Source organism: Ailuropoda melanoleuca, chromosome 8 (assembly GCF_002007445.2).
Source record: "Ailuropoda melanoleuca isolate Jingjing chromosome 8, ASM200744v2, whole genome shotgun sequence".
Classification (NCBI taxonomy): domain Eukaryota; kingdom Metazoa; phylum Chordata; class Mammalia; order Carnivora; family Ursidae; genus Ailuropoda; species Ailuropoda melanoleuca.
The window spans coordinates 124,369,389-124,512,147 of NC_048225.1; the positions used below are offsets into that span (position 1 = coordinate 124,369,389).

The window sequence follows — 142,759 nt, forward strand, 5'->3', positions numbered from 1 at the left end:
ATTTGTGGGCTGACTATTCATGTATCTGGTACATAGCGCAGGTCTTTTTCTTGAGCCCCAGATCCACATATTCAGGTTCTGTTTTAGACATCTTAATCTTAACATATCCCAAACTGAGATTATCCTTCATGTCCTCCCCTCCCCCCACCCCCGGTTTGGTCACCCAAGGCAGCCAGCAGGCTTTTTCTTTTCCCATTTCCACCTCTCCCACACAAAACCAAGTATCAGGGTCTGCTGGTTTTGATTCATTCCATCATTCCCCGCTGCTGTTGCTGAACCCTCATTATTGCGTAGCTGGGTTCTTGTAACATCTTGCTTCTAGTCTCCTCCTCATGAGCTTTCTCTCTGGCCTGGGGAATGAAGCGGATCAGCCATCTGCTCCAAATCCTTTACGTGTCTCCCCTTGAAAGGGGTCAGGCTGAAATCCAAACTCCTAACCGCACACACCGAAGCCTCATGGCTGGACCCGTTTTCCTTTCCTTTCCTTTTATTCCTGACACACAAAGTACCCTCAGTTTCCTGAACTAGCCAAGTTCTCTGGCTTCTCAGATGTGATCCCGTTCATCTTCCCTATGTAACACACTTCCCTTACTCCTCAAAGGAGTCACACCTCTTCACTGTCTCCCAGCAGCCTCCCATGACCACAACAGTTTGTGTTGGGTGGTCCTTCCATGCGGCCCCGTAATTCCCCATTTCACAACCACGTTTTAACACAAGATTGTGAGCTGCGTAAGAGCAGGCAAGAGTGTAGCTTTCATTTCTACATCTTCAGAAATGACGGAGAGCTCGAGAAATATCTAATAGCTATAGGGAAGGAGAAGAAAGGAAAAGAGGAAAGGAGACTCTGACCTCTGCTTCCACTAAAATGGCTCTTACCAAGATTAAGGTCACTAGTGACCACACAATTACTAAATGCAACAGATAGCTTTTCCCCTAAGCGTCTTGAGGTGACCTCTGAGAATGTTTGTAATTCACTTGACCCAGAAAACCCTACAAAATCATGCAAATCAAGAGGTTCAAATCTTCGTGTTCACTTTAAGAACGCAGATGAAACTGCCCAGGCCATCAGGGGTACGCATCTCCGAAAAGCCACCAAGTATCTAAAGGATGTTGCTTTACAGAAGCAATGTGTGCCATTCCGTTGCTACAATAGTGGCACTGGGAGGTGTGCCCGGGCCAAACAGTGGGGCTGGACACAGGGTCGGTGGCCCAGGAAGAGCGCTGAATTTTTACTGCACAGGCTGAAAAACGCAGAAAATAATGCTGAACTTCAAGGGTTTAGATGTCCATTCTCTGGTTATTGAGCACATCCAGGCGAACAAAGCCCCCAAGGCACAGAACTTGCAGGGCTCATGGTCGGACTCACCCACACATGAGCGCTCCCTGCCACATCGAGATGATCCTTAACTGAAAAAGAGCAGATTACTCCTTAACCGGAAAAGGCGGTTGCACAGAACGAAAGGCTATCCCAGAAGAAACTGAAGAAGAAGAAAAAAAAAAACAAAAAAACTTATGGCCCGGGAATAAATTCTGCATAAGGTAAATGCAAATAGATATAAAAACAGAAAAAAAGAAGAAAATGCGATGGATACATACACTTTCTGCGAATCTGGGTACAGTTTTTTGAAACATCACTTCCTCCTAGACTACCTGATGGATCCTTCTCATTTTCCTCTTTAGGGTCCTTTTGCTCTGCTCACTTCTTAAACGTTAGGGCTGCCCGCAGGGTATTGTCCCCGGAGCCCGGCGCTTTCTGTCGGCCTGGGGCGTGTCCAGGCTGGAGCCTTCCCCCACACCCGCAGTGTTGTGCTGCCCCCTACTGGAGCCAGCGAGAGGCCAGCCTGCAAGAGTAGCGCCCCACTCTGGCTGGAAATAGGTTGTTACTCAAATGCTTCCCTGGGCGGCAACCCTTTTGAAGCCCTTTCGAAAACTCCCTGGAGGAGTCAGGGCCTGAGTAAAGCCCACCCACAGTTCACTTCCTTCCTTTTCTCTTTCTCTGCCCTTGTGACTCTGCCTCTTCCTCCTCCTCCTCCTGCTTCCGGTTTATAATTTTCTTTAAAATCTTCCCTAGCTAACTCCATTGCAACTTAGCTCCTTCTACTCCTGTCTTCTAGTCCAAAGATTTTCGGTAGCCCTCGTTGGGGGCAGCGCTGAAGACTGGGGTGGATTGAGCTGAACCTTGGTCTGACTCTGAGATTCAGTCCTAAAGTGCAGGCAATAATGCCTGCCCTTCTCTCCTCACCGGGCTCCGACGTGTTCCAGTGAATGCGAGGTCCTGTGCAGTTTACGGCACTGAGCTGGCTCAGTTTCCCCATGCCCATCTTTGGGGAAGAGTAACTACTTCTATCACAGGAGTTCACAAATTGAGGAGAGCAATGTTTTTACTGGGCTTCTCTATGTTGAATCAGAAATGTCTCCAATTCAAAAACAGCTACAAATATGCTGTATTAGGGACCGTGGCTTGCCTTATGGGTTCCCAAAGTGCCTTAGGTGGGCAAATAATTCATTTAGATTCAAGAGGGATGGGCCTGAAATTTCTTAGACCACAAGCCTGGGAAATCCATTCTTTTGGGCCAAGTAATTTTGCTTTTTCTACTAATGTTCAGTGGAGAGGCCAACCTAACTGTTTAGGTTGGCCTATCCTTTATCATAAAGGAGGAGGAGCCCGAGGGTGGGGCTAGGGCATGGGAGATGTGATTGCCTAGATTTTCTGCTAAATGACACATATATGACCCTCTCATGACTTCGGGTTGGCTCAGGCCAGAATTCCCCTGCAGGTTTTATGGGTACCTACTAATTTAACTTCTGGATTAATCAGGGTGACTCCCGCCTGGGAAACCAAAACCAGATATTCTCTCACAGGGGACTTGAATCTTTTCTTTTCTCTTCTTTTGGGCCCTCTGAGAATCCGCTAGAAGCTATGTATCCTTTCTCCAGAAAACAGAACCAACTTCACATTCAAACAAAATAGCTAATTTCATTTTGCTTCCGTGGTGCCCTCAGATATGGGGGCTTCCTGTTTCTGGTCTCCGAGCTCCACCCATGAACTGCTGAGTGTCGAAAAGGTCAACAACTCTTTCTCTAACCTTGGGCCATGATTTCAAGGGCTCTGGAGCCCTCGCTCTCTCTCTAGCCTGGTTCTGGCCTGTCTCCAGCGTTCCTGGGAAGTAACATGTGCTTCCAAAGGTGGTGTCTGGCTCTGGAACTTCTATTGCTGCTTCATTTGCTCCTGGCAACCGGCATTCAAGGTACTTTACACAAGTTGTGTGCATGTGACTGTGTACTGAAGGCACGGGTGAGACGGGAAAGGGGGTATAGGGTGAGGCTGAGTCCTGAACGTGGAGTGTGGTCTCCAGACAGCAGATACTTCTATGCTGCTAGGAGGGCTGTGGCACGTTGGGGAAACTTCCTGAGCCTTGGAGAACCAACCTCTCTCTTTTCCCAAGGGCTCATGACAAAAACAGGACCTGAGGGAGACGGGGAAGTAGGCCCCTCAGATTGTGTTCCATGCTTTGTGGTCTGGAAGATGTTTTGTTTTGTTTTGTTTTGCATTTTAAATGAGAGGAAGCTCCCCTTGACAGCTGCCCCATTTTCTGCTTGGTACACTGTGCTCCCAGAGGCCTTCTGGAGACCTCTGTCTATGCAAGGGGTTGTGTCCTGAACAAAGGTAAATGATGTTGTCATTGTCCCAAAGAGAGATTTAAATTGTGGGAAAGAATGCTGGGAGAGGATTGCTTTCTCTAGGGTCTCTGAATGAGGGTCTGAGCAGAGACCCGAGGCGCCTCAATATCAAAGGAGCCCCCAGCATCTAGTTGTTAAGCGTTACGGGTCATTCCCCTGCCCTGGGCTGTTCTGGTCCCCCTCATGTACCCAGGGACTGAGTTAACTTTCCTTTCTGTTACCGCTGTTCACCTTCCAGCACCTTTCTTTCCAGGTCAGCAGAGAAGGGGGAGTTCAGCTACTGCCTTTCTCACTATTTCCCCTAAGAGATACTCTGGTCTTTTTCATGTCAAAGGCTTTAGTGCTCACCACTATGGGGGAAAAAAAGAGTAACAATGAACAAGGACCAGCAACCAACACATGCTTAGTCACACCCTGTTGTCACTCCTGCCAGACTTCTCAGGGTGGCAGGACTTGGGATCTGGCTGATGACTGTGTACGTCTAGAGACACCGTGTCTTCAGGGCTTTCGTAGCTGTATGGGCTCCATGGGGCTGACTCAACTCAGAACACTGATACGGCCCTGGGAGTGGGGGCTGATGGGACCTATTAATCCAGCTTTTGGGAAAGATAGTGCTGCTAAGAGAACTGGAATATTTCAGGACACTCTCTAGCCACAAGGGCAATGTGTTTGAATCTCTTTGGCATAGATTATGCCCACAAATGATCATCTTATCCCCAGTTTGTAACTTCCCCCTATTAATCATATCATTTACATTTAACTTTGCTGTTTGCCTTGAAGGAGGTGCTTTCTCTGTTACGGCTAGGTTTCTCCTTCTGCCCAAGATTCACTGCACCGTCCTCTCCCTCTGCCTCTTCCGTAGGCTTCCATTTTTATGTGACTTCCTTCTGTCAGCCTCCAGCTCGTGATTGGTGAATTGCTTGTTTGATTATTTGTCTCCTCGAGAGGACATGAGGATGGAGACCATGTACAGTGCTAAACTTAGCAGAGTGCCTGGAACATAGCCTGGGCGCAATAAATAATTGTTAAATACATGAATGAATGACTTCAAAGAACTTTCTTTTGGGCTGTATGTCTGGGTCTTCCTGGGAACATAGTAGTTCTCTCCTCCCTGGTAAGGGATACTTTTGTGGAAAAATTTGAGAAACATTTTTAAATCTCCTCTTTCATCCCTCATCAGGCTCAAGGAGGAAATCAGCTCTCTGATTGCAAGTACCCTCCAGTGCTGGGCATCTTCCCCGTCTGCCATAGCACTTAGCAGAGTGCAATGGAAGCAGCATGCACTGGAATCAGAAGACCTTTGTTTTATCTGAGTTCCAAGCTATGGGATTTTCTATAAATCATAAAAGCTTTTTGGGCTTCTGCTGTCTCAACTCTATAATGGGTATAATAATATGCTTCCCATTTTTTCAAGGGATTATTATGAGGATCAAATCAAATAAAGAATGTGGAATTGCTTTGCAAATGTGACACACACAGTCTGAGACCTATAAAAGCCCAAAGTAAACTTCAGAGCCCAGAGCTCTCTCTTTACCCCCAGATCTGAATTTTTAACTGCCTTTTAAACATCTCCAGATTATCCAGACATACGACCAAAATCTAATTCATCATCTTTGTTCTGGCTATCTATTGCTGTGTAATAAGCCACCACGACTCTGCAGCTTAAAATAATAATCACTTATTTTGTGCACAAATGAGGGGGTGGGCTGTGCTCAGCACCTTGGGATATCTCATGTAGTATCATGGGATACATCATGGTGGGGCTTAGGGTCGTCTCTGAGGCTTCTTCCCTCATGTGACTGGTGCCTAGGCTGAGTAATACTACAATGGCTGTGTGTCTGATCTTCTAACATGGCGGCCAAACCTCCCGGGGTGAGTAACTTGAGAGAAGTAGGCAAACGCAACATGGTCTTTTCTAACCTCACTTTATGAGTCATACTTCTGCTGTCTCCTCCTCACTGAGGCCATGACCAAGGGGAGGGTGTTCCTCTGCTGCTTGGTTTCTCAATAAATGACATCTCTGTGTCCAATTTCCTTCTCAGTAAGCGACATCTGTATGTCCAATTTCCTTCTCAGTAAACGACATCTCTATGTCCAATTACTGAAGCCAGAATTCTGGAAGCCATTCTCACCTCCTTTCTTTTCCTCGCCTGTCACGTCCAATGAGTAAGTCCTATTACTTATACCTTCGAAAAGTCTCTCAAATATATCTAATTCCATTCACCTCTGCTGGCAGATCAAACTACCTGTTCTAAATCAGGACGTCATTTTCTCTCATCCAAAGACTACGATAGTTTCCTATCCTGCTTAAAAGCTCTTTTTTTTTTAAACTCAGTTCTTCTCTCTGTCTAGTATTTACCATACTACCATTGGCCTGGGTTTTCTATAATGGTTACCCGTGTATTCTACTCTTCTTTTACATACTCAGCAGTGGTCACCATAGTGGACGAGAGTGACAGCAGACACTGAGCATAAGTTTGCGCTAGGTCACGTGGCCACTTCCTCCCTTCCCCCAGTTGATATTCTAACCAACTGCACTACTTCCACTTCCTTGAATGGATCTGCTTTTGTGGTCTCTGAGCACTTGGTACTTTTCTTCTCCTCTCTAGTTGGAACATCGATTACTCCCAGTCCTCATCTTTTCCTGGCTAATTTCTACTTACACTAATTCCTATTCACACTTCCTATGGAAGCCACTCCTGACCCCTAAATTCAAGTGATGTGTTCCCTTAGTATTCCATATTTTCCTTATCCTAACACTTATCACCAATAGTGGAATAATCTGAGTAATTGTCTCTATCCGCTAGAACGGAAGCCCCCTAAGGTAAGGAGCTATGCCTCTTTCATGCTGTGCGGGGTGCCTACCACAGAATCTAGTCCATAGTAAGTGCTTATTCTACGTTTATTGGAAGAGTGAATAAATGAATAAATTGCTGTACATATGTATGTGTGTATGGATGGATGGATAGATGGAGGGAAGGAAAAAGAGAGGGAGGGAGGAAATTGTGAATCATTGTTTCAGTCAAGCTGGGATCTCAGCAAAGAATTTGCCTCCTATTTCACTGAAAAAATGGGGACTGGAGATCATTAGGCAGAAAGCCTCTCAACTTGTTGCCTACCACCTCTAAACTACAAACTTCTCTACCTCCCTAACTGTCTTTTCCTCCTTCTCTTTTCCCTCAAAGCATGAAGTGTCTTCCCTTCCAGGCAAGACCTGGGCCATTAACTCTGCTCTAAACTTCCTCTAGCCCAGTGCCATTGGTCACCTTCTTTCTCTTCCATGTCTCCTTCTCCTCTGGCTCCTTCCCTTGACCTATCATAGCTTGTCTTTTTCTTTCTTAAAAACAACCAAAGAATAAAACCAAAAACCTCTTTTTACCTTCCATGTCCCTGTACACAATGCCCTACCAGTTTCCCTCCCATTCACACTGAAATGTCTAAGAAGAGTACTTTTGTTGTCTCCTCTCCCTCGCGTTCCATTGAGTTCTTGACCTATTGCAATCTGGCCTAGTAAACTCATTAGTCTTCTCATCTCAGGAAATAGTACTCTTGCCACCCATGAAAAGATCTGGGGTCCTGATATCTATTGCCAAATTACTTCCTTAAGATAGAAGGCAGTTCAAGATGGTAGCATAGTAAGATCTTGAACTCATCTCCTTCCATGGACACAAATCTACGACTACCTACAGTACAATTCTCTCTGAAAAGAACCTGAGAACTAGCTGAACAGCTACTGTACAACAAAGGATAAAAGAGTCACATCAAGATGTTTAGGAGAGGCAGAGAAGCAGTATCACCAAAATCCCACCCTTGGCATGGCAACCCACCATTGGGAAGTGTTCCCACAAATATAGAACTCTTCTCTGAGGAATAAGGGTTTTTTGCCCTATATGGTACCCTAACACTTGGGACCTGCACTGGAGAGACAAGGCCTCCCCCAAATATCTAGCTTTGAAAACCAGTGGAGCTTATACCCAGGAGAACCATAGGACTGTAGGGAATGGAGATTCCACTCTTAAAGGGTTCACNCACTCTTAAAGGGCTCACATGCAGATTCACTCCTTCTATGAGTCAGCCCAAAAACACAGTTTGTAAAGAGCCTAGATCATATGTGAAGGAGATTAATTTGCTGATCTCATAGGGTCTTCCACAAGGACAAAAGCCTGTTGGGACTCTATCCAGGAATGGAGGTGCTGGTGGTGTCATTTTTATGTTCCGTCTCTAGCTTGCTAGTGCTGTTGGGTGCCATTCTTGCACTCTCACTCTAACCTGCTAGCACCTGCTCTGTTGTGCTGCTCATGCAGCCTTAACCTTCCATGCTACTTCCTAAGTGGGTTAGTGTCCTGCTCTCTTCCCACCTCCCATAATCCCTCCAAACCAGCAGGCACACACAGCTCACACAAAGGATGCCCCCTGATCATCCTCTTTGGTGGTGTGGGGGGATTGTGTTTCTGGGCTCCATGGGTCTGAAGTAATCAGAGACAGTGCAAGAGACAACCAGGAACTGGGGCAGGGTTAAATAATAAGATTCATCACCTACAGAGGCCACCACTTCAATACTGGGAGAGGTAGTTGTTCTGCCTGACACATAGAAACAAAACAGACAGTAAAGCAAAATGAGGAAACAGAGGAATATATTCCAAATGAAAGAACAAGACAAAATCCCAGAAAAAAACAAACTGAGGGCTTCAGAGGGGAGTGGGGTGGGGGAATGGGATAGGCTGATGATGGGTAGTAAGGAGGGCACATATTGCATGGTGCACTGGATGTTATACGCAACTAATGAATCATTGAACTTTACATCAGAAACCAGGGATGTACTGTATGGTGACTAACATAATATAATTTAAAAAATATTATTATAAGAAAAAAAACTGACATATAATAGAATTACATATTCGAATAAAAGAATTAATTTCAGACTCAAAAAAAAATGGAGAAAAGTAACCTGATAAAGAGTTCAAAGAACAGTCATAAAGATGCTCACTGAACTCAGGGAAAGAATGGATGAACACAGTGAGAACTTCAACAAAGAGAAAATTTGAGGAAGTACCCAACACAGAAGTCACAGAGCTGAAGAATGTGACAATGGAACTGAAAAAATGCGCCAGAGGGGTTCAATAGCAGACTAGGTGATGCAGAAGAAATAATCAGTGAACTGGAAAACAGGGCAGTGGAACTCACATAAGCAGAGCAACAAAAAGAAAAAAGAATTTTTAGAAAGTGAAGATAGCTTAAGGGACCCATGGAAAAGTGTCAAGTGGAATAACATTTGCATTGTGGGGCTCCCAGTAGGAGAAGAGAGAGAGAAAGGGGCAAAACACTTCTTTGAAGAAATAATGACTGAAAACTTTTCTAACCTGGGAAAGGAAACGCACATCAGATCCAGGAATTCCAGAGATTTCCAAATAAGATAAACATAGAAAGACTCACAACAAGACATTAAAATGTCAAAAGTTAAAGAGAGAATCCTAAACACAGCAAGAAAAAAAAAAAAAACTAGTTACATACAAGGGAACACCCATAAAGCTATCAGCAGATTTCTCAGTGGAAACTTGCATGCCAGGAGGGAGTGGCATAATCAAAGCGCTGAAAGTAAGAAACTTCCAAACAAGAATACTCTACCCAACGAGATTACCATTCAGAATTGAAGGAGAGGTAGAGTTTTCCAACAAGCAAAAACTAAAGGAGTACGCCTCCACTAAACCAGTCCTAAAAGAAATGTTAAAGGGACTTCTTTAAGCTGAAGAAAACATGTGAAAGTAAAAGTCTCACTGGTAAAGGTAAATATATAGTAAAAGTAGCGGAATAATCAATTACAAAGTTAGTATGAAGGTTAAAAGAGAAAAGTAGTAAAAAAAATAACTGTAACTGCAATAATTAGTTAAGAGATGCACAAAATAAAAAGATGTAAAATGTGATATCAACAACATAAAATGTGGTAGAGGGAAATAAAACTTCAAGGTCTTAGAATGCATTCAAACTTAACTTGCTAGCCACTTAGAGTAGACTGATATATATATGTGTGTATATATATATATATATANATAACTGTAACTGCAATAATTAGTTAAGAGATGCACAAAATAAAAAGACGTAAAATGTGATATCAACAACATAAAATGTGGTAGAAGGAAATAAAACTGCAAGGTCTTAGAATGCATTCAAACTTAACTTGCTAGCCACTTAGAGTAGACTGATATATATATGTGTGTGTATATATATATATATATATATATATATATAGCCTGTCATATGTGAGCCTCATGGTTAACCACAATGCAAAAATCTATAATAGATCCACAAAAGATGGTGAGAAGGGAATCTAAGCATAACACTACAGAAAGTCATCAAACTAGACTTATCGTAGTGACCGTTTTACAATGCATACAGATGTCGAGTTATTATGGTGTACACCTGAAACTGATATAATGTATGTCCATTATACTTCAGTTTTAAATATTACTTCCTTAAAAGGTTGTACGAGTTGGTTAAATGGTTGCTCTCATCAGAGAGCTCTTGGTAACTCCATATTAGTATCTTTAAAACTCACGTCTTTTCTTCCTTAATGGTTTTAGAAGCCATGTGACTTCATTTTAGAGTGATGAGAACTTCCTCTTCTGTACCTCTTTCACTTTCCTGGGTAGACTCTTTGGTATGAAATGATCTCTTTCTTTGATCTGTTTCCCTCCTTCCCCATTTCAGTTTTGCTTTTTTACAGACAGGAAACATGGCTAGGCACAGGAAAAAGCTGCTTTTTTTTTTTTTATTGTAAATTGCACGTAAACACAGAAACTTTATCCCATGCATGCAGACACATAACTGAATACTTCTTCCTGTTAGAATTAACTTTCTTTACAGTTACTTCTCCTGCCTTCGAACATAAGCAATTGTTAGGAAGGCAAATCAAGATGTCAATTTACTTCAAAAATGAAAAAAAACCCCATAAATATACTATAGGTAAGAAAGATACCAATTTATCTGAATTTAGTAGACAATTAGCAGACTAAACCACCATCTTGATACCCCAAATTGTATTACTTCATTTCTGCATTAATTTTGCAATCTATATTTGTAAAATTAATACATGTTTTTTCTTTAACTTGTGAATGAATTATAGCATTCTTTCAGAAGACCAGAATATCTTTTATCCCTTTTTAAATGGTCAGTCAAGCATTCTTTCTACTGCTTCTATCTTCAGGTTTATGTTGCTTTTCCAGGCTACCCTTTCATTAGATATTCAAACCAAAATTCTTTCTTCCATTTTCTGTTTTCAAGCTTGACCTCAGCCCTTCTNCCTGTTTTCAAGCTCGACCTCAGCCCTTCTGAGGCTGCTGTATTGGTATTGCAAGGTTTAATTGCTTTGCATTGACTTTCGATATCTGAAAACTTGAATGCCATATTCAACATATTTTTATGTTGTTGGGTTTTTTTTGAGACTTCCTGGGCACCTTTTCCACTGCTCCTCTGCTTTCTTTGTCTAGTCATATTTTATTCATTTATTATTGATTTTATTCATTTATTAACTATTATCAGGATCCAGCCATTAGACAGGGTTCCACTGGTCAGTTTGGGCACATTTTCATATTTAAGAAACACAGTTCATTGGTCATAAGTAACTAAATAGTAACTCAAATTTCTACTTACAGTCTCTCAAAAGATGTTAAAGGAAATCCAATATATAAACTACAGCAACACTTCCTACACCCACCTTTCCTGTCCTCTTCAGTCTTCTCAAACCATCCCATCCATCTTCTACCCAGACAGTCTTACTCTTTTGAACCCCAATTTGCTAACACCCCTATTTCCTAAACCAGCTTGAGTGGCCTTGGTATTTGCTTATTTCTTCCTTTCCTTCCTGTCTCATCAGTCCAAACTGGTCTTAAGAAGTAAACAAGAGGGAGAAGCTGAGTGGAAAGTAAAAATATGAAAAACATTTTTGGCTAGTAGGAGGTCATGAAAAGAAGAAGACTGGGAGCACTTACATATACATTTTGTCACTGTCATCCATTCATTCATCATCTACTAAATCCTAGATGTCAATCGAGTATTGAGGGGACTCAAAATTGAGCAAGATATTGTCTTTGCCTTTGAGAAAGCTTACAAAATTAGTGACTAGGTGTCTGCTATAGTTTCTCCCTGTTCCTCACGCTGAATTTTGAAGTTCTTTTGATCATCTTGGGAATACCCTTGCCAAACATGCTCTCTTTGTCCTTATAAAGCAGATTCCATTCTCACAAGGAGAAAGGATGCAAGGTATAACTGGTCCTGGATCATAAGTCTATGTGCTGTGTATTCTTCATTCTTTCTCACTGGATGCATCCTTCTTCCTCCAAGCCCCAAGGAAGCTTTAGGGAAGTTGTCTGTTCTGATAGAGATGCTGGGACCTCTTTCTCATCACCACATGTCCTAGGCCAGTGACCTGGTTTTGTGTTATCGCTTGTGCATACTGACATCCTTTATTTTTAGACCATTAGACTACAAGTGAAAGCTGATTCAGGAACTGCTACAATTTTTTGGATTTTAGGCCCCTTGTTTCACATTCTTCGGTCTTTCAGATTCATATATGAACATCCATTTCTAAAAAATATATCATTAGTGTAGTCCTTATTTTACCACTGTTTTGGTATAATAAAATAAGTTCAATGGCAGTTGTTAAACATCTTAATAACTTAGGCATAGTGCTAGGTGTTATGGATACAAAAAATAATGTAGGCAATAATAAAACAATACATGACATTTATTGAATGCTTACTAATCTTCCAAGTATTATTCTAAGCTAAACTTTACTTGTATTGACTATTTGTATTAAGTTATATTCTAAATGCTTTATTAATGTAACTCTGTATTAGAGTTCTTCAGAGAAACAGAGTAAATAGTCTATATATAAATATATAGAAAGAGGTTTATTATGAGGGTTTGTCTCATGCAATTATGGAAGCATAACCCATATTGTGTACTTCTGTGTATGGAGAAGTCCCAAACCTGCCATCTACAAGCTGGTGGCACAGGGAAGCCAATGGTGGAGTTCCAGTCCAAATCCGCAGGCCTGAGAACCAGGAGCCCCAAGGGTGTAAGTCCCTTCCAAGTCCAAGGCCCAAGAACGAAGAACACTAATGTCCAAGAGTAGGTGAAGATGGATGTCCCAGCTCAAGCAAAGAGTAAATTTGCCCTTCCTCTGCTTTTTTGTTCTTTTTGGGCCCTCAATGAATTCTGGTGCCCACCGCATTGGTAAGGGTGATCCTCTTTACTCAGTTTACCAATTCAAATGCTAATTTCTTCCAGAAACATCCTCACAGACACATCCAGAAATAATGTTTTACCAGCTGTCTGGGCAACCCTTAGCCCAGTCGAGTTGACACATAGACTTAACCATTACAAACTCTATGAGACAATAACTAAAAAAAAGAGAGGTTAGGTAACATGCTCAAGGTTATATGGCTAGCAAGTGGTAGAGCCAGGATTTGAACCAAAGCAGTCTGATTTCAGGACCCATGCTCTTAACTGTCACACTATAATGGAAAATGAATTAGACTCATAGGACTCATTTCCTGTCTTTAGGAAGCTTATAGTCTGGTGATAGAAGCAGGTAGGAGACATAAACAGATCATTTCAATATAACATGATTGCTAAGATGTAGACATGCACAGGATGTTGTATCTTTCCTTCCTCTCTCCCTCACTACCTACGTGTACTGATTCCCAAAAGGTCAATCTGGTGGTTGGCTATCACTTCTTACTGAGAAATCAAGAGGGGGTCAATTGTGAGTTGTGCTATCTCCCTGAGCATATGTCTGACACTTCCTGGAGAGTCTGCCAAAGATCACTTAGGCCAGCAGTTCTCAGCCAGAATTGGGGGCGGGATATTTGGCGATATCTGGAGACATTTTGATTGTCACATCTGGAGAAGTGCTACTGGTCTCTAGTGGGCAGAGGCCAGGAATACTGCTGAAAATCCTACAATGTACAAGGGCAGCTCCCACAGCAGAGAGCTACCTGGCCTCAAACGTCAGCAGTGCCAACCTTGGAAAACACTGACCTAGGCTGTCAATTGTCACTACTTCTATTAATTCACATGGAAAACAAGTCTAGAATATATGTCTGGTGGTTTTAAAATCCTGAAGAGAATGTCCTGCTGGGCTGCATGCTCCAAGAGGCTAGAGCCCCCGTCTGCCCTGCAGATGCCAGAGCCTCGCCTCACGCAGTGCCAGGCACATAGTGGTTCTTCAAAGACCATTACTGGCACTGAATTGGTTACGTCACAGAGATGACAACGTGTGGAGTGGGCCAATCAGAAGCACTGTGACAATGAAAGCGTGAGTATGTCTGAGTGTGCACTAGGCAGAGACGGATAGTGGGAAGGATTAATAAATAGAAACTTGAAAGCCCTGGGGACACAGGCATTTTCAATCTTTTTTTTTTTCTTATTCCTTTCAATCTTTTATCGGTTGAAGAGGATTCTTTTGGAAATGCTGGATTTGTGGAATGTGAACAGCCGGATGTTTATATGATGTTGAACAATATGACTGAGGTTTTGCGTGACAGTAGATTAGGCCAGCGTAATATAGGTCATATTTCTTTTTTCCTCTACTGGTAGCTTCTTTCTATGGTTCTTTCTCAGCCTATATGTAGATACCTAACTCTATCCGCCTCCCTTGTTCTTCTCCCTCCACAAAGCGTCAACACACCTCCCTTCACCTTGCATCTTCCTTGCCTTAACCAAACAAGGTTTGGGCACCCTCATGAAAAAAGACAGAACAGCAACACAAATAGAAACAAAAGTGAATTGTTAGAATGAGAAAAGAAACCCCAACGTAGCACAAATTTTAAAAAGCTGAGAAATACTACAAAAATTACAAATGGCAGGAAAATAGCATACTATTTTTATTCCTGCAATGCCTTCATGCTTCTATAATACTTTGCCACTGAATAGCTCTGGTGCCCATTCACTTCAAACTTTGTTTCTTCTCGGCTTCCTGCCTACGGCTAGAGAAGTAAACTGAAGCGACAGGGAATGCAAGCCCGGAGAGAGGACGTGACTTGTCATCATTTTATTTGAAAAGCTACTGGTACCAGCGCAAGGGAGAGAGTCGGGGCCAGCATCAGTGTCCTTTTTCTTTATCCGCTGGGGCAGAACTAGAAGGATTNTGCCATCTTTTCTTTTCCTTGCCTTAACCAAACAAGGTTTGGGCACCCTCATGAAAAAAGACAGAACAGCAACACAAATAGAAACAAAAGTGAATTTAGTTAGAATGAGAAAAGAAACCCCAACGTAGCACAAATTTTAAAAAGCTGAGAAATACTACAAAAATTACAAATGGCAGGAAAATAGCATACTATTTTTATTCCTGCAATGCCTTCATGCTTCTATAATACTTTGCCACTGAATAGCTCTGGTGCCCATTCACTTCAAACTTTGTTTCTTCTCGGCTTCCTGCCTACGGCTAGAGAAGTAAACTGAAGCGACAGGGAATGCAAGCCCGGAGAGAGGACGTGACTTGTCATCATTTTATTTGAAAAGCTACTGGTACCAGCGCAAGGGAGAGAGTCGGGGCCAGCATTAGTGTCCTTTTTCTTTATCCGCTGGGGCAGAACTAGAAGGATTATCAGCAACATGCCCTATCCCCATACCCACCCTCAAGCTCCAACTTCTACTGAATTCCTGATCAGAGGCCAGGCCGTCTAGTGAAGACCATACTTACTGGCTCCAAGCAGAAACCTCTTCTCTCTTCCCTGTCCCATCGGCTCAGGCAGACGCTCTGGTTGCTGGGCCCCTCTGCCCTCTCTAAGACGGCTCTCACTCTCATTGACAGGTCGTTCGGAATATCAGGTGACCGCCATCTCTGGCAGCAACGTGAGTCTGCAAATCTCCAATTTGTCTACCAACTACGAACAACTCACCTGGCTTTACAGTGCCCATCAGAAGATTCTAGAATGGGAGTTCAACAAGACTAACTTATTCAAGTCTAAGTTTAAGAACAGGGTCAGTCTCAATGGAAACCAAGCACTGTCCATCTTTAATGTCCAGAAAGAGGACAGCAGCACCTACATCCTCAGGGTGTTGAAGGAGTCTGGGAAAGAGGAGGAGTGGCATATCTCACTGGAGGTGTTTGGTGAGTTTGGGGAATCCCCCTCCAGGGCCCCAGATGGACCGCTGGGAGGTTTCCTAGGGTTCATGGGGGCTCTCTCTGGGAGGAGGACAGAAAAACCTTAGGACAGGCTTCATTCATTTCTCCTGGAGCCATTTCCTCTGGGGAGTGAGCCTGGGTCAGCTGAACTCAAATTGATAGCCTTGGGACATTTAAAAGTTCTTCTGACGTTAGTGAGTCTGAGATGTGAAGAGGAGGAAAACCATAGAAATTATTTCCTCTCTATTCTTTTCATGCTCTCCTGTGATCAATGCAAAGCAGTTCTGAGCTGATTTTAATAATATACCTGAACACAGACTTCATCAGACTTAAGGAAAAAGTTACAAGAGACACAGGATGGGGCAGGAGCTGTTAGAGGTGGTCTTTTATTTTTCAAAATGGATGGGACAAAAACTTCCACTCATAGCTCTAGCCTAATCGGTATGTGTGGAATAAGGACTAGGATATTATACTTGGAATCAGACAGACCTGGGTTAAAAACCTTGGTTGCTAGCTCACTTCCTAGCTGTGTGACCTTGGAGAAAGATCTTAACATCTCTGTGCCCATATTAGGTAAGTTTCATTTGGTGGCAAGTAACAGAAGCCAGTTCGATGTAAATTTAGCAAAAAAAAAAAAAAAGAAAGAAAGAAATAGAGAAAGGAAAGAAAGAAAGAAAGAAAGAAAGAAAGAAAAAGAAAGAAAGAAAGAAAGAAAGAAAGGAAAAAGAGAAAAAAGAGTCTATTAAAGGAACTAGAACTCTTGAAAGCAATTCAAGGAACTGAGAAGAGTTAGGAAGGGCTGAACAGGAGGAACAAGGAGAACCAGGGCCACCCCAGAGTCCCCAGCCTCAGGAGTCCGTGGACTGTGCCTCTTTTGATCCCTGCCATGTACATGACTTAACCTCTCAAAGCCTAGACTTTTGTAACTCCTGGTTTAAACTCCCAGAATTTAAAGAGAAATTTAAAGAGAGAAACTGATTAAGCCAACTTGGTTCTGGTACGTGTATTGATTGAAATATTTATGGCCCAAAGGGTCAGATTTTAAGGCAGAAACATGGTTCCTGGGGAGGCCTCGATGGTGCCGAAGTAGGCAAAAATTAAAGAAGCGGGGTGGGGCAGACATCCAAGACAGTTGTCTATCTGAGAGCCTCAGGGCCCTCATATTACGAAGATAATTATATCTTCCTTTTAGGGTGTTAATGAGGATCAAAGTAGATAATAGGAGTGAAACATCAAAAATGAAAACAAGGGTTTTTTCCCTGAACCTTTTATCATGCAGTTTCCTTCTACCAGATAATTACCAAAAATACAAATACGAAATCTCTAGGAAATACTCAGAATATATCTGTCATCTTTCTTCCCCAAAACAGTGTAAATGAAGAACATCTTATACAAGCCCCCAACTCAGGGGTCCCTGTTCTAAGAGGCTGGAGCCTCTTCTCATGAACTTCCTCCAAGTCACATGGGCTGAAAATTCGGGAGGTGCTGGGAACAGGAAAAGATTCAAAGTCTCTTACGGGGTGTTAAGAAAAGCCCAAATTTGTATCATTTACCAATCTGTGTGGTAAATACTCCCACCACAGCCATCTCCAATTTACGAATCGTTTCACAATCGGCTTGCAACATTTCTGAATATTTTAAATTCCACAAGCTGGTGTGACCACGTAAGTACACCTGCCTGGACGTAAGACCCTCAGGATGGGATTAGCAGAAAGCTGGTTCTTCAGCACCGCCCCTGAATTTCTGATGGCTCCAAGACCACCCCGGCTGGCTCAATGACCCCCACCCACAAAGCACCCAGCGCGTGCTGCTCCCCGTGTGAAATGTGGAAGATGTAAGACAAGAGGCTAGACCACAGGAAATGGCGAAAAATAGTATGAAAATTGCTCAGTTCAAGCATGCAGGGGGAAGTCCGGCAGTCTCAGGGGGTTTCACATAGGAGATGGGTGTAGAGTTCAGGAGGCCAGACAGACAGAGCTCCCATTGCCCCCTATACACTTGCAGCCAGAGGCAAGCTCTGATCTGGTCAATTCTTGGCACCTTTAATCCTTTGACAACCAGAGCAGCACTGATTGTGCGTGCAGGTGTTTTACCCATGGCCAGAGTGAAAAGGCCCAGAGGGTTTCAGAAAACATGACCCTGGCAGAGGATGGAGCTGATGTTGGGATTACCTTTCATCCCATCTGGTGGCAGGATGACCGTGGTGATGATAAGGTGACCTCCGACATGCAGAGGAAACTTGCGACCTGCAAGGAATACTTCCCCATGGACAATGCCATGTTATCTCACTACTGTTGTGCTATGAGGCAGAGTCAGTTTACCCATGGGCAGGAAGTTCAAGGGGTTAATTATCTTGATAATGTCACTCCGTGAGAACCAAGGCCAAGACCCAGGCTGGTTTCACTCCAAAGCGACTGTTCTGTCCTTTGTATCTCATAACTGTTCCATCCATCCTTTCATCAGATACTTACAAATTCCTATCTGGTAAGCGCTGTTCTAAACCCCGAGGTAGCAAAGTTAATGAACACAGTGCTGTTCATCGTGGCTCCAGTGTGCTGGGGGTTCCAGGAGGCCCTTCTCCATAGCTCTTCCAGAATCCAGGAGAGGGCTCTGCCGTGTGCAGGGTTGTACCTCTTCCCCCAGGACTCTTGCCGAATCCCAACCCAGAGCTCTTGATGGACAGGCTGACCATGGTGCCGACTGGGCCGGTGCTGGAGAAGGAGCCTCATGTGGCTCAGACAGTTGGGATACCAAGTCCGACCCTGGGAGATCTTTGCTGCGCTTTCTGGCCCGCAGCTAGTCATAACCCCACTTTGTTTCTGGGTGCATGGCTCCCCCTCCTGGATCCATTTTAGCTTCACCCGCTAGGAGTAGCCCTTCCAGTCTGAACCTCCAGAGGTCAAAGCTGCTCACTGGCTCCCCCGTGTAGGGAGCCTTCTCCATGACACCACTTTCTGCCGCACTCAGTGTCCCTCCCTACCTCCGTTTGTATTTTGTTGGCTCAACGTTCAAAGCATAACTGCCTCATAAATGCACAAACCCATTGTCTCATCTTACGACATCCTCCTCATCTTCAGATCCTGTACCTCAACCTAACATAGAAATCCAGAAGAAACAGGAAGTGAACAATATCTGTCATCTGCAGCTGTCATGTAAGATCCCGGACCAGTCCATAACCTACACCTGGTACGGGAACTCAAGAGCCTTAGCAGCAGGGCCCCAGAGTTTTATACTTGAAATCACCGTTAATTCAGAAAACCACTCCACGTCTTACACCTGCGAAGTCAGCAATCCCGTGAGCAGCAAGAATGACACTGTCTATTTCACCTTACCTTGTCAACTAGGTAAGAAATACTCCTGGGGGTGGGAGGGTGGGCATAGGGTAGCTAGCTTTCTTTTGGATGAAGTGAAGAAGGATGTGGGGATCCTATTCGGCCTCCTGCTCAGCTGGAGGATCCCAAAGGCATCTGAGAGACCCGAGAGACTCGGGTTCTACCACGGGACCCGCCACCCTCTCTCAGCAAGCTCACCTGGCGTTTGTGGAGCTCACTGTGTTCGCCTGCAAAGGGTGGCTGGCGCTCCCACCCCGCTCGGCCAGTGCACGGTCCTGGAGTCCGAGGCCCGGGTAATTGTAGGCCCATTGGAGCTGTCAGGGTGGAGCAGGGGAAAAGCCCAAGTGGGAGAGCGGAGCAGACGCAGTTGAACAGGTGCACGAAGGGGTTTCTGGCAGACGGCCTAAACCAGCAAAGGAAAGAAGGGCCAAGTAGATGAGCACAAGAACGAACAGGTAGTGAACAGGAGTGAGCGCCCCACCCTAAAGCAGAGACTCTCTGCTCTTTAGAAAGACAGAATCTGGGTTTCGTGTTTCAGATTTCTCTGTCTCTTGGGAGGACCCACTCACCTGAGCATCACTGCCCGCCCTCTGTCAGGCCTATACAGGACCTATAGTGGGATAGCCAGGATCAGGCACTAAGCTCACAGGTTTTAGAGTCAGGTACTTGGGCTTAGTCCTGGGATTGTCACTTGATAGCTAAGCAAGCGGCTTAGCTTCTCCAAGTCATGTCCTTCTCCAGGTTGTATCCTTCTTAAATAACAGACAGAACAGTAATCCTTATCTCATGCTGTTATGAGGACTAAATGAGACAGTACAGATACCCTACCTAGAACAGTGCCTGACAGGGCTTCAGTGAGTGGTACTTAAATTAGAACCAGTTTCTTCAACTCTGGAGACGTTAGGGGTTTGGGGGACCCCTCAATAAATTTAGATTACTATCCCCAACACTGTGGGTCTTGTACTTTCCACACCCCGGAATACACCTATCTATGCCCTTCCAGAATAACTCATGCCTGTCGTGGCCACATTCACCTTAGTTCCCTGTCATGCCAGTCATCAGGGACCATGGCCTCCAGAGACACTGCTCTTTCACAGTCTCCCTGGACCCAGTCTACTCTCCCACCTTTGCTGATTTCTTCACCCCTGTTCCCACACACGGATTATGGAAACTGTACGCTCTTCTTTATTCTTCCCACCTGACTCGTCACACTTCTTCTAGTCTCTCCTGCCACCACACACCCTATGCGACAGTTCAGTGTCTGACCGTGAGACCACCTTCATATGAACACCACATCCTGAGATCCAGAACAAAGAAGAGTCACAGTCCCCATCCTTTATCAAACAGGGTGACTGCTCACCTACAAAGGGGATGAAAACAATAATAAAGCCCCTTTTTGGGAAGGTTTAAACCAATACTGTCACCTTTTAGCCACCCAAATTATCCTAGAAAAGCACCCCTAATTTCCCTTCCCTACTGTATCACTCATTCCCTTTTTCTTTTTCTTTTCTGCTTTCTCTCCTGTCTTCTCCTCCCTCTCTTCTGTTCTTACTCCTTCTCTCCCCTTCCCTTCCTATCAGTCTTCCCCTTCCTTCTCTTTTTCCCTCTTCGTACAGATGGGATGTGGGGTGGAGAAATGGAGAGGGGAAGCAGTCCTTCCTTCCCTAAAGTCAAGACACCTAAGCATTTGGTTTTCTTGCTCTTTCAGCCAGATCCTCTGGAGTAGCTTGGATTGCAACATGGCTAATGGTCATGGTGCCCATTGTTCTTGGCCTCCTATGGACCTGAGACAAGCTCTTCTAACTCAAGAGTGAAACTTCAAGACAGCTGGGACTTGCCTTCATCAGCAACCATGCTGCTAATCAAGACAGGATCACTGTCTACACGGGATGGTAGAAAGCGTGCTGTTGAAGGGCCTACGAGGATTTTCAAATTAACTTTTTTTAAAACTACAGTTAATATTTTATTTTAAATCTCCTTGTTCTTTTCCAACACACATACATAGACACACATAGGCCCTTGTTCTTATTCGCCACCTGCACTGGTCTCCCCCTGTGCTCGAGCTGAGCCAGCTCTGGCCCAATCTCTTTCTCTGTTCTGTCCCCTCCCTGACCCCAGCCTCCAGTCTCCCTCCTCTCCTCCACCATCTTCTCCCTTTCCAAATTCTGTCACCACATTTTCTATTCGCATCATCTTCCCATCTCATTTTTCCATTCTTCTGGTCCCATCTCACCCTGTGGATCATTTCTTCCATTACTTCTGCTCTTCACCCAGCCATTTCTGCCTCTGATGTCTCACCTGCCCACGAGGGTCTGCACAGGCCTTGATAGGCAATGCCTTGGTTGGTTTCTTCCCACCAAAAGATGTGTTCACACTATGCAATGTTTTCTTGTTTAAATAAATGATGTGACCATCAATGTCAAACTGTCAGACAATGCCTGCTCCATTGGCCCGGACAAACTGGATACAAAGGGGAAGAGCCTGGGACCATAGGTTACTACGTGTTGGTGTGTCTGACGATTTAATTTGTGTTATCTTTGACTTTTGCTGCCACATCCATGCCAAATCTCCAGGGGTTCCAGCTCCCCTTCCCCAAGTCCTGGCCTCCTCCCTGAGGAGCGTGCTCTTTAGGTTTCCTGGGAATATGGGGTCAGGCTTACCCCTCAGGAGTGAGCATGCAGCTTTGCCACATAAAAAGAGTCCCTCCCAAGGCTTTCCTGGGGAGCCAAGCACCCCTACTGCCTTTATGGGCAACTCTTCAAGTCCTACCTGTGTCACAGGATCTAATAAACCATCAAATGGACAAAATGTTCTGGCTAAGGTCTTCCATTATAGGAAGGTAGGAGCCCCCAGGCCCAGCCCTGACAGAACACCTGGGGTCTCTGCTGTGTGTTCCTCTCCTCCAAGGCTTTCATGGGCCTGGAGTTGAGAGGGCCACTCAAGGATGTGTTCCCCCTTCAGGGAACTGTCCCACCACAGATCACTATTCCTCTACATGACCAGCCTTCCCTGCCATCCAGCCCTTCTCTGTGCCAGAACATGCTGTGTGCTCACCAAACTCTCTCATTTTCCTCCTGGGCCGTCCTGGTCAATTTTATGCATCAACTTGACTGGGCGCAGAGGTGACCAGATGTTTGGTCCAACATTATTATGTGTGCGTCTGGGACAGTTTTCTGGACAAGATTAACATTTGAATCAGTAGCCTGAGTAAAGCAGATTATCCTCCCTAATGTGTGTGGGTCTCATTCAATCAGGTGAGGGTGTGAATAAGCTCACCCTCCCGCAAGTATGGAGGAATTCCTTCTGCCTGACTGCTTTTGACCTGGGACATTTGGATTTTTTCCAGCCTTCAGATGCCATCAGCAGTCCTGGGTCTCCAGTCTGATGACTCAGACCTTGGGACTTGTCAGCCTCCATAATTGCATGAGCCAATGCCTTATAATAAATCTGTGTGTGTGTGTGTGTGTGTGTGTGTGTGTGTGTGTGTCTCTTATTCATCTGTTTCTCTGGAGGACCCTGACTAATACATGGGCCAATAGAAAAGCTACCTTTCTCAGCTCCTTTTCTATGTAGTTGGGGCCATGTGACTGGTTTTAGCCAATAGAAAATGGATGGAATTGATGTGACAGGAAGTGAGGGACTCTGAGAAGTGGAGCCACGTCATGCAAGGGGCTTGGGTCCAAGTCATCGCATGGAAGGTGGCTGGCTGGTCTACACTGAACAAGCATAAGAAAGCTTGGTTTTTGTTTGTTACCACGAGATAGCCTGGACTCCCTAAGGCTCGCACCATCCCCTTCAGTCCTGCCTGTGGTTCTATCCCAGCCTCACCTCTGATGGGCTCGCACCTTCCAATGGGACTGTCTAGGTCTCTTTTCTATATGCAGTGTCCTTCCCTTTTCCCTCACTTTTTTCATGGCAGAAGAGGTTTTCTTGAAGGGACATCCTCACACACACACACACATACATGCAAATGGAATCAAAGAACATTTCTGGGGGAAAGGAATAAGAGGAAAGAAATGTCACTTTATATCAAAAATTAAAGTAGTCCTTGGCAGCTAAGGAACAGGCACACCTCTCCAGGCATCATGTTTCGATTGGATCTAGTTACTTGGAGACGAGAGGCAAATACCGCCTTTGACAGCCCAGGTCACTGGCACCAACTGTTCCCTGCCTCTTTCCCTCATGGCAGTGCCAGATACCTAATTTGTTGGACTTAGTGCAGAATGAAAATGTGGGGCCCCTTTTGCAAAAAGCAGGAAAAAAGTGCCATTCAATGTACTAAAATATAAAGTTTTTTCCTTCATTCTGTAGCCTTTCTGTACTTGGGATGATTTTTTAAATTGTTATGTAATGTTCTAAGTAAAGTAATTTAAAATTTAAATTATTTTTACGAACGTTATTTTTATATTGTACAATGTTAGTTTTGAATGAAATATGAGAATATTTAATTTGTATGTGAAATCATCAAAATGACTCGATTCATATTTTGTAGCTTGTCCATACATATGCATTTTGTTTTTTCTGGAACAGTAGAAATCATGTAATAAACTAACTTCACTTTTTATTTTACTTCTTGATGCACACACGTTTTCCCAACACTCTGTGGAAACCGGTGGCTTTCATGACACAATTCCTTTGAAGTCATGTTGAGTCTCTGTGAACTCCTGCAGACTGTGGATCCCCTGGATTCTGGATTCGGGGGCACCACGAGTGCTGCATTTGGACAAGGTGGCTGGAAGAGGATGGAATTCCATATACTGCATGCATTGCCTCCACTCAGTGCTCGCACCGTTGTCCCAAAGGACTTCACTTAAAACACAGGTTGAAAGATGAAGTGACTGAGAATTTCAAGATGGTGACAGCAAAGCACCAATCCAAGGGCTCTCTGAATGCAGGGTCCTGTTTGACTGGTTGGGCCTGTATGCTCATGCAGCTGGGTTTGCCTCAAGGATACCTGGTATCTTACACCAAGACCATACCTTCTCTGGGAGTTCTAGTACAAGGACCAAGGCTTATTCTCATGGATCCCCCAGTCCCTCATAGGCTTGTATACTTCAAACTTAGTGGGGTGATTATCAGTGAACTCAAGTGTTAAAAAAAAAAAAAGGCAAGGCCCCTGGGTGGCTCGGTGGGTTAGGTATCTGCTTTCACCTCAGGTCATGATCCTGGGGTCCTGGGATCAAGCCTGGTATCAGGCTCCCTGCTCAGCCTCTCCCCCCTGGCTTGTGCTCTCTATCAAATAAATAAAATCTCAAAAAAAAAAAAAAAAAGGAGAACAGGCTCCCAAATGGAGTCACTTGTGCTAAGCCCATGTTGCCAAACCAATACTTGATACTTAATTACAGTTTCAATCTCTTCTAGGTTGAACTAGTCAATCTGGAATTACCAGATTACCTCATTACTAGTGCTGTAATCTGCCTGACAGACCTCTGCTGTGACCTGGCCTGAAACGATCCACTCTTTGCTACTAACTTTTGTCCTGCTCTCTTCTGCCGATGAAAGTCTTTCATTTCCTATGGCTCTTCAGAGCTCCTTTCTATCTGCAAATGGGATGCTGCCTGACTCATGAATAAGGCCAATAAGATCTTTAAAATGTACTCAGTTGAATTTTTTTTTAAAGATTTTAAAATTTATTTGACAGAGATAGAGACAGCCAGCGAGAGAGGGAACACAAGCAGGGGGAGTGGGGGAGGAAGAAGCAGTCATAGCGGAGGAGCCTGATGTGGGGCTCAATCCCATAACGCCGGGATCACGCCCTGAGCCGAAGGCAGATGCTTAACCACTGTGCCACCCAGGCGCCCCTCAGTTGAACTTTTTAAAAAAAGATTTTATTTAGAGCCTGCATGAGCAGGGGGAGGGGCACAGGGAGATGGAAAGAAAGAATCTCCGGCAGACTCATCACTGAGCACAGGGTCCAATGAGGGACTCACACAACTCCCACAACCCCGAGGTCATGACCCTCCAAAATCAAGAGTTGGACGCCCAACCGACTGAGCCACTCAGGTGTATTAACGTGCCATTTGTCTTTGTGCAAAGAAGATATTCCAGCATTTGCCCAAAGTTCTTACTGTGAACAGCTTCCTGTGAACGGAGTCTTGGGATGAAATCTTTGTGGTCCTTCAGGCCACTCTGGTGAGCTCTGCAGCACTGCCCTCTGCTGGTACCACTGCAGCCAGTTTAAGTAAAACGTAAAGCTGGGGATGAGATCAATGCTATGAAAATTTTCACTTTAACTGCAGCAAGTCTGGGCATCTTGTTAAAATACAGACCCAGTCAGTAGGTCTGAAGTAAGGACTGAGATTCTGCATTTTAAACAAGATTCTAGGACATACTGATGCCCTTGCCCACAGACCATTTTTTGAGCAGTAAGGCACAAGATGTCCCTGAGCTCCCTGGTTCTAGGCCTGTCCCAGAAACTTGGTTTTCTCCCACTTCCTGCCCTGCTGTGCTCCTGGACACCACACTCCATCCCTTCTCAAGTTAAAATGTCCAGTGGTTCCTCCCTGGTTCCCACGATCCCCAGGTGCACCACTACGCCACCAGGGAACAACTTGTCCCAGAAAGCAGCACGAGGTGACACATAGAAGGTTTGCAAGGCCAGGAGCTCCTGAGAAGTGAGAGAATGCAGCCTTCATATCTGGCCCTGGTAGTGGGACCTGGACCACTAAATTAGACCTGGACCCTTTGACCAATGAACTCATTCATTCCCCACCCACATTTCCCAAGCGCTGAGCCATGCTGGGTACTGGGAGCTGCTCAATGAGAGCTAACATTGACATCATCCATGTGCCTGGCTCTGTGCTGAGCAATTTACCTGAATGCTCTCTTTTAAGGAATGGGGATGGGTATTGGAAGAAGAAATCTTTCCCAACTTTTCGTTAGGGATTTGGATTTAAGATTTTATTTATTTGAAAGAGAGACAGACTGTGCACAAACAGTGGGGAGGGCAGGCTCCCTGCTGAGCAGGGAATGCAAAGCAGGGCTTGATCCCAAGACCCTGAGATCATGACGGGAGCCAAAGGTCTACACTTAATGACTAAGCCCCAGGGATTTGGATTTAAATGACTTCCTTGACCCTGTTAATTCTTCTTCTTTTTTTTAAAAAATTTTTATCATGTTATGTTGGTCACCATACAGTGCATCATTAGTTTTCGATGTAGTGTTCCATGATTCATTGTTGCGTATAACACCCAGTGCACCATGCAATACGTGCCCTTCTTAATACCCATCACCGGCTCAGCCCAATCCCCTACCCCCTCCCCTCTGAAACCCTCAGTTTGTTTCCCAGAGTCTAGCCTCTTGTGGTTCATTTCCCCCTTCTGTTTACCCCCCTTCATTCTTCCCTTCCTTCTCCCACCGATCTCCCTGCTATTTCTTATGATCCACAAATGAGTGAAACCATATGATAATTGTCTTTCTCTGCTTGACTTATTTCACTTAGCATAATCTCCTCCAGTCCTGTTGCTGCAAATGTTGGGTAATTGTTCTTTCTGATGGCTGAGTAATATTCGATTGTATATATGGACCACATCTTCTTTATCCATTCGTCTGTTGAAGGGCATCTCGTCTCCTTCCACGATGTAGCTATTGTGGACAATGCTGCTATGAACATTGGGGTGCATATGGCCCTTCTCTTCACTATGTCTGTATCTTTGGTGACCCTGTTAATTCTACACAATTCTTGCTGAGACCAAAGCAATCTTAGAAAGGTCCCATCTCTCATCTTTACTTCTTACGGAGGAGTCACAGGATCAACCCCCTCCAGTGCCTTTGGGTGATATTCAAGTGCACTTGTTAAAGGGGCAGCCCCTCCACCCAGACAGGTGTGCTCTCCCCTCCCCCTACCTGCTGCTATCGTCCTCCCCAATCCTCAGAAGACTGCATGGTGGGGGAGGGGCAGTTTTAGCCCAGAGCCACCTGCACCAGCTACAAAGTGGTAACGATAGGCCCTTATTCTCATTCGCCACCTGCACTGCGTCTCCCCCTGTGCTCGAGCTGAGCCAGCTCTGGCCCAATCTCTTTCTCTGTTCCGTCCCCTCCCTGACCCCAGCCTCCAGTCTCCCTCCTCTCCTCCACCATCTTCTCCCTTTCCAAATTCTGTCACCGCATTTTCTATTCGCATCATCTTCCCATCTCATTTTTCCATTCTTCTGGTCCATTCTCACCCTGTGGATCATTTCTTCCATTACTTCTGCTCTTCACCCAGCCATTTCTGCCTCTGATGTCTCACCTGCCCACGAGGGTCTGCACAGGCCCTGATAGGCAATGCCTTGGTTGGTTTCTTTCTTCCCTTTGTGAAATGGGAAGCGTGGTCCCCTCAGTAAGTGCCTTCTAGCTCTGTGACTTCTGCGCCTGGGGGCCCAGGTCAGGTAGGGCTCCCTTTGGAGCTTTAATGGGATTCCAATGGGACTTTTCCTAATGTCTCAAATTTAGAGCTAGGACAAAGAGACTTCACTTTCTAAAGAGAGCTGCAAATAAGTTGGGGATAGTACCACCTCCAGGGGTGACTGAACTGATTTTGCTACCCAGGCAATCACCCAGCACCTCTCATCTCCCCTCCATCTAAACAGAAGACTGGGGAAAGAATAGAGAAAGGGAACCATCAGGATCAAAATTGTTGCAGTTGTGGCTTTTCCCTCTCTTCCTCTCGAATAAGGTGCCCTTCTCATAATGCCCATTGAAAGGGGCCTCTGCAAACACCACTTGAGAGATTCAAGATTTGCGAAAGTGAGTACTGATGTCTCACTTCCCGGTCAGGCGGTGGATCTGTTCGTCTAACCTAAGGTAGAAACCTGGCGTTGGGTGGGAGCAGCCTGCAGACCCACCGCTTGGAATGGCAAGGACGTAGTCCCCCCAGAGGACCCTGCGGACAGTAAGCGGGCTTCGCAAGGTAGGAGGGTCCCAGCAGCAAGAGGTTGCTGTGTCATCAGTGGGAGGAGAGAGGGCAGAAGAGGCCAAGTCAGAGAACTGCTCCCACACAGCACAGTCTTCAGTGAAGAGCTCCCCACCCCCACAGCCCTTGCTGAGGTCCCTAAAGCACTTGCATGGCGCTTCACAAAAAAGCATCTTCGGATGTCTGTTATAGAGGCATCTGCCTTGGGTCAGTGTCCCCTGGAGAAACAGAGATGATAACAGCAGCCAGATAACTAAGACACAGTTTGGCTCTCTCCTCCCTGCCCTGAGCCACTCGAGAAGCTGGAACTGGATGAGGTAAAATGGGAGGGTGGGGAGTTTAGATCATACCTCCCTCCCCATTACAGAGTTTCTGGACCATGAGATAAGCCTGTGCTGGTGTGACAGGAAGAGGTTAAAAGGGAGTTTTACATCGAACTGTACTATTAAATTACTAGAAGTGATAAAAATGAAACCGAGGGATTTTCCCAAAACATCCTTAAGTGACAGAAGGCAGATTTGACATAAACTTTGTGTGAAGGAGGGAAAGATCATTCTTTTTTTTTTTTTTTAAGATTTTATTTATTTATTTGACAGAGAGAGACAGCGAGAGAGGGAACACAAGCAGGGGAGTGGGAAAGGGAGAAGCAGGCTTCCGGCTGAGCAGGGAGCCCGGTGTGGGGCTCGATCCCAGGACTCTGAGATCATAACCTGAGCTGAAGGCAGACGCTTAATGACTGAGCCACCCAGGTGCCCCAAAAGATCATTCTTTGATGTTAGCTCCCAACCAACCGAGTTCAGAATATTTTTTAAAATGTGGTTATATGTATTTATAAAACAGGTGCTATGAATCAGACACAATCCTAGATTTAGTGCCCAGAAAGGCAGACACAGTTCTTACCTTCATGCAGATGATAGTCTAGTCTGGAAGACAGCCCTAAGGAAATTAGCGATTGAATTTCAGTTATGACAGCGCTACGGGTATTAGACATGACAACTTCTAGACAGAGGAGCTAGTGAGGACTGAGCTAAATCAGCAAGATGGGATCTAGTTTTGAGGGTCAGACAGAAATTCCCTTTGGAAGCAGAGACTGAGAAAATGAGCAGGCGTTAGACTGGTCAGGGGAGGTGGGTTGGGAGTGGAGGAGGAGGCCTCGAGATGGAAGAAAGGAGCATGAGACAGGGATGCTCTGGAAGAAAAAAACAACCTGGTTGCTGGAGAGATTTGAATAAAAGAGTGTCTGAGGAAAGCTAAGGTCATAATTCTAGATGGCAAGTAGGGAGCCATCTTGAGTGGTGGCCCTTGAAAAATAAACCAGTTCTCAAAGTGTTGGATGTTCCTTCGCATAATAATTCTGGGGCTTTAATTTCGCAAAAGTCAGGGACATAGCAAAGATAATCTTATCATTTTCCTGATAAGACTGAGCCTGTTTATTTCCTAAGAAAACTAGTGGGAAAATTAGCCGCAAAAGTTCACTGGCGTGGAGGCTTGATTAGAATGGGGAGGACACATTTTCTTTCTCTTCTTCATGCTACAATTTACCTTTCCCCACTGAGCACCAATCGCGTCAAGCCAAAGCCAGAGCATTGGTACTTGCAAAAGGCAAGGAAGGGCTGCAAAGGCAGGAACTGTGCTTTCTGTATCCCCTAGTTGTACGCAAGATACCCAAACAACAGAGGTGGGGAAGGATTTTATTGAAGGGTTTGGGAGTAACTAGGAGAATCAAGGGGATAGCTAAATCCTGGTGTCTAGGTAGCAAGATTTAATGGGCAAATTTTTAGGGTTCCCCATCAAGATGAATCAGTTCTAATTATTTCCTAGACTTGTGACACAGCTTTGTGTGCAAATTCCTGTAACTAACCACTGTTTTTTCTAAAGTCCCCTGGGCTTTTGAGATCCATTGGGCAATTCAGTAAAGAACTTTATTTGCATCCATGGTACAGTGGGTGTTATTTTTCTGAGAAAAACTGGAAAAATAGGAGTTATCTGGAAAGGGCCAGTAATCCCTTTACAATCTCTTGTGAGGAGACCGGGAAAGGTAAATTTGGAGGAGAATCGGCTCCACCCTCTTGTAAATCTCCAAGTAGTCAACAAAGATAGTTATTGGTAGCATTGGGCAGATCCATAAGCCAGGACCTACAGAGACACTACCCTAATTCCCACCTCCTACCTCTCCTGCTTTGCACCAGCAGATACAAAACTGAATTCAGGAAAGCCTAACTCAGGAAAAAGAAGGAAGCTTTGCCACTCCTAAGATACAGGCTGTGATCAGTGGGTCTGGAAGGACTGGAGAAAGCATGGCGGAGATGAGACTCCTGGGGCAGCAGGGGCCATTTCATACAGTCTTGGGAATTTAATCCTAAGAACGTTTGCAGGAGAATGCTGGGCTTTCAGCAGGGAAGGTGCATGCCCGGATTTGTGTTTTGAAGATCACTTTCATTGATGTATAGAAACTTTCAAGAATGTTACAGATGCTATTGATTCTGTAACTAATTCTACGTGATTCTATATGAATTTCCTGCCGGATGAGGGGGCAAATTAGCAAATTTGAAATATCTCATTGAAAAATTCCAGATATCAATTTGGTTTTATGTATTTATTTATTTATTGGCAGGGAGGGGCAGAGGGAGAGCGAGAGAGAATCTTAAGCAGGCTCCACGCTGAGTGTGGAGCCTGACAAGGGGCTCGATCTCAAGACCCTGAGATCGTGATCTGAACCAAAACCAAGAGTCAGATGCTCAACCAATTGAGCCACTCAGATGGCCCTCAATTTGGTTTTATTTTATGAAAATTTTTTTCTACTGGATATGGGATGATTAATATAATACAATACTGAAGCTTTAGAGGTAGACCCATGGGCCTCATCAATGACTGTGGTAAATGTATATACTTCTATAAATTTTATCATATATTTAAATATGATCATAAATAAACATAAATATATTTACATATTAAATAATTGTACATTCCTACATAAAGGAGAGACAAAATGGTTTCAAAATGTGCGGCTACATGGAGAAAACTGGGGAAGGACTTGAAATAAAACCTTGAAAACAAGTATTTTCTCACAGCCACCTTTTATCACTACCTTTCTTTACTGGAATATTACATATGTACTGAAAAATGCATAGTAAATTCCTACAAAGTAAATGTACCTCTGTCATCAGCACCCAGAACAAGAAACTGACGATTAACTTCTAATAAATGTGAGGGATAAATTCTATCGTGACACTGTCCTCAGAGAAAGGCAAATGAGTGCATACCTTGGTGGACAGTCCTCTCATTCTCCTTGACCGCCAAGCATGTGTGCATGCGAGGGCACATTCACCTTCTTCTCATACATCTGATTACAAAGATGTCCCCTTCTTACATGCTGAAACCATTTTCTGGGTGGCAGAGACTCCCAATTGCTTATTAAATAAATATTTAGGGGCGCCTGGGTGGCTCAGTCAGTGAAGCGTCTGCCTTCAGCTCAGATCATGATCCTGGAGTCCTAATTGAGCCCCGCATCCGGCTCCCTGCTTGGTGGGGAGGCTGCTTCTCTCTCTCTCTGCAGCTACCCCTGCTTGTGCTCTCTCTCATGCGCACTCTCTCTCTCCCTCAAATAAATAAATCAAATCTTAAAAAAATACATTTATCTTCTCTTTTTTCTCAAATCAGCAACCTGATATTTAGTTGGTCATGTTGCCATTCATCTGAAGGTTGCATTTCTCAATTCCTTTACATTAGATAAATTTTAGCCATTGCTATATAAGCAGAAATTGTGTGAGATTTCTGGGAATGGATAGGAAAGTATTTTCCATTTCTTCTTTCATCCTGCTCTCTGGAACAAAAATGCATGGATGGAGTTTCACTAGCCATTTTGAACCATGAGGATAAAGGTTATGATAGAACCACCATACCCTAGAGATATCCCAGATATCCTAGAAATATTAAAAAAAAATCATTATATCAAACTAAACTGCCTACCTCTCTCTCTCTCTTTTTTTTTTATTTGAGAGAACAATAAACATGTATCTTGTTTAAGGCACCCTTTTTCAGTTCTTTTTAACTCATCTAATCTAATTCTAACTGATTTCCATGTGTAGCCTCAAATAGATTTACCTACTCCCCAAAATGAAACAACTAAAAGTTATAGCTAACTCTTGCACTTAGAAGTCATGCCATGGGGGCACCTGGGTGGCTCAGTCGTTAAGCGTCTGCCTTCGGCTCAGGGCGTGATCCTAGAGCTGGATCGAGCCCCGCATCGGGCTCCTCTGCTGGGAGCCTGCTTCTTCCTCTCCCACTTCCCCTGCTTGTGTTCCCTCTCTCGCTGGCTGTCTTTCTCTCTGTCAAATAAATAATTAAAATCTTAAAAAAAAAAAAAAAAAGAAGTCGTGCCATGGATACAGTTTTCTCTGAGTTCAGTCAACTAAATGATGGCTATTTTCCCTTTAGTTCTCTTTATTACAGGCCAATCTTACTTGTGAATAGAAATTCTAAATAAAATATTACTAAATTGAACTCATCAACATAATAAGATATACTATGGGACTTATCCCAGGAAAGCTAACATGGTTTAACTTTGAAAAAAATCTATGTAATTAACTACATTGGCTAATTAAAGGGGGAAAGCATAAATCACTTCAATAAATGAAGAAAAAAGATAAAATATTTATGACAATTAAAGAAATCGACCTTGTAGCTGAGAATTCTCTTAACCTGATAGAATTTCACACACACACACACATACACACACATGCACACACACAGTACATGTGAGCAAAAATGGCAGAGGCAGGGCCCCCAAAAACTCTCATCAATAAAAGCAATGAGAAAATGAGGAAAATGATCAGAATCAACTTTTTCAGAATTCTAGAAATGAACCAAAGGCTAACAGCAATTCAGAGAGCATTTATTCAAGAAGAATGGCTAATTCCCAGTAAGGATAGTGCATTTTGTGGTATTTTAACTTGCCTTACACCCATCCTACTCTGTCTAACCTCTCTCTTGCCTTTAAAACCAACACCCCACAATCATGGTGGAAGCCAACAGTGTGGCAGCCACTGGCAGGGCAGAAAGGGGTTGGAACTCCTTTGAGACTGCACTCTCAGAGAGCTGTCGTTATTTGATCTGGCAGTTCCTTGAAAGACCCTACTTGCAAGGTTGTCTTCATAGGACCTGACTGGGAAATCACAGTGTGAAAGCCTTTATCCTGGGTGTGTTTGTCAAACACAATTAGAGGCAACTGATTAACTTTGCAGCTTTCTGGGGTGTTGGATAACGGTTCTCTTATTCTTATTTTTCTGTTGAATCCAAAAGAAGAGAAGAAAGCTTCCATGAATAACAGTTAGGTAGGGGTTATCGGTTGGCTGTAGTTCAGCAGGGCTCTACCCCACAAATGTGTTTCCATTTCCGTTCTCATGCAACATGAGCAGCTTCTTTCTCTGTGGGGCTATTCTCTGGGAGAGGATATGAATACAGAGTAGAAGCGTCTTTTAAAAACTCAAGTTTGACTGTGACATCTCCATGCTGAAAATATTCAAGGACAGGTGCTTTAGAGGGCCTGAAGGTGACTACCAATCCCTACATGACTTGGCTTCTGTGAATTTCTTCTGTCTAATTTCTAGCCTGGCCCCTCCCTTGCACCAATGCTGCGAGCTTCCTGAACTACTTGTAGTTCCCCAAATTCACCCAGCCTTTGCTCAAGCTTTTGTATTTCCTGGAATCTCCCCTCCCTCCTCCTTACTTGCCCAAAAACTCCTACTCATTTTTCAAGATTCAAACCAAATGTTGCTTCTCCAAAGCCCCAAAACCACTTCTTAGGGATGAGACTCTCTCCTCCCCCATACATTACTTCTTTATATCCCTTGTGAGATGGAGATGATAATTACAGAGTAGACTCGGAAATCATCAGTAGGGAAGCCCACAAAATTTGTATTTCCCCATATTTTCTTCAATCTTGGAAGACCAAGAGAGGGAAGTGGCATGCTCAAGCCCACGTAACAAGTTACCAGCAGAGCTGAAGCTGGAAGTCAAAGATGTTTTCTCCTTTCTTTGCGATTTGCTGATGCCCACTTGGGCACTCTTTGGGACTTGGCTTTTTTTCTCTCTTACGTTCATATAGGTCTCCTGGATTCTCTCAAACCCCAGACCACTGAATTTTGCAAGGCTTGCTAAGATGGTAACATTGGAAGGTTTGTTGGTACCACAAGAAAGCCATGGAATGAGTTCCACTTCTAGGCTTATATCTAACATCTAGAACCACAATAGAAGCCTCTGGAAGGCTGCATGATGTAAGGGAAAGAACATAAACTCTGGAGCCAGACATCTTAGGTTTGAATTCCGACACCCACAAACCACCAGTTTTAGAACCCCAGGAAAAGTAAATTTTCTAGTCTCAGTTTCCTTATGTGAAAAATTGGATGTTCTTTTCATCAGGATGAAATGAATTAACCTTTTAGTGGATCATTTAGCATGAGGTCAGGCATACAGCAAGTACTCAATAAGTCTTAGTTGCCCTCTTCTGTCTCATACTCCCTCCTCTTTCCCAGGTGGAGGACTTTATTTATTTATTTATTTATTTTTTAAAGATTTTATTTATTTATTTGACAGAGATAGAGACAGCCAGCGAGAGAGGGAACACAAGCAGGGGGAGTAGGAGAGGAAGAAGCAGGCTCATAGTGGAGGAGCCTGATGTGGGGCTCGATCCCATAACTCCGGGATCACGCCCTGAGCCGAAGGCAGACGCTTAACCGCTGTGCCACCCAGGCGCCCCCCAGGTGGAGGACTTTAATTTGACTGAATCGAGACAAGATATCTTGGCCTAACTTTTTCCTGGTGTAAAATAAGAAGGAATTGATTATGTGATCTCTGTACCCAGAGTAATACCTTCTTTCTATTTTTCTTGCTTTTAGCAATCTTCCCTTCAGATCTGCCCAGCAGAAAGCCGGCCCATGGGTGTGACCTGCACAAGAGAGGTTTTGCTCTCAGAGGAAGTAGAGGGGAGTTGGGAGGTACCTGGGGAAATGCAAATTTGTGGCTAACTAGGACTTCCCTGGGTCTGATGATTTCCAAGATGCTGCTGAGATATAATTCCAGTGATGACGTGGAGAGGAGAGGCCAGTCCTACCTCAAAGAATGGTTGTAATTAGCATGTCTGTTCCACAAACATTTTTAACAACTACTGTATGTCAGGTATCATTAGAATGGGGAAATATGAATATAAATAGAGCAAAATGAAACTCAGTGAGGGGGTGGGTACATCGACCTAGACTGAAGAGACCTGGTTTCTGGTCATTGCTTTATAAAAACTGGCCATGTTGCGTCTGGCAAGTCCCTCAGTAGTAAGTGTTAACCTCTAAATCTCAGCTTTCTGAGAGTGAGATAAGGGACATGGAAAAATAGCTTCTAAGGTTGTGTGTGTGTGTTTCCCCAGATTTATGTCTTCTCTGAAACTGAGCTCTGTATATTCAAGTACTCTCTGGAAATTTCTATCTGGATGAACCATAAACACTTCAACTGAACTAATCCCAAGCCACCAAACTAATCTTATACCCTTGCTCCCAATTTTGACCCAAAGTTATCTTCTCCTCCTATACTTCCTGTCTCAGAGACTGGTATGGCTGTATGCCTGAAGACTGCACCATTAATCTAAAGGCCGTCGTGTATGGGTTCTTCTCTATCACACCCCACTTTCAATCGGTTGCCAAACCATACCAAATCCACCTATGAAATGAGTCTCCTGTGGACCTCCTTCTCTCCTACCTCACTGCCATTTCTTTTTTTTTTTTTTTGAAATACTGCTTTATTTTTACACAGCCACACCTTTCATTTACTGTGGTTCCTTTACTACTACAACAATAAGATGAATGGTTGCTCTAGAGATCATATGCCCCACAATCCAAAAATATTTGCTATCTGAATCTTTACAGAAAAAGGCTGCTGATCCGATTTGTAGGATCTAAGTAATGTCCCCTCTTTCATCACTGACATTGGTAATTTGTGCCTGCTCTCTTGGGAACTTTTATCAGCCTACCTAGAGGTTTATTTTATTGAACTTTACAGGGAAACAGTTTGTGGTTTTGTTGGTTTTCTCCTTTTCTATTTCATAGATTTCTATTCTTTACAATTTCTTTCTACTTAATGTGTTGTTTTTATTGCTAACTACCTTTTAAATAAAATTTTTAAATAAGATAAAATATCTATTCTATTTACCCATTTATTTTGTTTGTTTCTTTTTAAGTTTTTTTTTATTTTATTATATTATGTTAATCACCATATAGTACATCCCCAGATTCCGATGTAAAGTTTGATGCTTCATTAGTTGTGTATAACACCCAGTGCACCATGCAATACGTGCCCTCCTTACTACCCATCACCAGTCTATCCCATTCCCCCACCCCCTCCCCTCTGAAGTCTTCAGTTTGTTTCTCATAGTCCATAGTCTCTCATGTTTCATTCCCCCTTCTGATTACCCCCCTTTTCTTTATCCCTTTCTTCCCCTACCGATCCTCCTAGTTCTTATGTTCCATAGATGAGAGAAATCATATGATAATTGTCTTTCTCTGCTTGACTTATTTCACTTAGCATTATCTCCTCCAGTGCCGTCCATGTTGCAGCAAATGTTGAGAATTCGTTCTTTCTGATAGCTGAGTAATATTCCATTGTATATATGGACCACAGCTTCTTAATCCAGTCATCTGTTGAAGGGCATCTCGGCTCCTTCCATGATTTGGCTATTGTGGACAATGCAGCTATGAACATTGGGGTGCATATGGCCCTTCTCTTTACTACGTCTGTATCTTTGGGGTAAACACCCAGTAGTGCAATGGCTGGGTCATAGGGTAGTTCAATTTTTAACTTTTTAAGGGACCTCCACACTGTTTTCCAGAGTGGCTGTACCAACTTGCATTCCCACCAACAATGTAGGAGGGATCCCCTTTCTCCACATCCTCTCCAACAATTGTTGTTTCTTGCCTTGTCTATCTTTGCCATTCTAACTGGCGTAAGGTGGTATCTCAGTGTGGTTTTGATTTGAATTTCCCTGATGGCTAATGATTTTGAACATTTTTTCATGTGTCTGTTAGCCATTTGTATGTCTTCATTGGAAAAGTGTCTGTTCATATCTTCTGCCCATTTTATGATTTGTTTATTTGTTTCTCGTGTATTGAGTTTGAGAAGTTCTTTGTAGATCTTGGATACCAGTCCTTTATCTGTGGTGTCCTTTGCAAATATATTCTCCCATTCCGTGGGCTGTCTCTTAGTTTTTTTGACTGTTTCCTTGGCTGTGCAGAAGCTCTTTATCCTGATAAAGTCCCATAAGTTCATTTTATCTTTTATTTCTCTTGCCTTTGGAGATGTGTCGTGAAAAAGGTTGCTCTGGCCGATGTCATAGAAGTTGTTGCCTATGTTCTCCTCTAGAATTTTGATGGATTCCTGTCTCACATTGAGGTCTTTCATCCATTTGGAGTTTATTTTTGTGTATGGTGTGAGAGAGTGGTCAAGTTTCATTCTTTTGCATGTAGCTGTCCAATTTTCCCAGCACCATTTATTGAAGAGACTGTCTTTTTTCCACCGGATGTTTTTTCCTGCTTTATCAAAGATTAGTTGCCCAAAGAGCCGAGGGTCCATTTCTGGGTTCTCTATTCTGTTCCATTGGTCGATGTGTCTGTTTTTGTGCCAGTACCATGCTGTCTTTGTGATCACAGCTTTGTAGTACAGCTCGAAATCCGGCATTGTGATGCCCCCAGCTTTGTTTTTCCTTTTCAACAGTTCCTTGGAGATTCGGGGCCTTTTCTGGTTCCATACAAATTTAAGGACTATTTGTTCCAGTTCTTTGAAAAATGTCCTCGGTATTTTGATCGGGATAGCATTGAAAGTGTAGATTGCTCTGGGTAGTATGGACATTTTAACTATGTTAATTCTTCCAATCCATGAGCATGGAATATTTTTCCATCTTTTTATGTCTTCCTCAATATCTTTCAAAAGTGATCTATAGTTTCTAGGATATAGGTCCTTTACGTCTCTGGTTAATTCTTTGGTGGAGACTATTTTCTCTTCTGATCGTCTCCCTGTCTGTAGTTTTACCTAAATCTCTCCTATACTGTGCCTGAAGTAATCTTTCTGAAACAGAAATATGGTTACTCATCTGCTTAAAACTTTTGGTGGCTCCCATCAAGAGGTTGAACAACTTTCCGAGAATGTGTTTAACTATTTATGTGTGAAAAAGGGTTTTGATCAGGTGGGAGGAGGGACATTATCTCTTGTTGGAAGGCCTCAGTTCCCTAGGTAGAGTGTCCTTAGGAATGAATGAAAGACAAAACAATGAGAAGAGAAGGGGACTAGCAAATATTGAGTGCCCATGCTGTATCAAACACTGTGCTTTGTACACACTATGTTGTTTTACCCCTTGGAAAATATATGAGACATTTAAGGTCAGGTTTCCCCCCAAAGTAGACCCTGAGATGGAGATGTGTGAGCAGAAAGTGTTCTGAGGAATAGTTGTGAAATCCACACCTGTGGGAAGTGAAGGACCAAAAAGGAGAAGTTGAACTTTGGAAGCAGTTGGAACAAAGCCCTCGGCCAACGATCAGCAGCTCGGGAGCTGAGATGCCCCCTAAGGGCTGCTCCAAATTGAGGCAAGGGGACTAGACTTTTATACCCTTTCAGCCATCAGCTGCCCAGGTGTTAGAGGTAGGTGGTGCTCATGGAAGAACCGCCAGAGGGCGGCTCCGAAGGAGAGACTTGACTGCAAGCCGTCAGGCCCTGGTGTTGCCGGCCGCTGGGGAATGGTTGCTTTGATTCTCAGACCCGAGCAGCGCATCCCAGCACCCATTACGCGAGTTAACTTGTAGCACGCTGTTTTGTAGATGAGAAAACGGAGCGTCACCAACCATGTGATTTATCCCAGGTCATACAAGTAGTGAATGAAATGCCTGTAGTTACAATTCGTATTCTTCGGACACCATGCTCCTTTGACTACAAATACTTCCGCAATAGAAAAACTTTCATTGGCGTCAGGTCAAACCTGAACCCTTGGGGACTTTGGGTGGCAGCATAAGCTCTCACGCGCATTAATCCTTAGAGGAAGAGTTAGAGCCAATGCATACTGGGGCCAAGTATTTAAGGTCTTAGAGATTTCTGAGAACAGACAGTGTAAGTTTCAATATCTGTGGGGCCTGCAGGTGAAAGCCAGGACAAGCAGAGCAGGGCCAGCATGGGACTTCGTAGAGGACTGGTAGCTGGAAAAGCCAGCAAGGCAGCAATTAAGGATCTGGGGGCCAGTGGCCAGAAGTGGCCGGAGAGCTAGAGAGCTCAGAGGGCTGATGGTAGTGGGACTGAGGGGAGGGGGAAAGAGAGGGCCTTAAAGGCAGACGGAAGCAGTTCCTAAGAAGAGGACAGGAAATACCAAAGAAGTCATTGATATTTAATGATAAATACAGTAGGAAATGGTGTGCAGAACTCAGAAGGAATGATGAAGGCTTTGCTAAGCAGCATGTCTCCCAGGCCATTGTGACAGGAGGTGGTGAAGCTTCCATTCAAGTGCCGTCCCCGTTCCTTATTCACTATGACTTCAGACAAGTTATTAGCTCTCTAAGACTGCGTTTCCTCATCTGTGAATTGGGGGTAAAATAGTAAGGTCTAGATCCGGTGCAGAGCCCGTGGGAAAGAGAAGCTGTTTCTGTTGTGGGATTCTCGCATTCTTCCGTGCCCAGGACCCAGCATACCTGTGTGAACCAGCTGAATTTAGAGCCCAGGCTCTTAAAGAAAATTTTTAGATTTTGAAAAGTTCAGCCAGCAACACAGGAAGCACCATGACTGCCCCTCTTTCTCCCAGCTTTCTATCTCCGTGTGGAATGGTGGACATTCTGGGATGTGGGTACACGTCTGCAGAAGCACCTGTGGAAGGTGTTCGCTGGAAGGAAGGCTGAGAAGGACAGCTAGGTCTCGGGGTGCCATCTGAGCACGCAGGGTTTAAGATCCCAGCCACTTGGGGCCCAGACAAGACCAGGGTTTAGCATTTTAATGGCCTTTACCCTGGTTCTATCATCAGAACGGGGAGCTGGGAGCCATCCTTCTTCAAGGCTGTACAACAGAAATAGAAGCCTGCTTTTAACGGACTGATTCACTCCTAGAAAAATGTCTCAGGATGGAACCTTCTTCCTGTTGTTTTAACTCTGTTATCTTGCTTAACAAAGCCAACAGTTAAACTGAGGAAGGAAGCCTCTGTGTTCAGGAATGGTCTCTAATTTCACCCCATGGAATGCCTTCTTCAGTTGAACATTTAAAACAATTTCATGATCTTTTGCTCTCTTTTCAAGGCAAGATAATTAATACAATATTCTTTAAGAAATCCCTGTTCATAAAACTAGGCAGCAGCACATAATCATACATTTTTATGTCTTGTGTTAAATAAAAAAAGAACACAAAAGTGTGTGCAGAGCTGTCCTTTTAGTTACAAACGTGCTCATGGAAGGAGCAGCCCACTGAGGGAAGAGGAAACTTTGCTCAAGCCACTGCCCAGGAAGGAGCACGGCTTCTGTGCTGAGCTCCAGTGTCTTGACTGCAAACTGTTGTTTAGAACTAGCCCAATTATCCGGTGTTTCCTTAGGATGACACCCAGAGGCATTTTTTACTTGAAACTTCATAATACAGCCAAAGAATAAATTGAGGTGACCAGACCCGCCTTACAGAGGACTCCGCCAGTATTTTTACGGTCGCGGTTAAATTAAGCAATAACTAATTACTATGCTGTGTGATTTTGATCTCGACTTCAGATCCCTCCACATGTGGATTTTGCGAAACTGAATCAGGTGTGGCTAACGGCTCAGTTCACGTTTTCATTCTGTTTCACATTTTCTGTTCTGATTTATCTGTAATTGTATGGGTTCCTGTTATGTTTTATACGCTGATATTTTTCTTTATGAAATGTGATTTTTCTATACTGAGATGCTCAATTCCTTTATAACAGAGCTTTTAAATACTTGTGGCGGAAGATTCACCTGTCTTACATTGCTGAACGTTCGTAATGGCCTATAACATGCTTCCTCTCTAATTTATGCTGCGAAGTTGCTGTTGCCTCTCATGGGGAAGCCCGGGAACGACATTCATTGCCAGGGTGCCTGTAGCCTTCTGGTCCAGTCTCTGAGGATTGCTCTTGACCTTGACCACAAGGTAGTACTTCCTGTGCATCACCTGCTGCAGCGACATGCGATTCATCCTCTAATCACTCACGCCCGCTTTCAGGAAACGATAAAACCGAGAGACACCAAGTACAAAATGGCAGCCGCGTGCCGGGCTCTGTGCCAAGTGCCTGACCTGCCATGATGTTATTTAGTTTCCCGCAACCCTATGAGATGCTCCCTTATCTTTATGTTACTGATAAGGAAAGAAAGGTTTAGAGAGATTATATAACTTGCCCAAGGTCACATGACTTAAAAGCAACAGACTGGGGACTTGAACCCAAGTCTCTCCGACTGCAGAGCCAGAGTTCTGAGCCTCCTAAGCAGAGTTGGAGATCTGCAAACTTGAAAGCAGTTGTGACAAGGTTAGAAGACTATGGAAGATTTGATTTTCTTACTTTCTTCTTCTTCTTTTTTTTTTAAAGATTGATTTATTCATTTTAGATAGAGAGTGCGTAGAGGGGCCGAGGGAGAGGGAGAGAGAGAATCTCCAGCAGACTCCCCAGTGAGTACAGAACCTGATCCGGGACTCCATCCCAGGACCCTGAGGTCATGACTGAGAAGAAATCAAGACTCACATGTTTAACTGACTGAGCCACCCAGTCGCCCCTCTTTCTTCTTTTAAAATGTTTTTCAATACTGTATTACATTTGCAATTTTAGAAAGAGGAGACAGAACCCTAATATTTAAAAATCCCATTTCCTACATATCTTGCTCTTTACTAGAAATGTTATTTGATAAATTCATTCAAGTGGTTGATAATGAAATGTGTAAGTCCTTGTACGATTCCATCATTAAGGGATGTTGAGATTCATTATATTTAAATCTGATAGAATATTTTCCTCATGGTTAGTGCGGGGTCAGGCAAGTGCATGGAGAAGAGGAAGCTATTGGACTTCTTTGCTGAGCGTCATCCGAGGGTATCCCTACAATTTGTCCCTCTCTCCGGTGGTCCCAGCTAGAGTTCTTCACTCGAGTCCCCTGGTCTATAGCTCCATTTTTCCAAGCTGCTCAATTATCCTAGCTTTTCCTTCTTCCCTGGACTCACTTCAGGTCAGCCTACATCACTGGCATGTCAGTGCAGGAATCCCACTACAGATGTGGCCTGTGACCATGTCAGAAGGTTATTCACTGACCTCATGGAGCATGCAGTCCCTCCTCCCCAGTTATCTTTGTCTCTCAGGAATGTGATCACTGGTTGGGGACTGGGACTATTCAGAAAGGAATGAATCCTGTTCCTTGCCAGGCTTTGCAAGAAGAGTGCTCAGTGGACTTGCCAAAGAGCCTTCTAGAACTGCTGAAGAGGAGGCCTTAGTTCAAAGGAAAGAAGGCTGATCATGGTCATCCAGGGTTTGTAGCATACTTTGCAAATTATTATTATATTTATAACTCTATCTAAGAACGTAGACCAGAGCTATGGGAGGCAGCTTTTGGTGCACAGAAAAAGTCTGAGGTTGGTGACTCAATAGCACTGTTAACTGGTTCCTAAACTCGGTTCCTTCCTAGAAGGAGTGGAATGGCGTGGGCATTTCCCTCTCTCTAGCAGCTTACGCCAGTAGAAAGCAGGCTAGCAAAGTACATGGCTGCCATGTAGGGTAATTTGGGGGTACTAGGAAGCACCCCCAGCCCTGTTAAGAATGCTTCTCAAAGAGCTGTGGAGACAACAGGGACAAGAGAAATTTAGAGTCAGTCCAGGGAAGGCCCAGAAGGGAGAGACCCCCGCATATTGGCTCTGGGGTCTGGAAGGAAGGCAGGAGCATCAGTGGAAGGGACAAGAGTTTGGGGAAGTAACCCTCAGATTACAGATGCCCATGGATATCTCTCCTCAACCTCCAGATTCTAGTGTTCTGACCTGGATCTAAGCCCTGGAGGAGCCGCTGATGTGGGAAACCTGTGGAAGGCCTTGGAGTGAGCAATTTCAGCATCACAGGCTAAATAAAGGCCAGAAGGCACTGCCAGTGGCATCTTCATAGGCCACACTGGGCCATGTCCCCAGCTTCCCTTTCTGAGTTCACTCAGCACATCCATTGGCCCAGGAGGGTACCCAACATGTTGGGCAAAACCTGGGCCTCATGCTGGGATAGAGCCACCTCATAGCCTGGTTCTCCCCACCCTGCCCCCCTCCCAATGCCCCTCAGCCCCTATAGCCCCAACCCACTGGAGGGCTGTCTGCTCCACTGGTCTGCTCAGTCTCCGTATCAGACACCTGGTCCGTGGGCTTCCTCATCTCACCCAACAGGGCTGAGCCACGGTGTTTTTTCCAGTGATTTCCCCGGGCTGATTTTAGACTTTGCAATCAGGTCTCCTAGGAGATGTTTCAGAATTTGGGGGAATTTTGTATTTTCATTTTGTTTTTGTGGGGTTTTTGTTTTTTTTTATTGTTGTTTTTATTTTTTATTTTTTGAAATTTTTCTTATTGCAGTGGAGGGGCTTATCATGGGCTCCGAGCAGTCCAGTAGTCTGGTCTGCCCCTCCGTGATCCCTCCCTCTGGTGCTGGCTCATGTTATAGGGATCTCTCTGGTCAGAGGCCACGATGAGCACAGTCTTAAACTGGGAAACCAGGATGTTCAGGGGCAGCCCAGCCCCAGGCTCCTTCAGGCAGGTCACATTGCTACCGTAGCTGTAAAGTGTCAGGAGAGAGTAGCAAATCTTAGGGGGCATGTTACACCCTCCTGTTCAGGAGATAAGCTCGTTGTGCAGCCCACCTGAGACCGGGCAGGGCTCTTTTCCATAGGTACCCAGTCCTCCTCAATCTCAGAGTGGGGTTCCATATAGCCAAAGTGAAGGAAGTGCTGTTTTGTCACAGGTGATGGAAGTTAAGGGGCAGAAAATGCTGCTCACTCAGGATTCTCCTGTTGCCCATACCTTCATCTGTGCCGGAGGGAATATTCCATGGATAACAGGGGATTGGCCAACACGAGCCTAAGGATTGGTTAAGGTTCTTGCCAAACGTCATGGAAGTGGTATGGTAAGTAGAGAGAGCACAGACTCTGGGGTCAGGTAATGCAGGATTTGAATCCAGTTCTTCCATTTTGGACCCTCTGAGCCATTAGACAAGTTATTCAGCAGCTCTGTACCTCAAGCTGTAAAATAGTGGTAATTATACCTGCTTTCTCCTATTATAAAAATTAATGAAATCATGTATGTGGAAGCCCCAGGCACCCAGGGAGTTCAATTAGTAGGATTTCCTTCATCCTTACCTTCTTGAGTATTCATGGAGATAATGAGTATACTCCAGGGAAAGAGAAGGAGGTTTTGACCTAGAGTCAGGGTTCCCAAGTTTGGTCCAGTCCCTGTCTTCCATCACCACTAGTCTGCTTTCTCCATAGGACTGTTGGAAAGATCAAACAAGGTAGTGAATATGAAGGCTTTTGAAAATGGACTCATAAGTATGAGGAGGCTTTATCACTTGGGTATATTTAGTTGTGGGTCTGTCCAAATCCGCTTCTTACAACTGATGGAAACACCTTGGTGTACCAGATACAGTAACTACAAACCTCATGGCGGTCACCTGGGCCCTCAGGTCCTATCTTGGTTTCCTGTGGCTGCCATAACAAATACCACAAACTCGATGGCTTTACTGTAAGTCTTTGTAAATGTTCTTTATCAGGTCAGGGAAGTCTTTCTCTATTTCTGGTTGGCCAAAAGCTCTTATTATCAATTTTGTCAAGTGCCTTTTCTCACACCTGTTAATACGATCTTGTGATTCTTCTTATTTATCCAATAGGATAGATTGATTTTTGAATGTTGAACCAGACTTGCATGCCTGGGATAAATTCCACTTGGTTGAAAACATCCCACTTTTTATACATTGTTGGATTTGATTGGGTAATATTTTGTTGAGGATTTGTGTACCTATGTTCTTGAGAGATATTGGCCTGTGGTTTCTTTACTTTTGATGATTTTATCTGGTTTTGATATTAGAATGAGTTAGAATATTGAACAGAATGAGTTAGGAAGACAGGATAGAGTGAGTGAGTCAGTATGCTTTCTGATTTGAAAGGTTATTTAATTATTGATTCAATTTGTTAATAGATATAGACCTATCTAAATTGCCTATTTCATCTGTGAGTTCTGGCAAATTATGTCTTTCAAGAATTGGTCCATTTCATCAATGTTATCAAATTTGTGGGCATGAAGTTGTTCATAGTATTCCTTTATTGTCCTTCTTATGTCCATGGGTTTGGTAGTGATGTCCCCTCTTACATTTCTGATATTAGTAATCTATATCCTCTATCTTTTTTTTTTTTAATTTATTCAGCCTGGCTAGAGGTTTACCAATTTTGTTGATTTTTGCAGAGAACCATCTTTTGCTTTCATTGATTTTCTCAGTTAATTTCCTGTTTTCAATTTCATTGCTTTCTACTCTAGTTTTTATTATTTCTTTTCTTCTGCTTACTCTGGACTTAATTTGCTCTTCTTTACTAGTTTCCTAAAGTGAAACTTCTATTACTGATTTTAGGTCTTTTTTTTTCTATTATATGCATTTAGTGCTATCAATTTTCCTCTAAGCACCACTTTTTTTTTCTGAATCCCACACATTTTGGTAAATTGTGTTTTCATTTTCATTTTGTTCAAAATATTTAAAATTTTCTCTTGAGATTTCTTCTTTGACCCATGTGTTATTTAGAAGTGTATTGTTTAATCTCCACATGTTTTGGGATTTTCCAGTTGTTTTTTTTTGTTATGGATTTCTAGCTTAATATCTCTGTGGTCTGAGAGCAGACAATGTATGATTTCTATTCTAAATTTGTTAAGATGTGTTTTATGGCCCAGAAGGTGGACTATCTTGGTGAATGTTATATGTGAGCTTGAGAAGAATGTGTATTCTGCTGTTTTGGGGTGAAGCAGTCTATAGGTGTCAGTTATATCCAGTTGATTGGTGGTGGCATTAAATTCAATGGTGTCGTTACTGATTTTCTTTCTGCCTATTGGATCTATCCATTTCTGATAGAGGGGTGTTGAAGTCTCCAGTGATGATAGTGGATTCATCTATTTCTCATTGCAGTTCTATCAGTCTTTGCCTTACGTATTTGAAGCTCTGTTGTTAGGCACATATACGTTAAGGATTGTTATGTCTTCTTGGAGAATTGACCCCTTTCTCGTTATATAATATCCTTCTATTTCTGATAACAACATTCCTTTCTTTGAGGTCTGCTCTGTCTGAAATTAACATAGCAACTTCTGCTTTCTTTTGATTATTGTTAGCATGTTTTCTCTTTCTCTACCCATTTACTTTTAATCTTTATGCATCTTTATACTTAAAGTGGGTTTTTTATAGACTACATAGTTGGGTTTTATTTTTGTTTTGCTTTGTTTTTTTGAATCATACTTCAATTTATTAGCATTGTCAGTCTGTGAACAAGAAGGGTATTTTTTTTTCCCATGAAGTGAGATCATTTTCAATCTGCCCTAACATGTGCCCACACATCTTCACTTGGAAAATGCAGTGTTTCAAGCTTCAGTCAGAGTAGATTATTCCTTTTTCACTTTCACAGGTTTTTTTTTTTTTTTTGCTGCCGCCGGAAGTCTTCTGGGCATTTGTTTCGAATTCTGTCGTCAGTGCATCTCTTACTGCTTTTGCACAGATCTGAGAGTATCGGATGTAGCTGAGTCCAGTCTGTTCACCAGTACACCACCATGATGTCTCAAGAGTGAGTGCCTCTGGCCAACTCACAAGGACATGTCAATGCTGGCTTAGTGGGCAGCCCAGCTACAGGAAGATCAGGCCTGAGAAGCAGAAGGGGCAGGGCTCTGGACCTGCCACTCCTGCCACCTCTTGCCCTGCTTCACCTCCCTAATGGTCCCTGCTGTCCACCAACCCAATAGGGTCTCATGTTTTTGACCCATTTTGACAATCTCTCTTTTAATTGGTTCATTTAGACCATTGACGTTCAAAATGTTTCTTGATATCATTAGAATAATATTTACCATATTTGTTACAGTTTTCTATTTCTTGCCCTTGTTCTTTGTTGCTATTATTGCCTTCCACTCTTTTTCTGCCTTTCGTGGTTTAATTGCGCATTTCATTTTCTCTCCTTTCTTAGTATGTACGTTATACTTTTTTTTTTTAGTGGTTCCTCTAGATTTTGCAATATATGTTTACAACTAATTCAAGCACATTTTCGAATAATACTATATTGCTTCATGGGCAGTGTGAGTGCCTTACGTAACAAAATAAATCTAATTCCTCTTTCCTATCCCTCGTATCATTGTCATTCATTTCACTTATAAATAAGCATTCAGAAGCATATATATACATAAGAAATGTACACAAGTATACATAATTGAATACATTGTTGTTATTATTATTATTTTGAACAATGTGTTATCTGTTAGATAAATTAGGAGTAAAAAAAAATAAGTTTCTATTTTACCTTCACTTATTCCTTTTCTGATGGCCTTCCTTTCCTGATGTAGATCTGAGTTTCTGACCTATATTATTTTCTTTCTCCCTAAAGAACTTCTTTGACGATTTCTTGCAAGGCAGAACTACTGGCAACACACTTCCTCAACTTTTGTTTGTCCAAGAAAGTCTTTGTTTCTCCTTCACTTTTGAAGGGTAATTTCTCAGAATTTAGAATTCTAGGTTGGTGAGTTTTTTCTCTCTCTCAACTCTTTAAATATTTCACTCTATTCTCTTCTTGCTTCCAGTCACTTTTTTCTTTTTTAGGTTAAAGAAATGTGCAACATCAAAGACATATATTGCAACCTTATTTGCTGGTCAGTGACATTAGTGACTTTTTGCTGAATAAGATGGTAGTTATTAAATACTGGAATAATACTTCCTCAAATTTTCTGTGCTATTCACAGCATCAAGGCTACGGTCATGATACACTTGTAAGTTTAACCTGAATCATTACCTTTTCTTTATCACTTTCTTACATCTAGAAAATCAACAAAACATAAAACCAAAGCTCTGATTCTATCATTTGCCACTGGGCTCCTACCCTGGCTGATTTCAAGCTACCGACATGGTGTCATTGAACGTACGGCTGTAAGAGCAGTGCGGCGGCCCATATATCTGGTATTTTATTTCCATCATCGAGATACAATAGATGTAAATGTGCTCTAGAGCATGGATAACAGTAAAATGTTGTGAACTAATTAGGAAGTAATGAGTTTTGAGTCTTTATTCCCTTAGTTTTAATATAATTTATGTAATTATAAATTCGTATAATTGAAATTCTTAATAATGGTAATATTTATCAACCACCCAGCCCGGAAGAGTCCTGAAAATGTAACCATCAGCTCTCACTGGTTGGTACACGTTGGCTCCCATGCAGCACCAGGTTGCAGTGTTGTGGGGAGGGTGCCTGGGGGTCCTGTGAAGGAGGGAGAAAAGCAGTGGTGATAAAGAGTAAGTTCACATATGTCACTGGCTCGTTGCCCTAATTTCCTCAGGAAGACCCACTGGAGAGTGCCTCTGATCTGTTAAAATGGGTTTCATTTTTTTTCAAGATTTTTTATTTATTCATTTGAGAGAGGGAGAGACAGAAAGAGCACAAGCAGGAGGAGAGGCAGAGGGAGAGGGAGAAACAGACTCCCTGCTGAGCAGAGAGCCAGACGTGGGGCTCGATGCCATGACCTGGAGATCCTGACCTGAGCTGAAGGCAGACCCTCAACCATCTGAGCCACCCAGGTGCCCCTAAAATGGACTTTAAAAACAAAAGGCTGGCCTCTCAAAGTCTCTTCCTGAACACTGGTAAAAGCATCTTTCCAGGGTTTTCATTTTTATGGCTTAACTCATGGAAAAGTATATGGCTTTCTTCTGCCAATTTCAGTCCCTTCCCCTCCACAAAAGTTTAGACCAAGCTCTGAAATAAAGGTACCCCCTCCAAACACAACCCCGAGCTCACTAAATTCTCCCACACTGCACCAGCTGGGAAATTGGGTTTCTGCCAACTGATCTGCCCTTGTGCTCCCCATGTCTCTGTGGCTTTGGCATCAGGACCTGACTGCATGTGGAGGTGTTCTCTGAAGTGACGGAGCAAGTCAGACATGAGACATAAGAACTCTTCAACGTTTAGTCACCCAGGTTCAGCCTTGAACTAACTGACCCAGATTTCGGGACGGTCTGACGAGCCTCCATCTCTTCTTCGCGCTCTGAGAAGGGTTACCAGACAGAACTACCAGGGAAGCCTGGGGTGGGGAGGAGGCGGGGGAGGGTCAATTTCTGCTCAAGGCTGGGTTTGCTGAGCTACTTTCCCGTCTTTGGCAGTCCGAGCATTTGACACGGACTTCTTGGGAACAGCAAAGTGATTTAAAGCCTGAAAGGAGATGAGCAATCCTCGAGACTCAGGCAGAAAAAGTCCCAGTGATACAGGAAGCCATCTGGTTCCTGATGCATAACTAGGCGGCAGAGGCACCTCGCCTGACACGGACCTCACTGTCGCCGCGTCTGCAAGCAGCTGCTGGGGTCCTCACGGGGCTCCCTTTCCTCTCTTCACCCGCTGATGGATCCCAAGGGGCTCCTCCTCTGGAACTTCCTGCTGTTTCTCTCCCTGGCTTTTGAGCTGAGCTGTGGAACAGGTGAGTGTTTCTCTGTTTGAGGATGTGAGTCCCGCCATTACCTGCCAGGAGTCAGCCAGCCCATGGATGGAGAGGAGTCGCAGGGGCTGAGGGCTGTGGCTTGGCTGCCTCTCTCTCAGGGATTGGCTCTGAGCTCCATCTGACTCTTTCAAAGAGGAAGGAATATTGTGGGTTCCTGGATGCCAAGGCTCAGCCCCACCAATCCTAGTTTCCAAGGAAACCAGGAGCCCTAAGCCAAAGGCACTGGTCACATCCCAGACCAGGCTCTTAGGGTGGAAGTTCTGGTCAAGGTTCTGGTCGAGTGGTTGTTTCTGCATCTGGCAAAAACCCAGGCTAAGGGGCTGAGATGGACGGATGGAGCTTGAGGAGAAGATGACTCCTACATCCCTGCCCTTGAAGGGGATCCTCACACACGCGAGCAGACAAACCAGAACCACGGTCCAACAACAAGGAAGGGCTGCAGTGGGAAGAGAGAGTAGAAGTGAAGTGAAAACCTCAGGCATCAGCTGAGAACAGACAGTGGCTAAGTGTGGTCATACTGGTGGCTACTTTCCTGGAAGAGAACCTCCCAAGGCAGTGAGAGGGGGAGAGGCTAGGATTTCTGGAAATGCAAATCGGGAACCCTCAAGGGTCAGGGCAGCTCCAGCAGTGGGGCCAGACGCACAGCACAGGGCTTGGGGCTAGGCTCTGCTCTTGTCTTTCTGGCTCGTGTTCCTCCCGAAAGCGAGCTGGGGTTCTCTGTTAGTGGTAGCAGGGCTATGAAAAAAGGTATTTGAGAAAGAAAAAGCCATGCAAGAAGTGGACTTTGGGCTCACTGAAGAGTGTGGAAGTGCCTGGATGCCGGTTAGACTAGGGGAGGCAGCCTGGGGTGGAAGAGGCATCAGGGAAGGGGGGAAATCCTGAGGCTCTGGGTGTTTTGCACTTGGGGTTTTCAAGACCGCAAATCCATGAAGGACTTTTCCAGGAAGCGTCCAGAGATACACTAGGGGTGTCGGAGAGGCTGTGCTTGGGGTCTCTCTTTTGCTAGACTCCCAGATAAAGAGGATCTTTCTTGACCCCCGTTTCCCTCAGAATCAGGCAGACCCATAGCTCTTGCTTTCTGAGGTCTAGGGAAGGGGTGATCGAGCTCAGGGTTCTGAAAGCCAAACTGAACCACCTTAAGCCACCACAGAGAGAGCCAAACCTTCCCCGGTGCACCCCATTTGTGACTCTACCATTTGGGGATGTTTCTTAGCGACTGTCAGAAGTGATGGGGTTGAACAGTGGACAGGACTTTTTTAAATCTCTGTGCTTGCTCGCCTGCTGGCCAGCCTGGCCCACAGTGTCCCCATGTTACCAGGTACTGGCAGCTACTCCACTGGAGACTTGGAGGTCCCTCCTTACTGAGAAGCAGCCCAGCCCTGGGGGGCGTGTCTACCCAACCTGCAGCGTCTGTCTTCCTTGCATTCCGTTTTCTCTGAAATATGCACAAAATTTTTAGTGTTTTTATTTTTAAATACACACCCATTTGTGAAACCCCAATTAAACACAGATGGAAATGCTTTGCAAGTGGGACAGATCAACCATGACAGTTACTCAACCAAGAAGTGCGATTCTTGTAAAATCAGGACCCACTCGCTCTCCTTCCCATCTCTACTCAGCTTGCCTCCCAATTCCCTGGAAGAATTATAAAATCAAAAGTCCACACGTCCCTTCCCCCAATGAAGTGAATTTCCTATTCCCTCAATGGTATTTTTTTTACAATAGACTTTATTTTTGAAGAAATTTTGGGTTCACAGCAAAAGTGAGCAGAAGTACCAAGACTTCCCCCTACTCCCACACATACTTAGCCTCCCTATTATGAGCACCCCCCCCAGAGGGATGTGTCTTTTACAGCTGATGAATTGCCCCAAGGGGATTTTGTATTCCTCCATGCAGGTCTGCCCCACCTCCTTCACGCACATGAAGGACAAGTGCATGGCTTCCAGACTTGGCCCAACTTCGTTCACTGGGCCATTCTATCCCAAGATGTAGATCTAAGCACTTCTATTTCTCAAAAGCTTTAATGCTGGGGTATAATGCCATCACCTTCACATCTCCAGCGCCAGACTGGAAACCAGAACATCAAGGCTGATTGGTTTTATCCATAGACTGACTTTGGACAATCCCATTGAGTAACTATCTATAAGAACACGTGATGTGGCAGCCATTGTGAGAGGTGTGGGGAAAGCAAAATGAACAACCACAGCTTCTGCCCAGCACCTGCCCCAGTATCTGGTACATCAGAGCCCTTCCACAAATGATCATTGAATGAATAATAATAGTATGTACAGCCTGCTTGCTATGTACCAGGCACTGTTCTAAGTGCTATGTGTATTATGAATTTAATTCTCACACCAACCCGATGAGATATGTTATTATTGTTACCATTACAATTTCATAAATAAAGGAATGAGAGGCACAGAGTAGTTTAGCAATTTCTCCGTAGTCACACAGCTTGACTTCAGAGAACTCAATAAATGAAACTGGATAAACTCATGTTCGGTGGAGGTGGGAGGGTTGTTAAAATTTATATCCAGGTCCCATGGTAAAAATTAGAATATGCTATCTATAATTGGAGCATGTAAGTTGATTTTAATCGAATTGAAATGAAGTGTAGGAATATTCAAAAGATGAGAGAGGTTGATAAAATTATAGCAGGAAGTAGAGGGCATATGGAAGTATTCGATCTGGAATTTGGAAAGGGGACAGGAACTTCTTTCATCACATAAGTTTTCATTTAATTTTTTTGTTAACTAATTTGTTCATTGGAAGAGTATCACACATCAGTCTATTTAAAACTTCAGCAGTACAAAAGGGTATAAAATGGAAATAAATCTCCCCACTGTCCCCCCTGCTGGAGGCAAGTGCTGTCACCAGTTCCTTGTGTGTCTTCCCGAATACATGCATTGGACTTTTATGAGACTCGAAGAGAGTGTTCCAGATGAAGGACCCAATGCAGAGGTGAGGTGTTGCGAGTGTTCGGGGTGGGGGGGGGATGACAAGTGGTCTGTTGAGCTTGAAGCCTAGGGTCCATAGACAAGGCTTTTCCATCTGTTCACCTGGCAAGCGGGGAGACGGGTCCCCATCATTTCCCCCCCACACTGTACTTCCTAGGGATGTTACAAAGATGAAATAGAGTGCATTCCGATTTTGGAGAGAGGGGAACTTCGACTCTGTGTTGCCATCTGCTCGCTCATTCAGTTTCTCATTCTCTTGAGCAACGAGGATTCACTGAGCTTCCACTGTGTCCCAGGTGGGTGTGAGGACTGGAAGTGGACAAAACAGACACAGTCCCTACTCTCAGAAGCTTATTCCTGAGTAGGGATGACAGGCGTAGATTGAGAGTTTAAAGTGTGATGAGTGATATGAAGAGGATATGAAAAGGCACTGGAGGCATGAGCAGGGAGGCCTAGACGAGGCTGGGGTCAGAGGCGAGACGGGGAGGACGGAAGGAGTTAGTCAGGGAAATAGAGCGCAGTACTGGTAGTCAGGCTGGGGCATGGAAATGCGAGTACTCTGAGTCAGAAAGACCCAGCAGCATCAGGGAACAGGGAGAGGATGGCTCGGGGGGCTGTACGTTAAAAAGCATCTTCTCTTCCTGGGCCTACATGGGCTGCAGGAAGCGTGAGGCCTGGTGAGACCTGCCCCCTCCTCTCCCTGCAAGCCAGGGGTGCAGTGCCGTGGCCCCTGTGAAAATGTCACAACCCGGCAAACATCACGGGTGGCTATCATTCCGTGGAATCCCATCCTGAGAAGGGTTGGCCAGATGGGGTTCTTTCAGGAAACTCTCCACGGGTCCATGTGAATCACTCTACTTTCTAAGTAGAATTACCCTTGAAGAAAGTGAGTTGGTGTTGATGGCTACAAATGTTTCCTCCAGACTCGAGTAAACAGGGCTGACTGAATCACAGACCCGCTGGAAAACACGCATCAGGCCGCGGGGCGTTTCGGGAGCGGGGACTCCACTTGAAGGGTTCTGTGAACCACTTTAAAGTCCCCACTTGTTTTTCCACTGGTGCTTCGGTGGTGCCGGTTTCTAGCCCCCCTTCCAGACCCAGCCACTCACACACACTCCGTTGTGAGATCATCATTCTTCACGTGGGTTGCAGGGCACGAGGGTTCCTTCCTGACCGATGTTTGATCCCACTCCCCGTGCGTGAGTGTGCAAATGCCACTCGGCCTGCCCTCTCAGCTGCTCTTTCTTTGATCTCTCCTTCTCTTTCTATTTTCTTTATTGATTTCTTTGGTGGTGGTGATGGGGGGCTCCTCTCCATCCTCCCTTCCCCTCACTTTTCCTTTATCATTCCGAGTCTCCACCAATCTTACCCTAATTTCGGCCTACGTGGACTGCCTATTGTTTTCTCCCAATCTCCGGATCCTGATGCTGGCTGGGCCCTCTGTGGGCGCGTGTTGAGATTTCAGGGCATTTTGGTATCAAGAGCATCAGGACCAGTTTGTCCAATTCTCCAACCAGCCGCGTGAGTCACAAGTCAATGCTGTCCTTTCTAAGAGGCTGTGCTGCTTACTGGCGGTTTTGCTTTACTTCTCTGGCTTCCTTATCACCTAAAGCAATCTCTGCTCTCTGAGTCATGGGCTCCTTCTTTCATGAGAACTAGCTTATGGTTAAGTTCAGTTATTAAGTTCAGTTCCATGTTGGGCCAAGTTAAATAAAAGAGACTTTAGTCAGGTAAGGTAACTTTGTGCGCTCCTATTTTGAACAGGAATTTATTAAAAGCCAACCGTATACCCAGTACTGTTGTAGGTCTTAGACACAAAACAATGAACAGAATGAAATTCTCCCTCTTGGAGAATTGGCATCCTAGCTGGGGACCCACAAATAAAATAAAATAATGTACGATGTAAATCATCAGATGGGGTAAGTGTGCAATCAGAAGGATGGTCGGAGCAGTTTCTCAGAGGAGATAATTTTTTGAGCAGAAGTCTAAAATAAAGTGAGGGAGGGAGTGAGATATCTAGATATATAAGGAAAAAGATATCCAGACAACAGCGGAAGCAAAAGCTTGCAAGACGGAATGTGCTCAATGAGCCAGCATGTGTTTGAGCCAGCATGACCATAGTGCAGTGAGTGGAGAGAGAGGGCAGGAGAGGGGTCAGGGACGGGGATACTCAGAGACTTTGAAGCCATAACAAAGCCTATGGGTAGTTTTCCTCTGGGTGCTAGAAATCCCTGGAGGTTTCAAAGCAGGAGAGAGACAAAATGGGACATAGGTTTAAAAGATGACTCTGTCTACTGCACAGATGCCAGGAGATGAGTTGGAAGCCAGTGGCCGTGCCAGGCTGTGACAATGGTGGCAGAAATGCAGGAGGTTTGAGGTGCTAGGATAGCAGACATATTCTGAAGGTAGAACCAGACAGGGTTTGCTGATAGACTCCATATGGAGTATGAGAGAAGGAAAGGAGTCAAGGACCAAATGTTTTGGCCTCAGAATTTGGGGGAGTTGTCATGTTGTTGGTAGAAGGGGCTATGGAGCCAAGAGTTTGTTTGCTAAGTTTGCAATGCCCTTTGGACCTCCAAATACTGACCCATGTAGGCAGTTTGGGTGGGAGATCTATGTCTGCAAGCATTCCAGAAGTATGTCAACCCATGCAACTGGATAAGCATGGCTGGGAAGGAGGAGGTCTGAGTACTGAGTCCTGGGATGTTCCAATATTTAGAGGTCTTTGAGGGCAGAAGGTTCCAGTCAAGGAAACCGAGAAGGAGCAGCCAATGAAATAGGAAAGAAACCCGGAGAGTGGTGTTCCAGGGGTTGAATGAAGGCAGTGTTTCAAAGAGGGAGTGATGGACCACATCAAGTGCTCCTGAGAAAGCGAGATGAGGATGGAGAATGGGCTCAGCACCATGGCGTATACAGTGACCTTGGTAAGCGTGGTTCCCGCAAGCAGCAGGGAAGAGCGCCTGCTAAGAGTGGGTACAGGAAAAATGAGTCAGGAAACGGAAACAGAAAATATAAACACACATTAAAGGACTTTGTAATAAAGGAAAAGAGAAATGAGGCAGCAGCTAGGGATGAACCTGGGGTCAGGGGAGGGGTTTGTAAGATGAGGGAAGTTACAGGTTGGTATGTTGCGTGTTGATGGAAATAACCCACAACATTCTATACCAGTAATAAAGCTGATGGTGCAAGGGGTGGGGGCTATTGCAAGAGCAAAGGCTCGAGGTGCATGAGTGTTCCATGATGGAAGAGGCTAACCGTAATGGGAGCATAGACCATCCATGGGCAGGTAGGATTCTCAGTGGTAGTTTCAAACGGAAGTTCTCATCTCATTTCTTCTACATTTTCAGTGCGATGAAAAGCAGAGTCAACAGCGGAGGTCATGGGTTTGAGGAGAGAGGAGGTGTTAAATAGTCAGCAGTGGGATCCCTTAGAGCGACTTGAAAGGATGGTTTTTGTGTTTTTGTTTTGTTTGTTTGTTTGTTTAGTTTTTGGTTGTTGTTGGCTCAGGCCTTTTGAAAAAGAGAAATAAAATAGTTTCTCACCCTTGATGTTATGGTCTTTTGGACCAAGATTTCCAGTTCGAACACGGGGCTCACCACCTTCCTAGCTCCACATCCCTCAGAATTTCTTTCTTCATTGTCTGAAATGATGCTCTGTGGCCTTGGTCTCCCGGGCTCACGAGCAAAGAATCAGCTTCGGTTGCTCTCCACCCTTCATACTATGTACCCAGGGGTGGTGAGAAGTCTGGGTGAGGAATTAGCAGACCTGGCTTCTAGTCCAGTTACTGGTTATGTGACTTTAGGGATGTCCTTTAAAATCTCTACATCTTAACTTCTCTGTGCCTTAACTATAAATCTGAGTTGATAGAATTCTTGCCCAGATCAAAGAAACTCAGTGTCCTAGTTAGCCTGTACATCTCCATTGTAAGTAATTTTAAGATTTCCATTGGGATTTTTGAAATATTGAGAATATAGTGGGACGGTCGTGACCATTCTTATGGGCTACTGAGGACCTGGCAACCCCAGGGACAGTTCAAGAGGAAGAGGAAATATCTTCAATCTGTCATTCCTGATCCAAAGACAGGGTGTGATTCTCAGAGACCTCTATAATAAGGGACTTTCTTCTTCGTCCTCGCACAGGTGAGAGCTTGTTGAATTGCCCAGAGATCCCCGGGCGGTTGGGAAGCAGTTTGCTGCTGTCCCCGGCATCTGAAGGGAGAAGTAAGAGCACGAGCAAGAGCATCCACGTCCTCGTCACCAGGGCAGAGTCACCGGGAAACACTGTCAAGAAGAAAATAGTGTCTCTGGATCTGCCAGAAGGGGGTTCTCCACGCTATCTAGAAAATGGCTATACATTTCATCTGGAAAACCTGAGCCTGGGGATCCTGGAAAGCAGGAAGGAGAATGAGGGCTGGTATTTCATGAGCCTGGAGGAGAACTTCTCAGTTCGACACTTTTGTCTGCAGCTGAAGCTCTATGGTAATAACCAGGCTTCCCCGGTCCATGCAGAGTTGGGGGGGAGGGCACCCGAGATCATCCCTTACCTGAGGATTTAGCTACCTCTCGGAAGCAAGAGTATCCAGGACTGGGAGCAACTTGAAACATCACCTAGTCCAGGGTGCTTTAGGAAGAGGCTTGAGAGATTCTCAAATCTTTTTTGTCCCAACTGTTCATTGATCGTAGTTGATTAGCACTGGTTAGCTCTACCCCCATTTCACAAAGAAAAGGAACCCGGCTGCCTATGGACGACAGGGCCTGTGGCCCCAAGAGTCTCGATTTGCAAATAAGATCGATTTTTTAAATGTTTGAATACCACAGATTGAGCCCAACCTCTTTTCCATAGATGAGGACACTGAAATCCAGGCAGAAGTGGCTGGCTGGTGCTTACACAAGTCCTCGTGGGTGGTTCCCTGCCGAAGGGGCCCAGGAAGAGGAGAGCTGAATCAGCCCAGGCACCACTTGCGTGCTTCGTGCTCTGGCACAGGACCCCATCTATCTAGTGGGAAAGCACCCTTTTCTCATTGAAACAGAGGCTCTGGTTATAAAGTCGCTTAGCTGCAGAAATTAAACTAGAACCTGGGTCCATCTGAATCCAAGGCCAGTGCTTTTCTGAGCCTCTTTAACTGCCAGCCCTTCTTGAACGCACCCAGAGTTTGTGTCTCTTGGGCCCAGAGGCTCTTTGAATTTCCAGAAATCCTGACAACAGCCATATGGGTTGTCCTGCTTTCTCACAGAGAGACTTCCTTGTCTTTGAGATGGGACAGAGAGCCCCACCTACCCAGCATTTCTTTGAAATCCTCAGGTGACTACAAGAAAGATGGTGACACCCTCGTCACCCTTCCCCTGGCCCCAGCATCCCCCTTCCTCCACGTACTGTATGCAGACTCCCCTCAGCCCTCTGCCAGGTACCAGAGAGCTCTGACTACTCCAACAGTGGCCCTAGGGATGACACATCATGCATTTTTCTAGAATAGTTCACTGCCTTTGTCACATCTTGTCACATAAATTCTTACCCTGGAAGATACAGTCTCTGCAACCATAAAAGAAAGAGGCTGGGTTTCAGAGTCAGACAGTCTTAGGTGCTGATCTCAGCTTGAGTGATATTATGTGAGACACTCCACCTCTCTGGGACTCAGTTTCCTCATCTGTAAAATGGCAATACTTATAACTAAGGTGATAATCGTGGAGACAGTTGTTGGGAAGATTAAAGACTATGATAAATGTAAAATTCCAGAATCGTGCCCATCTTACAGTAGTTACTAAATAAATACAACTTGCCCCCTTGCCTTGGCTCTTTCACAGCATTACAGTGCGATCCTCCCCCCCCCACATCCACACAGATACATACATACACACTCACAGACACATAGACACACACTCACGGACACACGCACCCACCCCTGCACACACACACTCCAGGTAAAACCCCACCACTATGTCATTCTTTCAGGTCTGGAGGTAATACTTTGGCCAACGACAATTAAAGCACGGAGGATTCGGTGGCAGAAAACGCCACAGGTAGAAAACAGAAGAGCAACTCAGACTGGGAGTGTCAGCAAGAGCAGGCGGGTCCCTAACAGCAGCGGCGGGAGGGAACTAAAAGACAAGTGATGTTTCTCTATTTTGTCCTGAGGCTGTACTGGAAAGGAGTACAGAGGAGAGACAGGGATTGGGGGGAACTAGCAGATCCCCACTAGAAATGAATCACACCGCAGACCCACAGGGAGGGAAAAATACCATTAGGCTGCATTTTCTTCTAATAAGAAGGTCAAGTTAGAATCCCAGGGGGTTCACTTCAGTGATGGCTTCCTTCCTCCCCCTCCTGACAGAGCAGGTCTCCACTCCGGAAATTAAGGTGTTGAACTGGACCCAGGAGAATGGGACCTGCAGCTTGACGCTGGCCTGCGAAGTGGAGAAGGGGGACTATGTGGCTTACAGCTGGAGTGAGGAAGGGGCTACCAACCCACTGATCCCAGACAACAGTTCTCACCTCCTGCACCTGCGCCTCGGCCCTCAGAATGTCGACGACGTCTACGTCTGCACCGTGAGCAACCCCATCAGCAGCCGCTCACAGACCTTCACCCCGAAGTCCAAGTGCGGGCCAGAATCTTTAGGTGGGTGCCCTGGTGGGGGCGGCGTGGCACAAGGATGGTATGGGCTCGGTGCTCACCTGGACTAAACGCTCTGCTCCCATAGCCGTGACCTTCACCGTGGTAATGACACTTGCCGTTTTCACTATAGTTGATAAAAGGTTCCTCATGTGCATTCGGTAAATCCCTCTGCTCATAATCACCAGGTTGGCATTATGCTCGGTTCACACTCGAGGGCAATGAGGAGACACGATGGAGCCTCCCAGTTGTGATTCTTCCTCTCCCCTCCTGTCTTGGCTCCAAGCTGCAAGGGCAGCTGGGTGACAGAGTGAAGGTGGCAGGTCCCAGCTCCCCAGCCCATACTCCACTAATGGTGGGACAGGTCTGCACCATCATTAAGTACTGTTGACCACCTGTGCACAGAAAATTGGGCATGGATGTGACACATGGTCTCTGCACGCCAGCATCATGTTGCCCAGATAAGACGTGAAATGTTTGCTCAATAATGGAAAGCAGGATGTAATGAAGGGCCACATTTGATGGACTGGACTGTGACTCTCATAGCAAGTCAGGAGGCCAGGGGACTCAGCTCTCTGACTGAGACCTAGACTGTGAGGTTTGGGAATAATAATCAATCATATAGTACTTCGTTATGGGCAGAGCACTTTCCTCACAACAACCTTCCCAGATCCGTGTGATCATCGTCTTCATTGTACAGATGAGGAACGGGAAGATTGTAGCATTTCCGTGCCCTGCTCACATTTCTTCAAACTGTAAACAGTAGAGCCAGCCCCTGAGCCTAGACCTTCTGCCTACTCTGTCTCCAGGCGGAAGAGCGTCATGACTCTGCTACCAGAAGGAAGGGAGGGCTAAGTGAGTAACCACTTGAGGTTGGAAGCAGAATAGACAGACCGCCAACCCTTTTCAATAACAGATCCTGTGTCCATGCCTCAGGTGGGTTCAGGGACAGAAGGACCTGGGTTCTGGCCTTCAAAGCACACTTACGCCCTGACATTCTCCTTCCTTCATCCACCCCAGGGAACAGGAGTCATTCCAAGGAGGCTACAGCCCACAGTAGATGTGGTGTCATTGCAGGAGTCTTTATAGAGTTTCTAGAAGGTGGCCCCAAGGACACCTGACCCAGTGCTGCTCTGTTTACTTACAAGGATAAGGTCACTTAACCTAAGACTTAGCTTTTTTTTTTTTTATCTAAAATAGTAACAACGGACAAATCTTAATTGTTGACTATGTCCCACTTAGGTGGCCTCTCATTTAATCCTCACAGCAACCAAATAGTACTAGTATTTCCACTTTATAGATGAGGAAAGAAAGATATCAAAAGGGCACACACAGAGCAAGTAACAGAGCTGAGCTGTCTGATCCTGGAATCCTCACAGTACCAGTGCAAGAGATAATGCACACAAATTGCAGGGTTTTTTCTTGGGGGTACAGCGTTCCATGGTCATAGCAACCCTCTTAGAGCAAAGACGGGGCATCAAGTGTTTACCCTGGCCTATCTCAAAACAAAGAATTCTCTTCATGCTTCTCCATGTGGTTTAAGAAGAATTTAATTAGTGCATTCCAAAGTCTTGATAGGTCACTTGGCTCAGAGCTTTCTAAAGAAACATGTGAAGAGGTTCTAACTTACCTAGGCTACATTAAGGACCAAGTATGCACAACATGACCAGATTTCCTGACTGTGGAGCGGCTCTGTGAGGGGTGAAGGAACATGGAGAAGTAGAAACGTGGCGCCCTGGGAAAGCCCCGTCAGGATCTCAGTTCAGTCGTTAGAGGAGACCCACCTGACAGGAGGCAGCCTTGTCACAGTCTTGGGTCCCTGTTTCATCACCTGTAAAATGAAAAGAGTGACTTAGTGACGTTTTGTGCAGAGTCCAGAGTCTACGTTTCAGTTTGCACATACATTCGTAAGAAGTGCTAACAAAAGGTCACAAGAAGCGGGAGTCTGGTGGGGCTGTGACAAAGTATGATAAAGGGAGTGGCTGAAACAACCCAAACTTACTGCCTCACGGTTCTGGAGGCTAGAAGTCTAAAATCAAGGTGTTGGCAGAGCTGGTTCCTTCTGAGGCTGCGAGGGAGGGGTCCGCGGACGCCCCTCTCTGCAGCTGGCAGGTGGCTGTCTCCTTCTGCCTCTTCACCCTGTCTCCCCTTGAGGCATCTCTCTGTTCAAATTCCTCCTTCTTACAAGGACACCAATCATACTGGATTAGGGCCCCCCTGTAACTGGGGCTGCCGTGACAGAATACCACAGACCAGATGCTTGAATGACAAAAATTTCTTTTCTCACAATTCTGGAAGCTAGAAATCCAAGATCAAGTGTTGGCAGGGCTGGGTTATTTCTGAGGCCTCTCTCCTTGGCTTGCAGGAGGCTGCCTCCTTGCCGTGCCTCTATGGGGTCTTTCCTCTGTGCATGCATGTCCCAGTGCCTCTTACTGTGCCCAGATTTCCTCCCCTTATAGGGACACTAGAAAGATTGGATGAGGGCCTACCCTAATGGCTTCATTTTAACTTATTCATGTATTTTAAGGTTCTATCTTCAAATCCATTCACATTCTGATGTACTAAGAGTTAGGGCTTCAACCTACGAATTTGGGAGGGATCCAGTGCCACTCCTAGTGCCACCTGCTGACCTCATTTTAACTTGATTACCTCTGTAAAGACCCTGTTTCCAAATAAGGTCACGTTCTGAGGACTTCAATGTATGAATTTTGGGGGAAGCACAATTCAATCCATAACAGAAACAGAGATCCCTCCTCCCTGCCTCCAAGGCTGAGGGACTGTTGTAACAGCACATCAGAGGGCACATAGCTGGTCTGTGGATTGTCATTCCCAGTGTGCCACATTGCCCAAAGACAGAAAGCCCAGTTTTATGAGTTTATTGATTTGTGTTTGCAAATGCATATGACTAATTCTTAACATACTGTGCTTCGTTGGACAAAACTTTCATTGAACTTCTGCTGCGTGCCAACCTTATGCTAGGTGCTGAGTACGCAGAGACCAAAAAAAGACACGATCCTTGCCCTTAAGGAAGGAGCTCGTTTCTGTAAATAACTGATCCTAGGTTATGTAGTGTGATGGGCAGAACGGAAGTGAAAAGAGGAAGCAATGATGGACACTGTCCAGAGGAATCAGAGAGAGCATCACAGAGGATGTGACATCAACTGAATTTTGAAGAATGAACAGAAATTGCCCAAGCAGATAAAAGAAAGACATTCCAGGCACAGGGAAAAGCAGAGGCAGCTGGGTCTTGTCCTGTATTATCCTATAGCGAGGGGAAGTGACACAGCGTTTTAGGGAGAGGAGCATTGTGATCAGCTTTGCATTTCAGAGAGAAAATTCACTGGTGTGGGGGCAGCGCAGAGGCAGCAGAAAGAGAAACTAGCTGTGGGGAAGAGCTGTCACTGCAGGGATCCATCAAGAGATGACAAGGCCTGGACCAAAGCAGCGACCATTGGTTTAATGAAGACTTCATACAAGGGACTTCCCAAGTGGTGGGGTCTGAGGGTTTCTTAAAGGTCTCTTGACCATACCATTTTTCTAAGGACATTTGTCCAGGCTCTCAGTCATATATTCCTCCTTTTTCCAGTTGCCACTTCATTATTTTACAGTAAGAAACATCTTAATGTCTCTTGCTGTGAAGCATTTTAACGCAAAGTCCAAGTCTTAGTTTGCTACGGAACAATCTCGGGGAGTCATGCAAACCTGTTCATGTGGGTCAGTCGTGTGTGGCCTGCTGCTGTCCTTCATGACCATCTTCTGAAACAGTCGTATCTATGCTAGAATGAATAATACAAAACCTTAAGTAATTTAGCTCAAAGGGAATGCCCCTGGAAGTTCATCTTGAAAAGAGGACCCTTTTCAGTAGGTTAGCAGAAAGTTGGCTCAGCAAGTCTGGGTTAGCTCAGAGGAAGAGACAAATGACACCTACCACGGAGCCCCAGGGGCTCCCCCTTTCTAACAAGGCCTTTCTAATAATGGGAGAACCCATTGCTACAGTCACTTAGATGTTCCATACACAGAGACAGGTCCCTCTTCACGGTACGCCCAGTCCAGTAAGCATGACGATAGCGATAGGAGGATGGAGCCTGGTACCTCTCATGGGCCTTGTCACACGGCCACAGCTGCAGCAAGGGAAGCTGGGACAGGTAGTCCTTAGCTGGACAGCCCTGTGACTGGACAAGGTTTGTGCTGCCACAGAAGCGTGGGGGCAAACTGTGGGCACAGCTGGTAGCCTCTGCCACACTGCCCTGGGTGGGACAGGCAGGTGTAAGGGGTTTTTCTGGAAACTGTGAACTCTGTAAAAACGTATACTTGGATGGTCCTAGACCTTAAATTAGTGTGTGGTTTGTGTGAGCACCCCTCCCCCACCCCCAAATCTGAGTGGACGCCTCCATGAGCGAGAAGGTGTTTGTTTTGAAGATGGCTGGCTTCCTCACGGAGCTGTGCGCCTTGCTGACAGAACCACATGAAAGGCAGGAAAGAGATCTGGCATTCTCAGACCGTTATGGTAGCGTCTCGGATCTCCTGGGGGCAAACTATATTTGTTTCTCAGCGTCTTTTTTGTTTACTTCTTTATCGCTTCAAAGAATAAGTTTTGGGGATTTGAGCGGGGAGAGAAGCTTTTGTGTTTCTGTGGCAGAAGACTTTTAGGGGTAAAAAAGGCCCTCCAGCATTTCCCCTGGAGGCGTGCCTACTTGCCAAGCTTCACGGTTTAACCACAGCCAATAGGGTAGAGACCAAAGGGTGGCGACTCCTTGTCAATGGCGCTGGAGTTCTCAACCAGCCTCCTTGGCTGCTTCTACGAGGCTCCACAGGGGAAAGGCCCCAACCTCCTGGGTAGGAATGTTCAGATTGGGTTTCTTTGTGAATAAACCTCTTGGCCCATGGGCCCTGGAACTGCTCTGACTGCTGAGCAATGCCATTCTGAGAGTCCTCACTGAGGAAGAAGAGGGAGAGCTGGAGCCTTCGGTCACAGGAAATGGTGGTTTGAAAATGGGAACACAGGTGGTGCTGACGGCACAGGCACACCCTCTCTTCCCGGTCCCATTACATTATCGTGAAGCATACGCTAAGTAGGTCATCGCTCATTCCCTTCCATTCCTGCTTTGAGCCATTCAAAAGTGACCCTGCATTCCTTCTGAGACCTTCTTACATTCAGCGCTGTGATTGTTCTTAACCACAGGATACAGGACAGTCTTCCCTCCAGCTTTGTTGTATAGCTTCTAATTTAATTAACCTTCCTTTTTCAAGTGCTCATTCAGTGCCCCCTAACCCTACATTGTACCAGGTGGGGAGCAGTGCAAAGAGAGGGTAAGGAACTGGGTACCTTAATTTAAATGTTAGAGTGCAGAAGGTGAGACCCTCCCCCAAAGAATCCAGCTGTGGGTTAGATGATTCTGTATGAGAAGGGGGACAGAAGCGGCTTGTGCAGATCTAGGAAGAGAAAAAGAGGGTCTGAGCCTGTCAGATGGTGGAAAGCTGCCTGGTTCACGATGGAATCAGCTCCCTGTGACCTTTCAACTCTTCAATAGAGGATTCACATCTGCAAAATTCTTGGTGTGAGCTTTTGGCTTTTTTGTGTGGAACTGACGAAGGCACTGAGCCTTGCCCCCAGTTAGCCCAGACCACAGCAAGCCGAACCACACGAGCAGAGACGTGGAGGACCACGAGGAAGTTCTCACCAGAAATTGCAGGAATCATGGGCAGCCTGACCCCAACAAGCCATAAAAGCAGCGTTTGTCCATATTTATCCAAATTGCTAAGGGCATAGAGTTCCTGACATTTGGTTTCCATATGAACATGTGTACCCCTAGGTAATAGTACCAAATAGATGAGCGCCAAGTACGAGACCACTTGGAACCGCCACGTAGGGAAACTAAGTCATAAGCAAACAACAGGGTGGGGCTGGAGTGTCTCTGAACACCAGCAAAGGGACTTCTCTGGATGTGAGAGCAAATCTATCTTCTGTCCTTCCAACCAAGCAACAGGAATTTACTGAGGACCTACTGTGTGCCAAGTCCTAAGACAGCCACAGAAGAGGTAAAGAGGTGGCCTCTGAGAGGCTGGCAGCTAGGTGGGGGAGTTAGGCTGGTGGAAGGAGCTGGCATTTCTGCACCACATTCGTGCTCCAGGCATTGCTCTGGGCACTTCCTGTAATTATTTCCTTGGCTTGCTAGAAAGACTCTGTGAACTAAATATTGTTGTGCTCATTTTGCAATCAAGGAGACTGAGGCCCCAGAGGTTATGAGCAGTCTGTCTGAGGTCGCAGAGCTAAGTGGTAGGTCCAGAATCTGAATCCACTTGTCTGGTTCCAAACGACCTCACTGAAAATGGCCTGCAGAGCAACGGTGGCATCACAACTCAGGTTCTAAGACACAGGACGCAAACCAAGGAGCCGCAGAGTCCCAGGGAGAGGGAAGAATGGGAGCTGGCATGGTCAGGGACACTGACACAGAGGGGATAGGATGGGCCTAGGGTCAGCATTGGGCAGGCCTGGTGGGCAGCCGAAGGTGCAGGGGGAGGCAGGGAAGGGGGCACAGCACAGGGGACAAGAACGGGCAGGTGTTGGAGGGAGGATGTTGACGGCGGGGGCACCTCCCAGGGCTTTCCTTGTGGGGCCCACGGCCATAGGCGAAAACACAGAATGTCAAGTCTACAGTTCTCATCCTGCCCAGCTCTGCCATCGGCTTCTCTGCGACTCTGGGGACACCTCTGAGTCTCAGATTCCTCCACACAAAATTAGTGGGTTGGGTGAGATAGCACAGTAGCTCCTTTAACAACGAGAAGCCTCTGTGGACCTGTCACTTACATCCTGGAACAGACTCATGTTACTTTGTACCCAAGGACTAGGAGAAAAATGAGGGCTTATGAGATATGTCTCAGGACAAAGGCCAGCTTGCCTCTCAGACCTGGCTGGACTGGCAGAAGCTGGGTATTTACGCTCTAGGACAAGGGTAGCAGATGGCTTCCATCCTCCTGGCTCCCTGGAAAGGATGGAGAGGGCCGGGGAGCAGCCATGCTTTGTTCATGCGAGCAGCAGAGCAGCGGGTGCCGGGCGACAGGAGAAAGGCTCGCTTGGCAGGTGTCCCCGGTGCAGTTTTGTCGTCCGCTACTGTGAAGTTCAGAGGCACGCCCCAGTTCGTTGGCTTTCCTTTATTTGTATCTCCAATGAAATTGGAGAGAGATACTACCTTTTAAAAGGATTGAAATGGTTGGAGACTTTGTTCTTAAACGAGCTGTTGTTTTAGAAGTTCCCCACATACGTGAGGGAAGAAGGAAGAGGAAACAGTCTCAAAACAGCGACTGTAACAATTGGCTGGGTCAGTTCCACGGGCTGACAGAACACGGTGGTGTGTGGCTGCTGTCTCGGCTTCTCGTCTTGGGATCGAGATAGTTCTCCATGCATCCCTGGTGTTGGCGGCGTAAGCCCTGAGGACTCGAGGTTTCTCTGGTGCTGTCTCAGACACACACACACACACACACACACACACACACACACACGCATGCACGGCCCGCCTGCGAGGAGGGGTCTCCGTGACCACAGGCCGTTCGGAGTGGGCCCACTTGCAGCACAGCTCCGGCAGCTGTGGTGTCTCCATGCTCAAATCTTGGGCTTTATACAAATTCGGGAGTCTTACTACAATTCTCTGCTTGCCCCCCTGCTTTTTGATCAGGTCATACGGCATGACCGTCTGCTGAAGTTTGTATCTGGCAGGGTTCAACCATGTTTCACTTGGGGCTGGGAAGCTATCATCGAGGTGTTCACAAAGCTAGTTCGGTAAGATTTCTTGGGATGACTTGATGAGTAAAAGAACTAGGAAGAAAAAAGAAGAATCTTTTCAAACCCAGGAGGCAACCTCTGGCTAGCTCTCAGGCGAGGGCCCACCCGGAACTCGGTGGGATGCCTTTTATCAATTCACTGACGTTAACCTGTAGCTTTGGTCAACCCTGTGAACGTCTGAATTGTGCTTGCAAGGACTCTATTCCTCCATAACCCACCTATTCCTCTCAGCTTCGCCCCCAAAAATCCACCCTAAGTTCACCAACAAGCAGGCAGATTCTGCAAGCATCTTTATAAGCCCTCCTGATGCATTAATGTTAACTCCTGTTACTATCCTCAGCGGACCCTTGAACACACAGGTTTGAACAGGGCAGGTCCCTTTACACACAGATTTTTTAACAGACACAGCGCAGTAATGGAAATGTATCTTCTCTTCCTTATGGCTTTCTTAACATTTTCTTTTCTCTAGCAGACTTTATTGTAAGAATACTGTATATAATACATAGAACATACGAAATATGTGTTAACCAACTATTTATGTGATCAGGAAGGTTTCTGGCTAACAGTAGGTTATTAGCAGTTAAGCTTTGGGGGAATGAAAAGTTATATATGGTTTTCAACTGTGTTGGGGGGTCAGTACCCTTAACCCCCCTGTCATTCAAGGGTCAACTGTATTTAGAGCCTTCATGCTGTTACTTAGAATCCTGGTGCTTCAGGTTGACCCCTCTGTTTATTACCCCGAGGTAACTCATGCCAAGCCCATAAGCCTCTCTGACTCTCCAAGAAAGTCTGTCTTCAGCATTCAGCCACTTTTTTACCCCTAGACCAAGCTCTAGTATGTGAAGATCTCCAGCCGGCTTCCTTATGCACAGAACGGGAGTAATGATGGTTGGATTGCTGGGAGTAGGATTGTTGTAAGGATTAAGCCCATTCGTACACACAGTGCACTAAAAATAAACCCTGGGCCACGGACGATGCTCCATGATCGTCTGTTATTATCTTAGTAAGCGGAATGTCTTGTTTGCTGGGGCATTAGGTCTCATCGCTGTTTTCCAGGGTACCGCTCCTGGCTGGGAAGGAGTTGGCGAAGTGGGTATAAGAGAGAAAGAAAAAAAAAAAAAAGAGTGGCTCTGAGACTTTGAGCCTGGCTGCCTGCTACTCTAGGACTTGCCTTAAGCACTGGAATCCCCGAGAGGGAAACATACATGCTTTTCTTTCCGTTCAGGGTCACTGCGTTCAACACAGCTATTTGCCTTGGAAGGCAATAATAGCACTATTGTGTTTATTTTTAAAGAACAAAAGTCAGTAGTTCTTCCTCCCAGCATCACATGAGCCTGGTGTGGGAGTATGGGGACAGCAGGTGGAACGGGCATGTTCTCTTTACCAAAATGGATGCAGGACGCCTCAGAGACTTAAAACCAGGGAAACGGGCAAGAGATGTTGACTTGGGACAGACAAAGAGGAGTCTGATTTTGGATACATAGTCATGCAGGTGCAAATCAAGCATTTGAATAGAAAAATCCTTATGGGGACACCTGGGTGGCTCGGTTGGTTGAGCATCTGCCTTTGGCTCAGGTCATGATCGCGGGGTCCTGGGATCAAGTCCCGCATCGGGCTCTTTGCTCATCAGAAAGCCTGCTTCTCCCTCTGCCTGTTGTTGCCCCTGCTTGTGCGATCTCTCTTTCTCTTTGATAATAAATAAAATCTTGAGAAAAAAAAAAAGAAAAAGAAAAACCCTTATGGAAGTTAGGACATTTCCATAGGAAATTAGGAAAGTCAAGTATGGTGAGAGAAATTAGAATAAGAGAAGAGGTAGGAAATCGTCAGTGGTCTGCAGCTGTTGTCTGAAACCATCAGAATGGATGTGTCCCCTGAGAGAGAATACAGACAGAGAACATGAGGCTTGGTCTCCCCACTTCCGTGAAGGATGTTTTTAAACTTACAGTACTGTTGAGATTGCCCTTTGACTTTTTTTTTCAGAATCAAGACCATGGGGACTGTATGCAGGGCTGTTCTCAGGCGCCATCGTTGGTGTCATCTTGATTCTCGAAGTGGTAATACTGCTGTTGAGAAGAAGAGGTAGGTGTCTGACAATAAAGAGATTCATATCAGACTCTGTGATAAGCAGGGAACCTCTCTGCACAGGCAAGTATTAGCTGGCATCGCTCTGGCTTTCTGCCCAAAGCACTTTGCAATAACACTAAATACACCTATCTTGGGACCTTGCTCAATTCAGTCTAATTCAGTATGTCTTGATCCCTCATTAGGCCATGGGGATGGAAAGAGGGATGAGCCACAGGGGTTGAACGTGGGAGACACTACACAGATGGTTCACGTTCAGGGTGACCAGCGCTGGCGGAGAGGAAGGAACGGGATGCTGAAGGGGACTAGACAACAGACTTGACAATGTTCACTAGACGCAGAATCCAGGGCACTCTTGGATCTCATTCAAGAAAAGTTATAATTATGGACCCAAAAAAGGGCAATAGAATAAGAAGTTTCCATCCAAGGGTTGAAATCTTTCTACAATCTCTCTTTATTCTTGCAATCTCCGTCTGAGAATAGTAAGCTAGTTGTTTCTACATGACTTAGCAATGGGGTAACAGAGACACAGAGAAGCCACGTGACTTGTGCAAGTTCACCCAGCCAGCTGATGAGAGAACCAGAACTGTATGTCTCCCAACAACCAGGCCACGTGCCACTGGAAAGGCCCACGTGTCACTGGGAAGACCCACAGCAGAGGGAACGCTCTTTACTAAGATTGTTGCACAAATTCTGACTCATCTTGGGAAACTGTACAAGTTGTGAGATTGCCTAAAGCCAAACCAAACAGTACGGAAGGTCACCCTGGGTAGCTAGTAAGGCCCAGTTATTCCCTTGAAGTGCCTAGAGGATGTGTCTCCTGGTCTCCCCTCCAAGGTGTCCCCTGATTCCATGTCACAGGGCGGTGTGCTCGGCCACACTTTCGTCACCCACCTACACCGGTGTCAGAAGGTCCTGCCCCCAGACCCGGACCGGTCCGTGGGCTGGCCTCCCCGTGGGCTGGCCTCCCCGTGGGGAGGACAGGGCTTGATCCTCACGCCACCAAGCTGATGGGATCTTAATCTCAAGTAGATCAGCGTTCTCACGTGTAACCTTCTCAAAAAAGCCCTGAGCACAGCACTCTGAGCTGGGTTCGCTTGTATAAGAACGTCTAGATCACCGCACAGCCACCTACTTTAATCTCATTTCCTCCAAATGAGAGTTAGCTGGGGAGCGGTGGGGGCAGGGTGATTCAGACAGAAACCGTGATGAGAGCCCGAGGGGATGGGCCAGGGCACCCACATTTGGCTTGGATAATAAGGAAACAGTGAGATACCAGGATGGAGAAAAGGGAGATGAACACAGCCACGCCAACCTAATGGGGCTGGGCACCGGGATCCTAACTCACATTCTTTCCTCAGCCACATTCTGCTCAGCGCATGGTTGTGCTCTGAAGGGAGTAATGCCCCCCCCCAAAGTCCCTGTCACCCTCCTCAGCGCACATATCCATCCTCGTGTCCAGCCGCCCTGTGTTCCTTGTAAGCCAGGAACATGAAAGTCTTGCCTCAAACCTGTGGGAAAACCTGTATTAATTGCTGTGCCGTCTGCAAGGCTTTGCTCCAGAGAGTCTGTGGGCGCCTTCTAACGCCATCACCTGCAAAGGGCTGCCTGGCTCCGAAGGTCTTCACATGGTTTCTCGGGCAGTTTCACATCCAGAATATACTGGCTAAAAACAGAGGGTCTGGCATCAGACAAACTTACATTCAAAGGCAGACTTTGCCACTGACAAGCTCTGTGACTAAATAAATGAGCTCCTGTCTGCAAAACAGGGATGATATTATGTACCGCACGGTTTTGTTGTGGGGATCCACGAGTCCACACAGAGAAAGTACCAAATACAGTGGCATCCGTGGTTAGACGGTGGATCATGGACGGGTGCAGGATGGGTGGAAGGACGGACGGAAGGACACATACACACACAGACAGATCTTTTAATCGAGTGAATTAACACATCAATGTTTAAGTCCTATGGCCAGCAGGGGGCGGCACTAGGAGCATCTGGGAATAGTGCTTAGAGCAGATTTAAGTACGTGAAGTCCTGCTAACAAAGGACAACTCTGTGCTTCAGGACACAGTTGAAAAGGACACTGGGCAGTCTACATCTTCATTTTACAGTTATAAGAGGCCCATTGGATGACAGGTTTTGTCCTAAGCTAATAAAGGCTAGAACATAGATACCCTAATCTGAAGGCCACGAGCTTTCTCGTTCGGGCCTTGGCCTCACGACTTTGAGCCGAGAGGAGCTGACCCCCGAAACATGCTCAGACCCTGGGAAGGAAAAGACGTGACTGAACGACTGTGATCCACTGGTTTTCTCGGAAGCAACGTTCAGCCCCTCTTCTTCCGTCTGTCTGAGCATTTCTGACTGTCCCCAGGATCCTAAGTTTCAGCCAGAGCTGACCTGAAAGTCACAGTCCCTGAGGACCGGGGTCTGTCCTCTACTCTGTTGCCCTACAGCCTGAGGACAGTGCAGGGCAGGTGTGGCTAACTTTGCCAACACTCCCAGATTTGAACCGAGAGCATAGATTTCACAGACCTAAACTGCACCCCCTCTGATATTTCCTCCATCGCTCCCACCCCTCTCCTCCATTCTACCCATGCACACGCACACGTGCACACTCGGAGCCAGGATCGATCCTGGCCACAAAGTCAAGTTGGACCCACCAGGACCCCATGCCCACCCCCACACAAGAACGTCACACACGGACATTCTTTGGATTCTTTGAGCTTCCCCAAGGGCTGTGCATCATTTCCACCCCAAGGACCATACCCACGTGCAGCACATTCCAGTACTTTCACCACATATGTACATACTCAGCCTTCCTCTTCCAAATAAGAGCATACCTCTCCTCGGTGCTGTTATTCCCTCAGAGACACGCTCTAGGTTTTTTAAGAGGATAAACTGCTTGGTGTTAAAACAAGTCCACCCTAAAGACCCTGCGTCGTTTCCTCTGGGTCAAGCCTCCACTGCCTCCCCCTGGAGTTTGCAGTAGTCCCCAAATTAGCTTCCGTGCTTTAGTCAGGTACTCTCCCTCCAGCTTCTCACCGCGGCCTCATGCGTGTAAAGAACACCAGGAAGCATTAGAAAGAACGAGATGGGTCTACTGCACTAGTATAGAGTACGTCCTCAACACGCATAAGCGAAGAGGTCCAGTTACAGAGAAGGGTGTATAGAACGGCCCCATTGCATAAAAAATATCTGTATAGCAAATGTCCAGAACTGCACTGTCTAATATGATAGTCACTCGTCACATGTGGCTGCTTCAATTTACATTAATTAGAATTAAATACAATTTAGAATTCAGTTTCTCAGTTGCATTAGCCATAGTTGAAGTGCTCAGTAGCCCCCGTGGCTTGCGGCTACCACATCAGCCTGCGGATACGGCACGTTCCCATATTTGCACGGAGCAAGACTGGAAGGATATATGTCAAACTTAAAAGCGATTGCTTCTGGGAATGAAATTGCATTGGTTAAGGGGAGAGGAGAGACACACTTTTTACCTTATAGAATTTTAATTTTTGTAACAAGAATGAATTATTTCTATAATTTAGAAAGAAAAAAATTTAAAAACTGGTTAAACATGAAAATGTTCTGCAACGTATTAAATTCCAGAGACTCTGGCTCTGAGCAAAGTTTCTGGATGGTGGGTGTCAGAATGACACTGTCACCTTAGTTTCCAATCAGTCCCAGGGGATCATCCATCTTATACCCCTTCCCCTAACCACACATCAAGTGCCCCAGAAACGGAGTGGTGAGAAAGCTGAAGGAAGTGACTTACGACAAGTGGGAGAGTACAAAAGGGTAATGAGTCCTGTCCTTGGAGAACTTAGAATCCTATTAGGAGACCAGATATGCACATTAAACAATAGAGATTAAAATAACAGAATGGCATTCCGATTGCATGTAACACATACTGGGAATTTACTATGTGCCAGGCACTGTTCTAAACACTTTACAGATAATATCTGTGATCATCACAACAACCTTGGGGGGCAGGTACTTCCGTCCCATTTCACAGATAGAGAAATAGAAATAGAGAGATGGAGTAACTAACCTAAAGTCACGTGACACATGTCGGGGGAGGTTGGGACTTGGCGTTTGTTCCTTTGGGACTCCTGGGGACGGTGGGTATGCGGTGGCGGGTAGAGACCAGACGGGGCTGAGCAGATTGTGCAGTCCAGACAGGGGTAACCACTGTGGTTTCTTTTCCCCAGGTAAAGCAAATCATTACCAGCCAACCATGGAAGCAAAAAGCCTTACTATTTATGCCCAAGTCCAGAAATCAGGTGTAAGTTCTGTATTTTCTTTGTCTGGGGTCAACCTGTCATGTTTTCCGTGGGGTTCCTGGTCAGTCCATCTTGCAAAAGGCATTAAACTTCGTCTCAAATGGGACTATTTATTATTTGAAATAATGGAAAACACTGGGTAATCTTCTGGTCATCCCTGTCTTCATAAAGGAAAAATGAGGAAGCAAGAAACACATGACCTGACTCCTCCAGCCCCGGCGTTCCAAGGGTCTGTGATTATCCCTGTTACCACACTCTCCCCTCCCTAGGGACAAGGGTGCAGGCTTGAGGACAGAGGGAAGGTTCAGAAAGGCTATTGTACGATGCGCTGGTCTGATCAAGGGTAGGAGTTTGCGAAGTGCCGTGGAGACAGGGAAGAAGGATCTTGAGGATTTTGGCTGCGTAGATGGAAAGTGATACATTGGCTGGAGATGAAAGAAGACAAAACTTGACGGAGGGCAGTTGGACTGAGGGAGAGGGATGAAAAACTAGTCATGATGGGGCGCCTGGGGGGCTCAGTCGTTAAGCGTCTGCCTTTGGCTCAGGGCGTGATCCCAGAGTCCTGGGATCGAGCCCTCATCGGGCACCCTGCCCCACCGGGAGCCTGCTTCTTCCTCTCCCACTCCCCCTGCTTGTATTCCTCTCGCGCTGGCTGTCTCTCTCTCTGTCGAATAAATAAATAGAATCTTAAAAAAAAAGAAAAACTAGTCCTGATGGAGTTGAGCAGGTATATTAGAAGTAAGAGGGAGGCTAAAGGAATATAGTTAGATGGGAAGACATTCTAGTTCTTCAGACATGAAGGCAATTCTAGGTGATGTACAGGTCAGAATCTGGCCATTCGGAGGAAGCAAATTCTGATTAGCACCTTGGAAAATTGCATCAGATGACAATAAAGGCGTTTCTGGTAACCAGGGATGGACTCTAGGACAAAGCGCTTATTTCTGCTGCCCCCTAGTGGTTTGGAGGGTGTAATACATAGGCCATCTCCGCGGCTGAGAACCCCGCTCCATTTAAATACAGGAGAGTCCCGAGAGCAGCCCCCGCCCTTGCATTTACACACTTAGATAACCAGTTTCAACTTTAGCATGGTGCCTTCCCTATCTACTGTCTGATGCTGCTCTTTTTACTGTAAACTATGACATATATACCAGAAGTGCACAAAGTATAAATGTCACCTCAATGAATTACCCTATCGTGTTACCTAGTAAAGCAAATCTTCCCACTTATTTTTCTCCAACAGTTTTCTTGTCCCTTTATACTTTTGTATATATTTCAGAATCAGAAAGATAGATAGATAGATATATATATCTATATATATATAGATATATATATATCTATATAATATATATAAAGTATCAGAAAAGGGGACAGATCCTATTAGGATTGCATTGAATCTACAGACCTATTTGAGAAATGACACCTTTCAGTATTGAATGCTCTAATACCATATAACTACCACCCAGATCGAGGAACAGAAGATTGCCAACAACCCCCACAAGACCTCCCTTCATCTCTATTTTCTCCCTTCTCATCAAAGATATCATTACCCTGACTTCTAAAAATATATTTTAGTGTGTACTCTCTCTCTTTAACTTGACAAAAATGGGATTCTACAGTATTTTTCCTCTTGGGTCTGTTCCTCCCCCCATATTACTTTCATGAGATTCATATGTCTTTATGCTTGGATATAATACATTCATTCCATTGCTTTATAGAATATCAGTGCATGAATATACTAGAATTCATTTATCTAGTTGACTATTGATGGACATTTGGGTTATTTCCAGTTTGAGACTATTATAAAAATTCCAACTGTGAACATTTCCATGTGTGTCTCTTGGTAGACACGTGTACCTATTTTTGTTGGGTATGTACCTAGAAGTAGAATTGCTGATTCATACAGTGTGCATATCCTCAAATTGGCCAGATAAGGCCAAACTGCTTTTCAAAGTGAGGGCATCCATTTACTTTTAGGCCAGCTACACATTCTAATCAAAACTAGGTGTTACCAGCCTTTTTAATTTTAGTCATTCTGTTGAACGTGTCTTTTTATAGTTGTATTTTGCATTTCCTTATTTATTAAGGAAGTTGGACAATGCTTTTTTTTTTTTTTTTAAGATTTTATTTATTTATTCAACAGAGATAGAGACAGCCAGGGAGAGAGGGAACACAAGCAGGGGGAGTGGGAGAGGAAGAAGCAGGCTCATAGCGGAGGAGCCTGATGTGGGGCTCGATCCCATAACACTGGGATCACGCCCTGAGCCGAAGGCAGACGCTTAACCGCTGTGCCACCCAGGCGCCCCTGGACAATGCTTCTTATGTTTATTGGACATATTACTGTCCTCTCTCTTAAAGTGCCTGTTAAATCTCTTGCCCATCTTCCTTTGAATTTCAGGCTTTTTAAAGTGATTAGGACAAGTTCTTTAGATACTTTAGCTTTTTGGCAGTTACATTTTATTTTATAATTTAAAAAATTTTTAAATTTTTTAGCAGTTACATTTTCGCAAATACCTTCACCCATTCTGTGGTTCGCCTTTGCAATTTCTCAGTGACACCTGATAAAGAAAGGTTCTTAATTAACTGTATAGCAATTCAGTAATCTCTTCCTTTAAAGATAACAATTTTTGTGTCCTGTTTAAGAAATCTTTCTCTACTCCTGGGTAATGACGATATCTTATCATTTTCTAAAAGCTGTGTGGTTTATCTTTCACATTTATATCTCTTATGTACCTGAAAATGACTTTTGGAGTTGAGTGTGAGATGGGTCAGGTTTCATTTTTCTCCAAATGGATGTCCTATCGACCATATATTGAAAAGATTGCCCTTGCCCCTGACAGAGAAGGTGGCTTCATCACAAACCAAGGGTCCGTACACGTGAGGATCCATTGTTTGGTTCTCTATCCTGCTCCCTTTCCTGTTTGTTTAAGCTTGTGCCAGTGCCATACGGTCTTTACAAATTCATTATAGATAAGATTCATTGTAAGTTTGATATCTGGTAAAACGTCTTCTCATTTGTGCTTTTACTTCTTCAAGAGTTCTTGGCCATTTTCAGTCATTTGCATTTTCAATATATATATTTTAGATTCAGTTTGTGAAGTTCTACCTAAAAATCCTGCTGGAATTTTAATCCGAACTGCACTGATCCCTTTGAGGAGACCGTACATACTTACAGTACTGAGTCTTTCCATTCACAAAATAATACATCCTTTCCGTCGTGGAGGTCTTCTTTAATTTCTCTAAACGATGTCTTACGGTTTGCATAAGAGGACTTGTCCATCATAATTTATTACTTGGTATCTGAGCACTTGAGATTTTGGAATACTATCATCAACATTATCTTTTTAAAAGATTTTCGTTTCTATATATTATTGATAAGTAGAAATACAGTTAATTTTTGTATTTTAACCTTCTATTTGCAACATCGCTAAGCCCACTTATAAATTCTAGTCATTTATCTATAGATGACTTGGATTTTCTCTGCACACAATTGTATCATCTGTAAAAAAGATTACAGTATATTTCTTCATGTTCCAATCACATAACTTCTCTTCCTGTTTTACTGGCTGAGACACCCTACCCAGTGTTGAATGGAAGTGTTGAAAGAGGTGTCCTTGGATGGTTCCAAATTCGAAAAGGAAACTTTCAACATGTGCCCATTAAATATGGATTTTGCTGAAGGTTTTTATAGCTGCCTTTTCATCTGGTTGAGAACATTTTCTTCTATTCCTGGTTTGCTAAGGAATTGAAGTTGAATTTTATCAACACTCTCTCTGCATCTGTTGATATGATCTTATGGATTTTCTTATATTGATCTTTTTTATTTACCTGAACCACACTGATCTACAAAGAGTACACCGCATTTGCATTCCTGGAATAGAAGCCATGTAGTCTGGTCTGTTTTAATATTGCCGGGTTTTATTTTATTCGTATTTTGCTGAGAAGATGCTGTTGATGTCCTGTTTAGGTTTCCGAGTGGAACTGGCCTACAATGTTCCTGTCTTGTTATGCCCCGGTGAGGTTTTGATACCAAGATTATGCTAACCTCACCAAATTAGCAGGAGGGCACGTTCATGTCCTAGTGTGGCTGTAACAAATGTCTGTAGACACGGAGACTTAGAGCTACAAAGTCCTTCTCTAACAGTTGTGGAGGCCAGAAGTCCAAGATGGAGGTGTGGGCAGGGCCGTGCTCCTTCTGAAAACGTTGCTTTACCTCTCCCAGCTTCTGGTGGCTCCAGGCGCTCTCTGACATTGGTTGGCTTGAAGCTTTAGAACTTCTGCCTCCACCTCCATGTACATTTCTTCTCTCTGCGTCCCTGGGTCTTGTCCTTCCCTGTCTCTTACAAGGACTGTCCTTCCCTGTCTCTTACAAGGATGTGCTCATCGTTGGATTTAATCCAGCTTGACCTGAGTTTGAAATCCTTACCTTAATTACATCTGCAAAGACCCTTTTCCAAATAGGTCACGTTTAGAGATTCTGGAGGGATCTATCTTTTTGGAGGGGGTCACAGTTCAACCCACTGTAGGGTTTATTTCGTTTGGGCAGGATTGATGTGATTTTTCCCCTAAATATTTGGTAAGATTCACGGGTGAAGCTATCTGAGTCAGAGGTTCTTCTGAGGGCGGAATCTTTTCAATTATACTTTTATTATCCCGTTCTCTTCCCTTTTAGTAATTAAGCAACTTTTTTCCTGTTTTTTAGTTGCTAACCTAGAAATTATAAAATGCATCCTTGACTCACCAAAGTCTAATATTTATTCTCTTCCTGGACAATACTTTATCTTCCCTGTTACTTCACCTTCTGATTTATGTGCCTTTTTGGGCCATTATTTTAATTTCATGTATGTTTTAAATGTAGGAGACGTAATTGTTATTGTTTTACACATCAATACGCATTTACACCTACCCCTGTCTTTACAGTTTCCTTTGTTCATAGTTGCAATGTCATATGATATCATATAAAGACTAATAATGTGGACAATGATTAAATGTTAATATTTCCTTTGTTCTTATTCATAACGGCGATATGATACCTTTATAAAGACTAGGGTAATAGAGAATTACGTAACACACATTTGCTGTCTGCTAGGGAACTCTTGTAGGTCTTATCAGGACTGCTGCCTTGTACAACTCTGGGGGACACTGGTCACAAAGAATGTGTGAGAATAACACCCCTGGAGTTCCTTGTAAGTCATGCTGGACTCGTGCCGTAATTGAAGACACGGGGGTACAAAAATGTACTAAGTTATTACAACTGTGTTTAAGAGAATTCCCTAAATCCAGGTTAAAATCCTGAAGGGGGGGTCACCTGGTTGGCACAGCGGTTAAGCGTCTGCCTTCGGCTCAGGGCGTGATCCCGGCGTTCTGGGATCGAGCCCCACATCAGGCTCCTCTGCTATGAGCCTGCTTCTTCTCTCCCACTCCCCCTGCTTGTGTTCCCTCTCTCGCTGGCTGTCTCTATCTCTGTCAAATAAATAAATAAAATCTTAAAAAAAAAAATCCTGAAGGGAAATCCAACAATGTGCTAACCATGTTGTGTTGAAGTAGAAAGACTTATAGGTGGTTTCCTTTATACTTTTTCCTCCTTTCCAAAATTTCTTAACTACACATTAAAAGCATAAGTTACCAACTTCTTCCCCGTGCCCGTAAGTCAGGTCACACCAAAGTCCTTGCAGACAGGAAGACAGGCGGTGTGGATAAAGGTCTCTTAATTAAATTATTTCACATTCTCATTCATCTATCTCATTATTGCAAGTAATTCTTCCTTAAATTCATTTTTTCTCCAAAATATAGCATCTATGAGTTGTATGGGATCTTGAAAGTCATCTATTTCAATCACTCAGTTACTGCTTGAGTTTTCTTTTCATCATTACTTCCAAAGTGTTGCTAGCTCCTTTTTACTATCATATAGTCTATCAACAAGCAGTGGAAGCATCACCGGGGACCTTATTAGAAATGCAGAACCTCAGGGCTTACCCCAGGTCTTCTGAAATAGATCAGCCTCCTAACAAGACACCCAGGTAAGGCACATGCATATTCACGTATGAGAAGCCCTGGTAACGGGGAACTCCCTGCCTCCCAAGGCAATCCATTCCACATTTGAGCATCTCTCAGTATTAGAAAGATCTTCACTATATTGAACCAAAATATTTCCTCCGAATTCCAATCTTGGCTTAAACCCGAAGGACTCTACAGAAGAAATCAAATTCCTTTTCTACATGACAATCCATCAAATATATAAAGAGAAAGATCATATCCCACTTTGAATCTTCTTTCCTCCTGTAAACTTTTTCAATTCCTTACCTTTTCCATCAGAGGACAAGATTCTGAGCTTTCTCACATTAAGGCCCATGTTTAGTTCTAGTCTTGCCCTACAGCCAGGAGAAGTGGGGAGTAGCCCTATGCCAGACCAGAGCCCCTGAAACCTGTTGAAAGGATGACATCCCTAGCATAAGTCTTCTGACCTCTATTTTATGGGGGTGTGGTGTCATTTTACCCCTGCACTGACTTCGTCCTGGTATTATGGATTGTAAGTCATTTAAAGTAACATTAACGGATTTTTTAAAAACATGCCCAGCACTACTTTTGTGGGGAATGGGGAGAAATATAGGAATAATTAGCCTGTTTGAAAATACATGTAAATATATCAGAGTGCTTTAAATATCGTACAGTTAAGTGCCATCATGTATGAATTAGACTTTAAGTATCTGGGAATTTAGGTAGAGGAGAGGTCATTATAAGTTGGGGTAACCAAAGAAGAATAGCCTGCTGGGAAGAGCGTGCAGTTCGAGCTGAGTGGCCTCGTGGGACTCCTGGCTTTGCTATTTCTTACACACGCACATAGGAAAGTATTAAGTCTTTCAGAGCCTGAGTTCCTCCATCTGTGAAACGTACGAACGGGATTTAACGCGCAGAGTTGACATGAGACAAATGGGGCACCCGTGGAAAACACTGTGAACACCTAGATATGTATGCTTATTGTTAAGGTCAGTACTTGGGCAGCAACGAGCAGTCACAGGAAACCCTGTAGAGTCAGGAATAGCAGGAACAGCCGTGTGGAATGGGAGGAACCTGGTGTGTTGAAGGTGACGGGAGAGAGACAAATGTCAGGAAGATCCCATTCCCTGCAACTGCTCTGGTGACAACCCCCCAAGTTCCGGCTCAGCACGAGGAAGACACCCCATCTGGGAAGGGCTCATGGTGCAGCAGGCTGCCTCTTGAGGCTGTGAGCTCCACGATGCCACGGGCGAGTCCAAGCAAAGCCTTGAGAATTGAATTCTGGGGAATTTGCAAGAGCATTTCCACCTGGGAAGGAGGCTGGACCAGTTGACTCTGAGGGGCTCGCTAACTCAAACCTTCTGGATCTTGTGCTTCTCCATGGGGAGAATCGGATGGAAACAACTCTGCTCAGCTGATTTCCTCTTTCTTTGCTTCTCTTGCAGTCTGTTCACAAGACACCTGATCCCCTGCCAGCCCAGGACCCCTGCACCACCATTTATGTTGCTGCCACAGAACCTGTCCCCGAGCCTGTCCAGGTGAGGCACCTCTCTGAGCCTCCTCTCTGCGGGGAGGGAAGGGGTGGAGGAGGGGAATGGTGGGACCTGGGTAGAGCTGAAATAGAACCGTCCTGAAGTGGAGAAGGCAGGCCCTAGCAAGTGGGTCACAAGGACCCTCCATGGCCTTGGCTGCGGGACTTCCGGGAGACGCCTCCTGGCTGCTCACATGGGGACCCAGCACTCTCTCTGTTTGCTAGGGTTTCTTTGAGAGCCGACCAAAAACCACATCACAATCAGCTGGCATATTTCTAAAAATAAAGATTCCCAGAGCTTTCTACAAGGATTCTGTACATTAAAACACAACGTCCCCAAGTGGTCCCAGAGCATGTTCACTTTTAGGATTTGCATCTTGAGTCCAAGAGCTCCTGAGTCTAGCTGCATTATAAAATCACAGGACAGCTTTGTAAAAAGGCTCGTGAGTGGGCTCCATCCAGCCCAACTGCATCCGAGTGTCTAGCAGTGGAGCTGTGCCCGGCACGAGCCCGGAAGAGGACACGGTGCGCAGCCCAGACCGAGCCTCGCCAGCTACCCCCACTGCAAGATCAGCATGGATTCAGTTTGCTCCGCAAGAACTATTCCTTCTCCTGAAGGGACAGAAATAAATTCTGGGCTGAAATCTTGGCTCCAGGGGGGATTCTATTAAATAAAGCATTTTAGGGGCTAATTGAGGATCAAAAGGCCACAGAAATGCCTACATTGAGCCCTCTGCCTCAAAGCTCTTACTGGACAGACACCTGGAAATGCCTGGGAGGAAGCCCCGTCTGCACCTGGAGATCTAGTCTCAGAACACTGCCTTATCCTCTGGAGAAGGAAACACATGAATCTGACTTTTAAAAGCTTTAAGAAATAAGGCAGATTTTTAGTGACTTTTTCTTCATCAAACACAGTCTGTTGTACTTCACATTTTACAGAAAAAACTCCTGAATTCCTCCATTCCTCTCTTTCTTTGACTCTTGAATCTACTCTGTCTGGAAGATATCTTTGCCTGCAGTCCTGTTTCTCTTTCCTCCCTCTCTGCTGCAATCCTTCCTTCTCTCTTTGGGTCTCACTATCCCTTTCTGAAGCTCAGTCAATCAGAGTTCTCTTGGCTTTCCCAACTGTGCCCCATGCCCAATGGCAAAGCAAATGGTTTTCCTTATAAGGCAAGGTCAGGGCAGAGAGCAAAGAAAGACATGTCCCGGGTCTCCCCGCTGGTGATGGGTGCAACACCTGGAAGGGAGCTGGAGCCCTGGGGTGCCGCTCCCAGCAAGTCACTGCTCCACCCGATATCGGAGCCTCTTCCCTTTTACTAAGGAGCGCGGTTTCCATTTGTAGCCTGTGAAGCTAGGGCCTCTGCTCACAGATTTCTGTTTCATTGCCAGGAACCAAATTCCATCACAGTCTATGCCAGCGTGACACTTCCAGAGAGCTGACACCACGGACTCAGTGAAGGGACTTTCTGAAGGAATAAGGAGGGACCACAAAAACCACTGAACTTGGCTCCAGGTCCCAGGCTCCCCGTGACACCCTGCACATCTGTACTCTTCTCAGATCAACTCCTCGGTGACGCTTCTTCCACAGCCACCTGTGGGGTAGACAAGGGACTGAGCTTTCCCAGCACTCAGCCTGCTCCTCGGACCCAAAGGACAAGGGACTGAGCTTTCCCAGCACTCAGCCCGCTCCTCAGACCCACATGGACAAGGGACTGAGCTTTCCCAGCACTCAGGCTGCTCCTCAGAGCCAGGCCTGGAAGAGAGAGCTCTAGGGATAGCTTTCCAGCTCTGCGGTGTAGCAGACGGAAATGGTCACATGGGCCCAGGGAGCCCAGACCCCCAGGTGTCTTGCTCCTTGCTGGGACTGGACAGTAAGAGCCAAAGGCAGGAAGCTGGGACATCCAGTACCCCTCTCAGACAGCTGACCACCAGCCACAACGTCTGGAACATCGTACATCTTGGCTGCCTGTGCTTTGTCCTGGGAGCTGGCCCCGCTCGACACAGACCTGATCAAGGCTCTGTGTCTGCCTTTCTATCTCTGGACGGACAGTGAAGGGTGAACTCCTTTTTATATGTGGAACACTCTGAGACTAGTCTATGAAAGAAGCTAATAGAGTCAGTATTTTATTTGGAAAATCCAGAAGCTGAAGGGTCAATAAACTGACCACATGACTGTGAAGTCTCTGAGCTTTGAATAATGGAAGGAAAATCACCTAAGATTGTTAAAAAATTATAGAATATTTAAATTTAATATTATATAACATATATATACTTATAGATGTAATATTTAAGTATAAGAATACTTAAACGTATTCTGTGCAGATGGCATTAGGTTTAAAGAAACGTGACAAGTGTTTGGTGGCAGCGTGACAGAGGAACGCGGCAGAATCAGAGCTTGTCCCAGGCTGATCTTTCACTTCTCACAATGATCCTCAAACCCCCACTTCTCTGTTTACTCCATTGAACAACGCCTGCGCAGTCTCAGCTAAAATGCTCCCACCGTGTTGTGAACCCGTTGACATCGTGGCCTCACGTCATCCGGGTCTTTACCAGGCACCTGCACCCCCTTCTCACATTAAATGCATCCTGACGTAGAAAATTAGCATATTGTAACCCAACAGTGTCAGATAATTGCATGCTGAACGACTTAAATTGCAGGCTGCAGACAGAAAGGGCCTCTTTCAGCAAAGTCCTATTTTCTTCCCATTCTCAGCTCTCAGGCGGGCCCGCTTTAATTGAAGCTCTCACTTAAACTGGTTAAGTACGTCCTTGGAAGACCTTGGTGAACCCCGGTTCGGAAAATCAGCAGCCCTCTCACAACCATATGATGAGGGCACCGACTTTCCAGCGCAAGGGTGCTGGGGACCAGCTGGGCCACTGTCATCTTACTGGAGCTAGACCCCGACCCCCGCCCTGCCTCCACCGGACTCGGAAACTCGGTGTCCCTGGCGTGCTGTCTGCACCCAAGTGACCCGTCCGGCGTCCTTCCAGCTCTTCCTTTCCAGTTTCTAATTCAGAGCGTGGGACTGAGTGGCCACTGCTAGGTCACACAACCATGTTCTGCCTCCGAGGGAGGCTGGGAGTTGAACGTCTGACTTGTTCCACTTTCACAGTGGTTGGTGAGTTCTGCGTCTTACGACTTAGGGAATTCCGCAGACACGAGCAAGTGAGATTCAATGCTGAGCAGGCCAAAAAAAAAAAAAAAAAGTTCCCTACACCAGCCTCGGATTCGCCTGGGCTCCTTCGCTGTCTGTTCTCAGAACCCGAGGAAGCTACTGTCTAGGATTCGTGAACCCCGGGGTTATGAGCCCTCAGTCCCTCAGCACAACGCAGATTGTCCCAACGGCTCAGTTCTCAACACTTGGGCTTTTCCCGTGGCCGAATTCTGCCCGACGGAAGGAAGGAAAGAAAGGGGAGAAGCAGCAGCTCCCCCCTCAAAGTTCCCTGGCCGAGGCTCGAGGCCTCACTGAGGAGGACGGCGGTGCCTTGCGGACTTCCAGGCTGCCCTTCAAGTGACATTTGAGGCCTGGTTCTGCACCATCAGGCTCCAAGTTCAAGTGGGAAAGCCCACAGCCCTCCGCTCACACCTTCCCCCGAGGCTCGGCTGGTGGGACTAGAGCCTTCCTTTTCCTCAGGCCTGAAAAATGAAACTGATACCCCGGAGCCCAGTTTCCCCGCGTTTCTTTTCTAATGTTTTCTTTTGACTGAGCGTGTCTGAATTCTAGAGAACTCAAGAGGAACCGACCCTTCTCGGTTTTAAGGGGCTGGTGCTCCGAAGTGCCACCGGGTGTAGTCCCAAGCCTCTCGAGGACACCCACTCTGCTCAGAGCCCCCGACGTGGCTGGTGAGCGGCGCGCAGGCGGCCTCCAGAACCACTCATGACAGTCAGTTACATCCCCTGGGTTTTTGTTTCTACCTCCTGGAAATGAATAAAATTCGGACAGTCCATCAAGGAATTTGCCCTTTTGTGTTGTGTTACTGGGAAGATTCATGACATAGCGGTGTGGGCAAGACACGTTCCACAGCCTCGTGTCTGCCGCTGGGAGAGACTGAGGGCGGCTGTGGGGTTCGGTGAGCTGTGGTGCTGTCCCCTTTGCTAGTGCCCCCCAGTCACCAAGGTCAGCAGCCACCCTCCCCCAGAGGAGAGAGCTGTATGGGCGCAGGCCTGCCAATATTCCCAAGGTGCCGTAAATAGTAGAGTCGCCAGGGTAGCTTTCAAAAAATACTGATGCCCAAACCCTACCTCAACCCAAAGGGCACCTGGGGTGACATCTTCAGAGGCACCCACCCGAAGGCTGCCCTGACAGCCAGGAAGGATTCTGTGACGCGTTCCCCGCAGCAGTCACAAGAGGGAGATGTGGCAGCACCGTCACAAGAGGGAGATGTGGCAGCACCGTCCACCGGACGCCAGCACCACCCAGTCCGCTTCCCCGTCTACAGGAGCAAGGCTTAGTCGTGGACCCACGGAAGTGGTGGCGTCAGTGCACACCGCGGACAGCTGGGGGGAGCGTCGACCCCGAGCCCGGAGATAAAGAAGCCCAGTGCGCACTGAGGGCCGACTCTGGTCCAGGTTCACTGCTGTACGTTTCTGCCACAGAAGACTCCTAATTGTACCCAACATTTCACTCATCCAACAAAGTTATTAAGTTCCTACTAAGTGCTAGAGCCCATAGTGGGAGATGCAAATGATGAGGGAACAGAAGGCAAGCTGAGGACAAAGCAGAAGCTGACTCCCTGCAACCCCCCCCCCCATGGGATGTGTGCAACATTCCTCAGGCACTCCTGGCTGCCCTAGAGGACAAAGACACAGTCCTTACTACCTACAGCCCATTGACAAGTCCTTGAAACAGGCATGGTGACATTCCTCTAGGAGTTCAGCTGCCTCGATGTTAATACTTTGCTAAGGGCAAAAGGCGGTCCTGGCCTGACCCTCTCCCCTCCACCAAGATCCTGTAAGTCTACTTTAACTATAGAAATTCCTTTGGAAACTACCTTTATCTCTAACCCCCAAGATACGTGTTGGCAATCATCCCCAAGCATATGGCCCACTGATATACATCTGAAGGGGCACATGACTCAGGTTTTATTAGACGGTAATAAATGACCCTTTCCCAACAGTAGCTAGCCCCCTCAAGGTCCCGGAGACCTTGCTTCCAAAATTCCTTAGAGACTTCCGCTATCCCTAGCCCCCTCCTCACTTGAGGGTATAAAATAGGCCATTCCTTCACAACCCCGGGGCAGCAGCTCTTTCTGCCCACGGGTCCTGTCCCCGTGCTTTAATAAACCACCATTTTGCACCAAAGACATCTGAAGAATTCTTTCTTGGTCGTTGGCTCCGGACTCCACCCCACTGAACCTCACCTATATCCTACTGTCTCATCAATTATAATAAAAACCAACTTGTCTTCCCATATATTAATATTTCACAAAATAAAATAGTATTAATTCTCTAAGTGCCCTTTTAAATCTCAAACATCCTTTGGTTTGGATAATAAATTATGTGATTATTCTAGGAAGAGGAGAACAAGGAATTGACCCATAAAGTTCAGAATGTGGACATCATTCCAGCTCACTGAGAGAGAAACGCTAATTCATTTTGTTAGGAGGCAGGGATATCAATACTAATTGATTCTTATTACTGATAGAAAAATATAGATTTGTGTATGTTTCTTAAAAGGTAATGTGTAGGCACTAATAGAACCGATTGGTTTCCAGGTGTAGGCCAGCCTATTAAGGCATTATGACATATTGGCCAGAGAAAGAACGAGGCAGTAGAAAAAGTGGCTTCTGGCTGACCTGTTCGTGGATGTAACACTCCACCAAGAAGAAATTAGAAGGACACGCTACAGCGAGCTGGCCCATGGGCACCATCATGAAAATGTCAAACGGCCAGGTCCATTTGAATCAAAAGAATCATGGCCATCCTTCTGACAAATTCTAGTTGTATTTCAAGGAATTTTTGCTTCATGAATCTAAACGCTATGCTGTTAGGGGCCTGGAAGTTTTATGATCACTCCGTCCTTTAAGCAGATTGCGGGTACTTTTTGTCATCCTGCACACTCTCGCTCAAACCACACACTACGATGGGCTTATTGCAGAGCTCCTGTAAAAAGGACATTTAGGAATTATGTTGGAGGCTGGATGAAATCAGGTGTGTCGACGACTTGATAGGAGCTCAAGGACTAGGAATCAGTAGATGACACACCATCTACCATTTTCCAAGGAAAGGTGACAATAGCTATAGAAAATGTCTAGCAGTAATACTGCGAGTCTGACGTTTGGGGATATTCAGTCCATCTGCATACTTGCCACAAAAATTGAACACAGTGTAAATTGAGTTTCCGGTTCTCAAAGTGCTCTCTACTCAAGAAAACAGGTGTAGGGGACTCCAAATATGCTTAAATTGCTTAAACACATGTATATGTATATTTTCACATATATACACCACAAAACATTACTCAAAATAATGAGCACACCCATCACTGCCAAAAGTTATTTTGTGTCTTTTGTGATCCTACCCACCAGTCCCACCTGTTCCCCAACCAGGTAACTATTGATGTGCTTTCTGTCCCTATAGAGAAGGGTACATTTTCTAAAATATTTTTGTAACTGGAACTGAGAGTAGACTTTGTGTCTGGCTTCTTTCACTTGGCGTGATGACACTACGATTCTCCATGTTGGGGTGTGCACCGATGTTTTACTGCTGAGTAAGTATTCTCTTGTATCAACGTCACACGATTTCTTATCCATTCACGTGTTGATTGGCATTTGGGTTGTTTCCAGTTTTTGGCTGTTACGGATAAAGCTGCAACGAACATTCGTGTACAAGTCTTTGTAGGGACACAGCCTGTCATTTCTTCCTAGTCAATGCCTCGAAGAAGAAGAGCTGAATTATGTGGTAGGTGACATTAAACTTGTTAAGAAATTGCCACGGGTTTCTAAAGGGCTTGTAATCGTGTCTTCGTCCATTCAGGCTGCTATGACTAAATCCTGCATTTAGGTGGCTTATGAACAACAGAAGTTTATCTCTCATGGGTGTGGAGGTCAGAAAGTGCAAGGTCATGGTGCCAGCAGAAGCAGTGCCCTGACGACCCAGTTCCTGGTTTGTAGAGGGCTGTCTTTGTGCTGTTTTCCCATGTGGAAGGAGAAGGACGCTCTCTGCAGCCTTTTTTATAAGGGCATTAATCCCACCCCGGAAGACTCCATTCTCATGATCAAATCACCTTCCAAAGCCCCCATCACCTGATACATCACATGGAGGGTTACGTTTCAACATACGAATTTTAGGGGGACACAAACATTCGGTCTACAGCAACCAGCGGTGTGTGAGAGCTCCAGTTCCTCCCCGTCCTTGCCAACATTTGGAACAGGGAGTCAGGTTTCTCCCGAGAAACAGAACCGATCAGATATCTACATGGGTAGAAAATGAGGTTTATTATAAGGAACAGGCTCATGATATTGATGGAGGCTGAAAAGTCCTACAGTCTGCTGCCTGCAAGCTGGAGAACCCAGGAGGCTGGTGGTGTGAGTCAGAGTCCGGAGGTCTGAGAACTGGCGCACTGACGGTGCGACCCCCAGCCAAGGGCGAAGACTGATGTCTCAGCCCGGGCAGTCAGCCACAGAGAGACGATTCAACCTTCCCCTGCTTTACTCAGTGCACCGATTCAAAGGCTAACCTCTTCTAGAAACACCCTCACATCACACTCAGAAATTATGTTTTACCAGCTATCTGGGTATCCTATGGCTCAGTCAAGTTGACGCATAAAGTTAACCAGTCCGGTGAGTCTTTTTAATTGTACCCATTTGAAAGGATGTGTAGAAGTACCTCATTGTGGGTCTGATTTGATTTCCCTAATGGCTAATAATGTTGAGCATCTTTTCACGTGCCTGTTGGCCATCTGTATGTCTTCTTTAGAAAAGCGTCCATTCAGGTCTTCTGCCCATTTTTTAATTGGATTTTTTTTTTTTTTTGCTATAGAGTTGTAGGAGTTCTCTTTATATTTTGGATATTAGCACCTTATCGGATATATAATTTGCAAATATTTTCTCCATTCAGTAGGTTGCTCTTGCGTTTTGCTGATGGTTTCCTTTGCTGTGCAGAAGCTTTCTAGTGTAATGTAGTCCCATTTGTTTTTGCTTTTGTTGCTTTTGATTTTGGTGCCAGATTAAAAAATCATCACCACGACTTATGTCAAGAAGCTCACTGCCTATGTTTTCTTCTGGGGGTCTTGTGGTTTCAGGTCTTATAGTCAAGTCTTTAATCTATTTTGAGTTAGTCTGTCTGTGGTGTAATTCTGTTTCACTTTTTGCGCGTGAGTATTCCGTTTTCTCAGCACCACTTATGGAAGAGCCTGTCCTTTCCCCACTCTAGATTCTTGGCTCTTTTGTTATGAATGATGTGACCATATACGTGGAGGTTTATTTCTGATTTTATTTGACCCCTCTCTTTTTTTACTGGTGAGAGTCTTTTCAATTGTTTATCTTTTCAAAGAGCAGCTCTTTGCTTCAGTGATCTTCTTCTCTATTTTCTTTTTCATCCTTTTTCATTTCCTTTATTTCTTCTCTAGCCTTTATTGTTTCCTTCCTTCCACTGACTTTGGGCATCACTCGTTCTTCCTTTTCTAGTTCCTTGTGGTGGAAAGTTATTTGCTTTTTTGAGGTAGGCATTTATTGCTGTGAACTTCCCTCTTAGGACTGCTTTTGCTTCATCCCACAAATTTTGGTATGTCCTAGTTCCATTTTAATTTATTGCAAGATTTATTAAAATTTTTTGTTTCTTCCTTGACCCCTTAATTATTCAGTAGCATTTGGTTTAATCTCCACATATTTGAGAATTTTCCAGTTTTCTTTGTGTAATTTCTAGTTTCATACCATTATGGTCAGAAAAGATGCTTGATATGAATTCAATTCTCTTTAATTTATGAAGACATATGACCTATTCTGGAAAATGTTCCATGTATACTTGGTAAGAATATATGTTCTGTTGTTTTTGGATGGAATGTTCCATGTACATATCTGTTAAGTCCATTTGGTCTAATGGGTCATTTATGGCTCATGTCTCCTCATCATTTTCTGTCTGGGTGATCTATGCATTGATGTAAATGGGGTATTAGAGTCCCCTGCTATTATTGCCTTGCCGTCAGTTTCTCCCTTTAGGTCTATTCATATTTGCTTTATATATTTGCGTGCTCCTATGTTGGGTTCATAAATATTTACGAATGTTACATCCTCTTGTCAGATTGACCCCTTTATCATTATGTAATTGGATGTACATAACTTTAGATGTAAGGACACACACAGACTGAAGGGGAAGGGATGGAAAAAGATATTCCATACAAATGGAAACCAAAAGAAAGCTGAAGTAGCAATATGTATATCAGACAAAATAGAATTTGAAACAAAGGATAATATATATTCAAGTATAACATTATAATATTTTTTATTCTGCTTTGCTTTATTTATTTTCTTGGGAATGTAACCCCTTCCCTCTGCATGGCTATTTGAGGGAGAAGCTGATCATTAATATTTCCCTTAGGATGAAATTGAGCTGGAATAGGGCCAGAGTTGGATTGAATTCATCTGTAATTAACCTAACCCTTCACGTCCTTCACCACCAGTGCCTTTTAGATCTTGCTCATATTTGGGGTGGGACGGGGTTGGCTGTAGTTTCAGTAGTTTTTGGTCCACTTTTATATTAAAACCCTAGGATCCAGCTATTATGAAATACGTGATATCTTACAATATGTCTCTGATTTCCAGTCCCTCCTCAGTGCCACTTTCTCAGCAAAATTCTGGAGGGGATGGGAATTGTTGGGCAAAACGATTTGGTTTTGCCCTGGAGGCTTCCAAATCCCATCCTGTCTTGCCAGGGCACACTGCCACCTAAGTTTCATCTAAACTTGTCCTTCTTCTCGAAGTCTCTGTTGATGGCAGGCTTGCTCTTCTAGTCTGAACCCCAGACCAACCTCCTGCCCCACTGGAATTCAGTCCATCAAGGGTTTTTGCATACACCATTCGTTGTGTGTCCCATAGAAAAGTATGATTTTTATTTTGTTTTTGTTGTTGTTATTATGGAATAGGAGGACTTTTGCATCTTTCTGCATCATGTCAAGAGAAGGAGTCTCAAAAGTTAGTTATCTTCTTGATAAAAATATACTAGTTGTTTGGTGGTCTAAGGCTGAAAGACAGAGATAAAACACTGGTCCTGGTTCAACAGGAGATACATCCTTGAGTAGGATACCACCTAGAATTTCTAAAGATATAGACATGAGACCAAGCTACAGTTGTAAATGGCCAGAGAGGACTGAACATTCCTAAAGAGAAAGAAAAAAGAAGAAAGAGGATACAAAGTTGGGTTTTCAGCAGCTCTTGGCAACTTCATAGTCTTTCTTCTTTCTTCCTTCTCTGTGCAATGAATAGATGATAGTGTGTGGCTTTGCTCCTGTAGCAATTACATATTTCAGGAAGACATCTTGCTAAAAGTATGAAAGTAATATGGTTCAATCTTGTGAAATGAATAAATTAATTCGGGAAATTTTATTTTTATTTTCAACGTTTCTTTGGTCCCAAACTGTTGCCTAGTTCACCACATACCACCTTTATGTAGATAAAGGTGTTCAACTACTGAATTTTGAGCAAGTATGTAAGGAGAATGATGAGGATGATAGTTCAATTTTGGAGGCCCACGAGTTGGCCAAGGACACTGCTCAGTGGGAAAACCTTTATACAATCTTACTGCCCTTGGGTCTCAGGGGTAATGTCCTCAGCTTCCCCCAGCGTTCCCCAAAATAGTTGGGTTCAAATTTAAACTGCTTGGTGCATGGGCCCAAATATTTATTCCCATCACCTCTCCCTGACACCCCACATATATACAAGACTCCTGTTATTCTTCTAACAGGGAGTGGAGGTCTCGACTAGAGAACGGTCCTGTGTTACATGTAGTTCAATCATAATGCAATTATATTCATTATGTTATATAGTCTACACAAATACATAATATATAATTTATATAATCAATATAATTACATAATACAATTATATACAGTAGAATTATATGTAATATAATTATATAACTGTAATTCTATACTTTTTTTTTTCTTAATTTGACAGAGAGAGAGACAGCCAGCGAGAGAGGGAACACAAGCAGGGGGAGAGGGAGAGGGAGAAGCAGGCTTCCAGCAGAGGAGCCCGATGCAGGGCTTGATCCCAGGACTCTGGGATCACGCCCTGAGCCGAAGGCAGACGCTTAACGACTGAGCCACCCATATAACTGTAATTCTACAATGTGAGTCGCTACCATTTATTAGGTCCCTATTGTGTCAACACATTCTTCCTATTCCCTATCCTCCAACCACCTTTCACCTAAGAATGCTAATTTGCTCTTCCAGTCGACCTCAGCTGGGCTGTCGGTTCCTTTAGAAAGCCTTCCCCACACTCTCCTTGCATGGGTTAGAGACCCTGCTGCTCTCCCAGTTCCTTGTATTTCCTCTCTTGCAACACCTCTCAGACTATATGGGAATTGCCTATTTAATTGCTGATCTCCCCAACAAGAACGTGAGCTCCGTGAAAGGAGAGGGATCCGTTGCTTTGTTGTTCTGTATATGCCAGTTCTCAGAAGAGTGCCTGGCACGCAGTAAGCATTCAATAAATATTTGCTGAATAAATAATTAATTAATGCTAGGCATTTTGTATTATATAATAGGAAAAAAATTATCATGATAATGCACAGACCCGTGTTTCTCCAATCGGCTCGCTCATACTTCCTTTCTTAGTGGTGGTTATAAGCTGAGCAGGGAAACTTACTTGCAGCTGGCTTTTCGTTGGAGGAACGTCTTCTCATTCACACAAGAGTACAGCCTAGAAGAACATGGCTCAGCACTACCTATGGATCTTGCTCCTTTGCCTGCAAACCTGTGAGTTCTGACCCATGTTGATGCCCTCCTCGTTTTCTATTAAGTTTTAGAAATTGCCTGTAAGGAAGACATTGAAATGCCTTCTCCATCTATTTTAACAGGTGCACTCTGGGTCTCAAAAAGTATCCAGCTGTCTGGGGAGAGACTTAGGATCAAAGCTGTTTTTCAGCTTTAGAGTTTATGTTTCTGAATTTTATCTGTGCCCAGCCTGCAAACCCTTCTGCTCAGGAAAGTCAGCACTTGGTAGGCCCACCCAGAAAGCCCAGCAAAAGAATGTATCATCTAACACCTTGCATAACTTAAAAAGCATTTCTTTTTGGCTTTAGATTCTGATGTATAGTTTTTGACAGAGATATGCCCTTCCAAATTGTATTTCATTACTCTGTCAGGTTGGACTAAGGCGTACCTATAATTACCATGGTAAGATCTTTGTCTCTATAAGCTCCCTTTATTTTCGAAGCACTTTCAGAGTTCTTACTCTGCCCCTATCCTTCAAAAACTTTCCAAAGTAAATGAGGAAGAGATCGTTAACTCCATTTGACAAATTTGTTAGGTCTCAAAAAAGAAATGGAGAACTTGAAACTTCGTTTTTCTTACTTACAGCTCAACAGTAAACTATAAGGACACAAGGCTAGTTGTTGTTGTTGTTAGTAGAAAGAAAACTAGGTAACACCAACACAGCTCTGGGAGTGTTTTGTCTTTGCAGTCTCTCATTAAATCCAAACAATTACCTTCTGTATTTAAAAATTGGCTATGTTTGGCATTTTTAAAAAGATTTTATTTATTTGTTGTTGTTTTTAAAGATTTTATTTATTCATTTGACAGAGAAAGAGCACAAGCAGGGGGAGTGGCAGGCAGAGGGAGAGGGAGAAGCAGGCTCCCCACTGAACAGGGAGCCCACTACAGGGCGAGATCCCAGGACCAAGATCATGACCAGAGCCAAAAGCAGACGCTTAACTAACTAAGCCACCGAGGCACCCCTATGCTTGGCATTTCAAAACCTACTTATAGTCTTTCCTACCCCCTCTGAAAAACTCACTAGCAAATTCCTGGTATGTATTAGAACGTAGAAAATCTAGGGGGGTTGGGATTTCCTAAAAAAGCAGAATCAGTGCACCTTGGTCTCTCTGGTTCCCTTGACCATTTAAAGCTGTGGCTCTTTTTATTTGAACTTCATGGAGGTTGCAATGACCAGGTGGGGCAACTTTTTCGATCCTGTGCTAACTACCCTGACATGGTAGACAAAAAAACGCAAGTAGTTGGGGAAGAGAGCTGGATGGAAGCTAAGTGAAAGTCCAAGGATGCCTCCAATCTTCCAGAGAAGGGCTAGAGGGTGACATCTGACGCCACTTAATTTGCAAAGCATTCTGCAATTTTTATGCCTATATTCTTATGTGATCCACACTAAAGTCACTGAAGTAAGCAAAAATAGATATTACTAATCCCATCACATGCAGAAAAAGTATAAACTAAGACTCAAGTTAAACAATTCACCTGAAGTTTCACACCCTGATATTTGTAAGGCTGGAAAGGGATATTGATTCCTCTAATCCCAAGGCTAGAGCTCTTTCTGCCCAACTCTTCCTGGCCTCCTCTAATTAGGTTTTCAATTTCTTGATGCTCTTGAAAGTGCTAGCACATGCAGATTTAATGTGATCCCTATTGAAATACCAACAGCATTTTTCTTCACAGAACTAGAACAAAGAATCCTAAAATTTGTATGGAACCACTAAAGACCCAAATAAACAAAGTAATCTTGAAAAAGAAAAAATAAAACTGGAGACATCACAACCCCAGACTTCAAGGTATACTATAAAGCTATAATAATCAAAACAGTATGGCACTGGCACAAAAATAGGCACATAGATCAATGGAACAGATTAGAGAGCCCAGGGGCACCTGGGTGGCTCAGTCGTTAAGCATCTGCCTTTGGCTTAGGGCGTGATCCCGGGGTTCTAGGATCGAGCCCCGCATCGGGCTCCTTGCTCTGCTGGGACCCTGCTTCTTTTTCTCCCACTCCTCCTGCTTGTGTTCCCTCTCTCACTGTCTGTCTCTCTCTCTGTCAAATAAATAAATAAAATATTAAAAAAAAAAAAGGTTAGAGAGCCCAGAAATAAACCCATGATTCTATGGTCAATTAATCTTCAACAAAGGAGGCAAGCATATGCAATACGAAAAAGTCTTTTCAACAGATGGTGTTGGGAAAACTGGACATCTACATGAAAAACAATGAAACTGGACCATTTTCTTACACCATATACAAAAATTGACTCAAAATGGGTTAAAGACCTAAAAGTGAGACATGAAACCTTAAAAACCCTAGACGAGAGCATAGGCAATAATTTCTCTGTAACATTGGCCCTAGCAACTTTTTTTCTAGATATATCTCCTGAGGCATAGGCAACAAAAACAAACAAACAAAAAAACTATTGGGACTACATCAAAATAAAAGTCTTCTGCACAGTGAAGGAAACAATCAATAAAACTAAATGACAACCTACTAAATGGGGAAAGATATTTGCAAATGACCTATCCAATAGAATTCCTCTGAAATCACTGAAATAAGAGAAGTCCGAGTACACAAACTCATGACTCTACTATGTTGGAAAAGTTTTCTCAAAGAACCAAGACTCACAGTCATATGCTCCAAATTCCGCTTTCTCATCTTAACTTGTGACTATGTTTCTGACTGCCTCTGTAAACGTCTAGTCACCCAGTCTCTAGGGTGGAAGATGGAAGAATCCACCACTTTTGCTCCATGCCCATTGTCTTCTATATGTTGTTTCTCATACTCTTTTAATTCTTCCTTTTCTCTCCACTTTTCTTGCTTCAGTTTCTTCAACCTTTCAGCTGGCTCCCATTTCCTATCCCCCAGCAATGATAGTAATAACTAACCATTTATGGAGCAATCATGACATGTTTGGCATTACTGTAAGTAGCCATATTTATAGTTTACCTTAATCCTCACAATATTGTACAAGATGAGCTCTATCAATACCCCCAGGTTCACAGATGAAACACGGAAAACTAGAGGTCGTTGAGCCAAAAAGTGGAGGAAATAGGATTTGAATTCCAATGTCTTTAGACTTAACCACTGAACAAAGCTGCCTTTGGCCATGATGCCTTTGATGGAATAAAAATAATGCCCATACTATTGATCATGATCACCTTTTGGGATTTGTCAGTGGAGAGTGGTGATTTATTCCCATAAAGACAGGATCTTTCAGGCAGAGAATGGGGCTGGTGGGCAGGTCTTTGCCAACACTAGATGTTTAAGCATGCCACTGAGGCAAGACATCTGAGGAAATGAACATATCCAGACACGGTTCAAGTACCAGTCATACCAATATGGTGTGGTTGACTTGAATTAGCTTCTTCAAAATAAACAAAGGTCCAATATCAGCAAGGTCTTGATGTCCTGTTGCATGTTGAGAACAGTAGAAGCATTCCAGAAGTCGAGTCTTAGAAATCCAAGAGGTGAGTGGGCCCACCTGGATATCTGTCCATGGATAAGTAGGTCCTGAGCACCATCCTAGGGGTTAGACACAGGATTTCATGGCTGGAAGAGTCCTGATGAGATCCAATTTGCCACTATTCCAAAGTCCTTATAGAGAGGGGCCTTTGAGACAAAGAAAAAGCCTCTGTTCTAGAAAGAGGTTTGAGCAGATTATTACCCCAGACATTCAGAAAGGTCTCAAGAGCAGAAGCCCAGTTATAGAAATGGAAAAATATATTATGTATGGGGGAAACTGGATATCAAGACGTCAGCTCAAAAATCCAGTTTCCAAACAGAGGCTGGGAAGGAGCATCCATGTGCTTACACGAGACTCATAGGAGGCAGTAGAGACCCACCTTGGCAGCTGGTGCACTGAAGCAGGCCTGGAGATCAGCATGGTGACTGAACAAGCAGCTGGCATGCCTTCACAAGAGCTCCAAGTTTCAGTGGTAGGCCACATAGGCTATTCAAGTGTTTCCTGAATCAAATCTTCCTTGAACCTTAGAGAGGAATAAACCTACAAGTTTTCTTGCTTCAGTTTGGGGTTTCTAGGCTCACCTGTGTGGAAGTTGGAAAAGAAAGAGGTATGAACAATCGGCTGGGAGACTGATGTTGGTGGCGCTATGTACCCATATTTTCTTTGTTATACTCAATTTTCGATTATACACCAATAGAGGGAAGTAGTGATAAAATAGTGGTTGGCCAGGATCCCATCTCGGTTTTGAGAATTTGTGTGTGTGTTTGTTTTTGTTTTGAAGAAACGGATTCAAGTCAACCCAGATCTCAAAAAGGTGATAGAAAGTTGGGGTGCCTGGGTGGCTGAGTCGGTTAAATAGCCAACTGTTGATTTCGGCTCAGCTCGTGATCTCAGGGTCCTGGGATCGAGCCCGGCATTGTGCTCTGTGCTCAACAGGGAATCTGCTTCAGGATTCTCTCTCTCCCTCTGCCCCTCCCCTCCAAATAAATAAATAAATCTTTAGGGACAAAAAAGAAAGTAAGAAAATCTAGTAGACAAGAGTATACTATTGTGCGGGGGCGGCAAGTTCCTCTTCTTAAAACCTCATGATCAAGGACTTTCCACCCTTATGGAGAATGACACCAGTCTGGTGGCTCAACCCTTTGCTTCCTTTTTGCCCTTTACTCCCCTTCACTCAGTGTAACACGCTGTACCCCGTGCTCTCCCGATGGGTGCGGTCTGCAGCCCTCTCCTGCTGCCCTTCTGTGACTGCCGCATTCAGGGAGGTCCTCCCTCCACTTATTGGTCTAGGAGGCAGTGGGTGGAAGGAGAGGAAGGGATGGTTAGGTAGGGCCCCCAAAGCACAAGAAATGCTTATTTGAAGGGTCCTAAAGGAGCCGGGGGAGGGGGGTGGTTCAGGAAGCTGTTAGCAGCAACGTGCTCTTCCTCATCTCTGCTCTCGGTAGCCGCTCCCTGCTCCGGACTCCAGTGCTCCGACTCTCCTTTTTCCCTTCGGAGCTGACTGGAGTATTATTTTCATCTCTGTAACCAGTCGTCTCTGTTTTATACAGCACACACGTAAAGGTGCCTAGTATAGTCCAGGCCTAGTTCTAAGAAATTTACAAATATTAACTCCTTTAACTCTCATAACACGTCTGTGAGGTAAGTGCCACTATTAGCTTCATTTTAAAATGGATAAAACTGAGCACAGAGAGGTTGCTAACTTTCCCAAGGTCTCAAGCTCATGCAGTCAGGTTCCTCTTCACTAAGTGAACACCCAAGCCCACACCCTAGGGTTCCACCCTTTTCTTGCCTTTGCTTCTCCTCTAGTGTTGCCTTTCTCACCCCTCCCTTCTGTAGTCTGATATGTGGAAGTCAGGAAATCACAGTCACTGGGAGATGTTGTAAAAGTGGGACACCCCTTCCTCACTGGCCTCCCAAGGCTGCTCGGCACCCCCTTTACCCCTTTCATCAATGTCTTGTTGAATCCCTAGGATGTTCCTTACAGTAGCAGTTCCTCAAAATTTTTACATTCATCAAAATAATAACAGCAACTCCCATTTATATGTGCTAGGCATTGTGCTGACGGCTCAGACTCATAGTTGCATTGAATAATTTTCCACATTCGAGAAGTAAGGAACCTGAGGATCAGAGAATTTCAATAATTTTCTCAAAAGAGCACAGCTAGGTTCCAATATACCAGGATGCAACACCTGGGCTCCTCGTCTTTACACCGCCTACCTAGTCCCGCCTCAGCTCTTCCCTCTTAGCAAAGAGCCTCACTTCTGCATTACTAAAGAGACGCAGGTCACCAAGCATGACGATCTTCTATTTTATCTTCTCTACTCCAAAATGTCCATGTGTATGAAGCACCTCTAAGTGCCCTCAAACAGTTCTATGGGGTGGGTATTATTACATCCCATCTTGCAGTAAAGTACGATAAGGACCTCAGTAAATGTCATGGGTTGAACTTGAGTATGGGGCCACCTGACTCAGACCTGTGTTCCCTCACCTCACCAAGCAGGTTTTCTTCTATCCCCATCCCCAACAGCACTTCAAAATACTCTTTCCTTTCACTCATCATCTCCTTTTCCCCTTCCACTTCAGATGAGGCATGACCCTCTTCTGATTGAAAACCTATGCCTCCATCTTCCATTCCATGACAAGCATTAGTGGTCTGTGTCCCTGCACTGTCCTGGGCCTGGGGATTTGAAGGTATAGTCCCTGGACTCAAGTCATTCACGGTGTCCAGAAACAGACACAAGGGTTCCTGACTACCACATAATATAGCAAGTACCATGAAGGAAAAACAGAGTTCCAGAGAGCCCAGGAGTAGGAGCACCTAACCTAGGGCAGGGCTGATCAGGGAAATTTCTACACGGTCTTCTTCCCTACCATCCACCCCAGCTAACCTCTTCTCTCTCTCTCAGGCAAAACTGGTATATAACAGCATATAAGTTTCAGGTGTACAACACTATAATTTGACATCTGTATACTTTATGAAGTGATCACCACCAACGGTCTACTTACCGCCCATCACCATATGGTTGACATTCGCCCATTTTGCCCACCCACCCTCCAACCCCTTCTGGTACCCATCAATCTGTTCTCTGTATCTATAAGTTTGTTTTGCAGTATTTGTTTATTTGGGGTTTTTTTATTCCACATATGAGTGAAATCATATGGTATTTGTCTTTTGCTGACTTATTTCACTCAGCCTAATACCCTCAAGGTCCATCTGTTGCAAATGGCAAGATTCCATTCTTCTTCATGACTGAGTAGTATTCCATTATATATACTGTATTATATATACTCCATTATATATATATATATATATATATATATATATATATATTCCATTGTGTGTGTGTGTGTATGCGCACCGCATCTGCCTTATCCATTCATCCTTTGATGGACAATTAGATTATTTCCTTACCTTGGCTATTGTAAACAATGTTGCAAGGAACATAGGGGTGTATATACCTTTTTGAATTAGTGTTTTCATATTCTTTTTTTTTTTTTTTAAGATTTTATTTATTTATTTGACAGGATAGAGACAGCCAGCGAGAGAGGGAACACAAGCAGGGGGAGTAGGAGAGGAAGAAGCAGGCTCATAGCAGAGGAGCCTGACGTGGGGCTCGAACCCATAACGCGGGATCACGCCCTGAGCCGAAGGCAGACGCTTAACCGCTGTGCCACCCAGGCGCCCCAGTGTTTTCATATTCTTCAGTTAAGTACCCACAAGTGGAATAGCTGGATCTTATGGTAGTTCCATGCTTAATTTTTTGAGGAACCTTCATACTGTTTTCCATAGTGACTGCACCAATTTACATTCCCACCAGCAGTGCATGAGGGTTCCCTTTTCTCCACTGCTTCTTCAACACATGTTATTTTTTCTCTTTTTGATAATAGGCATTCTAACAGGTATAAGATGACATCTTATTGTGGTTTTGATTTGCTTTCCCCTGACGATTAGTGATGTTGAACATCTTTTCATGCACTTGTGGCGTCTCTATGTCTTCTTCGGAAAAGTGTCTATTCAGATCTTCTGACCATTTTTTAGTCAGGTCATTTGTTTTTTCATTGTTGAGTTGTATGAGTTCTTTATATATACTGGGTATTAACTCCTTATCGGATATATGATTTGTAAATATTTTCTCCCGTTCAGTAGGTTCCCTTTTGTTTTGATGATGGCTCCTTCACTGTGCAGAAGCTTTTTAATTTGATGTTGTCCCACTTGTTTATTTCCCTTTTGTTTCCTTTGTCTTTTGTGCTAGATTTACAAATACACCACTCAGATTAATGTCATGGAACTTGCTGCCTCTGTTTTCTTCTAGGAGTTTTATGGTTTCAGGTCTTACATTCAAGTCTTCAATCCATTTGAGTTCATCTTTGTTCACAGTATAATACAGCCATCTTGTTACATTCTTTTGCATGAGGCTGTCCAGTTTTCCCAGCGCCAGTTATTGAAGAGACTGCCCTTTCCCCATTAGATGTCCTTGGTTTCTATCATAAATTAATTTTCCGTAGATATGCAGGCAATCTCTTCTGTTTTAAGACAAAATCAAATAAATTAGTTTTACCGGCTTCTCCAGCTACCATTCTATTTCATCCCATTTCTTTCACTATCAAGATTTTCCACTTACTTAGCACTTACTCTGTTCTCAATCTTCTAGACTCTGGCCTCCATTCAAATCATCTTACTTGCACCATATTCTCAAGGGCTATCAATAACCTCCTGACGGACAAACCTAGAGTCCATTTTCAGTCTTTATTCCACTTGAACGTTCTGAATCACTAAACTTCCATGGCAACCCCTTCTTGAGACTCTTTCTCCTCTTGGATTCCATGATATTGTCCACTACTGTGCCTCTCTTGCCATGTGTTCTATTTCGTTTCTTTCGAGAGTGCCTCCCTGTGACTGTTCACAAAGCAGCCTTGGACTTTAGCTTTACTTTTCCTGAATAACTCACCTCTCCCTCCATCACCTCCTCTCTGTGGATGATTCCTAATCTACTTAGATTTCAGTTCAATGGCAAGTTAGAGCTCTCAAAAGTAAGAGTGGACTAAAGAAGAAAGATGTTTATTTCTTGCTCATGTGAAAAAGTCTGGAATCGGCAGTTCCATTGGTTGAATAGTTGACAAGGTAGTGAGGGATACATATTTTTTCAGTCTTCCTGCGCCACCATTTTCAGTACTTGGCTTCCTCTTCTTGATCCAAAATGTGTGTCTGAGATTCATAGCATTCCAGCCTGCAAGAAGCAAGGAAGAGACAAAGAAAGCAAAGTGCTCTCTTCTTAAAGACCCAGCAGTCATATGCAACACTTCCACTTTCATCCCATTGACCTGAACTTACTCATATAACCTAGGTTAGCTAGCAGAGAGTTGGGCAATGTAGTCTTTATCCTGGGTGACCATATCCCCTGCTAACAATTAAGCATTCTCTTACTAAGAACAAAAGGAGAGAACAAACATTGGAAAATAATTGGCAGATTCTGCCACAACCCTCAAGCAATACTTTCAGGCTTTCTCTTTCCTTATCTTCCATCCTTCCAACTACTTACCAAGATGGTCCACCATCATCTTAAATTCAGTCTTTCTTTCTTCTTTCTTTCTTTCTTTCTTTCTTTCTTTCTTTCTTTCTTTCTTTCTTTCTTTCTTCTTTTTTTATTGGAGAGGGAGGGTGGAAGGGAGAGGAGAGGGAGAATCTTAAGCAGGCTCCATGCCCAGCACAGAGCCTGATGTGGGGCTCAATCTCACAACCCTGAGATTACGACCTGAGCCAAAATCACAAGTTGGATGCTTAACCAACTGAGCACTCAGGGGCCCCTCAAATTCAATATTTCTTTCTTTTTTTTTTAAGATTTTATTTATTTATTCGACAGTGATAGAGACAGCCAGTGAGAGAGGGAACACAAGCAGGGGGAGTGGGAGAGGAAGAAGTAGGCTCATAGCGGAAGAGCCTGATGTGGGGCTCGATCCCAGAACGCCGGGATCACGCCCTGAGCCGAAAGCAGACGTTTAACCGCTGTGCCACCCAGGTGCCCCTCTTTTTTTTTTTTTAAACCTATTTTCTCCTTTGGACTTTTTTCTAGCATAAATTTAGCCAGTTTTCCAGTATCTATCAGTTTTCACAAAGCAGATGTTCAAAATATATTGTTGAACAATTGAATTCTATCAGTTTCCTCCTTATCCCCTATCTTTCTTTGCACTATCTCTCAAATTCAGCACTTCCTTTCCATTCATCTTATCATGCTCTGGTTCATGCCCAGATGCCTGTAATAGCTTCCAAAATGGTCTCTTGAGCCCAGTTTCTCTTTCCTTTTATTCTTCCTACACATCATTACTCTATTACTCTGACCCTAAAATATCATCTTAATCTTCCTCCTCAAAAACTTTAATAGCTCCCCTCTGCCTGTGATGTAGACACCTCAGGCTCAAGGCTGTCCCAGATCTAAACCAGATTTATATCTCCACCTTATCTCTTTCTACTCCGTTATGCAAATCCAAATTCATTCAACCCACATCGCATGTTCTCCTGCTTCTAAATTTTTATTCAGGACGCAAGGACCCAAGACACTCATCCTTTCCCTTTCTCTTCAGTAAAATTCTATTCACTCTTTTAAAGCCCTCCTCAAATTCTACTTTCTCTAAAAAGTTTTCCCTAACCACTATAGCTCAGGGCAATCTCGCCTTTCTTTGTGTTTGTACTGCAATTACTGTCTCTACCATTCACTTGAATTTACCGTTTGCTACCTCATTTTGCAAAGGAAAGTTACGTGTGTGTGTGTCTTATTTCCTAAGCAATTATGAAATTCCTAAAAAACGGCAGGGAACTGGTTTGGTCAGAGGCTTGCCTAGTGCATTACATGGTAAGTCCTCAAGACATTTTTGTGCTACAAGTTCTCTCTGAAGATGGGTTTTCCTTAGGTCCCCTCCAATGCTAATATAATGTTTACATTATATTATAGCACCTAGATTATGTTACTATTATATTATATATTATATTACTACATAATAATACACGTGATTATAATTATATAATATATAAAATACATGGTGATATAATATATAATAATATACATTATATATATAATTAGTATATTACATATTCTACAGCACCTACATTATATTTCAGCACCTAGGAAAATAAATATTGGGGTAACCTGATATGGAGGTTCTTTTTTATTTTATTTTATTTTTATTTTATTTTTTTTATTCGACAGAGATAGAGACAGCCAGAGAGAGAGGGAATACAAGCAGGGGGAGTGGGAGAGGAAGAAGCAGGCTCCCAGCGGAGGAGCCTGATGTGGGGCTCGATCCCATAACACCGGGATCACGCCCTGAGCCAAGGCAGACGCTTAACCGCTGTGCCACCCAGGCGCCCCTGGAGATTCTTTCTTAAAACCTAAAGTCTTAAGCATAAAGCCCATCAAGTGGAGTGGTACCTAAAACTATCTCTCTGGGCTTTACTTGAATTAGTGCTTCATAATGGTTCTTTATACATTTATGGTCTTGGTACCCCCCGGGCCATCAGAGGGGTGGCCTAGGAAGCCCTAAATGGCACGCACCCGTTACGAGGATGATGATGAAGAAAATGAGGAGGATGAGAGAATCATCGTCATTATCAACTTCAGAAACAACTAACATGCACATTGCCTTAATGGTTACCAGACATTCCACTCATATGATATGATTTGCTGGTCACTCATTAGATAGAACGAACGTTATGGTTATTGTTTCCATTCTATGGATGAAGCAACTGAGACTCAGAAAGGTTCTGTGGCTTTACGAAGGTGGCCCAGCTTCTAAGCACCTACATCTCCAGGCTCCTTGTCTTTCCAGCCGCCCGACGCAGACCAAAGTCGGAGGGCCTGGAGGTGACCAAGTCTGCATCTTGTGTGTGGGTGAGCCCTAGGCCTTTTCTCCACAAGCCCAGGAGTCTCACCAACAGCGCAAGCAGCAAGAGCAGCAGCAGGACTTTCCCCAGCTTGACCTACCTGCCTCTGCTCCCATCTCCCCGGCCTTTGATGCGCCAGCATCGCTTCCTGAATGAGTTGCTATGGGGGATAAGTCAAAAACAACATGACACACGCCCCACTCTGTGGCAGCCCAACTGCCATGACCCCTAGGAAGTTCTGTTTTCTCAAATCGCCTACACACTTCCTGGGGCTTGAGGAGAGAACCCACATCCTCTTCACACATTTAACTTCAATCTACAGAGCAGAATGGCAGTTAGGTGCCAGGCTCTGACTTTTAAAAAGCCCCGCAAGACACGGGTATCTGGCACCAGGATCAGCAGTCTAATTCGCAGAAGCCAGTACAGCACGAAAATGTGGGGGGTCCTCGTTCAATCAACGGTAAGACTTTCACGGCGGCACAGCAGCATTCAAGCAACCTCAGAGTCCTGAGCTCAACGCCCTGTCCACCTGCACAGGTCGCATGCCCGTGTCTGAGAGGGACTCAGGCTGGCACACACCGAGGGCCCCTCTACCACACCCCATCAGCCCAATGGAACAGTTTATCTGGAGAGAATTAATGTTCAAGAAGCTGGATTTTGGTAAACTACGACTCTTGCCACTGAAGGAGGCCTTAGTCTCTCCTTCTGTTCACCCAATGGTTTGTTTCTTGTGCTCTTACCATTGTGTTATTTTTTACTTGCAAACACATCTGTCTTATTCTCTGGGCTGGGAGCTCCTGAGCACTGGAACCACATCCTATCCTTCCCTGAGTCCCTAACATAGCCTCTGGCACATAGTTAGCACGTAAAAAATGTTTGTAGATGACGGTCCTCAGCCTCCCCTTCCACCACGACCCTGTGACATCTTCTGTGCTTACCCCACCCCAACTAAGTCATCACGCCTCACCTGGGGTGGTCCTTCTAAGGCAAAATCTTGGTTGGTCTGAAAGGAAAGGCATTTGTATTAGCAATCCATTGGTTCATTCAGGGGTTACTGGGCGGGAGGGCAAGGGCGGCCATTTTATAATTATATTGCTTTTCATTTTACAAACTAGGTATTAAATCAGTTTACCTTCATGAGGTGAAAGAGGAGAAGAGAGAAAAAAAATACACGTCTCATTTTACCCCACATTAGATTTTAAAAGTGTTCATCCTTCAGCTTTTACTAGAAAGTGTTTCTGGATTCCCCAGAACAGGTCAACACCCCTTGCTATTCTCTCTCAAAGCACCATAATACTTATACAGTTGACCTTGAATAACGTGGGGGTTGAGGATGCCAACCCCTCATGTGCTTGAAAATCCATGTATAACTTTTGGCTCCCCCAAAACTTTACTAACAGCCTCCTGATGACCAGAAGCCTTACTGATAACAAATAGTCAATTAACACATATTTTGTATGTTTTATTGTGTTACGTATCTTATTCTTACAATAAAGTAAACTGGAGAAAAAATATTATTAAGAAAATCATAAAGAAGAGAAAATAGGTTGACAGTACTGTATGGTATTTATGGGAAAAATTCATGTATAAGTGGACCCACATGGTTCAAATCTGTGCTGTTCAAGAGTCAGCTATATATTTTATATCTGTGCATCTGTGGTTATCCAATCAACATTGATCTCTTCCTTTAACTGCTAAGTTCCAGAGAGCAGGAACTTTATATTAGGTTTTACTCACCACTATCTCCCCCAGCTCCTTACATCGCACTTAAAAGAGTAGACACTCAGCAAACATTTGTATTAGAAATTTGATTAATAATTACCTGCCGTAGTATCTGGGACGGAGCTGACCTTGAATAAATCCCTGCATTCATTCATAAATGTATGAATGAATAAATGAATTTTGCTTACTTCAGAAGTTGTTTCAAGAGATTCTAGGCAGGGCATAAGTGAATCCCATGTATTAATTCATTCCACAAATATTTACTACGAACCCACTACATGTCATGTACTCATCTAGAGGCTGGAGATGGAGTAGTGAACAAAAAAATACCTCCCCCAACTTGGGAAATATTTACTCCAGAACCTCCAAAGCATTCTCTGCCTCTGTCTTCTGGGAATAAAGGCACAAATGTAGCTTTCTTCTTGCAAAGACCACAGCAGCCAGGCTCTTGTCCCAGCTCTTCCATCACTTGGCAATCTGATCTTGGGAAAGAAAGACACTGAATTCTCAAACCTTCCCTAGGTGGACGGTCTTTGTCCCTCTAATCCCTTAGACCTTTCAGTCTGTAAGTCTATATAAATGTTTCTAATGAAACAGATCCCCGGAAATTCACCGGAAACTTCATTTTTGAATGAGAATTCCTTCGAAAATGTAGCCATATAACGTATTATATGTAGAGTAGAATGCCAAAAACAAAACAAAACAACCCCCCCCCAAAAAACCCCACAAAAAAACAAAAACAACCCTCCAGAGCTTGGATGAGCGGCATCTGGGCGGCTTTCCAGGGAGGCTCAAGCCTAGGGAGACAGGAGGCTCTAAAAGGTGCAACAGTAAATGGCTATGGTTTTCTGTTTATGTCCCCAGGTCTGGAAGCAGCCAGAAGTGACACAGACATCCTCACAGTGATTGGGATTGTGGGGGAGTCAGTCACTTTCCCCTTAAATATCGAAAAATCACAGCAAGTTGTCAACATTGTCTGGAACTCTGAAACATCTGTTGCTTTTGTAACGCCTGGAGACCCAGGAACAGCACCCAAGGTGTCTGTGACCCACCAAAATTACAACGAGCGAATAAATGTCTCATGCCAGAACTATAACCTGGAGATCAGGAACCTGAGGCTGGAGGATTCAGGCGTCTACAAAGCCGACATTAACACGAAGACCGTGGAGGGGATGGTCACCACCACCAGGCGTTACAGCCTCCAAGTCTTCCGTAAGTGATGCAAATTGGCCGTCTACAGAGCACCTGTATTTCTTTATTGGCTTCCCTAAATCTTTCTGTACGTATAAATACTTCTATAAATACATCAATACTCATGTGGAGGATGTGAGTTTGCTTGTTTTTAGCGATGTAAGCTTCAATCAGCCCATTGTTCCATGGGCCTGGTTTTTCTTTTCTATAAAATGTTAATAGTCAATCATACTATTCGCTTCCCTTGGTCCCTGAGAAGATCAAGCGAGATAGCATATGGAAAGTACCTCTTAAAAAAAAAAATTCTTTTTTTATTTTAAAATAAGTGTAGATGCATAGAGAGGTGTAAAGAACTGGGGGGGGGGGTGCGCCTGGGTGGCTCTGTTGGTTAAGCCTCCGCCTTCTGCTCAGGTCGTGATCCTGGGGTCCAGGGTCGAGTCCTGGGATAGAACCCCGCATGGGGCTCCCCGCTTAGCGGGGGATCTGCTTCTCCCTCTCCCTCTGCCCCTCACCCTGCTCCTGCTATCTCAAATAAATAAAATCTTAAAAAAAAAAAAAAAAAAAGAACCGTGCAGGGAGCCTCTGTGTGCATGTCGCCCAGTACCCCCTCCCCCCCAGTGGTGACATCGTGCGTAACCGTAGGACGATATCAAAACCAGAAACTTGACCCTGGCATAGCTGGGAAGCTTATTCAGATCACACAGCCCCCAGTTGTAAGCGCCCTCATTTACGTGGGAGTGTATGTGCAGCTTGCAGGGTTTACTCCCTTGGGCGCCCTCGTGTGATCGCTACCCGACCAACATCCTGACCTGTACCGTCGCAGCCAGAATCCCTCAGCCGCTCAGTCACCCGTTCCCTCCCCAGCTCCTGGGAGACCTTACTCTGTTCTTCCTACCGAGCGTTACGTTATGTCACAAATGTCACATACGCGGACTCATGCAGTAGCACGCTGCTGAGCTTGGCTCTTTTTCACTCAGCATAATTTATTTGAGTCATCTTAATTATTCCAAGTATCAATAGTTTAGTTTGTATCTTTTTATGGCTGGATAGTATTCCATGGTATAGATGGACTAGTCTGTCTAACCTTTCGCCCATCAAGGGATATTTCAGTTGTTCCCGGTTTGGGGCTATGACAAGTAAAGCTGCTATGCACATTCATGTACAAGTTTTTGCATGAAATGAGTTTTTGCTTCTCTGGGATAAATGCCCAAGAATGAAAACATATGGTAAATCCATTTTTCTTCTAAAATTTTTTTATTGTGATAAAATATACATAACACAACATTTAACACTTTAACCATTTTTGTAGAAGATTTATTTATTTATTTATTTTAGAGAGAGAGAGTGCATGCAGGTGGGGGGAGGGGCAGAAGGAGAGGGAGAGAGACAGAAGCAGACTCCCTGCTGAGCGCGGAGCCCCAACACAGAGCTCCAACCCAGGGCCCCGAGATCGTGAACTAAGCCAAAATCAAGAGTCGGATGCCACCCAGGAGCCCCTGTTTTCATCTCTTTATATGTTCAGTTTTACCTGCTCCGTCCCTGGGAGATGTTGTACCACCCGCAGTTAGGGCAGACCACAGGAATGTCTCAGAGAAAGCCGGATTGCCCACCTAACAAAATCTGTACCTTTTGGGGAATTAGCAGAGAAGATCATGAGATGGGAACTGACATTTATTGAACTCTATGTGTCTGGCATTCTACCATCTAATTCTAAAAAATAGAGAGAGATCACACATATTTAGGCAATATATGCACAGAGTAAAAGACAATCCAGGGCATTGCAACTCTCCCTTCTCAGAGGCAGTCACTATTGCTGGCTTGTTCTGTCTTTCCCATAGATAATTAATGCGTCTAGATAGATGATAGATTGATAGATAGATGATAGATAGATAGATAGATGATAGACAGATGGACAGTGGGTATTAGAATGTTCTTTAATCAAGTAGCTCATTTAGTCCTCACAACAAACAACCCTACAGGAGAAAATCATCCCCGTGTTATAACTGACGGAGCTCAACTTTAGTGAAGCTGTGTGAATCCTTGTTCTAGAGAGCAGGGGAGCCTGGTCGGACCCGTGTCTCCAGTGGCTTCCCCACTCTCAGCCACAGCCCTGACCTTCTCTGCCCAGCAGCCTGATGGAGGGAACGTCTCCGATCGTGCTGGAAAAATGAGATGGGGTCCTACCCTTTACCACTATCCCTCACCTCGACACTCAGCAAGAAGGGGTTTCTCTAAAAATAGGTAAATATCAAGCAGAGACTTCAACATTCTTGTAAACCAGTTTCCAAAAAAGGCATGCACGCTCGCGTGCGCACACACACACACTTTGGCTCATTTTGGGCTGTATACAACACTGTCACTCAAGGTCACCCCAAACTTCTTTGGGAGTTTTTTTCACAAGTCATCACTAACTCTGGTCTGGAATAGATCCCTCTAAGAGACTCACAGGACCAGGGTTTCTGGTGCGGTTGGAATGAAAAGCATTTACGGCTTCTCCCTCACCATGTTCTACTTCCTCACAGGCACAGACAGCTTTAAAAATACCACATGAACTAGAAAGCCACATGCTGGTTCTGTCTGAACCCTTCGCACATGGCAGGCGTAGAAGGAACAAAGCCCAACAGAGCAGCCTGGCTAAGAATGAACTAAATTTACCAACACGGAATGTGGGCATTTTCTTATCTGCTGGAAAGGGAAGATCTTCCCTTTCCTTCTGCTGGCCCCAGATAGCTCTTACTTCAACCTAAATATAATTGTTCTTCTGTAACCCTCTACTAGCCTACAACTTGGACAGTTTACCTTTTGATTGCTTTAGTAAAAACATTTTTTAAAATGAACTTTTAAAGAGATTTTAACTTTTCACCATGGGCACTTCAGAACAAAACAAAACAACTTAATGAAAACACACCGGAAAGCAGAGCCAAAAAAAAAAAAACTTTTTTTTTTAAATTCTGTTTCATGCAGCGGTAAGCCGGCTCTCGGTGGCACGTGTGGCACAAAGGGCGTGCGGCACGTGATTTCATAAATGGTAATGACTCTACACTGGTCTTTATCGTTCATCCTTAGGGCCAGTCATATGTACAGAATGCTCTCATTGCGTTTTGCGGCATGTTCCCACCTCCCAGCCTACAGGTGCCATGGATGAAGAAGCCAGAGAGAATCCTGGCGGCTGGGTTCCTGAAGCGAGCTAATAAGGAAAAAGTACTCAACAAACATACATTTCAGAGCTTCGCTTGCACGTCAACGTGAGGGACTTCTTTGCTGAGTTGGATAATGGTTTTCAAATACTGGAAGAATATTTCCTAGTTTCTTTGGTGCTATTCACAATGTAATGCCTACAGACAGGAGGCACTTTTAAGTTTAATCGACTTTTGCCATCATTCTTCCATTGTTTTCTTGAGTCTAGAGCTGCAATCTGCAGAGCAGTTGACCCAGCCCAAGTTCGAGCATTTGCCAATTTCTTTTTTGGGGGAGGGATGGGTAAAGGGAAACAGAGGGAGGGGGAGAGAATCCTAAGCATCCCACGCATGGCTTGATCTCATGACCCTGTGATCATGATCTGAGTCGAAATCTAGAGTCCCACGCTTAACGGACGGAGACACCCAGGCGCCTCCAGTATTTGTCAATAACTGTGGTATAAATACTCCTGTGTTTTAAAACTTGCTGAATTGGGAAGACTTTGTATATCATTACAAAAGACAGCTATGATTGGCGTAGATAACTTTTAAAGCGTAGATAAGAGTAAATTGGCCAAAAAAAAAGTCGTGAGTTTTGAGTTTGTATTAGCTTTTAAAAATATAATTTATTTTATTGTGCGTTGTTAAAATTTCATTTTTCATGATGGCTGTGTTTAACAACGCTCTTGAAAAAATTTCTGGAAATTTAACAGGGGGCTCTCCTGGTATAGGTGAACTCCTGCTCGCCCCTGACCCATGTGCCTTCTCCTCCTAGGTCGGCTTGGGAAGCCAAAAATTACGCAGAGTTTAATGACATCTAGGAACAGCACCTGTAATGTCACCTTGATATGCTCTGTGGAGAAAGAAGAAGAGAATGTCACATATAGCTGGAGTCCCCTGGGGGAAGAGGGGAATGTAATTCGAATCTTCCAGACCCCCGACAGCCAAGAGCTGACTTACACGTGTACAGCCTGGAACCCCGTCAGCAACAGCTCGGACTCCATTTCTGCCCAGCAGCTCTGTGCAGGTAACCGGCTCTGTCCCTCTCTCCTGCAGTCTCCAAGACTCACTCAAAGAGCGGCCTGCACTGGGTGGGGAGTGTCCCTCCCTCAGGCCAGGCCTGGTCCCCAGGGAAGGGCTGGAAAAGAGGCCAGAGCTTTCCGAGACAGGCCAGGCGTTTGGGGCGTTCTGAGGCTGCCCCAGCTTGGCCCTCTGATTCTGTTTCTCATGCCGACTTTGAATAGCAGAAAGTCCAGTTTCCCTTGGAGCTTCGGCCCTCCCCCGGAGGGCACCCCATTTTGATAGTGCCCCCGAGTGTGGCCAAGCCCATGGGCCTATTTCCTGAGAGCCAAGTCTCACTGTCTCTTCTGTTTCCAGACACTGCCACAGGCCTCCGTACTCGCCACACGGGGCTGCTGAGCGGGCTGGCCGTGCTCTTTCTGCTTATACTCATTGCGCCTTCAGTGCTTTTGTTCCTTTTGTGCAAAAGAGGACAAGGTAGGATTTTTCCAGAAGGTACAATGTGGAAATGCACCTGCCTCCTTCCTGGGACTGAAGTCATTTATCCAAGGGGGTGTAGAGAGGTCCTTTGTTCCGGGAAATCCGCCTTCCTCCAACCCCCACTCCTCCATGTCACCATCTCCAGAGCGATGACCGCTGGATGACAGTGCCCTGAGTGGGCTTCAGAATCTGTTCCTGGTGTCATCAGTATCTGGTGGGCCCTGAACCTGGGTGTGAATTTAGTACTGCCATTGAGAAGCTGTGCTTCACTGGACCTGTGTCTTTCCCTCTCTGGCTCAGTGCTCTCACGTATGAAATGAGATTTGAACTAGCGGGACTCCTGGGTCACTTCCAATTCCATCATATTTTGACTTTGCCCTTTGGAGAGTCACTGAGGGACAGGTACTAAGTTTGCATTCCATGGGCATCACTAGATCCCTCTGGATCGTTCGGTAATTGTGGCATTTGCAATGCAGGACTCTGCATCTTAAGGCCCCCACAGGATCATTATGCCCTCCCATTCCTCCTAACCCCATGATCTCTCCAAATCTTCCTTTCCCTCCAATCATAATAACAAGCCCGGATGTAGAGAGGCCCCCCTCTGTTTCCATGTTCCTGACACTCCTTTGGGTCTGATTCCTCAGGTGCCTTCTTGAAGCCCTTCCGTAAGAACTCCGGTAAGTTCTCAGCCACCACTTTCCCCGGGGGGACAAATGGGAGAGAGGAGCTCACCGCAGATTGTTTAAGACTCAGCCTGTGCTTTGCCGGCGGTCTGGGCCCAGGGTCCCAGCTTGACCGTTTATCAGCTACGCATGATCCGTCCCCGTGAGCCTCAGTTTTGTCAGTGGTATATCACAGACGTACTAACGGCAGGCGATGCACAGACTTATTAAGCGAATTATCTGGAATTACCCAGATGAAGTACTTGGCCTAGAGCCTGGTGCGTAGCAGGGACTCAGTAAACGTCAGCACTGTGCTCACCACTGACGGCCCAGGCCGGGCACGGAAGCAGGCATTCCAGGGAAGAGACTTGAACTCGAACGCGAGTGATGGGGAGAAGTCCCAAACCTGACTCGGGCCATGGGCGATCTTCGGGGTTCCTCCGAGAGACTCCTGTCCTCAATCGCTCACAGTCTCTTGGGAAGGAAGAAGTGCTAGTTTTCCATCTACCGGTGAGAGGACAGAGAGCCCCCGGTCTGGCGCTCTGGCCCTGTCCGAGGCAGGGTCTGGGACAGGATTTCACTCTGTGTGCTGCTCAGCTCACCGTGACTTGTGGGTATGTTGCTGCCCTGAAACACGAGGCCCCAAATTCTGGCCCTCTCTTTTCAACTTCACCCTAGAATGTTCCATGTTAGGAGCCAGGAGAGGAACACACTGGAATGGATGCTTTCCCAGCCCAGGAATTCTTAAGAGTAGGGACTTGTCTCTCTGGTCTTTGCCTCCCGTGGCCTCACACGGGCCCGGCGCACAGTGGGAGCCTCGTCCGTGTTTGACCGCGTGGCTCAGTCGAGCAGACAATGCATGTGTGTCGAGTATCTTCTCCGTGCTTCACGCTGGGGTGGTGACAGGAAGGGGTGCACGGAGGAGTCCAACACAACGTTTCACTAGAGAGGATCAGTCTCGCTGAAAAAGCAAGACCCTCGCATGAAAAGACAGAGAGCCACGCGAGGCCGTCAGTGCCACGTGCCAGAGATGCCACGAAAGACCCTGCGAGGAAGCTACCCCTGAGCGCCCGCCCGGGTTGGGAGCACCCCGTCAGCCTCACGGGGATTCCAGAGCAGACAGGGTCCCCACGAGCCCTGGGCGAGCCCGGCCTGAGCCGGAGCCCCCCACACCACGTGGAATCCCCACAAGAGGGAGAGGCAGGCCCAGGACCCGAGCCTCCCTCTCAGGACCACGGTAGCCGTTTGACTTTTCAGGGCTTCATTTCTTTACCTTAAAAAGACAAGCTTAGACTAGGTCATCTCTAAAATCCATCGGCCTCTCACGCACTGTGCTTCCGTGTTTCTTTGTGACCCAGATGCTATCTCAAAGAAAACAATATACACTTACGTCATGGTTACGAGGGACGCCCCGCCCACGGAGGGCAGAATCTACGATGAAATCCCCCAATCCAAGGTGAGCTGATGCCACTCATGGGTCCTCACCCCCCTCCCCCAGGAGAGGGAGTCAGGGGCAGCAGGCCAACCAAGCATCGTTGTGTCAGGGAAAGGATGCCATGAGTCCCCCCATGTGGCCAATCGTCCCCCCATGGCAGCCCCAGGGTGGAGGCCGTCCGCTGCCACATGGGGGTCTGGCTCTGGGTGAGCCGAGAGGCCTGACTAGGTGCGGAATGCCCTCCACGAGGGAGGGCTGCTAGGTGCCCACCGTCCCGGGAACAGGAGGCTAAGGGGCCTCTAAGGGCACAGAACAGAAAGATGTCCCCCCCCCTTTTTTTTTAAGATTTTATTTATTTATTTGAGAGAGAGAGCACCAGCAGGGGGAGAGGCAGAGGGAGAGGGAGAAGCTGACTCCCCACTGAGCAGGGAAGCCTGATACAGGACTTGATCCCAGGACCCTGAGAGCATGACCTGAGCCAAAGGCAGACGCTTAACTGACTGAGCCGCCTCCCCAGGAGCCCCCCACCCCAGGTCCTCTTGAACTCAACTTCCTGGCCTGGCGGGGGCACACCCCTCTTCCCACCTGCCTGCCCCGCCCCCACCTCCACTCTGAACCAGGTTTCTACAAGCACCGGCCTGCCCCCCTGAAGTCTACAGGAGTGGACTGGTCCACCTGGCTCTGTGCTCGGACTGACGGGCGGCTAGGTCCGCAGCGCCCAAATCTTCAGTGAGCGAGACTCAGTCTGAACCATGCAAACCCCTCCTCTTGGCTCCTGAGGGTTTTACCCAACTGCCACCCACTCCTCCCGCCCCACACCTGGCCCGGACCCTCTCCGAGGTGGGATGGAACCAGAGCTGGGGCAGGGAGAGGAGGCTTCCTGCTGGGAGTGGAAGCAGGGGGGGCAGCAGGCCGGGCAGAGGCAGGAAGGGGGCCTCGCGAGGTTTTCCCCGGGCACCTCACTGAGGGGAAGATGGGTATTTTGCAGGATCTCCCTGCCAAGGAGGAGCCAGTGAACAGGATTTATTCCACGTTGCAGACTGATAAGGTAAATCCTTTGGGATTCTGTATCACTGTTGCCCTGTCCCTTCCAGCCATTCTGCTCTTCCCTGTTCCTTCCAGCCATTCTGCTGTTCTCTGGCTGTTCCAGCCATTCTGCTGTACCCTGTCCATCCAAGCTGGGGCCAGCGGGTGCCCTTGCTGCTCCTCCCTGCCCTGCTCAGGACTAACCGCTGAGGGCCTTGGCCCACAGGTGCTTCACACCTGCACAGAGCCCGGCTCCCTGGTCCACGGCCATCCAAAAGCTGGCCTGCTGGGGATGCCGAGCCTGCCTCTAAGGGCAGGAGCCCCCAAGTGTCTGAACTGCGGTGTGGAAACTCCAGCCTTTAGAGCAGCTGGGCCCAAGCCGGCTCACAGAATAAAATTAGACAACAGGTGCCCCCCTCTGGACAGACACAGGCCCACACCAGGTGCCCAGACCGGCAAGTAGAACACAGGCTGAATTTCGGTTCCCCTTTCCTCTGTCAGCTGACTTGTGCAGTGTGCAACCTGCACAACAATTCGCAATGGAGCAGCGACACTCACAGAGCTCTGTGCCTCAGTGTCCTGCTCTGGACAAGGCATGGAGGGGAGGAAGATTTTCGGTGTGGGGCATCTGTCACAGTCTAAGAGGACCCTCGTTTCTGCGACAGTCAGAAGGACAGCTTTGGGATCTCTTGGCGAATCAAATGTTTTGTCAGTGTTCCTGTTTGATAACTGAGCAAAATCATCATGAAAGATAAATAGGAACCCAGGAAGTCTAGGGGGAAGGGAAAGCTGTGAGAACAAATGAAGACTGGGAGGAAACATTAGGAAATTGGCTGCAAGTGGGTGGGGAAATGAGACCTCAGAGCTGCTTCGGTAGAGGGCACCTCGGAGCTGCACTCGCAGGACGGTTGCACGAGAGCTCAGTGCACAGGGCGCTTGGGGTGGGACGCTAAGCCTGCGTCCTGGAGTGCGAGACAAGGGACTTCGCTTCCTCAACACTCAGGAGAGGGACAGAGGGACAAGGAGACAAAGGGACAACCGAGGCACAAAAGACAGGGGAAGGGGAAGGAAGAAGTGAGGGGCAGGGAGCCGCATGTGTAAGCCGGGATCTGAAGGACAGTGGGAGGACACGGGAGGTGACACTGGCAAGGACTGGCTCCGAGGGATTCATCAGGGCCCAGGGTTGCAGCATCTCAAAGCGCGTCCCCTAGACGAGATCGATGGCAGTTATTGGTTGGTCATTATGTAATTTGAGAAGAATTGTGTTTCCTGTTGGGTCCACTTTATTTGGGAGCGGGGTGTGGGGAGGCTCCAGGTTGGCTGGGCCCTCGGCAGTGCTGGCACCTGGCCTATCGGCCTGATGACACTGGAGTGCACCGTGCTGCCCAGGGCGGTGTAGCGCTCCACGCTGTGGCTCGCGTCCCCCGAGACCAGGGAGCCCTTGGGGGACCAGGCAGTAGGGGAGGTCAGTGGCCAGCACGTCAGGACCAAGAGCCTGTGCCATGTTCTCACAGTGAATCTGGGGGACCCCGTGGGCGGAGGGGCGAGTCCTGGGGACCGCGGGTGATGCAGCTGCCAACCCAAGGCCCAAGGTCTCCCCCAGGGACTGAGACTCGTCCAGCCAGCGGGAAGGCTGTCTGCAGTGCTCCACGTAACTAGAGCACAGGGCGCTAGCGGAGGTGACCTGCCAGTATGCGAGCTGTAGTTATGGGGGTTCAGAAGGAGCCGAGGCTCAGCTAGGAGCAAGGAAGGCAGGTAGCTTGAGCCCGGATGTTGCCCAAGCCGATAATCAAAATCAATGCAATGCCCCCTTCCCTCCTGCTGCTGCTTTCTGGGCAAGGGCTTGCGCGTGGGTGACTGGAGCAGAGGCGAGGGACTCCGCAAAGGGCGAGGCCCTGCTGGCCCAGATGCTGCCAGCACCAGGAGGCCCGAGGCCTCTCCCTGTGCCTGTGTCTGTTCCGGGTACCGCCCGGCCTGGCTTTCCCAGCAGCATCTCTCCGTTAACCTGCGGCTCCCACTCCCTCTTGTGCACAGATGGGGAAAGCCAGCTCTCAGGATGGCAAACCTCCTGGGATTTCCACCTATGAAAATGTGATCTAGGCTCCCGGCCAGGCTTCTCCCTGTGGAAACGGAGCTTCAACAGCCATCGATGCCCCGGCAGATGCCCCGGACCCGGACTTTCTCTGTACACCTCTTACCTGGAGATTGCAAACCATCACACCCCAATATGTGACTTTTTGTGACTGGAGGTGATGACCCTTCCCAGCAACCCCTATGTAGACAGGATCGATATTTTGCACACCTGTCCTAGGCTGTGGCACACCACCTAGGTTGCTCTGATCACACTCAATGTCTGTGAGGAGCCCTGGTGCGTGGCCTCCATGGTCCACGCAACACCTTGGACAAATGAGATGAAAGCACCCTTTCCCTGAGGCAGACGCAGCCCCTTCCAAGCACGTGGCTTGATGAGGCTTTCAGCCTCTATGTGCCCCTTTGCCCAGGAACCTCGTGCAGGGGACAGGTGGCTGGACCAGCCCACCCGGACATGAGAGTGTCACCTGGGAAGCCAGTGGAGGTGTGGTTCTCAGCTGTGCAGACACGCTCTCCAAATGGAATGCTGGGAAAAGTGCTTTCTGTGGGGACTAGACAGCTGGGGCATTTCTCTTCAGGCCCTGCTTCAGAAGCCTCATAAGATTTTCTTTCTGGCCAGGCTTTCATCTTGACTGGTCATCATGGGGTGCCCAGATATTTGGTTAAACATGATTCTAGAGGAAATCTATGAGGGCATTTCTGGCTGCGATTAACATTCAGATCGGCCCACTGAGTAAAGCAGATGAATCCCCACCTCGGGATGGCTGCATATCCCCGATCCTTCAAGAGCCTGACTAGAAGAAGACAGAGTCAAGGGGAATTAATTCTCTCTGCCTGATTGTCTTGGAGCTGGGACGTCAGTCCTCCTGCCTTAGGACTTGGACTTGGACTGGAACTCGCACCATCAGCTCTCCTGGTTCTCAGGCCTTTGGACTTAGGCTGGAGACACGGTCCGCTGTCCAGCTGCAGACTTTGGGGTTTCTCAGTCTTCACAGGCACACGAGCCAGCTCCTTGTCATAGTTATGTGTCCTGTTGGTTCCATTTCTCTGCAGAACTAAACTAATACCTATTCCAAGCAGCCTTGGCAAGAAGAGACACTACCCAGTACCCCATTCACCAAAAGGCATCGGCCGGCTCTATTTTGGACGCTTTAGGGGAGCTGAGTGCAACCCAACCACGGAAACAAGAGACCTCGGAAGAAGTGGGCCGTTCTTCAGAGGGAACGCGGATGATGGTGTAGGTGATGAAACTGGCTTCACCCCTGTCACTAAGGCTCGGTCCAGAGAGCCAGGGACTTCACGCTTTGGTTCGATGCCCTTGCCCCTCCCGCCAGCGCCGAGGAGGAATCCCCCATGGCTGAGCAGAACATTCAAGTCACCATGTGAAGAGCCGTTTCCCTTAGGTGTGAGCGCCAGAGCCAGCTAACTCCCAAATCCCCACGAACAAGCCCAGGCTGGGCAGCAGAAATAAGCTGCATTTAGCCAGAAGGAAGGTGGTAGTCCCAGTGAATGGGTCCGTGGAACTGTCTAGCCCTGACCACCATTAGCACAGCGTCAGGGGCTGCAAGACCCCCAACGTATCAGGCGAGCATAACGTCTGCCCTGGTCTGGCTGCTCTGCTCAGGGCAAGCACAGACACTACAGTTAAATGCCGAATTACACGTTCCAGGGGGTGGCAGGAGGTAGCACAGTCCGGGAAGGCTTCATGAAGGAGGTGGGACTGAGGCCGGGCTCTGGAGGAAGGCTAGGATCTGGCTGAGAATGATGGCACCCAACTGAGGAAAGCACGGGAAAGAAGCAGAGGCCTGGGTCTGTGCGGGGTGTTTTGGGCGCCGCCCCCGACACGCGGAGCACGTGCACAGTCCCTTGCCGTTGACAGCAGAGCCTCTCCGCTTCGGTGTGCGACCCCACCCCCGACACCTGCCACACACGTCAATGCTCAGCTCCAACATCACCTCCTCTGTGAAGCTTTCCCTGGTATCACGGGTCAAATTAAGGATGGCTTCTTTGCCCTCCTTTCCCCCCCTGGGTCCTTATATCACTGCCACTCATTTCTTTGTGCCTCACGGTATAGACCGGGATTTGTTTCCCTCCACAGTGCACGTATGTACTGAAGGGCGAGGTCCATGATTGCATGACCAGAGAGTGATCCTGAGAGGTGAGAGTGTTATTCCCCTGGCATCTGCCCCCAGCCAACGTCGCACCTTGTACCCTGCTTGTGAGCAATAAACGCTATTGAACACAAGTGAACATGACCAGCCAGCTCTAGTAGAAGGTGCTCGTTGCAAGTATTGATACACAGACGCCAGCAGGCCCAGTGGAATCCAGTTACGGCAAGCCTTGAATGTCAGAATACAGACGTCAGTGTAAGGACACCTTGGAGGGAAGAGACTTGCAGAGTTAGACCAGCGAAGACATCACCTGAAGCAATGAGCCAGGTGTGAGTGAAAGGCAGCCCCGCTAGGGAGGGACATGAAGGAAGAAATAAAGAGACTCGTCATAGGATGGAGAAGTCCCAAAAGGATACTGAACAGACTGGGTTTCCCCTCAAATAAAAGCATACCTCACCTTTGTGTGAGCTGAGGCACCACTCCCAAGCATGGTCCTTCTCTAACCTGCCCCTGCTTCTGCCTGGTGTGCTCACCCAGTCAAATTGCTAGTATCCTACAGCCCCAGGGGCAGGTGGGGGAGAAGGAATAGAGGCAGAGGCAAGAAGAGCTCCTTGGGTCTTCCAGGAGAACAAGCCTGGGAGGGAACTGGTGCCCAGGAATTCCTCATGTGGCCTTTGGGACTCGGGACCACCGAGCTCCTGTCTCTCGCTTTCTTTCCTCTGACTCTTGATTTTTAAAGATGGAAGCTACTCACCCCATCCCCTAAGGGCTTGGTTCTCAGATTCTCTTTCTGTGAAATGGGTGTGATCTTATTTTCCCCTTCACAGATTTCCAAATGAACTAGATTGTGACCAACAGGTCTACAAAATTACTCTTTGCATGGAACAGACCTTTGTGGGCCAGTTTTTACCAAGATGCATTGAAATTGAAATCTCAGGCGCATGGCCCTCTAGCGGCAAGCGCCGGTAAGGCAGCACAAGCCCCGCACTGCTGCCCACGTGGGCTTTCAGCAGAGAATAGGAGAAATGGTGCAGCAAATGCCTCTCAGGAAAAGGGAGTGAAGCCGATTTAAAATGTGATGCTTAAAAAAAAAAAACCTATAGAAAGCTCTAAACTGCACATCCCACAAGAGAAGAGCTTGGCTGGGCCACTTTGGAAACCGGGCAAAGGAAGGAAGGAGCCTGATTGGTCTTGTGTTTCTTTTTCCTTTTTTTTTTTCTTTTTTTTAAAGATTTTATTTATTTGAGAGAGAGAGAGAGACAGCACAAAAAGAAGGAGGGGCAGAGAGAGAGGGACAAGCAGGCTGCACTGAGCAGGGAGCCCCACTCGGGGTTCAATCCCAGGACCCCGGGATCGTGACCTGAGCAGAAGGCAGACACTTCACTAACTGAGCCCCCCAAGCGCCCCTGGCCTGGTGTTTCTTAGGCTCAGCCTGGAGAAAAGAAATGGCTGGACCTTATTTTCTTCCAGATCCATTACTTTTCTTCTACTTGACCTTTCCCTATATTTTCCTGGATTTGAGTAATTTTGTCAAGAACCATCAGCCACAATCTCACTGGCTGTAAAATGAGGTTTGGAGGAGGAGGCAGAAGGCAGAAGGGCACTAAGTGGTCCCAAACGCAGGCTCCAGTGCTGGAGTGCCTCGGTCTGAATCCTGGTTTCTTAGTTCTGTGACCTCGGGCAAGTTAGGCTCTCCTCTCTGTGCCTCAGTTTCCCCACCTGTAAATTGGGGACAATAATAGCTCCTGCTCTGTGGGGTTGTTGCGAGGCGGCTCTGTGAGACTATGCCTGCAAGCTGATCTCACCGGCTTGGCACCCTCATCCGATGCTAAACCTGTATCAGGTTCTTGCAGGACAACTATCTGATATTGTGCTCAATCAACGTTGCGTTCTGGACTTTGAACTCCCAGTCCTCCTAAGCCAGTGCTTGTTCTTCCTGTCATTTCACTTACCAGGCTACCTTCCCCTGCACGGGCTCCCCAGCCAGACCAGAGAACAGAGGCTGATCTGAATAATAATAGTGCAAATGGGGAGCTCCTGAGGGCAGGAGACTGTAAGAGTTCAGGAAGGGTTTCCTTTGTATACAAACTGCTCTTCCAGAGGCTTTATGCAACTCACAACACCCCCCCCCCCCCCCCCCGCAAAGTAGAAGGTAATTCTTCCAGACTGAGGGAATAAAAACACCTTAGCAAAATCAGGCCCCGGGGTGGGCGTGGGGGGGAGACAGGACTTGAACTCAATACTCTTCGCCACCGAGGGCCACACACCTGCCCTTGACCATGCTGCCTTCCTGTACCCGGCTCTGGACTCCCAACACCTCACGCTTTGCTTCACACTTCCTAGGGGGACCACAAGTATCTGTTGAATGACTACGTACGTGTAATAATATTTTAAACACACCAAGCACAGCTCCAAGTAAATGTATTCATATATTAATTCCGTCGCTGTCTGAAGAGCCACTCAACTCTTCCATTGGAAACACCCATGAAAGAATCTTGAGTAGAGCTCACTGCATTTTGGGCAGAGCTGGTTTCACAGCAAACAAGGGATCCAGGTCATAAACATTTCTGATGAGTTGTTACAAGGGCAGAGAAAAACAGTGCAAATTTCCACTATCAATATCAGAAGAATAACAGAAACAGAAGAGGTAAGTGATGAGGGAACAGAGGGCAAGCTGAGGACAAAGCAGAAACTGACACCCCCCCACCTCCCCATGGGGTGTACGTGACATTCCTCAGGCACTCCTGGCAGCCTTAAAGGACAAAGAAATAGTTAAGCTATGGAGACCACGAACCTGCAAGACGTGATTCTCCCTCAGTTTACAAATGTGTTAGCAATTTACAAAGAACAAAGCATTTCTATCAATAACCTAGCTTCCGGAAGGGAATGTAGATACAATTAAATGTCTTTATAACCTGCAGCCCGTAGACAGATACTTGAAGCGGACAGAGTAACGTTCCTTCAGGAAGTTCCCAACTGTCTTCATGTTAAGGCCTTACTAGAGGGGTAAACACCTTAACTTGACAATGGCAAGGCCTCGGTATCCTGTGAGTCTTCTTTAACATATGAAAATACTTTCTCAATCTCCCTTTTTCCTTACCTCCCCCAACCCCATAGTATATAATCAGCCACCTCTCACAACCCTGGGGGCAGCAGCTCTTTCTGTCCACGGGTCCTGTCCCCGTGCTTTAATAAACCACCATTTTGCACCAAAGACGCCTCAAGAATTCTTTCTTGGCCGTTGGCTTGGATTCCACCCCTTTGAACCTCACCTGTGTCCCAAAACCACATCAGTAAGAATTTGTGAGTTGTGCAACACTATTTAATAGTTTAAAAACAGCTGTGTACCTTTAAGTTTTGATGACCCACCTTACTCATATTAGCTAACATTTATTAGTACTTACTATGTGCCATTCCCCAACCCGAAGGTTTCATATATACTAACTTATTTAAAGCCCACAAGAAACATTAAAATTCATCTACACCTTGAAGTAGATGCAATCCTCCTCCATTTTACAAATTAAGAAACTGAGTCACAGAAGGGCTCAGCAGCAAGTCCAAGTTAACATGGAAACCAGGATTCCACTGCTGGCCTCCTAAGCCCAGGGGCTGGTCACTGAACCACTGTTCGCACTGCTTCCCCAGCCGCAGCTTCCCAAAGCAGAAAACTTTTATTCTTGACTCCAGACCCCCCAACCTCTAAGCAGGCATTAGGTCTTGTCAAGTCCAACTCAACCATGTCCCCTCGATCTGTCCACCTTCCCTCCCGGTGCCCACTCTCCCAGGTCATTCCTTTATCATGTGTGACCCGGGCTGTTATCACATAAAGAGCAATCTTTCCAAAATGCTGACCTTATCACTTTATTTTTCTACTGAGAAATTTTTCCCGTGGGACCAGACTCCTGAGCAATGTGACCCATCAGACCATCCAAGCCTTTCTCCTGCTTCCTCCCTTGGCTCCAGTCACACAGAAGTATACGGGTCCAAGAACCCACCAAATCCTTTCCCGCTCCACGCCTTTGCCCACCCTGTGTCCTCCACCTGGAAATCTTTCTTTCCTTTCCATCTCTAGCTATTTTAAACTCAAGGACCAGACCGAGGATCCCTCTTTGTGTAGAATTCTGAAACTCCGCACTCCAAGATAAATACGTAGCTGGCTTGTAAATTTCCATTAATAAAGTATTTATTGTCCATAGATTTTACCTCATAAGCACCTAAGAAATGAGACTACAGGCTCCATTTCCGCAGGTAAACACAAACTATTCGATAACGCGTCTATTCTTTTTGTTCTTACTGTGTTTTGTTTTTCAAGACAAGAGACCAAGCAAATGGCAAAAGACAGCAAAGACTCTCCAACGTGACAAGGGCCTGTGCTGTCTGAGGCCTCAGGCCCTGGGTAGCTGCAAAGGGACCGTGGGGTTGAGGGCAGTAAGACAGAAACTGAGGGCGAGGAATCTGCTGTGAGAGAGCTGACCCGGACCCCGAGAGAGGGTGGAAAGCTAGCCACTGGGAGGACCAACGCCAGGAGTGAGAAACCGGAGCACAGCACAGGCGCTGGCTGGAGGAAGTGCAGACAACTTTGCCTCCATCGTCCTTAAGACGGGAAACTGGGCACTTAAGGCACACCTCCCTCCAGGACAAGGGCTTAGCTTTGTTCGCCTTGTCATTCCCTGCCCCGTGACAGAAGTCAGCGCCTAGGAGAGCTTCATAAATATATGAATAAATACTTGTTGGACCCAACTCAGATTGGGACCCAGACACTGGGATTTTCCCTTTCAGAGTCTGGGCCTAGGGGATGGAGAGCAGAGGGTGCGTGGGTCGCTCACAGTGCCACTTGCAGAAAGCACTGGGCTTTTCAGTGCTAAGAGGTGGTGTGTGAGATTTCAAATGGAAGCTTCTAGATCTGAAAACACCTCCGTGACTCCCCGCTTATCAGAGAAGCCCCAGATCCTCTGCTCTGAGCAGCTCTTTGCAGATGTGCTTGGGCTCCCAGCTCCCCCCAGCTGCATCTCCGCATCCTTTTCTTGTTGGGCTGAAATTGACCTGCTATCCTGAAGATTTCAGAGTCCATTTGTAGAAACTCTGTAAACAGATACAGAGAAGATTTAAAAAAAAAAAAATGGTGGTGTTTTTCCAGTGTCTCGAGGTTCTGGCATATTTCATTTAATTTAGTCTATGTGTTAGCCCTAGGACTCTTTCTCTACCTCCCCTTCCCCTCGCCACCTCCAATACCAACGCCCCCAGCTAAGGCTCACCCATCGCTCAAGGCTCAGTGCAGACACCCGTTCCTCGGAGCAACTTTTCCTGCTTCTGCAGACCATGTTTGAGGCTCACATTTCGCTCTCATTGTACTATATGTCTTTCCTTCAGGGAAGAGTTCAAATTTTGTCTTTAAATAGTTCTCCTGATTATTTGGTAAATGTCTCTCTTTCCTCGCTAGACTGTGAGCTCATCAGGGCACACATAGATCATGGCTGGTTTTTGTTCACCATTTGCACCCCATACCTGACCCTGTGCAATGCAGAGAGGAAGTCTTCGATGTTATCACATTTTGATGAATTAACAGTCTGTGCAGGCTTCACCTGCCTTACCTGGGACGTGAGAATCCTTTGGCTCATGTCTCAATGACAAAGCTATTTACTCCTAAGCATTAAGACCCTAAATAAGTCTCTAACCTTTGGGTAAAAATGTGGTAGAAAAATACTGAATGTACTTCCTGTGCAGAAAACATAGTGAAGGGTCAGAAAACATAGCAAAGAACTAGCGTTGTAGGCCTAAGACTGTTATCCTTGGAAAGGCGTGCTCACAAGGTTGTCCAGGGCCGGCGTCTGGGAAGTTGGATTTGGGGAGAGTTCCACCGCACCTTGATAAGAGTGGTTCACTGAACTTAAACTGTTTGTACAAACAATTTGGTTTGTGCTAAACACTTGATTTCCTTTTGGGGTTCAGAAATTCTGGTATGTGCTAGGCAAACAGTGCCTCCATTTCTGACAGTTGAAAAAAACCCTGGAATTCTGGGCTCTGGTAGGCTTCCAGGTGGACAACATTTCACACGTGTTGGCACAACACGTTGCTAGAAGAGTTAAGAATGTCCTGTGTGACTCCACTGGGATAAGATTTTTGGAAGCTTGCACCTGGTTTCCTCTGGACATGACTCCAGGGACCATGCCCTTTGCTGATCTTTCTTTGTATCTATCTATTGCCTGTAACAAATTGTAGCCATGAGTAGGACTATATGCCAAATCCTCTAAATCCTCCTAGTGAATCATTGAACATGGAAGTAGCCTTGCAGACCCCTAACACACCTCCAAAATGTTTTTCCAGTCTCTCTGACTTCTCTTCTTTCATCTACAGTCTTGGCCATCACCTTCCTGGACAATAGTGCCTTCCCTCCACATCCACACTCATTCCAGTCCAATCCATTCCCTACACCACAGCCAGAGTGGTCTTTCCAAACACAAATGTAATCCTGGTGGCAGGAGGAACCAATGGATTACTGGTGTACAGCTTTATATCTATAGTAGTTCACAAGTTCGAAGTTTATAAGTAGAAGAACTTCTTTAACCAGAGAAAATTAGAAACAATATTCAGTAATCTCATTCCCCAAAAATGTGCCAAGGCTTGGTGGTCTTATGAACTAGTTCTATCACCTTCAGTGAAAGGATAATTCCCATGTAATTGTGACTGTTCCAAAGCATAGAAACTTCAAAGTTCACTGAGCACTATTACTATGACACTGATTCCAAACTAGATGAGGATGATTCTCCAACAAGAAAAATGTAGACCAGGGATCAGCAAACAATAGCCTGTGGACAAATCCAGCCTGCCAAGTGTTTCTATATGACCTGTGAGCTAGGACTAGTCTTTACAGTTTTCAAGGTTAAAAAACACTTGAAAGAATGATATTGGTAGCATATGAAAATTATATGGAATTCATAATTGCCGTGTTCATAAATAAAGTTTTATTGGAACACACACGCAACAGTCATCTGTTTATGTATTGACAATGGCTGCTTTCATTCTACAGCAGCCAAGTTGAATAGTTGCCGTGAAGACTGTACAGTTGCACAGTGTATAATATTCACTATCTTGACTTTTACAGAAAAAAACTGTCAACTTCTGATAATCTCATTTATACATATAAATATTAAAATCTTAATTTAAAAATTAAGAAGAAAAATCTTAATTTAAATTTTAGTAAATGAACCAAGCAATGCATGAAGAGAAAAAAAAAATACAATCAAGTAGAGTTTACCCCCAGTATTCCCCAATGCAAGGATGATTTATCTTTAAGAAATCTTCTATTGCGGGGCGCCTGGGTGGCACAGTGGTTAAGCGTCTGCCTTCGGCTCAGGGCGTGATCCCGGCGTTATGGGATCGAGCCCCACATCAGGCTCCTCTGCTGTGAGCCTGCTTCTTCTTCTCCCACTCTCCCTGCTTGTGTTCCCTCTCTCGCTGGCTGTCTCTATCTCTGTCAAATAAATAAATAAAATCTTAAAAAAAAAAAAAAGAAATCTTCTATTGCAATTTATTGTTTAACCATATTAGCAGCACCTGGGTGGCTCAGTTGGTTAGGCATCTGCCCTCAGCTTAGGTCATGATCCCGGGGTCCTGGGATCGAGCCCTGTGTCGGGCTTTCTGCTCAGCAGGGATCCTGCTTCTCCCTCTCCTTCTGCGCTACCTCCTGCTTGGGCGCTCTCTCTCTCTCTCTGTCAAATAAATAAATAAATAAACAAATCTTTAAACACATTAAAGAGGAGGGAAAACGCCATAATCATCTTGACAGATGCCAAAAAATATATTTGATAAAATGCAACAACCACAGCTGATTACGGAAAAAATTAGCAAATAGAAGAAAAATAGAAGGTGTTTCAGTCAATGCCCAATCAGAAAAATTGAAACCATGTTAAATATTCAAACTCCACAAACTGAACATAAGAATTGAATACAAAAGTGTTGGAAGGGTTTGAGGAGTGAANTCTATTGCAATTTATTGTTTAACCATATTAGCGGCACCTGGGTGGCTCAGTTGGTTAGACGTCTGCCCTCAGCTTAGGTCATGATCCCGGGGTCCTGGGATCGAGCCCTGTGTTGGGCTCTCTGCTCAGCAAGGATCCTGCTTCTCCCTCTCCCTCTGCGCTACCCCCTGCTTGGGCGCTCTCTCTCTCTGTCAAATAAATAAATAAACAAATCTTTAAACACATTAAAGAGGAGGGAAAAAGCCATAATCATCTTGACAGATGCCAAAAAATATATTTGATAAAATGCAACAACCACAACTGATTACAGAAAAAATTAGCAAATAGAATAAAAATAGAAGGTGTTTCAGTCAATGCCCAATCAGAAAAATTGACCATATTTAAATATTCAAACTCCACAAACTGAACATAAGAATTGAATACAAAAGTGTTGGAAGGGTTTGAGGAGTGAAACAGGGAAGATGAGGTTACTGACCAAGCCTAGGAAGGTGTTAGCACTCTTGGGAGAATTTGCCTTTGGAACCAGTGCTGCCCCATCGCAGGATGCCAAGAGTCCATACTCCAACCAAAAGTCACAAGAATCTGAGAGCCTAAAGTGCCCCACCACTGTGGCTGTTGCCATTGGAACCAGAGCCTACAAATACCATACTGCCAAGACTTCTGGAATGACTGCTGGAACTTTATTGCCAGACTAGTAACCCTAAGTTGCATTCATTTCCCACTAATGCTGCCACTGCTGGGGATATTATCAGAAGCCAAGATGAAAAAACATTTCTCCCTTCTTCCCACTTTCCAGTGTTTCACCAGTACCAGCCATTGATAAAAGTACTGAAAAATATCCCTCGTGAATGTGATGCAAAAATCCTCAACAAAATGCCAGCAAACCAAATTCAGCAGCACATTAAAATAATTATATATCATGACCAAGGTGGATTTATTCCTGGAAGGCAAGGATGGTTCAACTTAAAAAACACACACAAAACAATGAATGCAATAGAACACATTAATAGATAAAGGGTGGGGGAAATACATGATCACCTCAGTTGATGCAGAAAAAATGTTTGACAAAATTCAACAACCTTTTCATGATTAAAAACAGTCAACAAATTAAGAATCCAAGGAAATCACTTCCACATAATAAAAACCATGTATTAGTTTACCAAGGCTGCCATAACAAAGGACCATAGGCTGGGTGGTTTAAACAACAGAAATGTATATTCTCACAATCCTGGAAGCTAGGATTCTGTAATTAAGATGTCAGCACGTTCAGTTTATTATGAGGCCTCTCTCTCTGGCTTGTAGATGGTTTTCTTCTCCCTGTGTCTTCACATGGTCTCTCTGTGCATGCCTGTGTTCTAATCGCTTCTTCTTATAAAGACATCAACCTATTGAATTAGGGCCCACCCACATGAACTTGTTTTAACTTAATTAACTCTTTAAACACCTTATCTCCAAATACAGTTACATTCTGAGGTAGTGGGGGTTAGGACTTCAACATATGGATTTTGGCAGGACACATTTCAACCTTTTACATTTTGTTTTCTGCATCCCCCAAAGCCATGTCCTTTTAACAAGTAAAGTGTGTTCACTCCATCCCAATAGCCCCCAAAGTCTTAACCCATTCCAATATGATCTCAATCCAAAATCTCATCTAAATATCATCTAAATCAGGTATGTGGGAATCTCAAGTTATGATCTATCCTGAGGGAAAATTCAACTCCAGCTGTGCATCTGTAAAACTGGACAAGTTATATGCTTCCCCAATATGACGGTGAGACAAACAAAGGATAGACATGCCCACTCCAAAGGGAGAAATTGAAAAAAGGAAAGGAATCACATTTGTTTGTTTTGGTTTTTTAGAGTCCATATATAAGTGAAATAATATGAAATTTGTCTTTCTCTGTCTAACTTACTTCATTTAGCATAACGCCCTCAAGGACCAACCATGTTGTTGCTATGATTTCCCTTATATGTGGAATCTAAGACAAAACAAAACAAATAATCAAATTATGACAACAACAACCAAAAAACCCTCGAGCTTATGGATACAGATAACAAATTAGTGGTTGTCAGAAGGGAGGGGTAATGAGAAGGTGAAGTGGGTGAAGAGGTTCAAAAGATAAAAGATAAGTCATGGGGATGTAGTTATGAAAACTAGTTTATAGTACTGTATTGCATATTTGAAAGTTGTTAAGAACAAATCTTAAAAGTTCTCAACACAAGAAAAAAATTTGTAACTATTTACGGTGACCAATGATAACTAGACTTATTATGGCAATTGTTTCCCATTGTATACAAACATGGAATCACTATGTTGTACACCTGAAGCTCATATAATTATATGTCAATTGTACATCAATTTAAAAAAAAAAAAAAAGGAAAGGGGTCACAGGTCCCAAGCAAGTCTAAAACCTAGCAGGGAAGATTCTACTAGATTTTAAGACATGGGAGTAGTCCTCTTTGGCAACATGCTCTGTTCTTTGGATCCACCTTGGTGGCCCTGCCTTCTGGGACCACCAGGTTCATCCTCTCTACCTGCAGCAGTGGCCCCACCCCTCTGTAACTGAAAGCAGCCCTGACCCCTGAGCTGTGCCCTAGGTCCCAAAGTGGCAGTATCAGCCCTGCCTTTTTTCTCTTTTCTGGAAGGATAACACATGTTTGCAGCTGGATAACTTTATTGGCCTGTCCTGTCGAATTCCAGAAATCCCACGGCCTTCCTTCATCTAGTCCTATCTCTGTCTCCTTCAGTCCAAGTTGACAGTATTTCTTCTGGTATAACATTGCCAAAAGCCTTGTTGGTTTCCCACACAATTCACAGAGGCCCATGCCATCAGACAAGAGGGTCCTCCACAGGTCATTCCTGGATAACTCCATCTCTATCCCCGGCTTCCACTGAAATGACTAATTGTATCCATATGTCGCACACCTGTAATTCAGCCCCATAATAGGCCATATATGAAAAACTCACAGCTAATATCATACTCAAAGGTGAAAGACTAAAAGCTTTCACCCTAAGATAAGGAAGAAGACAAGAACGCTGGTTTTCACCATTTTTATTCAACATAGTATTTGAAGTTCTAGCTAGTGCAATTAAGCAAGAAAAAGAAATAAAAGGCATCCAAATTGGAAAAGAAGAAGTAAAATGATCTCTGTTCATAGATGACGTGAACTTTTCTATAGAAAACCCTAAAGATTCCACACACCAAAAAAACTTATTAGAGCTAATAAATGAGTTAAGCAGAGTAGCAGTCTACAAAATGAACACACAAAACACAGTTTTCATACATTAACAATGAACCATACAAACAGGAAATTGTAAAAACAATTGGAAAACAATTGTAAAAATAATTCCATTTACAATAACATTAAAAAGAATAAAATACTTACGAATAAAATTAACCAAGGAGGTTTCTTAAACACAGAAAAGTATAAAGCATTATGGAATGAAATTAAAGAAAATTAAAATAAATGGAAAACATTCTGTGTCCATGAACTGAAAGACTTAATATTATAAGATGACAATACCAACCAAAATGATCTACAGATTCAATGCAACCCTGACCAAATTCCAACAATGTTTTTTGCAGAAATAGAAAAACACATCCTAAATTTCATAAGAATGCCAAGGGCCCCTGAATGGACAAAAAATCTTGAAAAAGAAGAACAAAGTTGTTTGACTACACTTCCTGATTTCAAAATTTATGGGAAAACTACGGTAATCAAAACAGTGCCATAAAGGCATAAGACAGATCACTGGAATAAAACAGAAAGCTGTTTGACTACACTTCCTGATTTCAAAATTCTGGGAAAACTATAGTAATCAAAAACAGTGCCATATAGGCATAAGACAGATCAATGGAATAAAATAGAAAGCCTAGATATAAACCCTTGAATAAATGTCAAATGATTTTTGCCAAGGATATCAAGAATATTCAAAAGGGAAAAGGACAGTCTTTTCAACAAATTATATTGGGAAAACAGAATCTCCACATACAAAAGAATGAAGTTGGACCCTTATCTCATTCCATACACAAAAATTAATTCAAATGGACCAAAGGCCTAGATATAAGACCTAAGACTTAAAAACTCTTAGAAGAAAACACAGGGGGAAATCTTTATAACATTGGATTTGGCAATTATTTTTTGAATATAACACCAAAAGTATAAGCAATAAAAGAAAAAAACAGATAGATTGGTCTTCATTGAAATTTAAAACTTTTGTGCATCAAAAGACACTATTAAGTGACACAATCCCAGAATGGAAAAAATATTTGCAAATCATATTATCTTATAGGAGATTAAGATCTAGAACATATAAAGAGCTCCTACAACTCAATAACAACAACAATAAAACCCAAACGAGCAAATTTTAAAAGGAGCAAAGAACTTGAATAAGCACATGAAAAGATGCTCCACCTCACTAATCATCAAAGAAATGCAAATCAAAACCACAATGAAATACTACTTAGCATCCATGAGGATGATATTATAAAAAAAACAAAATGACAAATGTTGGTAAAGATGTAGAGAAACTGGAACTTTCATGCATTGCCAGTGCAAATATAAAATGGTGTAGCCACAATGGAGAACAGTTTAGTGGATCCTCAAAAAGCTAACCATAGAATTATCATGTGACCCAGCAATTCCAATCCTAGGTATATATCCAAGGGAATTGAAAGTAGGGCCTCAAACAGATACATGTACTCCAATGTTCATCGCAAAATCATGCACAACGTGTAAAAGGTGGAAACACTCCAGTGTCCACAAATAGATGAATAAATAAGGAAAATGCATTATATACAAACAATGGAATATTATTTAGCCATAAAAATAGAGTGAAATTCTGATACATCCTGTAATATGGATATACCTTGAAGACATGATGCTATTTGAAATAAGCCAGACACTAAAGGGCAAATATCGTATAATTCAACTTATATGAGGTATCTAGAATTGGCAAAGTCAGAAAAAGAGAAAGTAGAGTAGGTTACTAGGCGCTGAAGGAAAGGAGAAATAGGAATTCATTGTTTAATGGTTATAGAGGTTCTGTTTGGGATAATGAAAGGTTCGGCATCCAATCGCATTGTGTGTTTTGGTAGGGGTGGGTGTCCAAACAAGGAATTTTCCAACACCAGCTGGGTGTCCTATAATTCAACTCAATTCTGACACCATCTACTTGGAGATAGCATGGGGTTCCACAGGTGAAGTGTTTAGTCCCACAAGTCTGTCCCCCACCCCCATTTCAGATGCCAGTCACAAATGCAGGTCATTGTCAGGGCTTCTGACCCACAGGCTGTAGGTGATAGATTGAAGGCTCCAACAACCCCCTCCTTAGGTTCAATTAATTTGCTAGAGCAGCCCACAGAATTCTAGGAAACTCTTCATTTACTAGATTACCAGTTTATTATGAAAGGATGTAATTCAGGAACAGCCAAATGGGAGAGATGCACAGGGCAAGGTGTGGAGAAAGGGCAAGGACATTCCATGTCCCCTCTGAGGTCACCATTCTCCCAAATCTTCACATGTTCACCAATCCAGAAGCTCTCTGAACCCCCTCCTTTTGGGTTTTCATGGAGACTTTGTTATGGAGGCATGATTGATTAATTCACTGACCTTTGGTAACTGATTCAACCTCCAGCCCTCTCCCCTCCCAGGAGGTCAGGGGACTAAAATTTCCAACCCTCTAATCACATGGTTGGTTTCCCTGGCAACCAGCCCTCATCTTAAGGTGAGGTCCAAAACCCACTTGTTGACATAAATCCAGTTGTGGTGGAAAAGGTCTGTTATGAAACTTTTTTCTCTTTTAAGAGAACACCCAGTTCTCTTTTAAGGCTCTGAAGAGATTTTAGGAACTAAGGACAAGAGATCAAATATTATAACAAAAGATACTCTCATTACTGTAGTCACTCAGGAAATTCCAAGGGTCTTGGAGGCTGTGAGATGGGACCCATGGACAAAGACCAAATATATATAAGAAATGAGTGACCAAATATACATTTCTCATAAATCACAGTATCACAGGTAATGAAAACATTTTGGAAATAGATACACGCCTATCTCAGAGATATTGGGGGTTCAGCTCCGAGCACTACAATAAAGTGAGTATCACAATAAAGCAAGTCAAATGAATTTTCTGATTTCCCAGTGCATATAAAAGTTATGTTTATCCTGGAGTGCCTACGTGGCTCAGTCAGTTAAGCACCGACTCTTGATTTCTGCTCAGGTCATGATCTCGGGGTTGTGGGATCGAGCCCTGCACTGGGCTCCCTGCTCAGCGGGGAGTGTGTTGGAGATTCTCTTTCCCCCTCTCCCTCTGCCCCTCCCTGCGCTCACACACACGCACACACTCCTCTTTCTCTTTCTTTCTTCTCTCTTTCTCTCAAATAAATAAATAAACCTTTTTTAAAAAATTATGTTTACAGCAAATTGTAGTCTCTTAAGTGTGCAATAGGTGTATGTCTAAAAAAAAAGTACACACCTTCATTTGAAAATACTTTATAACCAAATAAAGAGCTCATACAACTCGATACCGAAAAAACCAATCAACCCAAATTAAAAATGAGCAGAGAACCTGAATGGACTTTTTTCTTTTTTAAAGGTTTTATGTATTTATTTGACAGAGAGAGAGAACACAAGCAGGGGGAGTGGCAGGCAGAGAGAGAGGGAGAAGCAGACTCCCCACAGAGCAGGGACCCCGATGTGGGGCTCAATCCCAGGACTCTGGGATCATGACCTGAGCTGAAGGCAGACACTTCACCCACTGAGCCACCCAGGCGCCCCATGAATAGACATTTTTCTAAAGAAGACATACGGATAGCCGTTGGACACATAAAATGATGCTCGACATCACTAATCAGCCGGGAAATGCTAATCAAAATCACACTGAGATGTTGTTTCACCAGCCAGCGGGGCTAGTATCAAAAAGACAAGAAACAACACGTGTTGGGGAGGATGTGGAGAAAAGGAACCCTCATGACTTGGTGGGAAGGTGAATGAGTCCAGCCTCCATAGCAAGCAGTACGGAGGTTCCTCAAACAATTAAGAATAGAAATACCGTATGATCCAGCTATTCTGCTTCTGGATATTTACACAAAGGCAACGAAAACACTAATTTAAAAAGATATATGAGTGTCTACATTTATTGCAGAATTATTTACAATAGCCAAGATATAGAAGCAAATGTCCATTGATAGATGAATGGATAAAAAATGTGCCATATATAGATAGATAGATAGATAGATAGATAGAAAAAGAGAGAGAGAGAGATATTACTTAGTCATAAAAACAAATGAAATCTTGCCATTTGCAACAACATGGATGGACCAAGAGGGTATCAGTCAGGCTCAGTGAAATAAACCGGACAGAGAGGGGTAAATACCATACGATTTTACTTATACACGGAATCTAAAAAACAAAACAACAAACAAAAACAGGCTGATAAATACGGAGAACAAACAGGAGGTTGCCAGACAGGAGGGGGCAGGGGCATGAATGAAATAGGTGAGTGGGATCAAGACACACAAACTTCCAGTGATAACATAAGTCATGGGAATGAAAAGTACAGCATAAGAAATATAGTCAATAGACACCGTTCAACGTGTTCTCTCTCTCTCTCCTCCTCGACTCATGATCTCTGCTCCTCTGTGAGTGACAACCTCATCCTTTCCTCCTGCAAGCACCCCTAAGCCAGCATCTTCAAACCTCAGCAACGCAGATGTAAAATCATCTCTCTTTATCTCCTGACACTCACATATCAGATATAATAAGACTGTAAAAATGTTTTACTGCTAAAAAATGCTGAGCTTTCAGCAAGTCGCCATCTTTTTTGCTGGTGGAGGACCTCGCCTCGATGTTGGGGGCTGCCGTCTGATCGGGGTGCCCCTCGCTGAAGCTCGTGGTGGTTTGGCAATTTCTCACAGTAAAGTCTGCAGCAGGAGCGGTTTCTCTGTATTAGGTGATGCTCTTTGACAGCATTTTACCCACAAGAGAACATCTTTCAAAACTGGAGTCAATCCTCTTAATCCCTGCCACCGTTTTATAAACCGTGTCTACACCACATCCTAAACCCTTTGCTGTCGTTTCGACAAGCTTCACAGCGTCTTCACCACGAGTAGAATCCCTCTCAGAAAAAAAATCGTTTTTTCTCTGCTCATCCATAACCAGCAAGCCCTTATTTGTTAAAGTTGTATCAAGAGATCGCAGCCATTCAGTCCCATCTTCAGCCTCCACTTCTGATTCCGGTTCTCTTGCTGTTTCCACCAAATCTGCAGTTACTTCTTGACGCCCTCACAGGTATCCGGGAGGGCCGGCATCCACTTTTCTTCTAAGTCCTGTCAGTGTTGATATTTTGACCTCTTCTCAGGAACCATGAAGGTTCTGAATGACATCAAGAATGATGACTCCTGGGACACCTGGGTGGCTCAGTCGGTTAAATGTCTGCTTTCAGCTCAGGTCATGATCCCGGGGTCCTGGAATCGGGTCCCACATCGGGCTCCCTGCTCAGCGGGGAGTCTGCTTCTCCATCTGCCTCTGGCCCTCTCCTCTCTTATGCTCTCTTTCTTTCTCTCCCTCTCTCTCAAATAAATAAACATAAATCTTTTAAAAAATAGTAACATCAAAGACCAGTGATCACAGATCACCACAAAAATATAATAATAATGAAAAACTTTGAAATATTGTGAGAATTGCCAAAATGTGGCACAAAGCAAGTAAGTGTAGGAAAAATGGTACCAATAGACTTGTTCCACCCATGGTTCCCACAAAACTTCTATTTGTAAAAAGCACAATGTCCGCAATGCTCAATAAAGTGGAGTGCAAGAAACCGAGGTATGACTGTAATGTTGTGGGTACACAGCACTGGGAACGCAGTTCATGCCACTGAATGGAACAGTTGAAACAGTAACTTTTATTTTTTAAAAGATTTTACTTACTTGAGACAGAGAGAGAGAGAAAGAGAGAGAACCAGTAGGGTGAGGGGAGGGGGGACAGGCCGACTCCCTACCCGGGGCTCAATCCCAGGACGGGAGATCACGACCTGAGAGCCAAAGCCAGACGCTTACCCATCTGAGCCACCCAAGCGCGTCTACAACAATTGCTTTTAGCTTACAACACCATGACATGTCATTTAGGCCATTTTACCGCAATAAAAAAACTACCAAAAAATGAAAAAAGGTTCTAGATGGGAAACGAAAATGCCAATTCACACAGCACACTGAAGATCGTCGCGCTCCGCTCGGAAAAAAAGTAAACAGAATAGTAATGAAATCAGGACTGCAGTACGCAGGAAGAGGGCTTACCACACCTCTGAGAGGAAGGGGAAGTCTCGGTGAGAACCAATTTCAGTCTATGACGGGGCAGCGAAGGGCAGATGCCAGCCCCCGGAGGCCGCCCGCGCCAGGCTGCGCCGCGGACAGCATGCTCCGGCCTCGCCTGCTGCTCGCACTCGTCCTGCTCAGCTCAGGTACACGGGTCAGCCGCCGAGGCCTCGCGCTTCTGTGCAGCTCGCTGCATCTAAATCACTTGCGCATACTGTCTGTCTGTCCGTCTGTCTGCCGTCGGACCCGGGGGCGGGGGGAGGGGGGCTCTCGGTGGCGCCTGAGAAGCCGCCAGCTCCTCTCCACTCAGTGCCCGAGGTGCCCGAGCTCCTTCACAGTTCACGGCTTTGCGGGAAGTCTCCCCGGGGCTCGGGAGGCGAGCTCTTTCTAAGGCCAGACTGGGGTTCACACCCAGCATGCTGTGATAGAAGGAGTACTGAGATCAGGAGAGTGAGTTCTCTTCTCGCATTAGCTACTGTGCCGCTCTGGAACCTCAGGTAAGTTACCGATTCTGCCTGAAACTCACTATCTTCATGGAAGAGATCGAAGATCTATGGCTCAGCATAGCCAAAATTTCTGGGCACAAGGAAGACACTAGAAATAGTCCTATTAGTTTTTGCTTATTGTATGAAAAGGCATCTCCCTTCCTCTGATGCAGATCAGGGTCTAGGCAGCCCAGCAGGACTTCACCAGCAGCGGAGAAAGGGACGGGCTGGTGCTGCCTCCCGGTTCCCCACTGGGCCCTGGGTGGAACCCAGGAAGGTACCCTGTGCCGGGCCCTGGGCTGGGTGTTGCACACGGATTATATACACACCCTGAGGACAGGCTGTGAGCTCGTACTCTACTGACCCCATTTTAAAATGCGGGGCCCGGATGATGTCAATAACTTGCCCAAATTTCATTAGCCAGCAGGGGGCAAGCTCTTGCAACAGTTGCAACAGTTATGAGATACGGTGCCAACCGACCGAGGACAGCCCTAGCCCAAGAGAAAAGTCAGAAGTGAGAGCATCACCACAGATGTAGAATTAACTAGATTGACTGGTAGCTGGAGTGAGGGGAAGGGCTGGTTTCCTACTTTCCGGGGACGCATCATGATCAGAGCGGACAAAAACTCCCGTCCCTGTGGAGTTCACATTTGAGCAGGGGAAACAAGAGGAATAAGTGAAATGGCATATTGCACAGAGATAAATGATAAGTAAGTCAAGCAGGGAAAGAGGGCATGAGGTATGGTGGAAGGGGCAGGGAAATTTCAGACGGAGTAGCCAAAGGTGACGAAGTTGGGTGACAAAGGGGAGGGGACGAAGGAGCAGTGAGTTCAGTTTGGGACCTACTAACTTTAAGACATCCGTGTTCTATCCGTAAGAAGATTTCCAGAGAGCAGCTGGAAATTGAGGACTAGGGGCTGGAGGCCTGGAAGTCATGGCACGGAGCGAATACAGCTAAGGAGCGAGCGCAAGGAGGACAGAACCCTGGGCAGTAGGGGTAAGATGCAGAAAGAGGGAGAATTTGTTCCTATATTCAAAAGCCACTCCCTGGCCTGGGGGCAAAGCCCCACATCTTTGCCTCGCTTTTACCTCCTTGCAAAATTGAACCCACCCTAAACTGAAATATTCTGAATGTGCTCAGGTGAAAATTCCCCTTTTCCTCCCCATTTTCATCGATACCACTCATAAAGACCCTACGAAATAGACAGTCCTTATTCCCACTTCAGGGAAGAGGAAAGAAGACACACGACACCTAAGTAACATACTTCGTGTCACCCAATTATGGGCTGGGGGGGCACCATGGGCCGCGTGGATAAAGAAACACACGTCCATGCATTTGCAGGTGTTCTAACACCCGGGAGAGAAGCAATGATTGCCAAGTTTGGAAATCAGGAGTCTGGTTTCAGTCTGTGCTCGAAATCACCTTGCTATGCTACTTAGTTTACACGAAGCTGCCTATTCACATAAATGGATATATAATTACAAAATATGACACTAGGAAGAAAATCGGCAGGGTACCATGAAACAGAGACGAGGGGATCTGCTTTGCATGGGGTCAGAAGTGTGCAAAGCCCTCTGCTGGGAAGAGTTTGAGGAAGGGAAAGAAATCTGCTGTGGCAAGGATCTGGCACACATTCAATCAATTATGAAAACGAGTATGAAGGACGATGACTCACGCCATCCCACCTTCTTTCCAGTTGGTCAGACACTGTGACTTTCTATTTTTTTTTTTTTTAAAGTTAGCTTAAAAGATAAACCATGTTGAGAAATAATCCCAGTAGGTATAACTGAAATCGGGCATCATCATGCCTTGGAGAAAACGAATTTCATTTTTTTCTCCATTTTATTCTTTCTAGATGGGAACTTATCAAACATTAATATACATACAAATTACTAGAGAATCTTACAATACCGATTCTGAATGCAGACAAATATTCTGCATTTCAAATAAGCTCCCTGGTAAGCCCAGTGTTGCTCCGTGGACCACACCTTGAGTAGCAAGGTTCTAGATTTCATGGGATTTTAGTCCTATTGGGATTGAAGGGAGGGAGAAATAAGGACTAATTCTTTGAGTGCGTTTGCCAGAAGCAGATACGGGTATTCTGATGTTCAGGAGAGAAGTGGTTGCAAGCGGAGGCAGAGCCAATCATGTGAGTTAGCCATATGATTCTGAGGTCCTGAGTCAAAACTCCCAGACTTTTCTGCTGAGAGATTGTATCCAATGGCTCCCTTAGCTACTTCTCTAACCAACCATCCACACCGTCCAGTGTTTACTGTTGCTCAATTTTGTTGCCCATCGCGGGCAAGGAGTTGTTTTGCATTATCCTCAGGGACAACTGTGCCTTTCCACCTTTCAGAGTCCATGGTCTGTCCCCATGTGACCTCCAGCCTCCCGTGACTCTCAGCTTCCAGCCTCCCAGTCCCCATCTAGCCTCAGCTGGTCTCCATCTACAGGCAGATTTTCTTTCTTTCTTCCATTAAGGAGAAATTCACAAAACATAAAATAATAGTTGTAAAGTATATAATTCAGTATCATTTAGTACGTTCACGATGTTGTGCGACCACCGCTTTCATCATTCCAAAACATTCTATCACCCCGAAAGAAGACTCTATGTCCATTAGCAGTAATTACCCATTTGCCCCCCAAGCCCCGCTCGCTCCTGGCAAATACCCACTAGCTTTTTGTCTCTGTGGGTTTACCTATTCTGGAAATTTCATATCAATGAACTAGTGTGATGTGCGACCTTTGTGTCTGACTTCTTTCACTTAGTATAATGTTTTCCAGCTTCATTCATACTGTATCATGTATCAGCACTTTGTTTCTTCTTATTGTTCAATAGTATTCCATTGTATGTTTGTACCACATTTTATTTATCCGCTCATCTATACAGATGGACACTTGGGTTGTTTCCACCCTTTGGCTCTTGTGAACGCTGCTGTGATGAAGGTTTCCGTGCAAGTATTTGCTTGAGGACCTGTTTTCAATTGTGATCCAATTCTGGATCATACGATAATTCTAGGATTGATATTTTGAGGAGTCACTAAGTCTTTTTCTACAGTGGCCGGTCCAGTTTACATTCCGACCAGCAATGTATGAGGGTTCTAATTTCTCCAGCACTTATTTTATTAATAATTATTTATTTTATTAATCCTTACCAGCGCTTACTTTCTGATGATGATGACGACTTTCCTGGAGTTGATATTCAAAAGGTTTCTTTTCCCGTTCCCGCAATTCATTAGTTAGTTTCTAAAAGATAAAGTTCGTAGTTAGGCAGAAGCGTCTAGGAGTTTCCTGAGTCTAGGAGGTCTCACTGGTGACAAAACCCCTTCTCTACTTTTATTCGGCTTCTCATTCTTGAGGGCCATGGGACGATGGATCATCTTCTGCAGCTGCTTCCTGCTGGACGTGGGCACCGTCGTGGGGGTCCGGGGAGGTATAGAAGCTCTTCCAGCTTGTCTGAGGTATGTGGGTCGCCGGGCTTAGCTCTGAGCTGCTCACACCCTTGTGTTACCACCTTCTGTAACTGTATGGCCTGTGTAGGCTTGGTCAGGAAGTGTACGAAGAGTTAAGTATGCAGGTCCAAGGAGCAATGAAGAGCAGGATTATTAGTGGCCGTGGGAAAGAGAAGAAATTTGTGATACTGGGTCGTGCCGTTTGGTAGTCAGCCAGACTTAACCGGGAGATGCCCTCTGGTTGGAGGTACGCAGTCTAGCCTCGTGATCACAGAGGTTTTAGTATCCACTTCTTCATCTGAGGAATGAGTGCTCCAGGTAGACACTAGGTGTTAGTTACACACAGATCCCCTCCTTCCGCTAACAAGTGGTCCAGACTCTACATTCGCTCTAGAGTCAGCGACAATTTGTAAATTCTTGAGGGCACCGCCTGTATTTCTAGCCAGGGTTTCTACTGTGCCAGTTCCTTAGGGTGGCCTCATGATACATAAAAGCTCCCCAAGGGCTGCTTAATCTGATGGGCAATCCAGCCCTGGCCAGAACCGGGCCCCGGGCTCTCTGTTCCCGATGGGAAGATTGAGTAGGGTGATGTAAGGTCATCTGCGTGGGACTCATGAAGCCTACAGTACGTGGCCCAGTGAGCGGGACATCGTCAACGGACACATGAGCAAAAGCGAGAAACGGGGAGATAAACATCCCAGCTGGAGATGATGCCCTGGGAGCCTATGGTGGCATGATCCTCAAATAAAAGCATGTCCTGGGGTGCACAGGCTCAGTGAGCCTGCGTTGAGTTAAACCAGTTAAGCAATGTGGGGCCCCGGCTTGGGGATGCCATTGCATGCAGGAGACAAAGGTCCACTCCACAAGGCTGTGTAATTGATTGGACCTGTGGCTGCCTTTCCAGGGGCCTGATGACATAAATAGGTACGTCTCCAGCACCCCTTAGGTTGGGTCGGTCTTGTCCGTGCCTTACATTGACTTTCCCACGTCCCTGTAATGCTGTCACATCCCTTCAATGGACACCAAAGAGCTTCACTGAGAAAGCAGTCCTCAGTGACAATGACAGTAGGAGGGGCTGTGGGTGTTCCAGGGGTACATCCACAGCAGGGCTCTCGAGCTGATGTGCAATTTAGTTATTGCACCCCTCTCCTCCCGGTATCATTAACAATGGGGGTAAGATTTACCCATAAAATTTTTCTGTGGGAATGACCCAGCCGTACAGCTATGGAAGGAGAATTTTTATTTTACTTAAATTTTTTAATTCATTATTTGAGAGAGAGAGAGAGAGAAAAGAACATGAATGGGAGGGGCAGAGGGAGAGGAAGAGAGAATCTCAAGCAGACTCCACACTGAGCATGTAACCTGACTCTGGGCTTGATCCCACGACCCTGAGATCATGACCTGAGCCGAAACCAAGAGTCCAACGCTTAACCGATTGAGCCACCCAGGTGCCCCTGGACCCTGGAAGGACAATTTTTAAAGGAAATCAGAGAGCCCATAAAGAAACTTACATTCATGCTCTTTTCGGTAGTGCATATACTAACATCGGAATGATACAGGGAAGATTAGCAGGGCCCCTGCGCAAGGATGACACGCAAATTCATGAAGCTTTCCAGATTTTTATGTATTAATTGAAATCGAATTTTGCATTGTAATTATGTGTTATTTCCGAAGCCCAAAATGTATGTATTAAGCATAAAACCTGTTATAACTTTAAAAAAAAAATTCCCACTGCTGCATTAGAAGAGAGTGAGCTTCACATCCTTTTTTTTTTTTAGAGTAGAATTTTTTTCCTAATTTTTACCCTTTGGAACATACTACTTAGCAAACAGCACATTTTCAGAATAGAGTCAGTAACACTTTATTAAAGGACCTGTGTGCCAAGTACTATGCATACTCGTATGTTGGCCAATCATCTCTAAACCTTTCATGTTAGAAATGGTGTACGTAACAGTCCTAATTGAAAACGTGTACCACAGCTCATATTGCTTGTTCTCTGAGATGTCTACAGGAGTTGAGCTCTCAGCCACGAAGAACTTTGGCTTCTCAGAAACAGCTTGTTGCCAAGGTCAGGCTAAGAGGAGACCTGCTTACGGTTGTGGTTGCCCAGCTCATGAGAGCGGTCCCCACCTTCCCACTTAGCTAGCTTACCTCTGCGTACGTGCTATTAACCTGTAGGTACTTAACGAGGAGTTGGTTACCCTCTGACTCATCTCCGTTGACAAAGTCATCTTAACGTTGGTTAAGTGAGAAGAAAACAGATCAGTCTTCCAGTAGTTTGGAGCCTTTGTGGGCTCAGATGTCCTGATTTCAATTCTCTGTGCGTGCTTGGAAACAGTACAGATATATATATATATATATA

The 142,759-nt window shown here is 45.2% G+C and overlaps 3 protein-coding genes, 2 long non-coding RNA genes and 1 other non-coding gene across 9 annotated transcripts in view; 4 read left to right on the forward strand and 2 right to left on the reverse strand.

The window, feature by feature from the left end:
* Positions 1–1,962, reverse strand: part of LOC117803482 — a 3,862-nt gene extending 1,900 nt beyond the window's left edge. Inside the window, exons 1-2 of one of the 2 annotated variants that reach the window (XR_004627411.1) lie at positions 1,597–1,962; positions 203–1,478 (exon numbers count right to left, since the gene is read on the reverse strand). This is a non-coding gene — a long non-coding RNA (uncharacterized LOC117803482). The remainder of the gene's footprint in view (positions 1–202; positions 1,479–1,596) is intronic. The other variant, XR_004627412.1, reaches the window with a different exon arrangement.
* A 1,074-nt stretch (positions 1,963–3,036) lies between these two features.
* CD48 (CD48 molecule) lies at positions 3,037–23,708 on the forward strand. The gene is made up of 4 exons (XM_002928436.4): positions 3,037–3,248; positions 15,494–15,793; positions 18,886–19,152; positions 20,849–23,708. Exons 1-4 carry the CDS (start codon positions 3,173–3,175, stop codon positions 20,926–20,928), a joined length of 723 nt encoding a protein of 240 aa, XP_002928482.2. The 5' UTR covers positions 3,037–3,172; the 3' UTR covers positions 20,929–23,708.
* A 25,474-nt stretch (positions 23,709–49,182) lies between these two features.
* Positions 49,183–84,944, forward strand: SLAMF1 (signaling lymphocytic activation molecule family member 1). Its single transcript, XM_002928437.4, has 7 exons — positions 49,183–49,729; positions 56,847–57,185; positions 59,036–59,320; positions 69,075–69,173; positions 73,392–73,465; positions 80,903–80,995; positions 82,378–84,944. The coding sequence occupies exons 1-7, from the start codon at positions 49,654–49,656 to the stop codon at positions 82,426–82,428; spliced, it is 1,017 nt and encodes a 338-aa protein (XP_002928483.1). The 5' UTR covers positions 49,183–49,653; the 3' UTR covers positions 82,429–84,944.
* A 2,896-nt stretch (positions 84,945–87,840) lies between these two features.
* LOC100479123 (SLAM family member 5) lies at positions 87,841–121,305 on the forward strand. 3 transcript variants are annotated; one of them, XM_019809194.2, is made up of 9 exons: positions 92,254–92,272; positions 92,797–92,900; positions 106,839–107,186; positions 111,117–111,368; positions 111,719–111,838; positions 112,486–112,518; positions 113,862–113,959; positions 114,927–114,986; positions 116,999–121,305. In XM_019809194.2, exons 2-9 carry the CDS (start codon positions 92,855–92,857, stop codon positions 117,062–117,064), a joined length of 1,023 nt encoding a protein of 340 aa, XP_019664753.1. In that variant the 5' UTR covers positions 92,254–92,272; positions 92,797–92,854; the 3' UTR covers positions 117,065–121,305. The 3 variants fall into 3 exon arrangements, with proteins under 3 accessions (XP_011234598.1, XP_019664753.1, XP_011234597.1); XM_011236296.3 differs by lacking the exons at positions 92,254–92,272; positions 92,797–92,900 and adding an exon at positions 87,841–87,886; XM_011236295.3 differs by lacking the exon at positions 92,254–92,272 and having other exon boundaries at positions 92,745–92,900.
* On the reverse strand, positions 100,540–104,414 carry LOC117803484. Its single transcript, XR_004627416.1, has 3 exons — positions 104,353–104,414; positions 101,917–102,013; positions 100,540–101,604 (listed from the first exon to the last, which is right to left on the reverse strand). It is a non-coding gene; the product is annotated as an uncharacterized LOC117803484 (long non-coding RNA).
* Positions 121,306–141,914: 20,609 nt separating the features above from the next.
* Positions 141,915–142,019, forward strand: LOC117803660. The gene has a single exon (XR_004627597.1). It is a non-coding gene; the product is annotated as a U6 spliceosomal RNA (small nuclear RNA).
* Positions 142,020–142,759: the final 740 nt, after the last annotated feature.

What these genes read in the sequence shown, in the direction of transcription:
- CD48 (XM_002928436.4), top strand. Translation starts at nt 3,173, where the DNA reads ATGTGCTTCCAAAGGTGGTGTCTGGCTCTGGAACTTCTATTGCTGCTT. An exon ending in TATCTCACTGGAGGTGTTTG is followed by an intron (nt 15,794 to 18,885) that starts GTGAGTTTGGGG and finishes CCTCATCTTCAG; the next exon opens with ATCCTGTACCTCAACCTAAC. An exon ending in CACCTTACCTTGTCAACTAG is followed by an intron (nt 19,153 to 20,848) that starts GTAAGAAATACT and finishes TTGCTCTTTCAG; the next exon opens with CCAGATCCTCTGGAGTAGCT.
- SLAMF1 (XM_002928437.4), top strand. Translation starts at nt 49,654, where the DNA reads ATGGATCCCAAGGGGCTCCTCCTCTGGAACTTCCTGCTGTTTCTCTCC. An exon ending in TGAGCTGAGCTGTGGAACAG is followed by an intron (nt 49,730 to 56,846) that starts GTGAGTGTTTCT and finishes GTCCTCGCACAG; the next exon opens with GTGAGAGCTTGTTGAATTGC. An exon ending in CTGTCCCCGAGCCTGTCCAG is followed by an intron (nt 80,996 to 82,377) that starts GTGAGGCACCTC and finishes TTTCATTGCCAG; the next exon opens with GAACCAAATTCCATCACAGT.
- LOC100479123 (XM_019809194.2), top strand. Translation starts at nt 92,855, where the DNA reads ATGGCTCAGCACTACCTATGGATCTTGCTCCTTTGCCTGCAAACCT. An exon ending in TTTGTGCAAAAGAGGACAAG is followed by an intron (nt 111,839 to 112,485) that starts GTAGGATTTTTC and finishes CTGATTCCTCAG; the next exon opens with GTGCCTTCTTGAAGCCCTTC. An exon ending in ATGAAATCCCCCAATCCAAG is followed by an intron (nt 113,960 to 114,926) that starts GTGAGCTGATGC and finishes GGTATTTTGCAG; the next exon opens with GATCTCCCTGCCAAGGAGGA.